The 128542-nt window shown below is 44.2% G+C and overlaps 2 protein-coding genes and 1 long non-coding RNA gene across 4 annotated transcripts; 1 reads left to right on the forward strand and 2 right to left on the reverse strand.

Moving 5' to 3' along the window:
* Positions 1 to 12628: 12628 nt before the first annotated feature.
* On the reverse strand, positions 12629 to 19103 carry e2f6 (E2F transcription factor 6). 2 transcript variants are annotated; one of them, XM_030110205.1, is made up of 9 exons: positions 18866 to 19103; positions 16783 to 17097; positions 16527 to 16567; positions 15584 to 15633; positions 15309 to 15495; positions 15074 to 15229; positions 14875 to 14989; positions 14081 to 14216; positions 12629 to 12980 (listed from the first exon to the last, which is right to left on the reverse strand). In XM_030110205.1, the coding sequence occupies exons 1-9, from the start codon at positions 18977 to 18979 to the stop codon at positions 12943 to 12945; spliced, it is 1152 nt and encodes a 383-aa protein (XP_029966065.1). In that variant the 5' UTR covers positions 18980 to 19103; the 3' UTR covers positions 12629 to 12942. The 2 variants fall into 2 exon arrangements, with proteins under 2 accessions (XP_029966065.1, XP_029966064.1); XM_030110204.1 differs by having other exon boundaries at positions 12630 to 12980; positions 15584 to 15636.
* Positions 19104 to 24810: 5707 nt separating this feature from the next.
* myt1la (myelin transcription factor 1-like, a) lies at positions 24811 to 95431 on the reverse strand. The gene is given in 24 exon segments (XM_030109832.1): positions 24811 to 24999; positions 26445 to 26507; positions 28958 to 29101; positions 29177 to 29280; positions 29374 to 29465; positions 30127 to 30348; positions 32644 to 32727; positions 32804 to 32866; positions 33985 to 34053; positions 34370 to 34494; positions 39188 to 39412; positions 40327 to 40652; positions 42602 to 42822; positions 43616 to 43726; positions 48490 to 48580; positions 49973 to 50107; positions 55692 to 56122; positions 56803 to 56861; positions 56863 to 57434; positions 58703 to 59226; positions 67543 to 67605; positions 73640 to 73673; positions 74285 to 74339; positions 95331 to 95431. Coding segments are annotated over 24 exon segments (3960 nt in total). The 5' UTR covers positions 95337 to 95431; the 3' UTR covers positions 24811 to 24858.
* Positions 95432 to 113496: 18065 nt separating this feature from the next.
* On the forward strand, positions 113497 to 124501 carry LOC115401585 (uncharacterized). Its single transcript, XR_003932963.1, has 3 exons — positions 113497 to 113602; positions 123525 to 123529; positions 124489 to 124501. It is a non-coding gene; the product is annotated as an uncharacterized LOC115401585 (long non-coding RNA).
* The last annotated feature ends 4041 nt before the right edge of the window (positions 124502 to 128542 follow it).

The following is a 128542-nucleotide window of genomic DNA, read 5'->3' on the forward strand; positions in this document are numbered from 1 at the left end:
TCGTCAGACTCCGCCGTCGCCCGGCCTTCATCACCACCGACTCACAGCGTCCCTGTCTTTTATTCTTTTATTTCTGTGCTTACTAATCCTGAGAGGAAATGGAGGTGGAGGAAGTTTTCTCTGCTGAAAAGAGCCGAGGTTGAGCCGCACAAGGCCGAAGCGCCGGTGCGTAAGCGCCAGAAACCGTCAAGGTTTAAGTGCGTCTGTTTACAAAGCGCCGGTTGAGTTGAGAAGAGATTCTGATGTTTACTGGGTCACTTCACCGCTTCGTACACTTGTGTGCAGCTGAAACGCCAGGATCTTGATGGAGTGACGACAAACAACAAACATGCGTTTTCAGTTGAAACAGGGCCTGGAAATAACCTGATACTTTCAAATCAATGATACGATGTGTCACTGATCATGTCCGATATGCCTGTTGTTTATAAAATGTGGGTTTGGAAACGACGGAGTCCATTACTGCCGAGTCCTGTTTGGCTTCAGGGTTTGAACCGTGACTGAAAAGCTTGTGTTGGAGACGAGATCCGAGATAAAGCTCATCGTCTTCATAACGACCGGGCGCCGGCGTCCACCCATGGCAAAAACACCGGCTCAATGGGACAGCTACAAAGACCAGACAATTAAACCAACAGGTGTTTTCAATGGAAACCGACTCTCTGAGGTTTTTTTGTTTGGGCCCCTTAGCAACCGTAACCAAGGAGGAGGAGGAGGAAGAGGAGGAGGAGGAGGAGAGGCTCCACAGAAAGGGTGAATCTGGCCCGGTTTAGTCCAGTGTCTCCGCCAACGCCTCCAAATGTGTGCAGATCAATTTTCCTCCAGCACAGAAGAAAGTCTGAGAACGTACTCGCTCACGGAGGAGGAGGAAGAGGAGGAGGAGGAGGAGGAAGAGGAGGAGGAGGAGGAGGAAGCTTGAATCAAACAGTACGATGCTTCAGCCGATTGCTTATAGGGGCGCGTACACACACACACACACACACACACACACACACACACACACACACACACACACACACACACACACACACACACACACACAATATTCATGCATGTGTGTTTGTGCACAGCCATGGGTGGTCTGCTGCCCATGTGTTTGTGTGTGTGTGTGTGTGTATATATTTGTGTGATGGGCCGTGTGTGTGTTTATGTGTCATTGAGGCATCTGTTCATTGGAATAAACAACTTTCCATTTTTAGCTGCCAGGAAAAAAAAAAAGAGGTGGAATTAGCAAAAAAAAAAAAAAAAATCCTCCCTTTGTGTGTGTGTGTGTGTGTGTGTGTGTGTGTGTGTGTGCCCGAATGGAAAGAAGCAGATAGCTTAATTTGTGTTTTTTTTTCCTGTGGGAGACGCCAGCAGGAACAATTCTAAAATTAAATCTTTTGTCTGTGATGGAGAGTAAACAGGGAAGGTGAAATTAGAAGATATGGTGGCGGGAAGAAAAAAAAAAGAAAAAAAAAATCGGCTCTCGCTCTCATTTACACGTCTGGTAGAAAGAAGATGAGAGGAAGAAGGAGGAGATTTACCTCTTTTCCAGGTGGTACGACAGTAAAGTCCCATTAACATGACGTCTCAACTGAAAACATCATTCTGGAGTTTTAGTTTCACAAACATTTCATGTTCACACAACAACAAATTGAAACCGATGTTCATTTACACGGAAACGGCAGAAACGCTGAGGACGGTGTAGTTTCCAGGCCCTGAGACGGTGGTGGTTGTTTCTGTAATGAAACCACACACACACACACACACACACACACACACACACACACACACACACACACACACATGCAAACAAAACGCTACATACATTAAAGGTGCAATAAGTAAGAAATTTACTATAAAAATGATTAAAATCATTCACATTTTTCACCCGTCATTGAAGAAACTTTCCCTTTGAACAATCTGCCGCCTCCATCAACAGTGACCGTTTGGTGGACAGGATGAAACAGCTTCGGTGGGCGGGGATCGCCGTCACTACTTCCTGGTTCCAGAGCCACTCGTGTGTGAGTTCCCGAGGTTATCGAACAAGAAGCACAACATTCCTGATTTTATGACCGCTCAGGCTGGCCGTGCGCCGAGGGCGACCGACGCCACCTGCACGAGACGCCGGACGTACGCTCTCTTGGCAATGTGAGTTTTCCACCCTCATTTCTAAACGCCGCCGTGTGAACGCGCCCTCAGCCGGTGCCGTTTGACCTCTGGCGGAGCGGCGCTCCAGCCTCACCGCTTCGTTTTCCCCGCCGCTTCTCTGAAACCAGACGTGAAGCAACATCTTCTTTTCATCATTTACTCCGAACGGCAGCGGCCTAGTGTGCACTCTCATTTCTGCCGCTTTGCTACGCCAACATTTTTGGGGCCGAGGGGATGAAGTGAAAGACACGACGAGCAGACGCGACGCCGCGGATCAGATCCATGTAAGAAGTAAAACAGACCGGAGGAGGACATTAGAGGAGCGGGGGTGTTAGTGAAAGAAGTAGGAGGGCTGGCAGGAGGAGAGGAGATTTGCCTTTTTTCTCAAAAATAACAGAAGGAAATGTGGAAGAGAGAGAACGTGTGGGGATAAAAATAAACGCAGGGAGGCCAGAGGGACGTCCACATAAAGAGAAAACATTTCAAATCTGTCAATGACGAGAGAGAAACAGACATTTTTATTTACCCAGATGAAAGAAAAGGACAATTTCTTAAATTTTATAAAAATATTGTGTGAAAAAATGAGGGAGGGGAGAAAATAGAGAAATCGGAAGAAGTAAAATATATAGAAATCACAGTGAAACTGTTGATTTTTACAGAAAACCAAACAAAGATGGATGAGCCTGGATTTTTTTTTCAATCATCTCATACAAACACACACACACACACACACACACATACATACACACACACACACACACACACACACACCCTCCTCCTCTTGACTTCAGCAGAGAAAGCCAGACGAAGGATGGAGAAAAGAAAAAGTCTTCACATGTTAAAGCACAATAGAAAGCTCCCTCATTTTCTCAGGTAGAGAAGAAGCGCTGTGACTGCAGTGACACACTGACCCCTGTCGGCCGAGGCCGGAACTGCAGCCAGGAGCTGCAGCCGATCGGAAGAAATGACCAAAGTTTTCCTTCTGTTTCCTGGAAGGGCATCAAGACACTCCGAGCTCATAAAGCAGCCTGAGTCACCAGGATATATAAAATCAAATAAATAAATGAGCATTATTCCGCCAAAAAGCGCCAAAGCTGCACCTCTAAAGTGAAAAACCCGGCCAGACACTTCCAGGTAGCAGCTGGCATCGAACCGCCTGAGAAAACTGCTGATTGCGTCGGTTCTGCTTCCAGCTCTGGTTTGAATTATTCACAAGAAGAAGAGGGGGGAAAAAAAGCAGGTGTAATTTGTGAATCAGTGTGTCTGTCCCCGTCCCAGTGTGAGCGGAGCCAGATGTGCACCCGGATCGGTTGTTTACGGGAAGGCCCCTTCGTGGTTGCGTCGCCCTCGGCGGAGGCCGCGCCGCTGTTTACTGTTTACCCATTCGAGTTTCACTTGGTTTGGTTTTTCCAGCTGAGATTACAAAGGCTTTGGTTTTAAAGGTGGGGATGCTGAGACTGTTGTAATGGATTAATCCCACGTTTACTGAAGTTTCACTGCTTTGTTGCCTTCGTCGCACATGCTAACAGCGGCTGTTAGCTTTAGCGTTTAATGAAGGTGTTCATTTAGCAGGAAGCGGGAGCGTGAAGCGACAAAACGCTCACCGTGTCATCACCATCAGACTTTAATCACGTTTTGTAAACTCTCATTCACGGGATTTTACATTCTGCTCCATGATCTCTCGTGAACCCTTTCAGAAGGAGCCACTGCCACAGCCGGCATCAAACGATGCAGAAATACCCAATACGAGGAGCAGAACCCCTTCATTTAGTGCATTAAACCAAACTGAAGTAGCAGGACTGAGCTTCTTGTCGTTGTAGACTGAGGTAAAAGAAGAGGAGAAAACTGCTGACGGTGGAGGTTTGTGGAGGGCCTCCTCGCCGCCCCTCTCCACCCCCACCCCCCTACACCACCTGCAGCCCTCCATGTCAGCCATATGTCTCCTTGCTGCTGCCCACAGGGACAGGGAACGTCCTCTGCAGTTTATGAAGGTTTCAGCTGAAAGGTTTACCTTTCAGTTCCACATTTTTCCTTCTGACATCCAAAATCCAATGTGACCAAGACACCAAGCAACTGGTAAAAACTGCAAAGATTGTTTGACAAATTTCTTGAGCGGCTGCTGAAACGACACTGGGAACCAAGCTGAGGTGTCGGCGATGCTACCATGAAAGCTAGCTAACTAGCATTAGCCTCAAAGCCATGCCGTCAGGGGGAGGTTGTAGAAACACGAAGAATACAACAGTTTTAGAAGTTTTTTGGAGATTTTTCACTGTAATTTGTGCCTGAAGGTTTTAAATAAATTGGTTTTATGTTGACAGTCATTTTTCATAGCAACTGTTTGGTTTTTGTGATAATATCGGCATTTTCACCAACAAACAAAAACTTTAAATTTAAAGGTTATTTTTTTCAGTATTTTACCGGTCCAGCCCACTCAGGATGAAACTGGAATGTACTTAACTCCTTAACTAAAATGACTTTCAAACCCTTTAATGGCATTTCATGAAATAATACTTCTGTGGCTTCCTACAAAAATAAGCAAAAACTATTTCTTTTGCATGTTGAGGAATGTATCATTGTAATATGTTGTGTCATCATGTTTCCACCTCCTGAATCATCCTTTCATATTATGTACAGATAATGTGTGATTAAAGAGAAAATCTTGGATGGCAGATGAGATAAATCCCAGGTCTAAATTCATGTTCAGTCCGTCAGTCGGTCATGACACAGTCTCTCAGTGATCAGAACTGTTGCCTCGCAGCAGGAGGTTTCCTGGGTCGAACCCTGCTGGCTGACTTTGCTCGCTCTCTGTGTGTTTCTGACGGACTGACGTCGAGTCTTGGGAGTGACGGACGCCGTGACGGAAGCTGGATTCCCTAAATGTGAACTATTTGTTCAGAAGCCCTGTAACGACGATGTCTGCCGCCGCCTTGTGATCCGGACGCTCTCCCGGGACCCTCTGGGTCTTGGCGGTCTCCCAGGGCGCCGTGTTGGCAGGTGGATGCGGTCCAGACTGTTCAGCACCGCCGACGGAGGCGGTGCCAGTCCCAGTCGCCCCTCCCTCAGAGAGCCGCTTCATCCAGAGCTGGAAATAGCAAGTGGCTCCTGGTCCGACCGGAATATTTCAGCTTTCTGCACATGAAACGCAGAACATTCTGTCGTCTTTATCTACGCCTCACTTTTTCTTAGTTATCTCTCAGGAAACCAGTGCAGAAAATTATTGATACGAGTGAATTAGACTATTTTACAGGCCTGAAATGAGCCTGTTTGTCTGCTGAGTCGACCTTTGTGTCTGAACTGAAATCCTGGAGAGACCTGTGGAGATGAAAGATGCTGCGTCTGATGGAGACTGAAGAGCGTCTGCGTGTGATTTACTGTCCAGACAGTAAACGGCGTCCTCGGCGTCCTCCCCCGGACCAGACGGAGCGTGTTCAGACTGCAGCGGCGTTACACACAACGCAGGACGTGTGTGTGTGTGTGTGTGTGTGTGTGTGTGTGTGTGAGAAGATAAACGTGAACGATTTACTTGTGGAAGTTCAGAGGAACAGCATCAATTAGCATTACAGACAGACGGACTATAAAAGCAGCCTGTTTATGATCCAGCACACACTTGCCCTTTCTAACAGACATCAGCCTGATTGATTTCCCTCGTGTGTGCCTCTGTGTGTGTGTGTGTGTGTGTGTGTGTGTGTGTGTGTGTGTCCTGCACAGGATTACCTACATTTATTATGAGAAAAAAGAAGAAACAACACAAACACACAGTGCTACCGCGTCTGTGCTTCCAGAGAGTTGCATTTCCTTTATATATTTGGGGAAACTTGAACCAGGAAGGCCGATTCTGAATCTTTTAATTCTTCTAAACAAAGTTTTGTTGATGATTTTGACGTCTCACTGGAACTCATCAGTCACTGACTGGTTTGTGTGCATTTATACAGCCGTAGCAGGTAAAAGTAATTTCTATCGACGTCCTGATACTGATACCGATATCAGCTATCTGATCCGATACTGCACCGATTACTAGTGACAGATTCCCGATACAGCCCAGAGAGCATTACAGCACGTCGTCCGTCAGCAGCAGGGAGACAAGAGAGGACATCTACAGATGTCCACAGATTCTTTAAAATTAGTGACAAACACTGTAAATTGTGTTCTATTAAAATTAAAAAAACACAACTCAAAGAGACTATTTGTGTTGTTTCAAACTCTACAGATTTTCAATTCCGGATTAAAGACTGTGCAAAGCACAGTAGTGTGAAACAATGACGCTGCTGCTGCTGCTGCTGTCCTGTCAGCGATGCATGCAAGGCTGATGGCTGCAGCGGGAGAGGACGTAAAGTCTTTAAGTTTAGCTCTTCTTGTTTTGAGACGTCCTCGTCTTTACGGTAAAGACAAGGACGTCTCAAAACAAGAAGAGCTAAACGCTGTCAGGAAACAGGACAATGTTTCCAAGTGAAAGTAAAAACCTTCTGTTGTGTTTCTGATGTCTGTTTCCATGACAACAGTACTGAAAACACAAATTTCGGAAAAGGTTCCAATTCCATCTCCATGGAAACGGTGGAATATGTAACTTTTCTGAAACGCAGAGTCTCCTGAACGTGGTGGTGTTAGAGTGACAGTCACCGTAACAATCCAGCGACGTCTATATGATTTTAAATGATTGCTGGTGTTCTCCCATTATTGGTAATAGTTCTCTGCACACCCACTAGTGGCCAAACATTAAAACTACATTGTTTTCTGTCATTTCGGTGTAAACCGATGTCATTTGCAAAAACCTGCCCTGTAAACATGAAGCTTTTCTGAAACAAAAAATTCAGTGTTTTCGCTTAAAGTGTGATGGAAACAGGGCCTCACTTCAGGTTAGAAGCTGTGTGTGTGTCACAGAGTTGAGTGGAAGGCCTTTTAAAGTTTACATTATGTTCAAGCGGTATGGTCCAAAATTCACATCAAATTGGCAATATATGATATCAACTTTTTTTTTTTTTTCCTCGAATTTTCACCAAAATACAATTCTGGGTCAAAATCACTCACAAAATGCAACGCAAACAGTTCTGTTAACCACAAAATAAATGTGAATTCTCCAGAAACAATGTTGAAAAAAAGCAGTATATATTTAAAAAATAAACCGCCCATTAAAAGACAGATGTGGCAAACTCATCATCGAGCATCCTGAAACTGTCACACACACATTCTATAACTGTCACCTATTCTTTTAACAGCAGATGTATCCATATCGTTAGAAAACAGACACCTTCAGTGGCTTCAGGGCTTTAAAAGCTAAGTGTCAAATACATTCAGACTAAAATGAGAGAGAGAGAGAGAGAGAGAGAGAGAGAGAGAGAGAGAGACAATGAATCCCTCTCAATAAATGAGTGAACATCTTTCCTTTCAGTCTTTGCTGTTGATGTTCTTGGTTCACAAAATTATTGATTCCTGAACTGTCAAACACGTTACTCTGAAAAGAGTTTAGTTCTGTCCTGTAGCTGCTACTTAAACGCGCCACAAACTATCACAATAATAAGTCACTGAATGCAACATTATATCAGGCATGTACAGAAACACAGGTAAAGAGTCCCAAGACATCATGATGGAGAAATCCAAGAAATGGAGCAAAACAGAAACGGGCAACAGCAAACAGAAGTAATCCAGCAGGAAGAACTGAAGCACTTAATAATTTCTGACTCACATTAATATGCTTGCAACATACACAGCTTTTTCACATCTTATTGCACCCACCACAGCTTGATCACAAGCAGTCCTCAAGTCTGAAGACATAATTACAAAGAATGAGAGATCCACAGTTAATCAGAGGTAACAACCCAATGTCTGCAGACTCATGCATCAAATGACTCACACATGGTGCCTTTAAAATGCACAAACATCGAAAAGTGACTCAGCAGGACAATAAAAGCTGCACCTCAAGGCTGGGTGCTTCAACACAACCGAGCATGAGAAGAATAAATAACCAAGTCCTACCTTCAGTCGTCACACAGCAGCTCTGAATGTCTTTTACCTGCTAGTTCTTCACTGCTGGCTGTCCGAAGGTTCTCAGGTTCTCATGTTTCCAAGATATCCAGAACATCTGGTGATTCTCCTCTAAACCTGGTGTTACCTGGTCCATTTGGCCCCTGAACGCACCATGAGGAGAACAACAATGCTCCAAATCTCCAAATCTCTGCAAACATTAATGGTGCTATTAGAGGAATATATGGAAGAATAATGCAAAAAATGTGTCATTTGGAGCCATTTTCAGTCTTTCTCAATATGTTTTTCAATCATCTTACCTGGTCGTTCAAGGAACTTGTTTGAGACAAAACCCTCACTTTAGTTTCTATTGAATGTTAAGGTCTTCTGAAATCATTTCTTTAAAATACAGTTGAGCTTTTCAATTTTCACTGTACGGACATTTGTTTTAGTTTTGTTGGAGTTTTGTGCGTATTGATCCACAGAAACTGGTCCTCAACAGTCACCAATCTGATGTTACAGGATGGATTCTACCGATTAAATCAAGTTTTACATGGAAGATAATTATTCTGAAGAGTCACGCTTATTTTTCTCCTCAAGAAGAAACATATTACATAACTCAACAGACGTTTTTCTGCTGTTACCTGATGGAACTACTTGTTCTTCCGCCTGTAGCTGTGAAGGTGTCCTCCGGCTCATTAACAACAGGTGAGCCAATCAAACATCATGGTGCATTCATGAGAACTGGGAAAATGGAAAACTCCACATTTCTGAAGTTTTGAGTAAAGAAATATTACTCTCAACAAAAAAGAATTGTTCAGATATTACACTTTTAGTCATCAGGAGGCAATATCTACCAATAATAATAATAATAATAATAATAATAATAATAATAATAATAATTCTGTGAACCAGTTGCCATAATAAACTATTCTTGGTCATATTGCACTTTTTGGTTTGCTTTTTGTTTGTCATTTGTACTCCGAAAGGAACATGTCTTCAATCTCATACATTGTATAAGGTTAATAAAAGCTTTAAACTTTATTTTTATTCTATTCTATTTGACTACAGTGTATTTTGCTTTCAAAACTCGCAACGTAAAAACTGAAAACTGTTCGTAGTCTGTTTTTTCCTCAATTTCCTTTAAAATATCTTGGACTGGTTATGAATCGGTTGCTAAAGAAGACTAAATATGTCTTTCTGTCTGATCGTTCTGGTTCAAGTCAGTGTACCTGATATAAATCTCTATTCAAGAAGCACATCTACACATCTAAACCTTTTCAATCCAGGATTTTAGGATGAAAACCAATAAACAAATAAATTTACCAGTTGTGCATTGGAAACCAAAAACGTCTCCAAATCTGCAGAAACACACCAAGTGAAATCATTATCAGGAGTATGAGCAACACAGGAATGAAATCAATGATTGTTATGAGGCCAGTTCTAATAAAATGATGTAATAAATTTAGAAAAAGGAACAAATTCCTGACTGAAAACATTTCTGTATGTTTTATGAAGCTGATTAGTGACTTTTAGAGGTGATGGTGAGAACAGAGCGAGGGAAGCCAAATGTGTGTGAGAGGGAGAGAGAGAGAGGGAGAGAGAGATGCTGGTGGCATTTATAATCTGCGTGACGCACACGGTGGACTCTTCTCTGTGTTTCTGTGTTATTCATAGAGCCGACTGGCGTCATCGGCTCCCAGCGACGCGCCGCCGCTTCCCAAAGTCACGCTGCGATGCAACATGTCCACCGTCAGCGAGCGCCGTGGCCCGCTCCCACACACACACACACACACCACACGCCGAGCGTGTGGTGTGTGTGTGTGTGTGTGTGTGTGTGTGTGTGTTCTCGCGCTAACCAGATACATTCAGCAACACAACTCGTTCTCGCTCCGAGGCTCGAATTCGAAATGTCAACCATCAAGAAGAATGTGGAAATTTCAAGGAAAAATTTGATTTTTTTTAAAAGATAAATTTTGTTACGCGTAGCGGACACAGTCAGTGATGCTGCCGTGAAAGGTAGCTAGCTAGCATTAGCCTGAAAGCCATGTGGTCAAGGGGAGATTGCAAAAGCATGCAGAATTGAACTGTTTTAGGAGACGTTTTCTGTATATTTCACCAAATTTTGCATGAAAAAATTTCATTAAAATTGACTTTAAACTAAGATCGAAGTGACTTTTGTTGAACTGCAACCTATAAAACGTCACCGGTCGATATCCATGACAAATTTACAAAGAGACACTATCGCCATGACTTATGAACAGAGGTCTTTGTAAAAACAGCTTTTAGGACTGAGTTCGTTAAATGTTGCATTTCAGGAAAAGGGATGAATTTACGGAACAATGGGAATCAAAAGAAGCAAATTCACACACAACATTTAAAATTTCAATAAACCAACATATAAAGAAATGGAGTAACAGCAGCACAGTGCGTTCACAGTAGGAACGCTGGACTAATGAAAGATCCAGATACTTCATTCTGCTTCTTTTCATTCATAACTTTGGGAAATTCTGTTTTGTTTGTAATATATTGTTGTTTATCTGTTGTAATGATTTGTTTTCATTCTAATTTTCTTTTTTTCAATAAATAAATAGTTGGGATTTGGAAAAATATAGACATTTTTATCTGAAATACTCTGCAAAGCAGCAGAGAAAAGCTTTAAACTGAAAGGCAGGACCAGTTCGGCTCCTGAACTAAAGTCTGCTGAATGCCGCTGGTCCAGATTTAAGTTTTCTCCCTTTTACTCCTGACAGCTCATCTCTTCTCAGTTAAAATTCCACATCAGGCGGGTGGAGGAGGACCGGAGCTGACTCCATCACTAAGAATTCCTATAATCAACAGAATTATGACTCTGATCGGTGAAAGCACCCTGTGAAAACCTGAGTTATATAACCCGGCAACTTCTTCCTGGAAGAACCAGAGGGCAGGAAAGAAAAAAACAAACAAAACAAAACAAACACTGGAGTAGAGGTTGGGACGAGCGAGCCAAACCGATGGGAAACCATCTGTCTCCGTGTTTCACGCAGGTCGGTTATTTTCCCTCCACCGGAGCCAGAGCGGAACCTGCCAAGTGTGCCTGAGCGGCTCTTCATGCCGCGTCACCGAACCCCGTGGAGCACACCGCTACGCTGTTTGGTATTTCACTGTAGTTTGCACGAGGTTTCATGAAGCTCCCCCATTTTAAAGAAAACACATAAAAATTAGCATTTTTGTTCGCAGAAAGTTTCACGTTTACACGGCAACTGTGTGAAAACGATGTTCGTTGACATGCCAGGCCACCAGAGGGCGCTGTTGTCTGCTTCGTGCAATGATAAGCACACAAATACTGCAGAGAACAATCACACAAAAAACATTAACAATGGGAGAACATGGACATTCAGACTAACACGATCCAGGAGAGTCTGGACCAGGACCAGGACCAGAACCAGGACCACCAGGAAACCACTGTAAACAGACACCAAATGTTGCCATGGAAACAAGGCCTTGGTTGTGTCGGTCCTGGTGAAACTGAACCCCTCCCGTCGCGAGAGGCTCCTCACAGCTTGGATCCGGGTCCGGATGCTGCGGTGACGGTCGTGGAAACCGTCGCCCCGCTCTGAAAGCCACAGTGTTCCCGTCCGCCGGCGGCAGGACCAGAGACAATCAAGTATCATTTTCTCCATTTCCCTGAATCGAGCTGCAGGCCGACGGGGAAATTATCTACGGAGGCAAACGCAGAGGATAAAGTGTCTGTGTTCACGTGTTCGTGTCTGTCAGCCAAGAAAAGCCAGAACCAGATCTTCACTGGGCTCAGAACAGATTCAAGCACAGAGCTTCAGCTGCTGGTCAAATACAACTGTATCAAATGTTCATTAGTAATTATTAAACTCCATTTCGTCTCGTTAGCAGCAGAAATCACTAATAAACTCATTGTCCCGACGATGCTTTCAGAGTTCTTTTTTAAATTTGTTTTCTTTGAAATTTTTACAATTCGTTTGGCGGTTCGACCAAATCGGAGCCTCCTGTGGGCCAGTTTTTGCCCTCGGGCCTTATGTTTGACACCCTTGCTCTAGATGCTCTGGACCAGAGAGAGAGAATAAAGTTTTTTTATTTTGAAAGCAGACATTGGAATTTCTGTGTGGCTGTAGTGAGTTTTATTTTGAAAAAAGCTTCACTTCCTCCAGAGCTTCGACTCTTCACTTCATTCTGTTGTGTTGCTTAAAACCACTGATGGAGCTAAAGGTCGACTCGCTGCAGCTTGTATTAAACAAGTTTTCAAACAAGTTTCTCCAACAGCCCATAAAAATAAAAAATGCTAAAAGTTAACTGTAAGAATTTAAACTAATTCATCAGTGACTTTTCTATTTCTCAGTAAAGGAATATAGAGTCTAGTTTAAAGTCTGTTTAAAATGTGATTTTTTTTAAAATATTTTGTGCCTCTTGAACCTGACTTCCCGCCTCTGCCAGCAGCACATTTCCAGACTCCTGGGGTCAGAGGTCAGAATCATCCTGATCTCCTCCTGCGGAGACTCAAACATCCTCGATCCGCAGAGAAGAAACGATCCCACTCCTCGCTTGCACATGATTCCTTTTTTAATTTATTAACAGCATCCTGTCCCCCCCCCCACATTAGAAAGATGAGAGCAAACACAATCAATATAAACACAAATATGAGAAACACAACGCGGCAGAAAGAAGTCAGTCTGGACACCGTAAAGTCTCCGGGGACCGAGGAGTTCCGTCCTGACGTCCGTAGAAAAATAAAGCTCCAGACTGGCTGCAGAGGCTGAATGTGTATAAAAAGAGAGGGTCTCTGTTGAGCTGCAGCCTGGAGCCCCGCTCTGCTCTGCTCGGTGCAGCGGCGCCTCCTGCTGGTGGCTATGCGCTCTGCGTGGCACTCTGTGTGTTCGAAGACTCTGAAACAGAAAACACCACAGATCACACACACATCTGTCGGTTTGAAGTTTAAAAGCTGAAGTTTCAGGACGTCTCGACTCTTCTGTCACTGCACGAGGAAGCAGAAGCTTCAGGAAGCTTCTGGAAGTTTATCCATCCTGCTTTCTCTCATCTGCGGCTTAATAATAATAATAATAATAAAACTGAACTGAACTAGAAAGTTCCATTTATGGCAGATTTATGTCAAACATTTTAATTCAGGGGCCAGATTTTCATCCTGAGTTGGCCGGACTGGTAAAACGGTGCCATAACAACATTTAAATTTAAATAGTAAAGTTTTTCTGTGCCGACGGTCTCCGGTCAAAACTGTAACAAAAAAATAAATAAATCCCTGCAGAAAATGAGTAAAATTTCAACATTGAGCTGATTTTAATGAAACTTTCTGATGCAAAGTAAGAGTGAAATATATATATATGTATATATATATATATATATATATATATATATATATATATATATATATATAAATAAAACTCCTGCTATTGCATTATGGGAGTTTTTACAAAGAAAAGAAAAAAGAAAAGGCATAAAAATCAACATTATAACAATTTCTTTGGAGGCTTGTTTGGCCGAGTTAGAGCTTCTTGCAAACTGGTTTTGGCCCACGGGCCTTATGTTGAACACCTCTGACGATAAGATCAACAATTCCCTTTTTTTTGTGTGCGTGTGTAATTTATTGGTATTACTGCCTCGACTGCTCCGCGGTTTGATTGTGAGGCTTATTACCAATTACCACAAATTCCATGAAGTGTTTGTTAAAAGCAAAGTTAAGAAAATGAAGAATAATCTTGTAATAATAATCTGTTTGCTACTTGCTGCAACTTTGCTCCAAGAAAAACAAAACAAAACAATATTTGCATTGGAATCTGCTCCATTCTGCTGCAGAACGTGTCGCAGATCCAAGGTTCTCCGGCACTCTGAGCAGGAGAGCCTTTACTCCACCTGGCCACCAGGGGTCACCATTTCTCAGTTTCCTGGCTCTTCTTTTTAGAACTTATCTGCCTCTAACCCAGGGCCTGTTTGTGGGGTTTGCATGTTCTTCCGGGAGGCGTGATCGTACCCGTGTGCAGCGGCGAGGTGTGTATCCTGCTCTCCTCCAGCGTCACGAAGCAGCCGCTCGTCACGCCGCCGTCGACGTCGCACGTCCTCACCGAGATGGGGCCTTTCTCCCCCTTCAGGAGCATCTGGATGCTGTCCTGCACACACACACACACGCACACACACACAGTCAGGTTTTCATCTCCTCCAGGGTCACCGTGCTGTGCTACACCCTTCCCTTCAGACGGGGTTCGGCTGCAGCCGTCCGTCACTCAGGACCTCAGTCTGACCTTCAATCAGGTCGGAGGTCACAGACGGCCTCATCTCATCCTGAGTTCGCAGGACGGGAGGGAAAAATGCGAAATAAACCCTCGATCTCACAGCGGGTCTCAGGGTATTCACAACTGGCTTGGCGGTTCAGTCAGATCCGTTTTGGCCCGCGTGCCTTATGTTTGAACCCCCTGGCCTTAACGCTTTACCTTAGAAATGACAAATTTTCAATACCTGGAAGTGATTTTTGTCCAAGAAAGCATGGCGAGGATCGATGAAGTTGCTAAAAGTACTAAAGTTTTTAAAAACGAGCAAAAAATTTGATCCAATTTCGTTATTTCAATTAAATTGTTGTAAAATTCACCATCGTATTTATACTTTTAATAAAGTTTTATTCTGTATAAATGCTCCTTGTTGGATTTTACTGACTTTAAAATGTTGAAGAACTTAAAAATACACACACACATTTTGACCATCTGAACGTATTGAAGTAAGTGAATGACGGATGGATCAATACTCGGCGGCGGCTCTCAGCTCCTCCTTTACCTCTCGCGGCGCCGGCACCTCCAGCTTGGTCTCCTCCGGAGCTTTGACCAGCAGCACCGTCTGCTCCTGGAAGGCGTCCAGCCGGCTCACGTCCTCGTGCGTGATGTAGGCCGCCGTGCAGCGAGGCGTTCAGGAAGACCTCTTGAAGCTACTCGGGTTTACAGTGAGGCGGCGGCGGTCTGCTCCGGGGAAAGGATATCTGGCGTTCTGCGCGTCGTCGGTCATGTCGAACAGCTGCTTGGCGCAGCTCTTGATGAGCGTGTCCAGCGTCTCCTCCACCAGCTTCAGGTTCTGCAGCTCCCTCTGGAACCGCAGCTGGCTCTGGCGCAGGAAGCTCACAACGGAGCATTTCCCCCTGCGGGGACAGCGGCGGTCAGAGGGGCGAGCGGCCGAGCCGGAGGCGGCGGGACCGCTCGCCCCTCCGTCCAACTCACGTCCACTTGATGACGCTGGCCGACTCCTTCCGGATGAGGCCGATGCCGTCCAGGACGTTGGTGATGTCGTAGACCCGGCGCCGGCGCGTCTTCAGGCTCACGGCCACGTGGTGGAGGTCCAGCGTGCCGCCGGGCGCCGCCAGCAGCATCTCCAGGAAGCGCTCCGTCAGATGGCCCAGAGACACGTCTGGAGACGGACGGAGGACGAGAGTCTGAGCCGGGGAGTCTGCCGCCTTCCCACCGGAGCGTTACAGAGAGAGAGAGAGAATACACACCCTGTCGAGGGGCCGCGAGGGGCCGGCTCTTCTTGCTCTGATGCTGAGGGCTGCTGCAAGAGAAGAAGAAAGACAGGAAATGACACAGATTCCTCAAAGCGGCGTATTTCTGAGCTCCTGCAAAGAACAGAGGATCAAGGTGAAGAAAGAGGATTCAGGCTGCTGCCATTTCCTCACATTTCAAAGTGACTTGTAGAAATGTTCTCGCTTCGGTGAATCAAACCAAACGTTTAAAATCAAGAAGTGATATTTACTGAATCTTAGGAATGAGTTTAATCACTGGCTGAGACGATAATCACTCTTCTGTTAATGAAAACGTTTCAGAATATTTCCACAGAGTCGGAGCGTTTTCAAAATGTTCTACCTTGGGAAACATTTTCAGAAGTTGTGTTTGTGATAAATCTGCTTTAATCTGAGACCACATCATAGGGAATTTTCCGAGTCGGACCTGAACGCAGCATTATGAGCACACGAGCGTAATGACGTCAGTAGCTAGCACGTCAACAAAGCAAGCGTGACGAGAAGCCGCTCTGACGACCGGTGCTACAGCGGGAAAACTTCTAATCTGGAAGCTCCTGGTTAAGAACAAGATTTTTCTGAAGGTTGAGGAGAGAACAGCCTCGGATCTACGGCTGCAGCTCCTGCATTCAGCACCGTTAGCATGCTAGCATAGCATCTGCTAGCAACTCGTCTTCTGCCAGGAACTAATGAACCTTTATTACCACATGAACACAGAAGTACTGCAGACTGGTACCCATCCCTAGTCATTAGTATTTATTTATCTGTAAAATCTTCATTTCAAACATGTAAGAAATGAAAACAAAGAATAAAGAAAGAAAATCCAATTATAGATAATAAAACACAACCTGTCTTCAACAGGAGTCAGTCTGGTTTCACATGCTGAAAGGAAGACGTCGTGAAGTGGAGTGAACTTTTACTTTACCTTGTGATTATTGTTTCTGAAGTCCTCTTGGCCTCCGACTCCTGAAGTCCAGAAGGGAAAAACAAACAGCAGAAAAAAATCTGATTAACGGAGGTTAATCTAAAAATATTCAATCTGATCAGACGCTGGCAAACATTTGGAATAAATCAGTGAAACATAACAGCTATTCCAGGCTGTGTTACCCTCCCTGCTGCTTCTACACTCAGTTACAGGTTTTTTTTATTTGACCCGTGAAGCAGATCTGATGGTTTCTGACCTGCTTTGGTGGCTCAGGTGGTTCAGGTGTGGAAACTTCCATTTTAACAGTGACTGCTTTCTCCTCCTCTTCATCCTCTTCACCACCACCATCGTCACCAGCGGCGGCACCCCACAGATTCTCCTCCTCCTCTTCCTCCTCCGCCCAGGCGCCCATCATCCCCATGTCCCCGTCCAGGCAGGGGGGCATGATGGGAATGGCGTCGCTGCTGATCCCGCTCTTGGAGATGTCCTCGGGCAGGAAGTGGTCTTCGCAGATCAGGTACTGATCCACCGAGTCCTGCTTGTCCGTCTCCCGCAGCGCCGCCAGCCATACCTGAACAAAGCCATGTCAGTATGGTGCAGGCGTTCACGACTGAAGACACCGAGTACTGAATGTGTCTTTTTGTTTTTTAAAATGACATTTTCACCCCGATTTTATTCTTTACTAGGTCTACAGCATCGACTCGGCCTAAACAACAGAGTTTTGTATCAAAACATGTAAAAGTTGAGACAATATGACAATAAAAAAGCCTTAAATCCTTAAAAAAGGAGCTGTCTGTAAAAAAAAAGAGATTATGAAATTATGTTTTAAACTATTCAGCTAATTTTGAATGATTGATGAAGGAAAAAATCTCAGGAGCTCTCAGGTGAAAGGAGCCTGTACGAGTGAATTTTTCCACATCCTGAATGTCCAAAGCTCTAAAGATAAACTACAAAGTCCCCTCTATACGACGATGTTTCAAGTGTTGCTTTTTCTCTTCAGAGAAGTTGCACATTTACATAGCAACGTTTTGATGGTTTACACAGAAACGGCAGACATGTTGAAAACGATGTAGTTAGCATGCCAGGCCACGAGGGGGTGCTGCTGGTTGTTTTTGTAACAAAAACACCAAGGCATGCAGAAAACAATTCACTATAAACTTTAACAATGGAGAACACAGACCTCCGTATAGTTAGACGACCAAGCTGGATTATTATTACAGTAACTGTCAACTCAAAAATACCAGGTCCAGGAGGATCTGGACTGGGAGGCATCACACTTGCATTTCAGAAAGTCAGATTTTCCCATTTCCACGGAGTTGGAACATTTTAAAAAAGCGTCTTCATGTAGACAGACACTCAAAATGCTACAAGCTTTGATTTTTCACTTGAAAACATTATTTTATAAGCAAGGTCTAAGTTATATACAGTACAGTTAACATGGCTGTATAAATTAGGGAGGCGTAAGAAAGATTTCCCTTTGTGTCTCTTTGTGCTGATGCTGGGGTAACATCATAGAGCTGCTTTTCTTCAACAGATCCAACATTTCTTCTTCTTTTTCTTTAAGGTTTAATGGTGGTTGGCAAACTAGAATGGTGCATTACCGCCACCAACTGGTGTGATTAGACAAGGATGACGCTTAACCTAAATTCTAGTACAAAAATAGAATAAATAAATAAATAGTCGTAATAAATAATAATAATAACTAAACACGATTGCACAGTTCAGTCTCCATCAAAAATGTCCATAAAGCTTTCCTCCCTGCACTATTAGCAGATTCTTGTAAAAGACTAACCAGGTCCAGTTTTTGTTTCAGTCTAGTCAATCTCTGTACTAACTTATTTCGATGGATCTTATATTCTTGACAGACGTAAATCACATGTTCTATTGATTCCTTCTGGTTAGATCCAACATTTCTTTGTCTCTGTTCCTTTTATTGGTCGCACATGAGCCATACTGCACACCACTGCCCCCGCAGGCCAGCAGCGGTACTACTTGATTTGTTGCACATTCACATTTGTCCTGAGTAAATGAACGAGGGAGGCAGACTTATCTTTATCCACCTGTACATTTAGTGTGAAGCGTAATTGTGTCTTAATAGGACAAAGAATCACAGCTTTGGCGAATTTTAAAGTTGGTGTTGAAGTTCGTTCTACACAGCACCGACTAGCGGCCAGACATGCAAACTACACCGTCTTCCTGCCCAGCTCTTCCTCCAGTCCAGACACGAGCCTGCCCGTCTCCTCTGCCAGGTTTAGACTTAAAACATGTCGAATCCCTGGTTATGTGCTCAGTTTCACCGCATGAACGTGTTTTTCTCTCACGAGCTCGCGTGTTCGTACCTTCACGCGCGTGGGGTCCTCTGGAAGGCTGAAGAACCTCTTCGGGGGCCTGTTAATGATCCCCCGGCCGACGCTCGAGGGCCGGTTCGGACACCCGGAGACCACGCACTTCATCCCGCCTCCCGATAAACCCGCCGACCGGGGGGCTAACCGCGCATCCGAGCACCGCCGGGAGCCGAAATCACGCCGGAGAACACCGACACGGCGGTTTGTTTATGTCGCTTGACACCGGAAGCAAACGCTCGCTCACCGGAAGTATAACAACACAGCCCGCAGGTTGGCGCCAAATTTTTTACCCGCGCCCTCTGCTGTCAAACACGTGTCAATTCGTTTTATGTGGATGTGGACTCTTCGGTGAAGAAGACAACCACTAACAGTCACAACTTTAGATTAAAGTTATTTTAAACTTAATTTTAAAGTAGTGTGAATGAAGTCATGAACTGCTTTTGTTAAATAGGTAAATCTTTTCACAATCAGCACCATATTCCAGTTTTGCTGACTGCCCACAGGTTAGTTTGATTTCAGCGTGATTCAAAACTGGCTAGCTTGGGGTTGATTTTTTGTGAAGTTTAGGACTTGCTTACAGATTAGTTTCAGGTTGGTTTTAGTCCAGGAGTTTCAAACACATTTTATCTGAGGGGCTCCATGCAGCCTAATTTCATCTCAGGTGGTCTGGACCAGTATAATATGGTCAACATAACTTTTGAATTTCAATTTTGAAGTTTTACTTTGTTGTAATGCAAGGTGTATGTGATGAAAAGGTCTATATTTTCAGAAAAAAACAAAGGATTACTACTGGAAATCACTACAGTCTCAAAATAAATTCAGTTTTAATTATATAAACTAGTGCAAAATACAGTGAAATGTTCAAACAGTCTAGAGGCTTTAGATGTCATTCATTTGGAAATTGGCAAATTATTGTACATTGATATATTGTACATTTAGACTTTTGGGGGATTATTGATGTAGCCTACTTCATATGGAGGGTCAAATTATTGCACAAATATGATAACTTTACATCCGGTGCTAGTACTGTTAAATCATCGGAGTCAAGAGGCTCCAACTGTTGCGCTGTTGCTTTGTAGGGCAGTACACCTCATAACAAGAGTTTGTGGGTTTCAGTCTGGACTGTTGATTTGTTTTTTGTTTTGTTTGTTTTGAGTCTGCTTATTCCACCTGTGTAAAGTTTTTCTCCAGGTACTGTGACTTCCTTCCGCTGTCTGAAAACATGTAAAACAGGCAACTAAAGTCCATAAACTGAACAGGGCAGCATTTATTGGTGGAAATCACAGCTGAATACATACCTCTTCTTTCCCAAACCATCAGATTCGTAAACCTCCCTGGACCTTGTTGCTCCTTGTGGTCTCACTGTAAAGTGATCCTGGCTCTGTGTCCACTCACGCTGCTTTCAAAATCCATTAACAAGGCCAATAATCAGTGTTGCAACACAAGATTTATTCAGAGCAAGAGATGCCAACACCAGCATGATAAAAAATGTACAAACTTCACAAGTAAAATTAAAATATCACGTAGCAACTCGTGACCTTGAACATACAGCAGAAATATCAACAAAAACCCATGCCATGTGGTAAGAAAACTGTTGTTGAGAGTTTGCGAGTAACAGAGAAGAAGGGGTAAAAGGAGAGGAAATGAATGTTGTATAAAAACCCCTTATCAGTGCACTGCTGGAAAAGAAACTGACAATTTTCATCAACTGATGAGTTCACAAATATTCATATGGATTTCTTTTGCATTCTAGCATGTCACATGTTAGTGTTGAGTTTCTCTATGTAAATAGTTACAGTTTAGCTTTTACATCTGATATTACAATATCTAGTCTATTGACCGTCTTTCGGTGGCAGAATTGTGCTTTAACTCCCATTTCCTTTTTGTTTTCAGTAAGAATAACCGACTAAATGATACAAAATACAAGCTGTCATTCTATCTAATGCTGTAGTTTACTGGCAGGAAGCTGCAGACACAAAGCTCTGGACGGAGAAGTGAAGTCAGGGAATGAGACTTTGTAGTAAATGTCCAAAGAAGAAGCAACTTTGAAGGAAAACTCCCCGTTTGCAGTCTGATTTCACGGGTGAAATTGACCAGAAAGCAGTAATCTAGCAAACTGAAGCTTTTGAAAATAGTTGTGTGAATCATTTCAGGCCAAAACATTTAGGGATGCTACTTACATTTAATGGGTGAGTTTATCTGTGTCCAAGGTAAAGTCAGTGTCTTATCTCTAAAACTTTCACACTCAGAGCGCAAAGAAAAACAGCTTCAAGCTTGAACTGAACCAAAGGTTGGCTCCATTAAGTCCTTGTCCTCTGTGGTTATTTAAAGTCAAAATTCATGATGATTCGCATAAAAAAAATGAATCTGGAAAAGACGTCAAACAAGGGTGTCAAACTTAAGGTTTGTGGGCCAAAACCAGCACGCAAAAGACTCCAATCTTGGACAAACTACCAAACAAATTATACAAAATTTCAAAGAAAACTTTTTTTTTTTAAGAAGTTTCTTCAAGAGTAGAAGACATAACACAACAGTGGGACCCGAGCTGAGATATCAGTGACGCTGCCATTAAATCTCGCTAGCTAGCCTTAGCCTCAAAGCTATGCTGTCAGGGTGCATTTTAAAAAACACCCATAATGCATCAGCTTTAAGAGAAGTTTTTTTTTGGGGGTACATTTGATCAGATTTCGCACCAGAAAGTTTAATTAAAATTGGCTTTATGTCCAAATTGTTATTAATTTTCATAGTAATTGTTTGGTTTTGTGAAAAAAATAGATATTCTCATCACCTATACTCTGTGAAACAATACAGAAAAACTTTAAAGTTTAAAATCAAAGGTTATTATGGCACTATTTTACTCAGGATTAAATTGGACATTGACACCCTTGACGTACAATCTAGCAACCAATCATATCATCCCATGAACCATGAACATTGATGAAGTTGCCTCCATCTTTGCTCTATTTGTGCTTAAAGTTGATTGAAGACTTGTTGCTGGAGATACAATGATGTTTACTGAAAGTCTGACGAATGTTTTTGGGAAATTTAAAAGTGTTTCCTAACTTTTCCTGACAGGTACATTACGCTTGCTTTTCTGATAAACCGACGGATGTATACCGACTGTGTCCACTAGATGGCACAATACCACTGTAAAAACCTCCCTGACTGCTGTGACTGACCAGAAAGCCACAAAGCAGAATTTAACTGAAATTTAGAAACTGTGTAGCTGAAAACAGAAGAAAGAAGAGAGTTTGGAGAATCTGAAAAGCTGTTGTGTTCTGAAACACATTCAATATGGCGCCTTGGCATTGAAAACAAACCAGACTTATGAACCCTTTTGACTTAAATTGGGTTTTTTCCTCTTCATAATTCATCTTTTCATCTTTTTATAACCAAATTGTAGTCCAGAAAATACAGTACCTTGTTACATTTATCACCCATCAAGTCTTTTTTCATGGAGTATGGCATTAGCTTGGGGTGATAATACGAATAATAATAAAGTCAATAAAGGCTTTTAAGAGCTGATTCAGAGCCTGATTGATGAAGTGATTACGAGAGGAAGCCATCAATGCTAGCTAAACCTTGGACGTGTTAAAATACTTTGAAAACTATTGAATACTCGTGTTTGATGCTAACACTAAAACAAACCCAGGAGAATCACTCCTGAGGACGCATTTGAAAGTCAAATTCACATAATTGTGCTTAAAGTTCAAGAAAGCATTGACACGATGATGAATCGTAAAGAAGAAGTCCTGTTGCTGTGTTTTCTACACTCTTTCCAGCGTTTCTGCCAATTCTCATGTCAACAGACATCTTTTTCAAAATGTTGCTGCATAAAAAACAAAACTTTTCCGAACCGAAAATGCAAAAAACTAAGCGTTTTCTCTTGATCCGGGTTGTTCAGAGAAGACTGACTGAGAAGGGGGAGTTTTCCTTCACGTATCAAATCAACTTTGCTCCAGTTTTCTCTCGAACAGGCATCACCAGCACAAAGTCTCGTCAAAGTCACAGTTTCCACAAACTGGCTGTACAGTTTTTGCTTCGTTCACCACGTAATAATACTTGAACATACTCCAATAAAGTGCATGCATGATCGACGGTGCTCAGGAGAACGTACCGCGGTGATTCCACGCCGTCCGGACGTCACCGTAAGGCCGATTCAGATCAAAAATACTCAGTTGGTAGAATTCAGTGCACAGACATCGCGTTGACAACCGCTGGCTCGAGTTTTCATTCATCTTTTCATCGAATAACAAAGATAATTACTCTTCAAACGGAAAATTAAAGAAAGAAAAGAAAAGACAGAAAGCGGCGCTTGGTCGTCCGGCATCATGTCCCACTGTGGCTCAGACAATAAGATGCATGATTGGAGACACGTCTTGTTTTTCTTCTTCTTCTTCTTCTTCTTCTTCTTCTACGGAACGAGTGCAATATACAATGGAGGATGGGGACGTTTGACCCTGTAAGTCCAGCGGAGCCGTCAGCCTTTAAAAAGAAACAAAAAACCCCACGTATCTACAGATCCGTTTGCCTGCTAAGTGCCTCAGAATCGACAATAAAAACATCAAAACATGGAAACAAAGGTGTCCCTGTGCAAAGTCCAACATGACAGAACCAAAGTCCTTTCACCCGTGTCAGATTCCTAGAACATGATTGTAGTAAAAGGTTTATACAAAAACGCAATACAGTTATAGTTCGTAAAAAGATCTCTCAGCTCTTTGCTAGTTGAATTCATAAGAAATTGCATATACCCAAACATTTTATTCATATAGATTGCATCCCATATCTAAACAAACGATTGAATCTTTTCATACCAATATTGCTGACACGTTGTCCTATTAGCTAGTCGAGGTCGATGATTTAAAAATAAACTCACAATGGCAGATTGTCTCCTACGTTTGTTTTTTTTTTTTCTTTTTCTTTTCGTAGCCATTGGTCTTTTCCACTTCTTCGCGCGAACAGAGAAAAAGGCGGACAGGACGGTTTGAGACGAAACAACTCCGAAAGGGGGTGGCGGCGGCGGCGGCGGGGGGACGATGGGGGGGTTTTGCACCAGAAAGTTTCCGTGTCGTGATGTTTGAAATCTTCTTGCTTACAGCGTTGGCTCTTCTCGTAATTTTTTTTTTCTTCTTTAAGCTAAAAATTTACAGTAATATCAAAGAAAAAAAAGAAAAAAAAAAAGAAACAGCTTGTGAGAAAAGCCTCTCAGAAGTGGATCCTCTTCACTCGCCGCTCTGCTCCCTTTTTGAAAACCCGTGACGCCCAGTTTTTCTGACGTATGTTAATCGCATCGAAATAAGAAAATGATTCAAGCTTACAATAAATAAATAAATAAATAAATAAATAAATAAATCCAGCACGGGAAGTAAGGAAATCCCTCTGTCGTTGGTTACCTTCCCGTCGCCGCAGTGCCTCCTGGCAAGTCAAATCACAAACCGTCGGACGGGAAAAAAGAAAACGTTTGGTTCCTAATTCAACTTGAAATGCATTTGTGGGATGAGCAGCAGAGCGATAAACTCTTCACTCTGGGTTTCCTGTTGCATGTTCCCCACTTCACTGTCCAGCAGCGGACGATTCGCCGCCACGAATCACTGCTTCCTCAGAGAAAGTAACCAACCAGATGAGCCTTTCCTCACCCCCAGCGCCATGTTTACATACATATACACTAAAATGTGCATACATTAGCAGCTATAAACAGTACATCACATTATATTAGGTCATATGAAAATGTACAAAACGTGAATGTTTCTTTAAAACAGTAGTTTGTTTTTTTTTTTAAAGCAAGGCAACAACAATCAACATAATTTAAAAAATAAAAAATAAAAGAGATACCCATGGAGTCGAGAGCATAACCGCAGAAGAAATAAAAGAACTATGGTAGATTACAGCAGCAAAAAACAACCCTTTCCCCCTCTTGTTGAATTTTTGTTTGTTTGTTTTTTTTTTTTTTTCCTGTTGTTTTTGCTTTGCATTTGTGATTTCGGGGATCAGACTTGGATTCCCTGCACGGCTTGTTTGATGTTCTCCAGCAGCGCCTTGTTCTCGGGGCTCTGGTACTGGTCCTGGTGGGTGTACATGTCTGTCAACGTACTCACGTAAGTGTCAAAGTTCTGTTCGTTCATCGGCTCCTGTGAGGGGAAACAAAAGCCATGAGGACACAGCGAGGCGGGGCGGGTTCATAACGCAGGGGGCGGTTTAGGAGGGAAGACGGTGGGCAGCGGGGGGGAGGAAGGGGGGGTCAGGAAAACTCACAGTCTCACTTACAAACGCCTCTGTTTTTAACTGTAGAGCAAACTTCAAATATCTCTTTAAGCAGAAGTCTGTGGTTTAGGAAGTGGAACAGAAATCATGCAAAAACCAGGAGCAGGATGGTCGCTGATGGCTGGATGGAGTGTTAATGTTTAGCATATGGAGACAAAATCAGGATGTTGAAAACTAATGGGCGGCAACGGGCAGATGGAAGAACTGGAAATTCATCAAACTGTGACGAGGGATTCAGAGATACTCACTGGGTTAGACTTCAAGTTGGAGAAATAATGTTTAGGGGGTTTTTTTTGGTTTTTAAATGTGACTTTAAAAACTCAGGTGTCCCTCAGGGTTCAGTTTTAGGCCCACTTTGTTTTAGTTTGCTTATCTTGTTCCAATTTCGCCGTAAAATCTCATGATTTTGCACCAAAATTTACAGTCTAATGGCCAAAGTGTTATTTTCATGAGCAGTGTTTTTTTTTTTGTGCATATGGCGCCCCTAAAGTTTATGTCAGGCTCTGTAACTTCAAGCTTATTTTTATTGTTTAGAGCAGTTTTTCTCAAAATCATCAGAGTTTACCAGTGGTAAAAGCGCTGTTTGGAGATACGTGTCTGTACACAGGGCATTCCTCAATTCCTGTGTCATTGAGAAACGTTCTCAGAAAAACTCATTATTTTGCACAACCATAATCATTACCTAGCATCAATAAAAGCTTGCTTTGCCATGTTGTCTACATATGGGATCCCACAGGGTGCGATCATAGACCCAGTTCATTTTTGCTTGTCTGTGTCATTTAGACAGGAAATAAAAAGCCAACATGTGACGATTTAGCACCTAACACCCATGACCAACACCTACAATCCCAGAGCCAAAAAAGCCATGTATTGTTTTGGTGACTGTTTGCACATGAGGCGTCCCTCAGGGTTCAATTTTGGGCCCACTACCTTTAAACTTGAAATATCGAAACTGCTTAGAGTTTTCTCAAGTATGTTAAGTTAAACTTTACAAAGTAAACAATCTGCTGACTGAAAATGTTGGAGACACATTTTATGACCTGCATAGATAATAGAAAGATAGATTTCTTTTTATTTTTTAATATCAAACTGGACTCACGTAATGCAAATTAGTTTTAGATTTGAAGACTGAGTTTTGGGGTTAGGTTACTTATTGCTGATGTGTTTCTAGCTACGTCTGAGGGTCTACCTATACTGCAGCAGATAAACGGGTAGCTGCGATGTGCCGCAGTGAGCTACAGGGGGAGAGGGAGGAGGGTGAGACAGTGCAGAAGAGAAGGATAATTGGATAAAGGATAAATGGATCTCTTACTCTGGGAGGCATCTGTAAACAGCAGTTATGCTTTACTGGGGCCTCTTTCTGTGGCAGCGGTCTCTACGGGAGAGGGTGTACAGAAAAGTCTATTAGTCCGCTAGACACACAGCGGCGGTCACAAGGCTGCAGGAGCTACTCCGAGGAGGGAGGAGAGGAAAAAAACAAACAAAACCACAAGCGGAGTGTCCGTCTTAGCGAGATCGATCAGACTCTGTTCACACTGCAGCTCAGGGCTTCAACTTTTCAAAAAAAAAAAAAAAAAAAAAAATAGTGCAGGGGTGTCAAACACTGTTTAAGGTTCCACATTCAGCTCAGGTTCATCTTGAGTAAAACTCTACCAGAATAAACTTGAAGTTTAAGATTTAAGTTTTTCTATGCTGTGGCGAAGAGCATACATCAGGAGTCCCCAACCACCGGGATCATTTGGGCCGTAAAGAAAGGGTAAAAACTTTTAATTTGAAAATATATTTAAATTTCATTCAGTCTGCATTGACTTTTATTTTGAAAAACACCTTCACTTACATCATCACTTCTTTCTCATGCTCAACTCGTTTTATTTCTTTTTTTCGGGGTTTTTGTGCATCATTAAGCCCTTGTTAAGGTGTTAACACTGTTGTTTTGAGTCTATGGAAAAATATTGTGTCTTAAAACAGCAAAAAAGGTTGGGAGGCACTGGTATGTGTGATGACAAAAGTTTATACTTTCCAAATGAGAACAATTAACAATGAAATGACAGCCTTTAAATTTAACTTCAAGGTTTTCGTTGTTGTGGCACAGAGTCTGTGTAATGAGCTGTATTTGAGCCTCTTGCATGTTGGTTTTGGCCCACAGGCCTTATGTTTGACACCCCTGAGGTAGAACCTTTAATATTAACATTCCTCATAATGCCTCGTGTCACAAAGTGAAGTGGTTCAGGAATGACCTCAATCCGACTTATTCTGGACAAACCAGTGAAATACAGGGTCATTAGGTGGTCTTAATGTTATGGCTGATCTGGGGATATGTTTTGGGAGAGGGAGATTTGAATCAGTGAAAGACGATCTGCAGTGTGAAAGAGCTCAAAATTTTACCCATAACAACATTTTTAAAGTTTGTTGATAAAATCCTCGTTAAGGCGGACATGTTTTTTTTTTTTTTTTTTTCCGACAGTGTGACTTGAAACGCTCCCCCTCATTAAAAGAAGGAAGGAGTCCAGTAATCGAGGAGTAAACTCGGGGTTCCTACGACTCAGAGAGAGATTATCCAATTAGCCCGGAGTCTTCTTCCAACACTGAGACGACATGACGTCAGAAACAGCCACGAGCACTTCACTCACAGAGCAGGCACAAATCAAAGCAGTCGGCTGTTTTCTGGTGTGAAAACCTGCGGTGAGGCGTTGGTTGTAAAGCACAGCATGAACCGCCGGGACAAAAAAATAACAAAAAAAAAAACAAAAAAAACCAAAAAGAAGGTGGCGAACAGAAAGAAGCAGATGAAGGAAAAACCTGAGTGTTGCTACACATAAAGAGGCTGAGAAGAGCTTGAAACACAACGTCAAGCTCTGAGCCAAACATGAGGGGTGAAATCTGACGATTTTCTGTTATCATTTCCATGAAATGGACCATTTTGTAGAGTTTCAGAGTGTGACACCTCAAAAGCTGTGGAGACTTTAGAGAAAAAGTTTTTGTGAGAGGAATATATTTTGATCTCAAAACGTTGCGTGTTTCCCCTGTTCAACGGAATCAGAGCCATTCTGAAAAGGTGTAATTTCCCGTCTCCACGGAGATGGAGCTTTTTTGAAAAATTAACCTTTCCCCTGTGTAAATGGACTGGGAATGTTTCTGAAAAGCTGCTACTTCCCGTTTCCATGGAGACGGAGCATTATCAAAAACTTGCATTTTCTCCTGTTTAAATGGCATCGGAACATTTCTGAAAAGTTGCAACTTCCTGGTTCCACGACGATCGAGTTTTTTTTTTTTTTAAAGCATTTTCCCTTGTATAAACAGAGTTGGACAATTTCTGAAAAGCTGCGACTTCTTGTTTCCACAGAGACGGAGCATTACCAAAAGTTACGTTTTCCCATGTTTCCATGGAGACAGAGCATTATAAAAAAGTTGCGTTTTCTCTTGTTTCCATGGAGACAGAGGGAAGAGTGTTTTCCAAAGGTTCATCGTTCTCCGTTTCCAAGGAGACAGAGTCAGAGCTCACTTGCAAAGCTGCTTTCAAAAAGACTCATTTTCAGGGACTCTGGGCACCGTTGTCGTATAAACGGACATCTGAAAATACCAGAAAGGTTTTCCATTCTCTCTGGAAAGCGTCGTTTAAACGGCGCCTAAATCTCCTGCAGTCCTGAGTTTAAACTACGGCTGGTGAAGAAGTGAAGCAGAGATCTTCTCAGTGACTCTTTTACCTGATAAAACCACAATGGGACTTGAACAGCGTTCGGGAGCCAGACCTCCCAGCCCCAGTCTAAACCCATCAGAAGCAGGAGCGGCGTGAAAGCCGCCCGGTGGGCGTGGCCCGCCTCTTACCATGTGTGGAAGCTGGATGTTGGCTAAGCTGTTGATGAGCGACTGGCTGAGGTTGGCCAGCTCGTGCAGCAGCGAGTCGTTCTGCTGCTCGATCACCTTGTTCTCCTCCTCGATGGACTTGAGGTTGGTCTCCATGGTGGTGATCTGAAAGCCCAGAGGCCACAGTGAAGGACTGACAGCAGAGAGACGCCACAGCGCACCGGCGGCAGACCCTCTTACTTGTGTCCTCAGCTTTATCATGTCTGACTCCACTTGATTGTTAGACTCGTTCAGATCTTTGATTTCTTCATCCAGCTGTTTGATTTCTTCATCGTTTTCGATGCCTGAAGCACAAACAACAGGTGTCAGGTCGCCAAACGGCCCCCGACTCCACGAAAGATCTGCAGAATATGAAACAGAATGAATGCTTTTCTGACCTTTGCTTGCTCTTTGCTTGATTGTCAACATCTCCACGCCGCTCATGCGGGCTTTCTTCATGGCTGAGGTGGCCCGGGGACAACCGGAGAGACTGGAAGACAACAAGGAGGGCAGGTGGAATCACTCACCTGCTCCAAAATTCACAATAGAGATCTTCATTATTCTCAGTCAATGGGTTGGCTCAGGTGTGTCAAAAATAAGAGTCATGGACCAAAACTGGCCCACAAGAGGCTCCGATCCGGCCCAACAAACATTTTATTGTTTTTTTTTATATTATATTTTTGATTATATTATTAATATTTTTATATAATTTATATGTAACTATTTAACTGTAATATTAGATATACTGTAATATATGTATAATTCAAAATAAATATTTATGTTTATTTATAATTATACATATATAAATATTAGGGGTGGGCACATTAATGCGTTAACGCACTGCTTCCTTAATGCTGACAAATATTTTCATCAGGCGTTAATGGGGGCAGGATGATCATTACAGAGTACTTTTTTATTATGCGCATAATGCGATTAATCGCAGAAAAATTATGCGATTAATCGCAATTAAGAAATGTAATCGTTGCCCAGCACTAATAAATATAATTAAAAATATTATTTTTAATTATAAAAAATTAAACAATTTAATAGTAATTTTTTGGATTCTGTGACAATACATACATTTACATCATATGCACCACAGCATATGATTTTTCTGTGAGATAAAACATATTGGGGAGAAGAATGGTGACCTCCGGTGGGTGAGGAAGCTCCCGCTGACGTGTCCCGAGCCGTCGCAGCCCGGGGTCGGGCAGGTCATGCCGTCCGTCTTGCCGGACTTCCAGACGAACTGCGAGCCGTTGACGTAGCTGTCCTTCTGCCTCTTGGCCGCCAGGGGGCAGCCCGACGCGCTGCGATGAGAGGCGTACTTCCCCGTCACGTGACCCTGACCGTCGCAGCCGGGGACCGGACACCTGGGGGACAGACGGAGACGGGCGGTCCTCACTCAGAAACACAACCACCCTCTGTGGACGACTGCAGTCATTTCTTGAAAACCTGCTGCTGCATCACAGAAAAAGCTCCAAATCAGCCAAAAATCATTGGCTAGAAGGATTTTCCCATATTTTCCAGACTATTAGTCACAAAAATAATGTTTTTAGTTATTTGGTTGGTCATTTGAGTTACATTAAGAAGCCGCAAATATATAAAGATATACCTGTAGATACCATCTGGGACCACTAGATGTCACTGTGTGACAAGTGAACGCTGCTACAGTAAAACTTCCAAAGCTAAATGTGGGATAAATGCAGGACGACCGGAGCTGAGGAACAAATTCACAGAAGCTTCCAGAACAGCAGCTGGACAGAGACTGCAGTTACATCTTATTTTGAAATAAATGTGTCTTATGCAGCAGTGTGGCTTATGTTTCTGTTTTTATTCTTCCTTTTTTTTTTTGAAGAATGAACTTGTGGTTTGAAAGACCTCGTTTACATGATGTCTCAAGTGAAAATGCCTAATTTTTGAGTTTTTGTTTCAGAAAAGTTCCACGTTTACTCGGATAAGATTGTGAAAACAATGTCTGTTTACACGTTCACAACACAAAGGCGAAAAACGATGCAGATGGCACGCCGGGCCGCGAGATGGCGCTGTTGGGTGTTTTTTTTCCTAATCAAAACACACACAGATAAACAAACAAGGTCATGGTGTGCATGCGTAATAGCAGCATTTTAGAGAAGCTGCATTTTCCCGTTTCTATGAAGATGGAATTGGCACGTTTCTAAAAGTTGCATTTCCAATGTATCTGAACCAAAATGCGACAAAAGTTTTACATCTCCTCCTCCTCCTCCAGACACTCGGCTCCGCCCCGCTGCCTCCCAAACCGACCCCGGTCGGTGACATTTGGGCCGATGAGGACGAGCTCAGGTTAAGCTTAATTATGATTTCCCCGTTAATGACGGCGGTCGGCTCCAGACTGACACCAGCTGAACTTTAGATTGTTCACAAGTTGATATTGGCTTAATATGACCCCCCCCCCCCCCCCCCCCCCCCCAGCTTTAACACAAATGCCAAGCCCTCCCCAGCGCTAACCTTTAGCGGACGGGGCCTGCAGGGAGCAGGAGGTGAAGAGCAGGACGAACCGCGGCCTGCGTTAATATATTCCCTGCTAAAGTTAGAAAGGTCAGCGCGAACAGGCGGCATTTCAGGAGCGAGGAGACGTATGAATCTGTCACCGACGCGTCAGGCGGACACACCGCAAAGTGAAATATAAGCATTGCAATATTGTAAGCAGTAGAGGAAGAGATCACCGGTGACTGAAACTTGGTGGATGTCTCAACTGGTATTTGTTTCTATACCTTTAAAGGGTATAGGGAAAGAAGGGAAAAAAAACTATTTTTTTGTTATTCCAGATCAGAATGAGAAGTTTTAGGCCCAGTCTACACGTTTTCAAGTGAAAACAGAAAGGTTTTCTCGTATTTTGGGCGTCCGTTTACATGAAAATGGATCTCTGAGCCAGTGAAAACTTTCTGATAATGGCTCCCAAGGTGGAACTTCTTGAAAGCGCTCTCTGTGGCAATTCAAGGAGGAACCACCAACACCAGCTGCAGGACTACAAAGATGAGCAATGGTAGGACTTCGGTGGCAGCTGGCTCAGGCGCCGCCTCCCAAATCATGAAATACATTAAGAATCGGTAATAATAAAAAACTGACAATGAATGTACTTCATTTACTGTAAATAATTTGCAATAAAAGAGCAGACAAACAGCTTGAAGTGTCGGAAAAATCACCCCAATTAGTAGAGATTTCATTAATAACTAAGGGAATAGGAGAATATGGACTTGGACCAGGACCAGGACCAGGACCAGGGGAATCTGAACTGGGACTTATGACATTCTGGAAGAAAACACTGTTTCCTACAGCTGTGGTCAAATTATCAGCAGCAGTGCTTCATAAAAGTTTATTTCCCCACTGTTTCGTAGTCAGAGCATTTTCGAAAAGTTCCACCTTTTGAGGCATTTTCAAAAAGTTGGCTCCGAGGCCGTGAGCTCCGTTGTCGTATGAACGAGGTCTTAATTCCGTCTTTGGGTCAAGATCAAACACGTCAAAGTTTAGTCCAAATATTAAAATTTGACTTAAATGAGTTAAATGAGCCCAACAAATTAAGAGTGTGGAGATATGGCGGCTCACCAGAGATTGCTCGGGTTTAATTGGGGTTTTATTTTTATCAAGGACTTTGAGGGCTCCATATCGAGGCTACTGATCACTCTTACTTGATTGGCTCTTGGTCGTCCTTGTCCTCTTTGCTGTGAAGGATTTTGATGCCACTTTTTTTGGCTCGTGGACACCCGGACAGGCTGCGGGACAGAGCAGAGAACTTAAATAACTCCCGGAGAGGCGAGGCGGCCGTGACCGGGGGTTGCGTCACGTTACCTCCTGTGGGAGGCGTAGTTTCCAGTGATGTGCCCGGATCCGTCGCAGCCGGGCGTCGGACACCTGGCGATCAGACAGAGAACCCAGCGGACACGTTTTTAAACGTGCATTTGAACTCCATCCGGACGATCTGGTCTCTAAAAGTCTCAGTACGTCTGAACTCGTCAATTTGCTCATTTTGGCTTCACACAAATGGATCTTCTTTCATTTTGGGGACTTTCTTGGTTTCAAATAAACTTTAACATTGTGATTCATGAGTAAATGTCTGGATGATTTTCGGTTCTGGAGCAGGGGTGTCAAACATGAGGCCAGTGGGCCTAAACCGGCACAGAAGAGGCTCCAATGCGGCCGAACCACCAAGCAAACGGGGAAAAAGTGCAATCAGCTTTTTCACAAATCTCCAACAAAGAAATTGTGAAAAATTAAAAGAAAATGTTTATTTTTTTTGGCAAATTTCTGAAGAGTAACGGACACGACACAACATTGAGACTCGAGCTGAGGTATCGGAGATCCTGCCATGTAAGCTAGCTAACTAGCATTAGCCTCAACGCCATGCTGCCAGGGGGAGTTTGTATAAACATGCAGAAAGAGAAACAGTTTTTGGACATTTCACTGTATTTTGCACCATTAGGTTTAATTAAAATTGGCTTCATGTTGAGATTGTGCTGATTTTCAGTTGTAATTGTTTGGTTTTGTGAAAATATCGACACATTTTCATCATGTATGCTGAGGAAACTTGATTTTAAAGGTTATTATGGTCGTGTTTTACTGGTCTGGCCCACTCCAGATTTAATGGAACTGTATATGGTACTTGAAGTAAAATGTGTTTGACACCCCTGATCTAGAACATCTGGTTTTCCTCAGACGGTCAGCTTTCAGTCAGACAGTTTCCAAGAAATGATTGCACGTTTAAAAATATCCAAACTGAGTTACAAGGCAATGAAACCATAGCATTTCAAATCCCTCTGAATAACATTCAAAACCATATGAACGATATTCAATCGACCAAAAAGTGTTTTTGAAATGAAACCCAAAGCAGTGTTGACCTCAAAGACTGCTTCAGGTACATTGTGTTTTTTCTATATCAGTAAAAAGATGAAAGTCCGGACAGGAAAGTGAGAATCTCTCTCTGAAACGTGTGGAGAGACACTGATAAAAAGCCTTCATCTGCTGAGACTCACTTGAGCTCCTGGGAGTTGGACGTCATCATCCCGCGCATGTTCTTGTCCGCTAACTGGCAGCTCGACAACCTGCAGGAGCGAGGAGGAGGATTAAAGACACACACCGTCCACCTGTCTTCACGTTTATGAAATATCAGCCTGATTTACTGCCGCTGTGTGTTGTTTATGGCTTTCTGTTCTTCATATGGCTGAAAAATGGCAGCTCAGCCTCAGAGAGCATTTCCTCCCCGACCCCCCACGACTTTCATTTGTTGACTTTACCACAAGCTATTTTCTGTGTTGTTCCTCAGACTTTGTGTTTGACAAGGATTATCTCCGAAATAGTTACTGATGTGACATGAAGTGCGGCCGTGAAGCGCTGGAGCTGGTTTTCGGCGACTCTTACGTGAGGAGCTCCTTCTTGCTCTCCTTGCAGGGCGGGTACTTGTGGTGTTTGGGGCTGGGCATGGTGACCTCGGCCGGGTAGCGCTGCTCGTCCAGCAGGTCCTGGAAGGGGTCCAGCTCGTCGCTCTGGTGCAGGGACGAGAAATAAACAGACTACAGCACGTCACTACAAGCTCACGGCCGCCTCGTTCACTCATTCATTCATTCAGCAGTAAACTGATGCAACAGAAGTGACTATCATTTAGGTATTTAATTTAATGCATTTAATGTAGGATATTGCTGTATTTCCCAGAGTATATCTCAAATTGTTATTTGTTATGTGACTGGTCATGTGATTTTTTATTGAGAAGTCACATGTGAAAACATACCTGCACAAACCACCTGGGACCACTAGGTGTCACTATATGACAGTAGAGAGCCGCTACAGTAAAACTTCTCAGGCTAAAAGCACCATGTCCAGAGCTGAGCAGCAAATTCACTGAAGGTTGTGGAACAGAAACTCCTGGATCAGGATTATCAGGGCTGCAGTTACAGTTTATATGTAGGAATAAATGTGACTTTGTTTTGTTTTCACATGTTGAGGGTTCTGTTAAAGTCAACCTGTACCAATCAGTAAGATATTTGTCCTTTTTCAATCTTTTTAAAAGATTTCTTCGGTCGACTGTCAACTTGTCTCCCTTGTTCAAGTCATTTGTAGTGAGGAGTTTGCATGTTCTCTCTCTGTCTATATAGATTTCTCCCAACATTTCCTAACTGAAGTGCATAATTTCGACACCATCCTTCAACTTCAATGTCATATGGAGGGTTAGAGGTTTGCCTTGTGTTGCACAAGTCACTTTTTAGTGTCTAAAACTCCATATGCAAGACTAAGTTTCAAATGAAAGCAAACTATTTTTGCATTTTTGTTTCAGAAAGGTTTTGTATGTACGTTTTTAAATAATCCCCTTTCACATGGCAACGGGGGAAACGCTATGAACGATGTAGCCAGCAAGGATGGCCACTGCACGAACATTCATTTGGACAGACGAGCAAGTTGAGTTGTTGCAACAACATTACTCAGCAAACTTGGGAAACTGTGTGTTAATCTCGCTCTGGAATCATTGTGACATTCATAGAAGAATTTCTGTCTGAAACCCTGAATGACCTCTGATTTTCCTCGACCACAGCCCCAGGGTGCTTCAGTGAAAAGTTTTGGTGAACCAGTTCAAACTCTGCAGGCATCTTAACCTAAAGCTTTTTTTTTTCTTCTTTTTTTTTTAATTTTCTCTCTCCAGCAGCACTGCAGTCTGCTCTGCAGTCCACACATCACACCTCCTTTAGATCATTCGGGACTATCTGGAGAGAGAGAGAGAGGCAAAAAAAAAAAAAAAATCCCATCAGCCACCGAGCTGCGGGCTTTCGGCCTCCTCTGCAATGTCGTGCTTCATTAACAAACGCAATTACTCTCCTGATTAAAACCTTTCACTCCAGCGCTCCAAATCCAACCAGGCAAATGTAGCAATTTGCTGCATGGATTGGCCTGTGTGATATCAGATCTGCAAGGATTTAAAGCGTGCAGATGATCTATCATGTTTTACTTATGTATTAAGGCAGAGATGGAGGATTTTAATGCACTGGGCCCAGACTGCTGAAGCGAGGCGCAGTGCCGCAGCTGGCCACACGGGGGCGCACGGCGCCTGCTGGAAACCACTGGGATCATTCATCAAACTGCACTCTGGAAATTTGGACTTATATAAAGGATAACAATGATTTTTTTTTTTTGATAAACTTTTACTCCCACTCATAAACTTAGGCATAAAATCTTTTCACCAAACTTATTTTAAGTTTCTTCACACGATACTGATTTTTTTTTTAGATTCTTTTTTTTTCTTCTTTTTTTTTGACAAATTGAGCAGAACTTCCTTTATCATGGAGAAAAGCTAGGGAGCTGTGCCAGGACTATTTGTCATCTCCCTTCAGGCCTTACAGTCCTCAGAAGTGCAAACAGTAACTTTTATTCAACATTTTAGAATATTATTTTCGTGATCCATCGCCGCTGACGGCAGATCTCCCTCCAGCTCCGACGGAAAATGCAAAACGATACGACTGATCGCGTTATAAGACGGGATAAAAAGCAGTGCGGTGGTTACCACTCTGGCTCGAGGGTTTGGGAGGCTCTCTGTGCAGTTTGCATCTTCTCCCTTTGCATATGTGGCACCTGTTGGTTTGTCCATTCGATCCATGTTTTCCTATTGTTGATGTTTACAACGTATTGATGTCTGCAGCGTGTGTGTGTGTGTGGGGAGGGGTTTCGTGATGATACTTTTCCTGTGGTTTCATCATTTGGGGAAGAAATCCAAATATTTCAGAACATTTTTGCACAATTAATTCAAATTCTGAGTTGAATGTTCGTGTGTAGTTTAATTACACAAAACACACAGCAGCACCCACTGGTGGTCCAACATGAAAACTGCACCCGTGTGATTCATGTGAACACGAAACCTCTCTGAAACGATGGATTTTCCCTTCAAACGTTGTCACGGAAACGGAGTGGAGGAAAACGGTGACAACCATCCTTCCTTCTGTCAGCTCTGGAGCTTTCTGTGGCTTGTCTTCAACCTGCTTGCAGGATTGATCTGCGCGATGACCCCAGGGTGAAGAACAGCAACGCAAACCCTCCACTGACGCACAGTTTTGGCAAGCGCCGCCACTGGGATCCGTATCTGTAAATGCCTTGGGTTGGTGGAGCCGTGCATGCTCCTGCATTAAAACCCTTCCCAACTCTCTAAATTCCCTCTTACGTATGTAAAGTGATGCAAAAATTATACCGACCACCAACAAGCAGCAGTACGCCCGCGCAATAGAGAGAGAAAAAAAAGAAAAAAGTCCACAACTTTTCTGTGGTGATTTCCTGCTATGCACCACAGAACAAGGCTCGCTTTAAAGGCGGAATATAAACCCTAATCATCCTATAATCTATGCGCGCACTACTAATATAAGCTGTGGGTTCCCCTAAATCTCAATTTCATGCTTCAAATTATCCTTACTTTGCATGATTAGGAGACCGGCTGCCTGAATATATCTTAAATCAAGTGGTTAAAGCCTTTAATCATAAATGTAAGAGCGGAGAGTGCAGCAGGAGCGTTCTCCCTCGTTCACGCCGCTCGTTCCATACAGCAAGTCAAGTTAGGCTTCAGAACAAAAGCGTTAGGTCGCGTTAAGGCCATGAGACGAACACAGCCTCCCCCCAACATTGCTTCTAAAAAAAAAAAAAGCTGCAGCTTCTAAGTGATTTCTGATTAAAAAATTACAGTGAAGTCGAACACTGGTGCATGGAAATGTAACGAGGAACAGCAGATCTGCACTGAGCATGCTCAGTTCAGTCAGGAAGCAGAATTTCTTTTTAAAATGGCATTGAATACTTTGGAGTTAATCTTCTCTCTGTAGATCAGGGGTGTCAAACATAAGGCCCGTGGGATATCAGTGATGCTGCAATGAAAGCCAGCTAACTAGCATTAGCCTCAAAGCCATGGCAGGGGGAGTTTTTAAAAACATGCAGAATGCAACAGTGTTTTTGGACATTTTACTGTATTTTGGACAAGAGTCCTGAAATAAATTGGGTTTTATGTTGAGATTTGAGTCCTTTTCAGTACTAAATGTTTTTGTGACAATATCGACATTTTCATCATGCAATACTGTCTGAGCCACGACAAAGAAAAACTTTAGTTTAGTTTAGTATTTAAAGCGACACTAAGGAACTTTTCAACTTTAATAAAACATTTTAATATCTTTTGTGATGATACATCGACTTACAACTAGTTGAATGACCCCTCTGTCACGGGCTGAGGGCGTCAGCATTGCTTCACTTGGACTAAGCAGCTGTGAGGAGGGTGGTAGGAACCCTGCACACTAAAAAACTCCAAATGTGCGGACTGCTTTACGGCATGCGTCACATCATGATATAACATTGTTTAGCCACCTTTAGATTCATTACCTCGTCGTTATCCATCCTTCACACAGCCGCTGGAAACAAATGTAGGCGAGTTCAGTCCGACAGCACGCCACTGGGAGCAGCATTTTACCACGCCACGCGCTAGTCCTCATGGGAACTGTAGTATTCCTTCAGGCAAAACACTACCGCTTTTGTCCACTGGCGCCGCCAAAAGCAACGAAAATTGAAAGTTCCTTAGTGTTGCTTTAAGGCTATCATTGCATTATGTCACCAGTCCAGCCCACTTAAGATGAAACTGAGCTGAATGTGGAGCTTGACTGAAAGGATGGTTTGTTGATTAAGTAATGGATGGATGGATGGACGGGCAAACGGACAGATGGATGGATGGATGAATGAATAATGCATGGATGATGGATGGATGATGGATGGGTGGATGATGTATGAATGGATGGATGAATGGAACAACAATTGGATGGTTGAAAAATGCATGGGTGATGGATGATGGCTGGAGGGATGGATGGATGGATGGATGGGTTAATGAGTGGATGATGGATGGATGGATGGATGGATGGATGGGTTAATGAGTGGATGATGGATGGACAGATTTGAGTGGATGGATGGATGATGGATGGATGTATGGATGGATGTTCATTGTAAAAGTCGTTACAGTAAAGCCTTTGTTGTGACTGATCTTCGTTCTCACTCATTTTTCGTAACGAGCAGCACTGATCTCATTAAATTACAATGAAACTAATTTACTTTAGAACAGGTTGGAAATAGAACATTGGCCACATGTTTTTTTTTTTTTTTTTTTTTTATGCATCCTCTCATTGAACAGTCTGACCCGTCTTTATTTGGGCGCTTGACCTCTGCGGGCCTTCCCGTTACCTCTTTGTGCTCCTGCTCGTCGCCCAGCCTCTTGATCTTGTTGTAGTCGACGGGCAGCTCCCAGCAGTCGGTGTCGCTCAGCTGGTAGCAGCGGCTGCTGAGCAGGGCCTGGCGCTGGGGCGACATGGGCTGCAGGGGGGTCAGCACCGTCCCGCTGCCCTCCAGGCCGCCCGGCTGGCCGGCCACGTCTACCGGGCCGCTGTCGTCCAGGTCGCCCACCGGACTCTGAGCTCGGCAGAGAGAGAGAGAGAGAGAGAGAGAGAGAGAGAGAGAGAGAGAGAGAGAGAGAGGGAGAGAGACGTCAGTCACTGAAACTCAACTTCTTTCATTCGAGTTCTGAAATGTACTCCAGAGTAAAAAGTTGAACCATGAATCACATCTTTTCGAAGACATTTAGTGACGGATCAGTCATCAATCACCATCAGATCTACTGTATTCAGATACAAAGTTCATCACTGAATCATTAACGGAGATACGGATCACGATTCAACCCACATCATCGTTTTCAGACAGAAACCTGCTTTTTATTGCTCATGTTGGGTTTCCTCTGTAAAAGTGTCCAGAAATGACTATGTTGCAACTGGCACTTTATAAATAAAGCTGAACTGAATTGAATTTATTGAGCATTTCACACATGGTGTAAAAAATATAATAATCACACTGGACTTTATATTTAGTTTATATAACTTTATTTTAGTGAGAATGTCGTCACGACATGTTTCAATATTTCACAGATTTGAGTTGAAACGGACTGAAGTTATTGAACCTTGTCAAGTTTTTTTTTTTTTTTGTAATTTGTGATTTATTTATGATTAAAATCTTTTCAAGTTAAACTAAACTTTCAAGGAGGAGCTTGATACAAGTTTGAAAGTCAGTCTAAAACGAACGCTGTCAATTAATGGAATATTTGAAAAATAGAGACATTAATCACTTCTTCATATTCAGGGAACAAGATCCTCACAGAAGCTTGTTTTGAAATTGATATCAGTAAATATGGACGATCGGCCATAACCACAGTATTAATATAGCAGTCAAAATGTTCATATTGATGCGTCCCTCATAATGTTGGTATTTCAGCCTCCGGCTGTGTGTGTGTGTGTGTGTGTGTGTGTGTGTGTGTGTGTGTGTGTGTGTGTTACCTGTGTCAGCAGGTCCTGGGGTTTCCCTCCCAGGGCGTGCGGGAGCTCCCGGCACCTCGTGGACAGGTTGAGGATGGCCGTGGCCGCCATGTGGGCCGCCTCCATGTCGTGGGTGTAGTCGAAGCTGCTCTTACTGCAGGTGCTGCTGGCGCTGCTTCCTCCCCCTCCCCCGCCCCCTCCTCCTCCTCCTCCTCCCCCACTGCCGCCGCCGCCGCCGCCGCTTCCTCCTCCTCCTCCTCCTCCACAGCTCAGGCTGCTGCTGCTGCTGGGAGCGTAGCTGCTGGTCGTACTGCTGGCCGGGCTGGATGTCTTACAGTAGCGCTTGGCTGTGGGGAAACACACACACACACACACACACACATAGGGGTTGATTTGTAAGCCAGATGCTGGCGTTTGGCCAATCCGAGCGGCAGTTGGGGTTTTTTGGAAAGGGTCTCGCATCACAAAAAGAGACAGTCTGTTGCATTTGAAACAATGCGTACAATAGGCTCAGTGATGAGGGGAAGGAGCTGGAAACGGCAAGTTTAAGGGAAAAAAAAAATGATGATTTTGCCACAATTAAAGCTCACAGCATATGTTGATTTACCGGCTCCGTCCAGCTCGGCTTCCCCAAAAAAACGCGGTACTTGACCACGGTCTGAACTCAGTCCTGCACTATTTGTATTTTCAATTCATGTTCTGCTGAAGAGAGAAAAATAAGACGACACCAGATGTCCCAAAAAATCCTCCACTGACAAATCTGCTGTGTTAGTGGTGAATCACACACTGGAGGCTGCTACACACACTCAGAACCAACTAATTTTAGAGTATCTTAATGCACCATGATCAATAACGTACGACGAGACGCATGAATAGCACAGGACGGGCGCAGAGCTGAGGGCGACTCCGGGAGAAATCCGCTCACACACACACAGCGTGACAGACTTGTACTTTAAATCCAGAGTAACTGTGACACAAGTTGTGTTGCTGCAGAGTAGCGGTGACACACCAGCCGAGCTGTCGGCATCATGGCGGATCCACTCGCCAAGTCAAAACACAGCATTCCCGTTGTGTTTTTGTTGATCGGTTCACACAGCGGCGACGCTCGGAGTCATTGAAAGTGCAACTTTTGGAAAACGGCTCCCGAGGTTGAACTTTTCCAAAATGTTTTGACTCTGTCTCCATGGAAACGAGGCAAAATGCAACTTTTGGAAAACTCCAACGTGCTCTGAATTCTCTAAAATTGTACCGAGCCTTGAGAGACAGCAGCTCTGCAGCTCTACAACTGTGTAACATGAGTAACACACCGCTATCAACTTTCTACAAAACGTAGTTCCACAGCTTGACTGAGGCTCACTACAAACTAATACGATCAGAACTGAGCCCCCTTTCCTAATAAAGCTGCTAATATTTGAGCAGAGAGGAGTGTGTTCAGGACGGAGACCCGCAGACAAGAGAGATGAAGTATTTGGAGACGGCTTAACACTTTAGTTGGCTCCTGGTTTCGGTGCCAGTTGGAGAAAACATATCTAAACACCAACTGTGTCCTTTAAATGAGGGAAGGAACGGGTGGTGAAGCGCTGAGACCGAGAGGGAGGCAGCTGTATGGACAAGGCGGCGGTTGGACGGAGAGTCGGGACTCGGCTGACGGAGGGAAGGATGGTGGTGGAGGGAGGGAGGGAGGGAGGGAGTCGTGACGGAGGGGAGCGCAGACACCTCGTCTAAAAAACCTCCCTCCTGCACGCGTCTCGCTAATGGCTCCCGGCCAAAGAGCCAGGGCTCGCCTCCATTATCTCTCTCCTGTTTCACAATCCCTCCATCTGCACCTCCTCCTCCTCCTCCCTCCCTCCCTCCCTCCGTCCCTCCGTCCATCCCTCCCTCCCTCCGTCCTCTGCTGGCTCCGAGCTTGGCATTTCCATAACTCTGCTGCCGCTTTCACTCCAGCCATGTAGAGAGGTGGAAAACACCAGTGTTTTCAGAGCTCTAACAAAGAGAATACACATGAGCATGAGTGTGTGAGTGTGTGCGTGCGTGTGTGTGTTATCGTTCTTTTATCATCAAGTACAAACTGTTCTCCCCAGAAAAGCAAAATGAATAGAAATCCCCCTCGGTGGGATCATCCTGCCGGTTTTATTCCCATCAACAAGACAAAAGCTTGACAGTAAAATCCGTGAAATCTGTGTATAATTTGTTCGATTCTTATTTAATTGAGAGTCCGACATCAGGAACTAAAAATGCAGTTTGTTATTTATTATGCAAATGAAGACGGGCGCCCCGTTTTGGGGTCTGTCCTCACCATCGTAGCCCTTCGGGGACGTGTCCCGCCCGTGGTGGGACTTGCCCGAGGGGATCCTCTTCCCGTAGCCGCTGTGTTGGTTGTCGTAGCCGCCGTAGTCGTAGCTGGTCTTGGAGTACTTCTCCAGCTCCTTGGCCAGGTTGGAGCGCGGCGTGCTGGTGGGAACGTTGTTTTTGTAGCCGTACTGAGGGATCTCCAGCTGCTTCACGAAGCACATCGGCCTGAAACGCCGAGAAGAGCCAGGATGAGGATCAGGATCAGCCTGACGTATGAGCACTTCGCATGGCGGCTGCTTCCCAAAGCGGGAGCTAAATGAGGAAAGTCAGTTTACTGATCTCAAAACGGACAGAAAAAAAGTGAAAATTGAGTAACTTTCAGGTTTTATACATTCTATTTACATCCTTTGTTGGCTCCAAGTAAGTCTGGCACCAACTTTCCATAAGTGTAAAGCCCATTTAGCATCCTAATTTTGGAAAATACAGTCTAATACTGTTTTATGATTGCAAAATGGTCATAAAAACCCCCAATGATATCCACACTTTATCTCTAGTTATCTGTTAATATTTCCAACAGAATTAAAAGAAAAAAAAGTCTGATCTCTGGAATAAAAAAAAATATTTTGGAAGATTCTGTGTATTATTTCCATTGAGTTGGAAGCTTTTTTTAAAATCGCCACACTTTTAGCTTACAAGATGTACCTGAACACAGAGTAAATCCACTGTTTGTAGAAGAGGTTTTTAAAATATTTGGCTTCCTGATGTCAGATGAAGCTAAAATCCCAAAAAGTAGAACTGTCAGTTTAAGAAGCTTTCGTTATTCACAGCTCCAACATTGATTAATTTAATGCATCATTTGGCATCCCAGAGCAAAATTACTTTGTGGATGCTAATGAAGAAGTTGGTATGGCAGATTACCACCACTGAATGCACCATTTGGCATCCCTAATGAACGCCTACGACAATTGCCATGTTGTATAAAGTGATCTCACTGCATCGGTAGAGGAGTGGGGCGTACCTGAGGACCCGGTCTGACGTCTGATTGGTCTTACTGCCGCTGTCGGTGGAGTGACTCTTCTCATGGACCTTTGCCATCTTCTCTGCAGCGGCGATGGGGCAACCGGACAGGCTGAGGGGGAAGGGAGGGGAGGGGGCGGAGAGTGAGAGACGGCCTGGTTACAGAGTACACCGAGACAGATACACACACACTCAGACACACACTTATGAAGAGACTCAACATCTGACTCTGAACAAAGCTTGCCGGTTCAGCTGCCGGTAAAAGAAGTTCAGAATGAAATATGGATTGAAAAATAGCAGCTGAACAGCTGTTACATCACAGGACGAAGGTATTCCTGGGTTATAGACTGGTTAGCTGGCAGTCTGAGGTTGTCGCTGTTCGCTTTATGAACCGCAAACTTTGACTCACATCATACAGACTGACGATAACAGCGAAGGCTACCAACCTATGAACTCAAACACCAACTAACAAATAAGTCAACAAGGTTGGACAGGTAGTTCGCTGATAAACCTGAGACATCTGTGGATAACTTGATCAGTCAAGCAGCTGTTCAACTAGTGAACAAGTATCCAAGCAGAAAAAACAACCATCAAGTAACAAGTATCCATTCAGAGATAACCAACCAATTACTGAACTAGTAATCACGTTCAGCATTGCGGAGAGGGAATGTAATCCTTGTTTTGGGTAGGGGGTAAGGATTCAAACCATGGTTTGGATAGGAGGTAGGGATTCAAAAACTGAGTTTGGGTAGAAGGTATGGATTGAAACCCTGGTTTGGGTAGGAGGTAGCGGTTCAAACTCTGGTTTGGGTAGGAGGTAGAGGTTCAAACCCTGGTTTGGGTAGGAGGTAGGGATTCAAACCCTGGTTTGGGTAGGAGGTAGAGATTCAAACCCTGGTTTGGGTAGGACGTAGAGATTCAAACGTTGGTTCAAGAAAGAGGTTTCAGACCTGAAATATCAAATCTACTAAAAGTAGTCATCAGAAAAAAAAGCTGTTTTTGCAATGGTAGAGATGATTTAGTCAACAGTTTTTTTTTTTGTTTGTTTGTTTTTTTTTGGGGGGGGGGGGAGTAAACGAACATTCCAATGGTGTCTTTGACTTGTTGCCAAGAAGTAACAGTGAAACAAACAACACAACAGCCTTCAGTTTAGTTGAGTAACCCAGTGATTATGCTGGTGGTAAAGACAGTTTTAATAACTGACTTCTTAACTCCTGATGATCTACAAGCTGTGCAGGATGGGGTCATACAAACACGGTTCCTTTCAGAGATTTATGAGCATTTGTTGGTTTTCTGTCCCACAAACAAACAAAACAAAACAAAAAAACACTTCAGTTTAACAAAGCTGTCTCTTCACACTGGCTCCCAGAGACAAGTGTTAACAGTTAACACGTTCCAAGTTTTCATCATTCAGCCTTTTTTATTTTGACTTCATCTGAAGTCAAGTGAGTCTCCAGGAGAAACGGTTCAGATCACAGAAGCCCACCACTGTTCTCTCTGCTGTGATTGACGCGATGATTGATTAGGTTTTTATTGATTCTGCCCCTAATTAGCTTGCTCCCAAGGAGAAAGGAATAAACGCCAGCGACGATTACAGGATCACCCCTTTTAAACTATCTGGGGAGCGCGAGAGTGACAGTAGAAACGGGGCACGCCAGTTCACGGATTTGAGTCACGAATCGGGGTGATGTGGGGTAACGCCGCAGCCGATTGGCTGGAGCGCCGCGTTTACCGAGTCCTGCTTCTCCTCCTCTCTAGTCTGTCAATCTGGGCCCTTCTCTAATTGCTTCACGCCCGCAGAAGGGATGAAATACCGTCAGGACAAACACGCACACACTCCGCTTTTTAGAGGATGACAGGAGTGTCTGTGAAGGCGTTTCCATGGCGACTGCCAGACATGAAAGCTGGAAGCTAGCGGCAGCTAGGCTAGCTAGCTCCTGCTTTGTTTCCTCTCCCAGTGGAGCTGTGCTACATAACACACCCTGCAGCCACGTCTGACTGCGTGTGTGTGTGTGTGTGTGTGCATGTGTGTGCGTTCTGTCTGTGAGCGCACGTGTGCTGCTGTCTGTGAGCTAATTTGTAACTGTCTGACTGTGTGTGTGTGTGTGTGTGTGTGTGTGTGTGAGCCTGTGATCTGAAGCTCTACGTATGTGTGAGAAAATGAGCATGAAACCTAATCACTTTACATAATTCAAAAACGTGTGTGTGTGTGTGTGTGTGTGTGTGTGTGTGTGTGTGAACGCGCGGGGCACTCGCTGCCTTGCCTTTCCTGCTCTGCTCTGCCTGTTAAACAGCTGAACTGCTGATGTGACGCAGACACACCTTCAGCTCCGAGCAAATTAAAACCTGACTCCCGTCCTCCGGCGAGCGCCGAACCCGGGGATTCTGCCGCGCCGGAGGAGGGAATCAACGCCGCTCCCTCTCTCCCGGATCAAGATCCTCCGCTGTCTGCAGCAGGGAGAATCCCGACGCCGGAGAAACACAGAGACTAACGGCGATGTGACAGCTTCACGAGAAACACTGCAGCGCCGTAGCTGGACTGGGAGTCCCGGCAGTCTGAAGAACACCGATCTGACTGTCTGATACCAGCAGCAGCGTTTTGCAGAAAAGTTGCGTTTTGGCCCGTTTCCACAGAGACGGAATTGGAGCGTTCCCTGAAAGTTTGATCTCGGGAACCGCTGCTAAAATCTTAACCGTCTTCAGTTGCTCTGAGCATCCTTGTCGTGTGAACGGCAGCCCCAGAATGCAACAGAAGTTTTCCATTTTCAATTCAAAATGACTCAGAATCTCATCAAATATGCAAAAAGACAGAAAATCCAATTGAAACACAAAAAAGCAGATAGGACAAAGAATAAAATAATCAATATTTAAAGCTGTCAAAAACAAAACTGTGTCAGAGGTGGAAAGAAGACTGAAAAATTATACTTCTTTTTATACCTCAACTAGCCTCAGTTTGTGTATAAGTATTAGTTACTTATTAGATTAATGCAACTGCGTGAGCTAAAATGAATGATTCAGGATATACATATAATTTAAACCAATTAAAACAAAATGTATAATATGAATCAGGCACAGTAAATAAAGCTGCTGCAGATGAACTGAAATTATTCTCAGTGGATACTTTAGAAGTCAATCATATGATATAAACTTGCACATTTCCGTGCACAAATGACTTGAATTCTTGCATATACTGTAACTTTAAGCATATTAAAAGTCATTCTGCAGCTATATTAAGGCTCCGAACCCATTCAGACGCACACACTGGGTGTTGCTGGAGACTCATTGGCTCCGCTTGCTTTCCCTCCGCAGCTTCCTGTGGGCGGCGGAGCCCGTCTCCGCCGACACCGGCTGCTTATTTAAATTGGCTCGCGGTCTCAGTCACAGACTCCGTTTAAAGAACCACGCAGACATCCGTTCACGCTCCGCGGCAATTAGGAGTTACCAATTAGCCAAACTTCTGTGGAGGGAAACCGCAGAGCTGAGCCGGAGCCACAGCACAGCAGCTAAACGCTACAGTCCACTTCATTAGGCTGATTTATTTATTTATTTATTCATCCATCTATCAGCCGTCCATACGTTCACTGGAGCTGATCCCAGCTCACCAGGAGTGAAGGACGAGGACGAACCTGGACTGACAATCCATCACAGGACAAACACACACACACACACACACACACACACACACACACACACACACACACACAAGTTCACACATGCTGTACGTGTAATTTAGTGCAGGGGTGTCAAACACATTTTCGTTCCACAAACTCAAACAGTGCTTTAATAACCTTTAAACTTAAAGTTTAAGCTCTGTCCTGAAAATGACTCCAATCTCAACAAAAAGTCGATTTTAATGTTACTTTCTGGAATAAAATACAGTGGAATATTCATAAAACCGTAGCATCCTGCAGGTTTTAACTAACTCCACAGCTTTGAGGCAAATCCTTCACAGCAGCATCACTGATATCTCAGCTCAGATTTGTTAAATAAATAAATAAATAAATAAATAGTTTTCTTTGAAATTTCTACATTTAGCCTGATGGTTTGACCGGATTTTAGCCTTTGAAGGCCTGTTTTCCCCCACGGGCCTTATGTTTGACACCCATGATTTACAGTCTTTAATAAGCCTCAAACACTTGTTTCTGGACTGGGAGGAACCTGGAGTCTGTATGTTTCTGCCTTAATGTGACGACTGAGCACACCACATATCTTCTAATTCATTCATCCGTTCATATTGTTGACCTCACTTGTGTGTTTTTGTTGTATGTTCTCATAATGAACAATGATATTTGTTCTCCTGTGGGTGGTGGTGCGACTCTTCAAACGATAAAATATGAAGCGAAAATAGACAGAATGGAATTTTTCCACTGCTGTTTTGCTGCTGGTGAAACTGCTTACAATAAATTAAGTTCATTTAAAAAATAGAGCTAAAAATGTCATTTATTCCCATAAATAAATTTAAATAGTGAGAATATACATGTAATTATTATAATCTGAAATATTTTAAACATTTCTTTGTTTGCTTTACTTGTAATCTCACTTTATTCGTCATGGGAATTAAATATCGGATCTGTAAATCAGATCCGACATTCAGATCAGATCAACTAGCTAAAGGTTAGCTCATGAATTCGTCCTTTAAAACAGTGGTATAGGTGCATCCCTGACGACGACCATAATTATGGCTCAAAAAGTCTCCCTATTACGTTAGAAATGTAAAAATAAGTAACAGAACATGGACTCTGTCGATGTTTTGGGTTCTTTTCCCAGTCTGACAGGTGACATACTGATAAAGTTTGATTGGTTGAGTCTGGTTGAGTACGATCGGATCAGCAGGAGCGTCTGAGCCGCCCGGCGGTTGAGGCGTCCTCCACTCACCTGCGGTGCGAGTTCCTGTTGCTATTGACATGACCCCGTCCGGAGCAGCCGGGAGTCGGGCACTTTAAAACATTCTCATACATGGCAAGGACTTGGACAGACAGGAGAAGGCGAGAGAGACAGCGAGGGTTAGGAGACAAGACAGGAGAGTTAACGGGCGTTCAGCTTCGACGGTGAGGCATGCGGCGGATCACGGCCACGGCATGCACACTGCACCATCTTGTGGTCCAATTTGGTACTACATGACGGATGAATGACGAACAGCATGTTAGCATGTTGTTCATTTAAGAGAAGGGTGGTAACTTTAATTGAAACAGGTAAAGAGCTGCTGTCTCGCTCCGTCCTGCTCACTGAACTGATTGTTAGCATCGTCGGAAACGCTTGTCTCCAACAGACCAGTGACTATTTCACTCGCCTGCTGTTTACTGGATCACCCCTCTGAAAGCTTCACACCTTTCCTCTGAAACAAATGACTCGAAACATAGACCGCAACTAAGACGACCAAGTTGGACTGTTACCACGGTGACCGTCAAGTCTAAAACAACCAAGTTGCAACGCAAAGTTTCCCGTTTTTACCAAACGTTGCCGAATCGATCCCGGCTCATGACAGGACGGCGGGTCAGAGACGTTCTCATGCAGGTTGCCGTGAGGCTCAGGTTTATTCTTCATGCTGTTCGTGTTGCATCAGCAGCACAGAGACCACAGAGCAGGCGTCAGGCAGGTGGCGAGACCAGGGGGAAGGAAGAGAAAGCAAAGGAGGACACCGACAACAAAAAGAGGGAAATGAAGCCTTTGTGGCAGCAGAGTAAACACACGGCGACTTTGAAGTGCTTTCTGCGGCGCGGGAACGAGCCGCTCTTCACTCCGGCGCGTAATCACGTTGGGTTTGGGTGATTCTGATAATTCTGAGACAACCAGATAGAAGCGAAGTTACATTAGACTCTGTTTGAAAAGTTCAGCAGCCTTTGAAGCCCAGACTCTGATAATGTTTCCCCGATCAAGGTTTACTGCGAGTCTCTTCTCCCCCGATGATCAAAAAACATGTTAAAAGTACAAGTCGGCCGGGTGGCGGTCTCTCCGCATGCCGCACTGATTTAACCACACGTTGAAACTGTGGGTTGAAACACAGATGCAGCGTCATGCAGGACGGATGCAGGATGGTGGATGACTGAACACAATCCATCCAACAAGTCAGCAAGTCATTCCAGCTGGACGAGGAAAACGTCACAGACCTTGATATTAAGCTATACGCTGTTGGATTAATTATTTTTATTAACCTTGACCTGGTGCTGTCTGGAAATGTACTTAATCGTGAAATTAATTCAACTTTTCCATCCAAACTGTTTGTAAACTTGATCGTGTCTCTGAAGTGACGAGTTCCTGCCGTCGTCCGGACCACTCCGGCTGAAACGACTTGTCAGACGGAGGTCTTCGCCTCTTTTTCCGGCGTGCGTTTTCAGACATGCGTGCAGAGTGGACCTACTCTCAGGGGGGACCCGGTCTTTGTGGGGGCACCCCGACAGGCTGCGGTGGTGCGGGTACAGACCCGTCACGTGGCCGGTGCCGTCGCAGCCCGGCGTGGGACACTTGCTCTCCTTCTTCTCGCCCCGGGAGGATTCTGTGGACGGGACAGAAAGAGCAAGAGAGAGAGAGAGAGGAGAGAGAGAGAGAGAGAGAGAGAGAGAGAGAGAGAGAGAGAGAGAGACGGAGTCTGAGCGGCTTCGCAGGAACCAGCGAGCGAACCAAACACCCACAAATCAGATTTGTTCAACGCTGTGGGTGTGATGTTGGACCACTTGATGGCTGTTTTCAGACGGTTTGAGAAACAATCGATCAATCAGGGCTGATTATGCATCATTGTCTTCCCACATAGGCCACATTTACACCTGCCTCTCTTTCCCACACTGTGTCTCAACATCATTTCCACCTGATTACATTCACACCTGCTATTAATGCGTCTTTATTGACTCAAATAAAATCAATTTGTGTGACTCATTTCCTATGTTTTTGGCTCATGAGGACTTCATGTCAGTGGCTTCCAGGCTTGGACTGATCACACTTTTTAAATGACGAGTACAAGTACATGTGGCATGTAGCATCGCTGGTCTGTGAGCCCCAAAAACTTTTAGCGTGTAGCACATAGCATCTAGCATCATTGGTCTGTGAGCCACAAGACTCTCCAGCGTGTATCATGTAGCATGGAGCATTGCTAGTGTGTGAGCCTTGAAACACTGCAGCATGTAGCTGGTGTGTGAGCCCCAAAACTCTTTAGCATGTACAGTAGCATGTAGCATCATTGGTCTGTGAGCCACAAATCTTTTCACCATGTAGCACGTAGCATTGCTGGTGTTTGAGTCCCAAACCTCCTTAGCATGTAACATGCAGCATAGCTTGGAGTAAAATCCACTGAGCAGTTAAAAGAATACTCCGAAGATTTTGGACCCACACCCTATCCCTATCATTTACAAAGTGAGATAAGCTCATAAATACCTTTTTTGTATCCGTTCGTTAAGCATAGCATAGTGCTCCGTGTAAGGACATACCGGCGCACAGCGACTGGGTCTATGGCTTCTACTGCTGTGCTCCGGTATATCCTTGTGCAGATCTATGTGTATCAAAACGTTATTTTAACGGATTGAAAAGAAAACACGTCTTTTAAAATGCTTTATAACCATTTGGATTTACCTCACGTGCTAATATGCCGTCCCCTGGACCACTGGAAGGAGTATTTTGTCCACTTTCTCAGTCTGGCTCTGTTTCCTCTTCACCTGCCGTAGTTGAGCTAAGCTAACTATGATGCTAACAGCTGGGAGCCAGCGGCTGGACGAATGGACACAAAAAAGGTATTGATGAGCTTATCTCACTCTGTAAATGATCAGGATAGGGCTTGGGTCCAAAATCTTCGGAGTATTCCTTTAAATTTCTGAGCGACATCGGACTAAAGGCCATTATACACTAGATGTGGAATGATCCAGATAGGACCCGGTGCAGAACCATTACATCAAGCAGCAGTAGCTACGAGCATAGATATATGACCATAGATATGTATATGGATACTAGCATTAGCCCCAATATTATAAACAGCTGTATTTCCACTAGATGCATTTTATTTGTGGCTCCATGCACCCCACAGCTACAAGAGAGTCGCAAGTGATCGGATAGAGGGTATATTTTCTAATCATACGGCAGCCAACACGCCAGGGACTGGAATGAAAGATGGCGGACTCACAAAGCCACAGACCACCGGATGCCGGTCCTCCAAAATAAAAATTCCCCCCTTGCATTCCGCAGCACATACGGATATGGTAGAGAAGTCAAACCTCCACCCTGGAGCTCCAGATCCGCTTGGATCCGGTGGAAAGACAGCTGATAATTACAATGGGGCCTAATGCTTGTAGCCATGTATCTATGCTTGGAGCTTCTGCTGCGTGTCGTAATGGTTCCACTCCACTTCCGTTCCCCAGCCAGTGTAAGATGGACCGAGCTCTGCTGGTCCAAATGTCAGGACCGGTGGATCCTTTGGTCCCAGCCTCTAGTTCATGAAAGTTTCCTTTACTTTGTTAATAACATCATAAAGCAAATCACTGATGGACTTTCCAACTGTCTCCAGCATAGCATAAGATACCATGCTGTTAAAGCAAAACAAACGGTTTCATTGTGATTAGAAGAAGACATCTCAGCTCGGCTCTCAGTGTTGTGTTGTGTTGTGTTGTGTCCACTACTTTAATTTTTACAATTCGCCTGGTGGTTTGGTCAGATTGGAGCCTCTTGCGGTGGTTTTGCTCAAACGGGTTATCCAGGCCCGTCCCTGCTAATGAAGCGGTCCGAAGCCCATCGGAGTCGCCGCGCAGCGTCTCCTCCCTCCCAGCAGTACTGGGCTCTGTGTTTGAGTGGATTTAGAGAAATAGGCCGTAGATAGCGTCCCACAGATGAGATTTGCTCTCCTAACGGGCCGTGCAGATTGCCATTACTCATGCCTGACAAGCTGGCCGTCTGATGTTCCCACACCGGCCTATTTTAACAGCATAAGCTGCTGTCAGTGGAAAGTCGTGCATCTGCAGAAACACAGAGCATTAGCCCTGAACGTAGAAAATGAGTGGCCATTACCTCCTCTGCAGCCACGTACGGCGTCTCGGAGGCGACACCAAGGGGGTTTGAACAGGTTTTGAGAGTCGAGGGGTCAGAAAAGTTCTCAAAAAAAAAACACTCTGGTCAAAACGGAAAAAAAGTTTTTGCATATCAGTATCAGCTTCAGATAAAGGTCACGGAGGGGTCAAATGGGAGTAAAAAGGTCAAATCCAATGAGAAAAGGTTGGGTTTATCTGGGGATAAATGGTTAAAGCAGGGGTATCAAACACATTTTAGTTGAGGAACACTTACATATTGGGCTGGGCTGGTAAAATAGTGCCACAATAATCCTTAAATTTAAATCTTTTTGCGTTATTTTTGCTGTTGTTGTTGTTGTGGCGTTCATCATAAGTTTGAATAAAGTCTGCATTTTGTAGTTACTGTTGAAAATGACTCCAATTTCAACAGAAAACCAATTTTAATTAAATATTGTAGCGCAAAATATACTGAATTGTATAAAAACAAAGTCGATTCATGTTTAGAATTTCAATTTTTTTGTACATTTTTTTTTTTTAGAAAATATCAAAATTTTCATCACATATATTGTGCACCACAACAAAGAAAAATGTCAAAATTTAAATTTAAAGGTTATTACGTCACCGTTTTAGTGTTTCGGCCCACTTATTGAGTTTGACACTCCTGAATTAAAGTACTTTTTTTGGAGGTAAAACATGTTAAAAACATGTTGTGAGAGAGAACATGCAAACCCTACAAACAAGGCCTGGACTTCAACCCACAAGACCGCCACGCAGTGTCCGAGTATTTCAGTACCAGTCCACAAAAAGGGTTAAAGTTACAGTGGCTTTGTCACAGCCAGTGTAACCTTCACAGTAACAAGGCTGCTCGCTCGCCATGGCTACGGATGTGTTTTGATGGTGTGGAGCTGCAGAGGACTGACTGAGCTAAATTTGTTTCTCAAAGTCCGAGCGGAGTGGTAAAAATAGTCCAAGCATTGAAAAAAAAAAAGAAGAAGCAGTTTTTGTCTGCCAGATGTGAAATAGAGGAGGACCGTGTGAATGGAGGAGAGCTGCAGCTGACTTTACATGCATTTCAGTGTTTCAGGTCAGAACTTAAAGCAACAGTGATACTATATGAAGTCTGGATGTTACCTGGTTATCGTTACAGTAACACTACTGTGCCTTTGCATTAATATAGTGGGATTTTTCAAATCAGTACAACAGTTTTTGCCTATTTGTTGATAGAATAACATGAAAAACCTGAATTTTCCCTTTGGGGATCAATAAAGGAGTATCGTATCTATGATGCTGAATCCGCAGATAACAACTTGGTGCCTCACCTAAATATTTGATTTTATACTGTAACTAAGTATTTTCGGCACTATAAGGCTCACTGGATTAATAGGCGCACAGTCAATGAATGGCTTTTATTAAATAAAAATTCATACATGGAGCGCACCACATTTTAAGGCGCATAGGATGTATAGAACAGTATGAGCAAAATACATATTGGCAGTCTAGGTGGTTACATTCTCAGTTGAAATGTGTGAGTAAAGCGACATATCAGAGCGAGTTTGACTGAGGATCCCTCCTCTTCACGATGTGCAGCTCAGAGCAGCCACGACTGGTCGAACTCGCTCGGTCACCGGGGTTCAGCCAGCTGCCGTCTCCTGAGTGAAGTGCCCCACCGACAGCTCAGCCGCAGCCGGCCAGCCGCTCCCGGCGTCCTGGCGGGTGAGCTGCCAGGCGGGGGCCGGCCGCTCTCGGAGTCGCAGCGTGCAGGCTGCCACCCGGCGTCCGCTGTGCAGCCGCGTGCCATGCCCCGCGGTTGGGAGAGTGGAGAATGTGCCTGAAGCTTTATGTTTCCCGTTCTGTTTAAACTAGCGAGCTTAGCAGCTTAGCAAGCAGGGGTTTTTGCTCATGTGAGCAGGATGATTACCGTAATTCCCGCAAAAAAGGCGCATCGAATTATAAGGTGCTCTGTTGGATTTTGAGAAAATTACAGGCTTTCAAGTGTGCCTTATAGTACGTAAAACACGGTAAGCAATTCTAGAAAATAAAAGTTCAGCCAAAATGGCATTTACTGTCATTTGTGCTGTCCATACAAAACACACAGTGGAATCCACATTTTGTCTTTCTTTCACAGGGACACTCATATGGGCAGACAACCACGTTGTCATTGTAATCACGGTGACGGTCAACTCTAAGACTCTCACGTCCAGGAGAATCTGGACGGGGAGTCATGACACTTTGGAGGAAATCATTGTTCTTACTGTACGGCTACTCGCACAGCCGTGCATGCAAAACAGCAGAGTTTAAAAAACTTGCGATTTTCCTCGTTGCCATGGAAACAGAGTCCCGGCATTTTCGCTAAGTTGCATTCGCGAGGGTTTCGGAGCGACGTTGCTTTTTCGACCGTGTCTACCGAGTCGAAGCACTTTCACAAAGTTGTATTTTTCAACCATTTCCACGGAGTCTGAATATTTAAAAAAAATTGAATTCTTCCCACATTTCCACACAGACGTGGGAGCAGTTATTTTCAGTGGCTCTGAGTGTAAACATGGTTGTATAAACAGAAACCAAAACCGCTGCAAAAGTTAACATTTTCACATGCTAGAATAAGCTCGCTCTTCACTCAGCCCACGACTACAGTAAAAGCCTTGTTTGTGTCTGCAGGTTCACTCCCTGGTCTCACCATGTTACGGCTGAAAGAGTGCGACCTCTAGTGGACAAAATAGAAACTTCTGTTACGTTTATTAGTAACTGACACTTCATTTCTTTATGCTTATATCTTGTGGAGAAATTGTCTGATTTACAGCATCAGACTGTACACACAACAGTACTGCAGTTTTATCATGTAGAAGTAGCTGAGTTTTCCCATAATCCATTGCGATGCGGAGTATGATCTCCAGTATGGATATTTTGGCCAATGTATAACACTGTTTTACTTCATAACAGTACATCTGAGAACACAAATATTGGACACACTCTTTAGCTTTGTGGCTCAATAAATTTCCCTCCGGTGTCCGAACAGTGTGGAGGATCCAGACGAGCGTTAGCAGCGTGCAGATCGATCGTGGCACGGAGCGGGTCAGTGTGTGGGTTTGCGCTGCCTACCTTTAGGGTAGTACGCCCTCTTCAACCCGTCGTGGTGCATCCTGGGTTTGCGCTCCTCGGCGCCGCTGCTCAGCCTGGGGCTGTCCTCGCCGTGGCCGCGCTGGTGATGGTGATGGTGGTGGTAGTGGTGGTGGTGGTTGTGGTCCCGCCTGGGCCCGCCGTGCTCCGAGGCCATGCGGTCCCTCATGACCTTCGCCCTCTCCGACTCCAGGGCGATGGCCTTCTCCAGCAGCGACAGGTTTCCCTTGGCCATGTCGAAGGTCTCGTCGGAGCGGTCGGAGGCCACCGACGTGGTGTCCTCGTCGCCCTCCTGGCTGCAGCTGCCCGGGTAGCCTCTGGACGCCGGGCTCAGCTGCTCCTCCAGCTTCAGCAGGTTCACCATGTCGGAGTAGCTGCGCTCGTCCTGACCGCCCTGCTGGCAGCTCTCATACCTGAAGAGAGAGAGAACTGTGGTGACCGTCTGTCCATGTGGATTCTGTCTTTTCTTCTCTTCAAATGTGCTTTAGAGAACATGACTTTGTGACATGTTTCTTCCATCTTCTTCAGAAGTGCCACCTGGTGACGGTGGATAACGTGTCTGGATATCAGCTGGTGTTACGGGACAAAGATGTGCCAAATCCTGCCAAAAATGCTGAATCAGGGAGGCAATAGAGATCAGGAAGCGAGGCCCTGAGGACGATGAACCGGGACGAGGGAGTCTACATGCTGTCCCACATCTGGAGTGGCGTCCTGACGGGGCGGACGGACAGCAGTGTCAGAAGCGACGGGTCGATCGCACCTCTGACACCAGCTGGTATACAGACATGTCATCCACCGCTGGACGGCATAAGACTGGAGAATCAGCTCAAACATGCAAGGTAAGGTTGTTACAAAAAGTCGACTTGCCTGAAGAGAAGAAAAGAGAAGATACTTCTAAAGAAATTAAAGTCATAATGAAGAGGTTCCATCAACGCATTCTAACATAAACCCCCTCTGGAGGCCGCTAACAGCTCCATCGTGATCCCTGTGTCACCGAACGACTGGAATCCAGCAATTTAGTCACAGTAGCTTCATTTAGATTTTACACAAATCTGACAAAGAAAAAGAAAAGAGCGAGAGAGAGAAATCCAACCTGTTCAAGTGGTGGACTGCGTGATGGTCCGAGGGGTTCTGGAGGTGGTGGTGGAGGGTGTGCATGGGGGGGGCGGTCAGACGGCTGGGTCTCGCTCAGTTTGCGGGCCAGGTCGAAGCACTGGTTCCTCAGACACTCCAGGCTGCTGAGGCACACCTCCTCCTCGCTCTCGTCCGCCCGCACGCCCAGGCCGGGCCGCCCGTTGGCGTGGCCGCAGTCGTTCCCCATGGCGCCTTCCGGGTACCCGTCTTCGGGCAGCATGGCGCCGTGGCCCTGCGCCAGCAGCTTGAGGGAGTCCACGGTCTCCCTCACCACGTCGCTGTCCAGGTCCACGCTCAGCTCGCCCTTCCGGTCGCCCTGCTCGCTGCCGTCGTCGTCGTCCTCCTCCTCCTCGTCCTCGCCGGCGCTGTTGGAGGAGTTGCTGTTCATCTCGGACTCGGTCATGGCCTGGTAGGCGGCGTCCTCGGCGATCTTGCCCAGGTTGAGCAGCGACTTGGCGACCAGCTCGTCGTAGTTCTCGTACTCCTCGCCGGTGCCGTTCCCGGCGGCGCCGATGGCGCAGCTGTTGTTGTTGTCGTCCTTTTGAATTGGGATAAGCTTTGATTGTCCACCGGGTTTGTAGTGGCTCTCTGCTGTCAGGGAAGACAAAAACAAACTTCTATGGCTTCACATTGTCTGGACGTCACACAGTTTGATGGTTTTTAAACTATAAACAACATAAATACTCCAGAAATTGGAGTCAGTTTGCACGTAAGACAACTATGTTAATTTCTTCATTCCTGCTGATGAAGTGGAGATGAAGCATTTATGGCTCCTAATCATGCCTGCGTTGTTGATGAACCCACTTTTTCCTAATACATTCGCGAATATATTATCTTCATCGCTCCCAATTATGATCCCGTGTTTACTCACAGGAAAAACATACAACCCAGAGCCGTGCGGAGCGCCGCAGCCCTGCGGCCGCTCGCCGCTAAGCCTCGCTGTTGATTTTGGGGACAGAGACGGCGAATGAGAGCAGAGAAATTGAGAAAGGGAGGCGTTAGCGAGGTGCTCCGATTCAGGAGCCATAAATATCCTCAGGAGGAGAAACCGAGGCAGAGCACATGTGACGCGTCCGCCGAGACGGGGAGGAGGGGGGGGAGTTAATAACTCAGCAGAGCTCCGCGCCCGATTATTCGTGAGGCGCTGTCAGAAGCGATTGAGGACACGGGGGGCGTTCGGAGGGGAGGGGGGGCGGCGGCGGCGGAGGGAAGAGCGCAGAGCATCTGGTCTACCAGAGACTCGCTTCAGCGACTCTGCTCGCTCAGTCCTCTCCGACTGCAGACGCCAAAGTGCAACCAAGAGTGGAGATGGGTTTGACCTCCAGCAGGACCCGAACAGGAGCCTGTTCCAGGCGCCCGGTCCAGGCTCCTCTGCCTTTATCCATCTGTTAAAACAACGGAGCCTCCTGCCGTCTCAGGAAGTTTTCTTTCCAGAGAAGTTTCTTTACCGACGCTCACAAGACGGCTGCTGCAAAGCACCGTCTGCTGGACATCGATCGGCAACTTCAGCAGCGTTTTGGCTGCTCGTTTACACAACGACTTTGCTGGGAGACTCTAAAAACGGCTTTTATGGTGCAACGTTGTCAAAATCCTGCTCTCCATCTCTGGGCAAACACGACTTTTGTGCACAACAGACTCAACTACGATCGTATTGGATCAGTCTTTTAAATTTACAGACTTTTGTCAATAATCCATACATTTACTGCACCGTTATCTGGATCAGAAAGCCAGTTTTTACATATTCCAGATACAGAATGGATCCAAGTGATGAAGAAAGACACACAACAGACATTAGTGGGAAGGAAACACGTCAATTACATTGAAGAAAATAAAAACGAGAATACAAAAGCGTAACTCACCCAGCTGATTCTGCTCCTCTTCCTCCTCCTCCTCTTCCTGCTCGTCATCCTGCTCCTCCTCATCGTCGCCATCGTCCACCTCTTCCTCCTCCTCGTCCATCCCCTCGTCCTCCTCTTCCTCCTCCTCTTCCTCCTCCTCCTCTTCCGCCGCCCTGCCGCCACCCATGGGATCCGCTCTATCCACTTCGATCTCCTCCTCTTCCTCCTCCTCCTCCTCCTCCTCTCCCGGCTCCTCTGAGAACTCGTCCTCCACCTCTCCGTCCTCTTCCTCGTCTCCCTCCCTCTCTTCCTCCTCCTCCTCGTCCTCCACTACCTCCCCCTGCTCCTTCCCCTGCCGGCCCACCTCCCCGGCTTCGTTCTCGTAGCCGGCGTAGGCCCCGGCGTCGTCCTCCTCTTCCTCCTCCTCCTCCTCATCGTCCTCCTCGCCGGGGCAGGAGGTGAGGAAGGGCCTCCTCTTGGCAGCCGGCTCCAGCGGTTGTTTTTCCAGAGCCTTCCTCTTCTTGGCCAGCGGGCAGCCGTAGACGCTGAGGTGGGACAAGAGGGCAACGCGCACCGTCAGAAGACATCTTTGTTCTCGCATTTTTACCGTTTGATCGCTGGAGCGGCTCCAGCGCCGCCGCCGACTCCACCGACCGGCGGCCCGACCTGCCCGGGCTCTCAGGAAGAACCGAGCCAGGCCCGGCCGAGGGGCTCGCGTTTGATCCGGGGACGCATCCGGGAGCTTCAGCGCGATCTGCCTGCTCTGGCTGGACAACTTTCACACAACTCAGCACAAAGACAGCCAGCGAAAATCAGGAATGCTTTTTTTAAAAGACAGATACTATTATTTAATTGCAACAAATGAAATGCTCAGTTACTATTTCATTAACTCCTGTTTACCAGAAGGCAACAAGCTCAATGGAGGTAGCAGTTTAGATGGTTGCTTATTAACAGTTTGGTCCCCCTATTAGCTGATTTAACATGGCCAAACATCTAAATTATAGAGCATCTTCCCCCCATCCCCATCCAGATTAGTGTTGCTTTGTCTCCTCGTATCCTGCGTTAGAAAGGTGGTTCCTGGATTCCCTCTCGTCGCTGTGAGTGCTGCTGGTTCTGATCTCCAGACTCTGTGTTTCAGGGTCTGTCACGGCGGTGGGTGTCAGGAAAGCAGCGTCACCTCCCCCATCTCGCCCTCCAAACACCAAATAAGCTCTTTCATATGGAAATGTCCTAATTGATTTCCTAAAATCCACATTAAAGCCGTGTATAATTGTGCTTGCTGTTTTGGAGCAATTAAAGCAGAATTTTCCCAACAGTTAATGACTATTATGGGATTTGCGTAATTGAGGCCCCGGTTGAATAAGCTTTGTTTCTTTTTTTTTTCCTCTCTCTGGCTCTTCTTCTCTGCAGCTGAGTTTCCTTCTCGGAAAGAGCGAGTAGAAATCCGCTGCAGAATCTCACAACACATAAACAACAGCCAGGGGAGTCTGCTTTGACCTTTGACCTTTCACAGACAAAGCCTTCACATGACCCTCGTGATGCAAACAGCATCCTCTGGGTCTTCCCTGCAGAAACGCATGAATCTCTGAGCCAAAAAAAAAAAACCCAAACTCTGCTGAATAACACATTTTCCACAGCAACTTTGACCTGTTTTCTCGGGCTTGTCAGTATTTCGGTTGTTATAATGGCGCAAAATGGCTAATAATGTTTCCCAAAAGCCTCCAAAGTGTCTCGGCTTGTCTCAACCAAGAGCTGAAACTCCTCGAAATGCTCCATTTATCACAATGAAGGATGAGAAGAACCAATAACTCAGGAGCTGATAACTAATAATCTCAGCTGGGGATGTCCTGTGGGCCAAAATTGGTTAAAACTGCAAAGAAAACCTAGATTTTTCTTTTTTAAACTAATTTCTTCAGAAGAATCTCATGTAAAAGAATAAAAAAACAAAGGAGGGTTGAGTCAATTTCTTTTCATTCTGGTAGTTTTTGAAATTTCATGATATCATCAATGAGTGATGGAAAATCCTGTTAATGAAAACAAGATAGCAACAAAAGCCAAGAGTGATTCAATTGGTCTTGAATGAATAACAATTCTGCCGGAATCTGAAACGATCTATGATGATCTTGAATAATTAAAGATCATCCACGCATTTGCAAAACAACCGCCGCATTTCTGCGTCATGTGTTCACAACAGGCTGGAAACTACAGAGGACCTCAGACTGATCCCTGCGGTTCTCCACAGAACAAGTTTCAGCCACCGTGTCCTCTATTGCATTAAGTGAAAACGCACAGTTTTCAGGAAAGTTTTGCGTTTGCATGGGAACAGATGCTAAAAACGCAATTCACTTGAAAACACTGTATGAACTCTGCCTCGGAGCTCTATTAAAAACAAAAGGTAAAAATAATCTCCCAGCTTTATGAAACGATCAAAAAAACTTCCACAATGAACCAGTCGTGTTGCTCCTTCCTACCATCTGGATACGGATCAGTCTTAAAGCTGTGATACTTAAATATAACAAATATGAGGCAGAAATAAAAGCCATTACTTCAAGGTCAGGTCATGTACCATTCATGACATTTTAAAGCCACATTTTTCCAGCTTTTGCATCATGTTTGGATGTTTTCTGTCCAGGCTTCAATCACGGCAGGTTGAAGTACAAACGAAGGCCGTTAACTAAGGTTTATATGGTGGGGAAGAAAAAAAAACAAAAAAACAACAACACTCCATGAATGTCGAGGCTCTGGAGAGCTCGTTATCATGTCGGCGCATTCATTTCTACATATGAAGAACAGTTTTAATGAGCATTTTATTTTATTTACTAAACGTTTTTATTGACAGCTGCTGATGGGATTTTATTGATTGCGTGAATATTTTCATGATTTAGTGACACGAACACGAACGAGCAGAGAACAGTCCTTTTTTTAAACCCACCGTGTGAGACTGCAGTGATGTTCCTCCTAGATATCACACACACACACTCACACACGCACACACACTTCTCCTCAAATGATCCCTCCATCTTTTACCTTATAGGCTGTCATCCTGCCAGCTCTCCTCCTTTCTGTGTGTGTGTGTGTGTGTGTGTGTGTGTGTGTGTGTGTGTGTGTGTGTGTGTGTGTGTGTGTGTGTGTGACCTCAGCCACCTTGCTGTCTCCCGCCAATTAAAATTCCAGTGGTAATTAAAGCGGATCAGAAACGAGGGAATGCTGCAGACGAGAGCGAGAGACTATGCATGGTAATTATGTGGAGAGAGAGAGAGACGAGAGAGACGAGAGGGGAGAGAGGGGGGAGGGGGGGGGGCTGCACGTCACATTCTCTCTTCTCCCTAAATTGCACTGCAGCCTGATTTGAAGCATCGTAATTGATTACACACCGAGCTGAATCGATCTGCGTGAAGATCTGGACGTCAGTGAGGCTCAGGCCTCAGAGCTGCATCGGCGTCCTTGATGGACAGTCTGGGTTTTTTTCTAATATTCCAGCATCTTCAAATCAGACCGTCGCATTTGCTTTTAAGGAGAGAGCTCCATCATTGGTTATCCATTAGTGGACACCTCAGGCCCTCCATCACCTCTTTCACATGTATACAAATCATCTACTGAATCTAATCATAAGAACAAATAAGTTTCTGTCAATGAATCCTAATCATCCTTCTATTTTTTAATTCATTACCTGCATGAATTTGTTAACACTCCATGTTTTCCCATGAAAGGAAACCCATCTCTACACAGACACTCTGTAGATCATGCTTGGATTCTTTCTTTGCCGTCACTGAACGGACGACCGGAGACCGCTGTTGTGTCTCGAAGGCCATCCGTCCGCGAGCATTCTCTACTGTCCCTGCTGGACACTGATCTTGAATGGCAGCTCCTTTTTTGTGACCCTGCATCTGTGTGGACATCCAAAGTCCAGTTTTACCTCCTCAACGGCAATTTGAGTCCACTAAAGATCATTTCTGGATTGCTATAATGACACTTAAACTTCAATATTGCCTCCTAATGGACACACAACAATCCGTCGCTGCCTCCTCTCAGACACAAGAACAACCCAGTGATTGTCCCTTCCAGGACACCGTAACCCTGAAGTTCATTATTATCTCCAAAATGACACCTGGAGGCCACTGCTGTCTCCATAAAGACAACCGGATTGATTGTTTTTTTGTCTTTAACAACCGTTATTGTCTCCCAGTAGAGACAATAACTGCATTACTGTCTCTCTGGGGACGGTGGAGATGGCAGCGTTTTGTCTGCACGGACACCTCCAGTGCTTCACGGTGTTTAGAGAGACGCTTGGAGCCCAAAGTGCGACCGCCGGGGTCATTCTTCTGTATATGAATACACCTCGAGCATCTGCATGGACATGTATAACTGCACTGTAACCATGGCAACGGGACAGGTTTTAGAGTTGAGTTACATTTGAATTCTTGATTTATTGACACAGTAAATCACATCCAAACTAACTCAGATAACATATATGCAATGTATATAATATTCTGATGTAAAAAGTAATATTAACATGACCACAACGACCAAATTATCAGATATTCAGACATTCAATGCGCAACAAAAGTTTTCCATTTTCACTTCTGTGAAAGAGGCCTCAGACAGCTGGAAGAGACTCGTTTATTACCACTGGAAGTAGAAAGTAAATCACCATGTCTAAAAGAACATCGTTTCTGATGGTAAGTGATTGAATTTGTCTGTAGATCCTCCTGAAATACATTATTTTGTCCATTTCCATCTTTTTAGGCACTTTGAGAGTGAAGCCTGCTGCCTGTATGATGGTTTCCTTGTTGTCTTCGACCATAACCAGGAGTTCATTACCGACTTCACAAGCACACCTGCACACATCTCTATCTCTATGACAACAACCGGCGTCCAATTTTAGCTCCGCGAGATCACGTTTGTCTTTACATGAACATCCAGTAGTTCACTGGGTTCATCGTCTAATGTCCAGTCCTGCAAAGCCCAAACCCAAAAACTTCTCTCTGCCTGCCAAATAAAAGAAGTTTGATTGAAATATTGAACCACGATTGGTTCTGAAAGCATCTATAGGGTGATTATAGTTAACACACTTGACCAGCCAATCAGAAATGCTTATTTACCAGGACCTGTTCAGCACTCTTTCATCCCTAAAACGCTTTTCACTGTTCATTACATTCCGCAGCATCTTGCTCAAGGACACTTCCGCACGCGGACGGGGTATTGAACCTGCTACAGTCCCACTGAGAGGCGACCCCGCTCTACTAACCGAGCCGCAGAGTCGACTTTAAATATTTTACGCCTTCATTAACGGCTGCTGAAATTATTCATATAGATTAATTTGTGGTTTGCTATTTTAATACAATCACGTTATTAAAAGAGGGAGAAGAAGAAAGAGAAGGGAAAAAGTGAGGACTTTCTGGCGGCGGCGCGATAATTACATCCAGGCGAGTGTGGCTAGGTGGAATCATTAGGAGAGGCTGGGTGGTGGCAGTGATACGAGGAGAGCCGGGGGTGGGGGGAGGGGCGGGGTGGGGTGGCGGGGATGTGGGCGACACAATGTTCACATCCTATACTCGCGGTTGCCATGGGAGACAGGCTGCATCCCTCCTGGTCCTCATACTGCAGCATCCGCACGGTGCTGTCGCCATGGTGACATCCTCCAGAGAGAGGAAGAGAGAGAGAGAGAGAGAGAGAGAGAGGAAGGAGAGAGAGACACAAAGAAAGGTAGGGAAGGAGGGTAGAAAATGAATCAGCGGGGGGGGGGGTTCTGAACCTGACGGTCTCCTCGTCAGACTCATTCAGCGCCGACTGGAGGAGGTATCGATCCCAGCAGGAGCAGCGCCTGGCTCCTCGGCACCCAGGGTCACGGTTTAGGGAGGACGGGACGGAGAGGGAGAAGCCTGGCAGCGTTCGGGAACTCTCCCGGCTCCAACAAGACCCCCAAGCCCAGAGGAAGGCCCACTGGAGTCCAGTTCAGCCGCCTGGTGTTCAGACTGCATGTGAACCGCGTACCGCCGGAACACGGGACACACTGTTCTGGGCGCCAAGCGTGAACACGCACTTCCCCCCGTTCGGTGGCGTTTCTGCTCGACGGACTCGTCACCTGTGATACATCTCCTGCCCGCCGTGATCGATACGGCGGGGTATTTTTAAACCGCACTGGCGAGCGTCCCGTCATCTTCAGACCTCTCCTCCAACAGGAGGAAGTGAGGACCGTGCAGGTCATCCAGCACCGTTAGCAGCTAACGTTTCACACAGGAAGAACATGGAAACTTCACACAGACACTGCAGAAACGCTGATAACGATGTAGTTAGCATGCAGGGCTGATAGGTGGCGCTGTTTTTGTACTGAAACCACACTCAGAGAAATATAAGCTAGAAACATGGACGTTCATATGTTAGCTTGCTGTTCCATTGCCATGGAAACACACACTCGAAATGCAACGAAAGTTTTCCGATAGTCTATCATCACTTTCATCCAGTGGTGTAAAAGTTAGTTCTTTCCCCAGACGACTCATCAGTTCTAATGCGCTCATTTCTCACACCTGCCGCGCCGCGCCGCTAACGCGGCTAACTCCAGTGCCGCGCACACGCCGGAGCGGGTCTGTGATCCTCGCAAACCGGGTTAATGACAAGCCTCATTTGCAGCCAATTAAAGCAGAGGAGCTCTTCCCGACGAGGCCAGCAGAAACGGCTCCTTCAGACGCCGCTGACTTATGCTCGGCGAAGTCTGAGGAAACTTTCCAATCTGCGGAGCGCTATTAGCATTTGGTGGAAAGGCGGGCAAATAAATAACAGGAAGAAATCAGACAGGAAACAAATGTGCCGTGTTGTCCCCGCACTGCGGAGTGTGTGTACTGTACACTCCTGTGATCAGCTGATGATTAACTGACGAAGTGATTCAGCTGTCATTTCCCCGGAGAGGAGCCGTCAGACGGCCGACTCCGGCTCGGTCTGACTCCACGTGCGTCCGTCTCCGTCTTCCTGTCACTTTCCTCCCGTCGCTAATTTGTCAGGGAGACGATTCATCAGTGATCCATAAAAGCATTAAGAACGTCTTTGTGGTGACACTGTCACTGTTGTTTTCCAGCGTCGACAATGAACTTTAAACTTCGGCTTTCATGCAGACACAAATAAAAAGTACCTGATGTTCTGGGAAAGAAAACAGAAAATTGGAATCTTTAGTTAAGTGACAACTGTGCTGACGCAGTTCGATCCGTCCGAGCTGCTACGGATTATTTGGGAATAAAGTTAATGTGCAGCTGGAACCATTGAAAAGGTGGTAAATTAAGGAGTCATTCCAGCTTTAAGGTAGACAGTCTTGTAATTGTTAGTTGAAGCTACATCAGTTACAGGAGGAAGATGCTCTATAAGGTGGATGTTAGAGGAGGAAGATGCTCTATAAGGTGGATGTTAGAGGAGGAAGATGCTCTATAAGGTGGATGTTAGAGGAGGAAGATGCTCTTTAATCTGGATGTTAGAGGAGGAAGATGCTCTATAAGGTGGATGTGAGCTGAAGTTGCATCAGTTCATATCAGTTAAATTATTTTGAACTGCTCCAGCAGTAATTGTGAACCAGGGTCACGGTGGGTCAGAATTCTCGCATTTTCAGAAGTTGCATGGGCGGACCATTAAATCTGGAAAGTTTAGATGTAGTCCCAGGGTGCAGTGGTTCGCCCTGCTGGCTCACATCACAATCATCTGATGTTCAATCCCGGGCCAAGACTGCTCTTTAATGAGTCTCGGTGCTTTCTTTTTGGGTTTCCTCCCACAGTCCACAGAGGAAGAACGCCTCCAGGCGGTTTGAAGCCGAGCCATCACTGATGTCAGGCCACAGGACTTAACCACTGCAGCACCGTAACGCCACGCTTTACTGAAGTTCCGTTAAGCAGATAACACACATGTAAATGTTTCGCTCTTGTGCAGAAGCGAGATGCCACTGAGGCCGTCGACAAACTACAAAAACCAAGCAATGAAACAGAGACGTAGAGAGATGTGAGGGTGTTTTCAGGCCAAACATCACCATTTCTGGCTTTTCTTCTCTTTGAAACCAGCCTTTACAAGAAGGCGTGGCTGTTCTTCCATTAGAGCTGCGATTTCTTTTCTTTTCTTTTTTTTTTTTTGCCGTTTGACTCCGCGCCCCCCCCCGACGCCGACTTCGCAGAGTGTCTGCGCCCCTCGCTGCACCATCAGTCTGCCCTGCCAGCCATTCACCATCCTGCCCTCCTCATTATCTCCCTGCTACCTTCAGGCATCAAAAAAGCCTCCATCCTCTGCGCGCCAGCCTCCCACACGTGCACGCCGCAGCTACAAAACAACCACAAAATATCTCTGCGAGCGCTTTGATTTCATAATCAGGCGTGTTTGGATGCGATCTTGCTGTTACCTCCGTAATGGGAAATACTTCAGCCTCCTTTTCTCATATTCACCTTTCAGATTAGATCTTCTCGGAGTGAAAACCTCCACGGTATCAACGGCCACTTCACTTCATCCGTTTTATTTCATTTTTAAGGAGAGACGTTTTACTTCGCTTTTTCATTGAAATTGGAAAATATTTTTAACGGATGCAAATAATTTCATGAAGTTCTTCCATATTATGAAACCGAAATGACAGAAAGGCTGAAAATGGTGTAGTTACCATGCCAGGCCACTAGTTGATGCTCTTGTTTCCATGGAGACAGAGACGTTTTCAAAAGGTTGCATTTTCAATGGTTCAACAGTCGCTCCTGTCACGCCAGAAAACTGTTTCCAAGACATCCTCGGATATTAATTTGCACTTCAGATGCACAGCCGTCCCGAAAATAAAGCAAACCTGGACCGAAACATCGTCACACGGAAAAGTTCAGGATGAGCGCGGGAAACACGTGGAGCCGCCGTACCTGCGATGCCTGGCGTACTTCCCGCTGACATGGCCGCTGCCGTCACAGCCGGGGGTGGGACAGCTGAGGAGGGAACACACACACACACACACACACACACACACACGTATTAGGTAGAAAAAACAGTAAAAACACACCACTGTAAAGCAGATGAAGATGAAAAACAAGATTCCCTGAAATCTTTGTTTTCCTGTGTTTTTGAAGCGACTTTCGTCTCCATCTGAGTCCTGCCGCTGCTTTGAATCCACGCAGACTGAGTTTTGTGGGATTTCTCGTATATTAGCTGTGATCAGACAGGCTGCAGATCCGCGTGAAGGAGCTCGACTTCGATGATACAAAAGGCGTCAGCAGCAAGAACACAAGGTCGTCTGGTTGAACTGTCTAAACCGGTTCAGCTTCTTCAGCGGCAGATCAGCGTGATCACCGCTCTGCTCAACGAAACGGGTTCAAACAGGGATTCCGAAAAATGCGTAAGTCCAAATCTACTGTGTTCTTTATTAGATATTTTAAGATAAAATGTCTAATATCATTTTTTGAACTTGTGACTGGAAAACAGTGTGAAGCTCTTCCTTAACAAAATATTCAAACCACACATTTCTGACAGGTAGAGATTTGGTAATTGGTTGCAGCTTTTTTTGCATTTTTATTTATTATTGTAGCAACAATGCGTTTTTGAAGCAGGGTTTGTATTTTTCTTGGAAATTTTTAAAGTTACGCTGCAGCTTTTGTGTTTGCCAAGCAACTTTTAGGTCCATCTTATGGCTTTTGCATGTGTTGCAGCTGTTGCATTCAGGCAGGTTTTGGTTTCTGTTATTATGATGCAGCATTTGCATTCATCTTGGATATTTGGTATTAAAATCGTAGCTTTTATATTTATTTTGCATGTTCGTGTTGCACTCATGTTGCAACTTTTGCATTTGTGCTGCAGCTTTCACATTCATGTCTGTATCTGTTTTCTCCTTTTGTATTTATGATACTAGGTTTGGGTCTATCTTGTGACTTTTGCATGTGTTGCAGCTTTTGCACTCATGCTGTCAGTTGTGTATCTGTGTTGATGCTTTTGTGTTTCTGTATTCATGATGCACCTTTTGTATCAGTCTTGCTACTTTTGAATTTAAGTTGCAGCTTTTACTTTCATGTTCAGAATTGTGCGTCTATGTTGCAGCTTGTGTTGTGTTGCAGACTTTATTAACCTTGACCTTTTGTATTTTTTATGCAACTTCTGGGTCCATCTTGAGATTTTTACATCAACGGTGTAACTTCTGGATTTTTGTTGCAGCTTATGTGATTGTGTTGCAGCTTTTTTTGCCTGCCTTGCAGCCTTTGTATTTGCTGCGTTTTAATATTTGGTGCAACTGTTGGATGCATGCTGTAGCTTTTACATCAATGGTACAACTTTTGTATTTGTCTTGTTCGTTCATTTTTTTTGTTACAACTTTTGAACGTAACGTGCAGCTTTTGCATCGGTGCAGCAGCTTTTGTATTCTTCTGCATTTGTGTTGCTTTTCTAGCAGATTTTGCATTAATGATGCTTTATGTATTGACACTGCATCTTTTGCATTCATTTTCAAACTTGTGTGTTTCCGTCGCAGCTTTTGCAGCTGTTGCATTGCGGTGGCAGCTTTCGAGAATGAAAAACAACATGGTCAAGTTTGAGAGAAGTACATTTAAGGGTTGTTTTTTCCCCCCCAAACATACAATCAGAGTAGTGATAAATTCTCTCTAAACTTGTCTGACAGTGTTGTCAACGTTTGCAATGATCAATCTGTGCCTTAATCCTTTCAACCTTTTTCAGTCAGTTAGCGTTGATGACGACAGGTGTGGATGTGGAAGAAGATAAAGAGAATAAACATCTAATAAAGTTCTGCTGTCACTCCCATCTGGCTGTGATTCCTCTCAGTCAGCTGGTGTCACTCCCAGCAGCAGTCTGATCCGTTTCCACACGGATGTTTTGTGTTTGTTTCTCTGCAGCAGAGGATGGAGTCGTCAGCTTAGAGTCACGCCGCCGCCGCAGCCTTCAGGCCCGTTTCACAGCGAAGACACGCAGACTGCCAGCCAACGTACGCCGCCTGACTTCAGGGACTCCACGCCCGCGACCTCTGACCTCCTGAACCCACCTCTCCACCCACGCAGCATTACCTGATTCGCACACAGGCTGTAACTGGAGGCTGCAAACTGGAGCAGCACGAAGATGAAGAGGTGAAAATCACGAGCGCAGGGAGGTGGAGGAGGAGGAGGAGCAGTGAGAAGGGGGGGAGATACTGAGAGAAGAGAAGTATGGAAAGAGAGGTGGAGGATCAGAAAGACAAAGAAAACAGCGGCAGAGAGAAAGGATGGGAGGAGGACTAAGACTCTGTTTACATGACGATGTTTTCAGGTAAAAAACACTAAAACTACTGTTGCATTTTGGGTTTACACGACAATTTTGATAAAGCACTACTTTTCGAAAATGGGCAATATTCAGTGTAAACAACAAAACACTGTGATGTGCATGAGCACGACGGCTGTGTAAACAGTTATTCTAACATGTCATGTAAACGTGAAACTTTTCTGAAATGAGAAACGATGCCTTTTCACTTGTAGCGTCATTTAGGCGGGACTTCAGACGCGAGGAAAGAGGAAGAAGAAGAAGAAACAGAAGGAGAAGGGCGTGCTCGCTCAAGGTGGTGTGGCTCATCAATCAGCGCGAGAGCAGAAAGTGATAGTGTTATCGATCCCACCACAACCCTCAGTGTGTGTGTGTGTGTGTGTGTGTGTGTGTGTGTGTGTCAAATCTCCCTGCACAGTGTCAAATAGACACATCGACCTTCACCTAAACCTGACACAAAAGTCTCCAGTGAATCTTAAAAACGGTCGTATTCTCATACTCGCATCTGTTGCCGTAGCAACTGATTGTTTTTACTGTAACTCTGGTTTAATTTTCTTGATCTCAGAGCAAAAATCTGTGTTACTCACTGATATAAGAATCCCCTTGATATGTCCCAATGAGGAAACTACAACATTTTGCCAGTTCGTGACGCTTTAATTCATTTAATTTCTTTTGTGTTGATTTTGCAGGTAGCTAGCTTCGGTCAACACTGGGGGACGGGTCAATACTCAACACGCCAGTTTTATTAAAAATCCTCCAGAAAAATCAAGATTTCCTAGGTGCTTGATGGGTAAATGTGAATGTGAATGTGGGTAAATCATGCTAATGCCGCCAGGCAGAGATAAACAGAAACACGGTGTGATAACGCCACGCTCACAGCGATCAACCTGCCAATCAATACTCTGATGGCCGTCTGCCATTCACCGGAGGAACGCTCCTGAAACGTTCCCCGCTGGCGCTTCGCTCGGATTGGCTGACTCAGCTCACTCAGCTTTTCATGTTCTCCCTGTGCATGTTTGTATTTCTGCCTGAGCCTGTTCTCCCAGTCCAGAAAGCTTTCGAAATGAAGAACAAATGTACAAAGAAGAACACTTCATAATGATGGATTTATTCAGACCTAACAATTCATTCAGCGAGTGTTTGGACAGAAGAATGCACAGGAAGAACATGCAGAAGGCAAACACAAAGGCCGTGCTGTTGCATTTTCGTTTCATAAAGGTTTTGTGTTCACACGGCAGCCTTGTCTTGAAAACAGCGTTTTCGGAAGGTTATCGTCTCCATGGAGCTGGAGTCAAAGTGTTTTCAGAAAGTTGTGTTTTCAGTGACTCAGAGCACCGTCGTCATGTAAACGGACACCAGAAATGCAACAAAGGTTTACTGTTTTTCATAGGTAGACGGCTGTTTTCTTTTCTTTTTTTTTGATAGTTCTAAACACCGCATTTTTACACTTTTCTGAATTTCCTAACTTTTAACTGAGATCAGGTTGCAGCAATGTTAAAAAAGAAAAACACATCCGAGCTCGGAAAACAGACACACACAACAGCCCCTCCTGAATTCTGGCACTTCACACAGCAATTAAAGCTTTTTTCTTTTTTTCTTTTTTTTGCTTTGATCAAACTACAACTATTAACACTCTGCAGCTTTGAGCCTGAAAAATGTGATAAATACGAAACACATCTGCACCAACTTTCACTAAAAAACTTCACTGTTTATATCTAGTTAAAAGAGAAAACTTCATTTTTGATGATTTGTGTTTTCAGCTGGAAAACAAACCAGAGGACACTCATCTGTTTCTGTGGTCATTTCATTCCATCAATCATTCATTAGGTCTTTTTTTTTTTTTTTTTTTTTTTTTTAGGTCAAACTGCAGGATTTAAGCCAGAGGAGGTCGGTATTTAATGTGTGTTGCACGCGAGGCAGATTACGACCCGGCGGAGGCGGCGGAGTCAAGGTTAAAGGGTCAGAGAAGGCATCAGGCGCCGTCCGCGGGGGGTCGTGAAAACGCTCCCATCAGCCCGACTCATTAGGCGGCTCGGGGGAAACCAGCGGAGTTAAAGTTAAAATTTCATGGCTGCGGCGCTGCACAAACTGTCGCCTCGATTCCCGCTGAGCTGACAGATGTGATGTGTTTATTTAGCAATTTAAATGAAGCCGTGGAAGAATTTTTAATTTCACCGCAGCAAAATAAGAAAATCTGCCGTCACGTCACAATGACAAATCTATTTGTGCGCGTTTATCCCCGAAGATTAGTCAAGATTAGGGAAATTTAATTGATGAGGATATTTTAACAGATTTCTTTTTTTCTGAGGGAATCGCTCCTCCGACCGCTCGGCCCTGGCCTCCCGGCAGACGGGAGTCGCGGCTGGCTCGTGCTCGGCGCTCTGGGCTCGGCGGTGCAGACGCGACATGCTGTTTACAGTGGAGCGCTGACCCGGATCACACCCGGTTCAGAACTAATCTGCCGCTCGCTCCAATATGTGTCAGTTTTACTAAATGAGATTAAGTGAAGCAGAAACTTCTCACAGGTAGAGATTCTGACTACTGTCGGCTGCCGAGCTGAAAAAAAAAAAGGAAACACAAGGATAAATACTGATTTCCTTCATGATTTGAAGAGATTCGTGAGCTATGGATCCGACTGAAGCTCCGTCGACACGGCAACGCCTCCAGGCGAAGATGGAAAACTTCTGCTGCAGTTTGTGAGTCTGTTTACACGACAACGGAGCTCAGAGTCACTGAAGCGGCCCCAAAACGGAACTTCTGGAAAAGGCTTGGAGTCCGTCTCCATGGAAACGGGAGAAAATGCGGCTTGTCTGAAACATTGTGCACCATGGTCGCAGTAACTAGTGGCTCTGCACATGTAGAGCGGCAATGAGAACAGTGTTTTCCTCCAGAGTGTCGTGACTCCCACCTCTCTGGATTTTGCGCATTTTATTGTAATTCAGCCAAACGTGTAGAAAACAGTGCAATGCAAAGCCAGGGGTGTTCAACATCTGGCCCGAGAGCCAAAACCGGCGCCACAGGTGGTCCAGTCCGGCCGCAGGATGTCAGGAGTAAAACTTAGAGCATGAGAACAAATGACTTGATTTAGCTTTAAACTGGAATACATAATATAAATTCCTCGGGACAAAAATATAAGATTTACAATATATTCATTAGTATCAATAAATATATAAACACTAATTATTTAAATTTTTTAATTCAATCTAATCTGGAGGCCTGTGTTTCTGTGTCCTGGATTCAGTAAACTGATGTTAATTAATGCATCCAGTCTGTGTGAGATTAATCTGTCGGGTTATTATTTTTGATGCCACTTGCTAGTTTTTTGTTCTGATAGCAGATGGTTTCGTTGTGCTGTTATTTTTATTTAATTATTTTCAGGACTGGTTGACTTTGTGGCTGTTTTTCACAACTTGCACCAGTTTCTTTAAGATGAGCTCTTTATCCTACTTTTAGTTTAACATGTGGATAGAAGCAGCAGCGTTTAAAATACCTGTATTAAATAATTATTAACTACCTCTATTAAAATGTTCATTTAAAAGCAGCGGATAAACTGTTGAGTTCTACAGTTTGTAATCATTTTCTGGAATATCTGCCACTATTTCTGATAAAATCTTGAGCAGCTTCCAGCATGCAGTGACTCCACATGTGACAGTGATGAGACGAAGCATCGAGACCAAACGCAACAGTCACACCAACAGCCGAACACGGAGGCGAGGGAAGGATCCCTACCTGAACAGCTCCTGCGTTACTGCTTCCACGGCGGCTTCACACACAAACACAGGAGATCAGTGTCAAGCTCAGGACAGGGGAGAAGCACATCGTCGACAAACATCTGAAATATTGACGGATTTCTTGAACCTTGGATCAGTTCTGATTGTTTCACTCTGAAACATCTTCATTTTGTTGTTCCTACAGTCGTCGGTGTCTAGTTTGGAAAAGTTCAGGCTAACCGTCACTTTTCCACCAGATGACGTCCATATTCAGACTGACAGAGTCTGCAGTGTTACAACAACCACTGATACACAACAGATAAATCACAACTTGCATTCACTTCTGCTGTGTTCACTTAACCGTCGCTTGTTTTCTTTTTTGCTTTTTTTCCTTTTCTCTTTATTTTTGCTCTTTTTTCCATTTCTTTCTCTTTCGTGTTTGAAAGGAAAAAAGGAGAAGAAAAACTTAGCTCTTGCTTTCTCTTTCCCCTTTTCTATTCTATTTTTCTTTTTAGTGCGGAAAAAAGACGAAAACAATGAAAATGTTTTCTTTTTTCCTTAACTTCATGAAAGAACCCAAAATAATATTTTTTTAGCTCAGCCCTCTCTTCCATATTTTATAATTTAGATCATTTAAAAAAAAATCAGCCTCTTGGTTTCGTACCTCGGACTCCTTTGGATCGTGTTCGATGGCGCTTTTCACCCACATTCACCTCCATCTGCAGGAAAACAGAAGGGTTGGCATTTTTAATATCAGTATAAATAACAGTTTCGATCCTGCAGCAGTTTCAAAATCCCTTTCTAAATTCCTCCAAAAAGGAAAATGTTTCCTGATAAAAATGTCTCTGTCCCTGCCACTTTTAGCATTAACCAAAACGGTTTGGTTTGTTTCATTTTCCAGCAGTAAAAAATAACCTAAAAAGAAATAGTTTACCGGTAAATTAAAGATGGCTTTCTCTAAAGGACCCCGAAACACAAAAACATTTCAGAAAAATGTTGTTCAGCTGTTGTTCAGTTTTCAGTGCTTGGTTGTGAGTAACAGATATGTTTTTCTCCATCCCCCTGAAAGTTTGACTTTGGATTTTTCACTGATTTAATCCTGAGAGACTGGTGATCCTAAATACATGTTCATGACCAGAGTGACCTGAATTATAGCCCGAAAGTGTAAAAATGAGCATTAAATAGGACTTTAATTTGTTGGATTTGACTGAAATCTGCTTGGAAGAAAAATCTGAGGACTATAATCTGAAGTGACTCAGCTCTAAAGACAGAAACAGGAAAGAGGAAACAGAAACCAGGAAGCAACTCTTCCCAAAGTTTCACCATTTGTCCTAATGCCACACCGCCCCCTCAGGCCACTGCTGGTACTGCAACGTTCCACACACATGGAGACGTGTTACCTGGTCGTATCTCGGTGTGACGCCGCCTCGATCTGCTGCTGCTCCTGAAGCTGAAGACTCTCGACGCCCGACGGAGATTCACAAACCCTCCTCCACAGTCATGATCTGCAGACAAACACAGGCAGACGTGTCGGAGTCGTCCTGCTGGAGTTTCCTTGAGCAAACCCGCTGCGCGCGGGCAGCTGGTGAACTTTATTGGCTCTGTGAAGCATCTAATTATGATATTCTGATGACATTTGAAGACTTGGGAGACTCCTGCCAAATACCATGTACACATTTTACTGATATTTTGAAATGTTAAATTTAATTCATGCAGTCAATTAGATCTCTCTCCGGAGAGGGCTCGCACACTCGCTGCTAAACACATTTTCACAAACCCACTAACAGCCTGACCTGAAAATGATCCATATTACAGCCGATAACAAGGAGGCTTTTCTACCACTGGAAGGATCATTTGAAACGAGCAGAGGGCAAAAACAGGAAATTTCAATTAGCAGGACTTCAAGTTTCGGTGTTTTCCAGTCAATGCCTCTTGTTCCTCACTGATCAGACCAAACACCCAGGTCTTTCATGCATCTACGATCTCCTCTCACATAAACAGCATCCTTGAACGAGCTGAGAGGTCAATGAGGTGAAGTGTAGCTCCTTATAAAAGCACATTGTTCATTCTGTGAGCTGAAGGACGGGACGGGAATAAAGAACATTTTGGAACATTAACAAGAGTGCATACGTGTACTGACATCTAGATAATAGAGCATCTTCCTCCTATTAACATCCAGATTGTAGAGCATCTTCCTCCTCTAACTGATATAATTTCAGCCACCCGGAACTCTGGAATACTTCAAATTGAAGGTCATAACATGAAGCTATAGCAGAGTTAAATGATTCATGAGAGTCCCGGGTTTCTACTTTGCAGAACATTAAAGACATTATTTAAGAATATTACATGTGGGATATACTGTATATTACTGGTTATTAGCGGCTGTATTTCTGCGGCTGTAAATCACTCCTTTGTTCTCCGCCTGCTCCCTCTTTAATAGACGTTAACTCGCTCCGCGGCGAGCGGCAGACTGGGACTCCAACGTCTATGAAACGCCGCAGAAGCCAAAGAACACGCCGTCAACGTGACGGTCTGAGAGGCTTCACCGAGGACGGCGAGTCAGAGAGTGGATGATCAATATGCAGCCGATGTGTGTATTTTTAGCAGGCTATATGATTAATATGGGGAGATGTGGTTTGGGACGAAGTGCTGCTGTGCAATATGATGCAATGCAAATTACTAATGGAGCCTCAGTGACCGGTAAAGTGCTAACACAACACAAAGGCAACGAAAACACAACTACCGTGTGTGTGTGTGTGTGTGTTTTTCCCCCCCACATACACAGAAATCCCTTTTTGGCTTGAAATAATCATGAGAAACCTCCACGAGGTCCAGCTGGGAGCCTTTCAATGCAAACAGCAACATAAAAGTAGGAAGAACAAGAAGAAGAAGAAGAAGAAGAAAAAAAAAGGAGTAAAAACAACAGTTTGATCATGAAGACGTGAACGCAGCAGCCCCGGTGCGCCGCCGCTGCTCTCCTCCTCAGCTGCAGTGCAGCTCGGGGGGGTTCGCAGCCTTAATATAAATGTAAATTGTGGACAGCCTCGCCTGAACTCTCAACCGACTCCCATTATGTTTCCACGGCGTACCGAGGCCGGGTGCATCTGAGGCCGCCACTCCAGCGAGCGCGCTCCAACGCAGCCTACATCAAACGCCGTCTCCCTCCCTCATGAAGAGCTCGGCCGAAAAAAGAGAAAAAAAAAAAAAAACCTCCGCCTCCCCGGGAAATATATGACGGCGTGCTTTATGTGCATGTGTGTGTGAGTCAGAGTGTATGCAGATGACGCACGAACCTCTCTCGCCTTATGAATGTGTGTTTACATAGGCTGTATCCTTTATCCACCTCTGTATGAACGTGCGTGTGTGTGCACTCTTTGTGTGTGTGGACCATTATCAAGACTGAGACCTCTGAGGTGAAGAAATTCAGAGCTGCAAGGACATTTCTGAACAGCGCGGAAGCCTTTTGTCCAATCGACATGTTTTCGTTAAAAGATCACATATTTTTGCATTGTACACTCGTCACAACTGCTATGTTTTTCAAAAAGTGAAATATTTTGAAAGGAGGCTCGGGTAATTCAGAAATTAAAAAAAAAAAAAAAAACTGGACAGTCGTACATGTGATGTGGTGAAAGATTTTGAGAACACAATCGAGGCGACAATTCAATATCTTTAAAACTCTGTAATACTTAAATTAAGGAAAGGAGATATTTAGAAAGTCTTTTATGAACTTACAGACTATTTTCTATTCTATAGACTATTCTAACTTTAAAAAAATACCAAAGAAAACCTCGTTCACACGGCTGCTTTAAAGTGAAGATTCAAAAACTTTGCCAGTGTTCTCCCATTGTTAATGTTTACAGTGTTTCGTTCTCTTTAGCATGTGTGTGTTTTCAATAGGAAAACAACCAACAGCAGCCACTAGTGGCCGATCATGAAAACGACACTATTTTTTTTTGTGTTTCTGTCATTTCCATGTAAACTGATGTCATTTTCTAGATGTTACCATGTAAACGTGACACTTTTCTGAAATGAAAATACTAAAACGATGCATTTTCAAGGCCTTAGCGAGCAAACATTTATTTTTTTAAATTATGGACTTTTTCTGTGAATGGTTAAATTTTTGAAAATTTAAAGGATTTTGTAGTATATGCATGGTTTGGTAGATTTGTGAGATTTTATTTGGGAAATGAATCTCAGAAAAGATAATGAACCATTTTCAAGTTGTTGTTTTTTTTTTTAAATATATATATTGATGACTTTATTGATGGTTTCATTTTTTTGGGAAGGAATCCAAATATTTAAAAAAAAATCTTGCACAATCAGCAAAAAACGCTGTGTATAGTGATGACAAATATATCAAAACATTTAAAATAAAGAGATCGCTCTAAAGTGAGGGAATAGAGACTATGACTCTGATATAATTGGACATTTTTCAAAAATTTTGCAAAGTCACAACTACTTTTTTTTTCCAATAAAATCTGATCTGAACATGTTGAAATATTAGAATATTTCTCAATGTGAAGTTAGATTTCCTTCTTGTATTCAAACTTCTTAAAGTAACACACTTAAATGTGTTTTAACCTCTTCCGAGGGTTAATCAGTAGCTTTTGTGGGCTCAGCAGTGAACAATGTCAATTAAAGGTCTGAGCAAGGATGAAAGTACAGTGTGTGTGTGTGTGTGTGTGTGTGTGTGTGTGTGTGTGTGTGTGTGTGTGTGTGTGTGTGTGTGTGTGTGTGTGTGTGTGCGTGTGTGTGCCTGATGATGTACTGCATCATTAGTACATAGTGCATGTAGCGGTAGGATAATGAAACAATGCGGGCTCGTTAGTTTTTCCAGAAGTTTCTCATTTTTATTTCATGGTTACGAGCGACTAACCTGAACAACCGATGCACAAAATGAAGAGAAAAACAAGCTCTGGCTATCGTGCAGTGTGTGTGTGTGTATGTATGTGTGTGTGTGTCTGTGTGTGTGTGTCTGTGTGTGTGTGTGTGTGTGTGTGTCACAGTGTCCTATATGGCTGGATTGTCGCTGTGTGAAGAGGAGCTTCCTGCTGCTTAGTATTCAGTTCCACACTCTGCCTGTCTGGTACAATATGATGCAGAGCTCTCCTATACTGACACACACACACACACACGCACACGCGCACGCGCACGCACACGCACACACACTCTTCTTTGTAGAAGTATAGAAATGTACACTCTGTTCCGCTGCCAGGTTTTTGAAGCATTAACACAGTTTTTTCAGGCCTCCAGCTGCCTGCTGGCTGCAGCGCCCCCTGCAGACCTCCATCAACACTCATGAGTCATGAGAAACATTTACTGTGGTGTGGATGGCAATGCAAACATTAGCAATAGCCGAATGCATCGAGTGCGGAGACACCTCAGAGTGTTAACACAGCCATACTGTCCAGACTTAAAGTGCCAGCAGTCAGACAAATGGAATTTGGAACGTTGCAGGGAATAAAATGACTCCTGGACATTTACAAACTGGGAAACTCCAACTGAAATCTGCAAGACACAATAAATGGAACTTCAGTAATTACACACTATATACTAACTTTGCTCCAAGTGCTTGTCAGCTTCTAAATACAGCTGCGATTTTAAATGGATAGAAATGAAACCGATGGAAAATAGCAAGGTGTCATTTCATGCATTTGTCATTGTACACGGGTGTGAACAGCATTCTGTACTGAGCCGAGGTGTTTCTCACTGTGACGCCAGAAAAGCCCCCAAATCAAATGTGGAAATCTTTGTAAACTTCAGATTATCAGTTCAGACTAACTATACCATCTGGATGGATGGACGGATGGATAGAAGGAAGCATGGATGGACAGAAGGAAGGAAGGATGGATGGATGGATGGATGGATGCAAGAATGGAAGGCAGGATGGACGGATGGATGAATGGATGGATGGACAGACAGACTGAGTGATGGATGGATGGATGCATGGACGGACAGAAGGAAGGACGGATGGGTGAATAGCTGGATGGACGGACAGACTGATGGATGATGGATGGATGCATGGATGGATGGATGGATGGATGGATGGATGGATGGATGGATGGGCGGACGGAAGGAAGGATAGATGGATGGATGGTTGCAGGGATGGATGAATGGATGGATGGACGGACAGACGGATGGATGGATGGATGGATGGTGGATGGAAGAAAGGATGGATAGATGGATGGATGAATGTATAGATGAATAGACAAACTGATGGATGGATGGACGGATGGTGGACGGACGGAAGAAAGGATGTTTGATGGATGTATGAATGGATGTATGAATGGATGGATGGATGGACAGACTGATGAATAGATGGATGGATGAAGGGAGGAATGGATACATGGATGGATGGACAGGTGGACGGATTGAAGGGAGGACGGATATCTAGACAGACAGATGATGAATGGACGGGCGAGCAGGATTACTGTTGCAACAACACATCATCAGGGTAAAACTAACCTGTCTCACCACGGTCTAACCAGCTCACGTTCCCTGCTAGTGGGTGAACAATCCAGCGCCTGGTGAATTCTGCTTCACAATGACAGGAAGAGCCGACATCGCAGGATCAAAACGCGACGTCGCTATGAAAGCTTGGCCGCCACGAGCCCGTTATCCCTGTGGTAACTTTACTGACACCTCCTGCTTAAAACCCAAAAAGTCAGAAGGATCGCGAGGCCCCGCTTTCACGGATGGCTAAACAGACAGACCAATAGACAGAACAGATGGATGGATGATTGATGAATGGATGGATGGACAAAAAGACGGATGGACAGACGAATGAAGCAATGGATGGATAATCTCTTTCAGAGTTGATGTTAGTATGAAAATCAATCAGGTTTGTCTGATCTAATCATCTGATTAACCAAAATGAAACTGTTTCGTATCCATAATCTCATGAGGCACTGACACATGCAGCAGACTGTTGGTCCACCGGTTCAAGAGAGCCCAGTTGTTCATATTAAAACTCTCTGGTGGCCTGGGCGCTGGAGGCTGTGTTCAGGGTCACACTTCCAGCAGAGCACATCCATCTCAGGGAGCCGACTCCAGGACGTGGCCCGAGGTGGCTCCGGCCACCCCTGAAATCTCTCTCCGCCTCACATCTGACACGTCATTTGGTCCGGCCGGTAAACAGTGTAAATCAGGACGGAGGCCGTCGCTCTGTCACCGGCGGAGGAGCCGCCGCTCTGATATAGGAGCAGTCTGCCAGTGCTGACGATGACAGGACCGGTGCGAACGAGGGCGACGGAGGTCATCTGTCACCAATGAGTGGTTTAGTGCTGGTACTGGGAGGTCAGTACATTAGGATTAATTCTGCTGACACCAAACGTCTCCAATTCCACATCATGATTTTACCTTCAAAGCTCACTTTTCACACAAATTCTTCTGATCATTACAATGCTTTTTATAGGATCTATTCCTATATAAATACCAACATATATCTTATAAAACACTGATTCTGTTTCCATGGAAACAAGGGAAAACAGAATTTTTCATGCGCAGTTGACCGTCACCCATAATTGCAACTTTTCATTTGAAACGGCGCCGAAATGATCTAACTGCAACTGAACTATGACAAAAAGCTAAATCTGAACACACACACTGAGATCAGAAGCTTTGAATTGGAGCTGTAGCTCTGTGGTACCTGTCTGGCTGCAGAAATTCACTCAGCGGTCTTTTCCAGGCGTGTTGTGGACGCTGGCGCTGACCACAGCACGCCGGGAGCAGCCGGACGATACGGCCCAGAATGAAGCCGTCTCAACTGCGTTTCTTAGCCTGCTTCCACCACGAGAAAATGAATGAAGAGACGGGAAAATCACCCCCCCAGCTGGAGGACCCACTTTCATGCTTGAAGATGATTGTGAGTCGTTTGTCATCGCTCCCTAAAAACCGCTCCAGTTCGAGGCTGGGAGAGTCTGCAGCGCGCCGACAAATACAAACACTCTCAGGCAAATGTTTGTGAGTCCAAACGTGCTCTCACACACACACACACACACACACACACACACACACACACACACACACACACACACACACACACACACACACACACACACACACACACACACACAGCAGTCAGGTTAGGTGTGTGTGTGTGTGTGTGTGGTGGAACCAGACAGCAGCTCAGTGTTTTATTACAGCAGAGAACTTTTATCAAGCCCAACAAACAGAAGCACCTGGTGTGTGAAGTGATGCTGCGGCGCACAAACCAAACAACTGAACCGAGCAGAGCCGGGTGGGGTGGTGGGGGGGGGGGGGTGGAGTTGGGTGGTGGTGGGGGAGAGATTCGGTTCCCCTCCTCCTCCTTTTCACTGCATTTTACTATCAACACAAACTTCACACAAGTGTATTATTCCATTGCTGCGATTCAGCTGCACTGTCAGCAGATTCAGTCAACGGAAGTTACAGTGAGAGAGAGGAAGATGCTCTATAACAGTGGTCCCCAAACTACGGCCCGCCGGCCAGACACGGTCTGCCTCCACATTTGACACGGCCCCCTAAACAACACCGGAAAAATATCCCCTGAAAAAAATCCTGGAGTCATGCCGGGCTCACGCTGGATGTGGTGCAGCTCCGGTCCGGACACCGCAGCCTGTCACTTGTCATTAAAATCAATGTGGCGGCTCACGCCAGCCACGGTGCGGCTGGGGTCCGGATCCGGCGCCGCTATGGAACCCGTCCGTCCTATTTTTCCGTGCGCCGGAGCCCTGAGGTGTCAGTCTCAACAGGAGCAAGTCGGGTGCCACAAGGAAACTCGATACGTGTTCCAAAATAAGTGATTTCAAAATAAAACCTGTGTTGCGTTTTTGCCTTAACATTCTTATTTTGAATTCCTCTAGCAGAATACATAACAAACAACATGATATAATCATTACAAGCATTCGACGAATGAACGACTTTGTACTTCGTCACTGCAGGAAAGTCAAACGGCACCAAAATTGCACAAAAACGAGCTCCATGACCTGAGCGGCTCTGTGTTGCCAGATTGGGCGGGTTTCTGCCAAATCAGGCTACTTGTGAACACGTCGGGCGGGCTGATGAAATGGTTATGTGCCTGTGACGTGTCTTTTATCATGTAAATACGGTTTTTACAGTTTTAACGTGCATTTTCTACAGAGATGGAGATTTGGGCTGCTTTCTATTGTTGGACGGGTTTTACACACTTCGTTACAAACTGACCCCGGCCGCCATCAGAGAAGGGAAATGTTATGTGGTACAGTACAGCACAGTACAGGAAACAGCAAAAACACAACAATCCAAAATAAAATGGAACTAGTTTTAAGATTCTATCTTCTAATTTCTGTGATGTCCACCTGTGGAAAACCCCTTTAGACCCACATGATACAAAGACAGCAATGTAAGTCATTTCAAATTAGTCCCTTCAGTACAGACTCTGACAGGAAAACGATAACTCAAGTCAAATAAAGTTTTTTACAAGATGTCCATTAAAATGAATGAGGATTTCTATTTTATATTAGAGAAGTTCTTCGTTATGCGTCGGCTCGCTTGACCTCCGATAGCCAGAGGGGTGTAAAATCCAAAAGGAGACTTTTCAAAAAAAGCTGGAATGACTTTTCCTAACATGAATTTTACTGGCAGCGACACAGTTAAAGTGAAGCGTGATCCACCTTAGAAGAAATGATCAGAGTTAACGAGACAGCTTGTTACCGATGATGGCCTCGAAAAAAGTCCCACACTGTTGTGGTGGATGGACACACACGCACACACACACACACACACACACACACACACACACACACACACACACACACACACACACACACACACACACACACACACACACACACACACACACACGACACGCTACAATTAAAAATAAAGCTGTAGCAGCAAAGCAGAGCGTGCTGTGAAGGCCTCCGCCCGGCTCCCTCCCTACACCACCCCTCTCACTCCTGGTTTCCATGGAGACTGGACCAATCGGGTGATTAGCCGTGTCAATTAACCTCTGACCAATCGGAGAGAGAGACGCCGAGCGGCGGCTCACTGAAACCTGCAGACACGGCCACAGTCACGACGAGCAAATATTTCATTCTACAAATTCTCTTTCATAAGAGGAATTTGTGTATAAAAATTTTAATTCAGGGTCAACATCAGCGTGAAATACTGTGTGATGTCTATTCTACACAGTAGAAAAATGACTTTAATAGATTTGCGTATTGTGAACATGAGTTACAGTATTGATACCATATTGTAAAAATGCTGATCAGGTTCATTTTGTGTGCCTACAATACTGTTCATATCAAGCTGTAAAAACTGTTGTAAGTGAAAGTGCAACTGAATTAGTCCATACTGAACTACAATAACATCATACGGTATAATTAGTTATTGTTGGTGAACAGTGAGAAAAAAACAGGGTGTGTCGATTAATTAATCTTTCACAAGAAAAATACTTCAGTTTTACATTTTTCCAATGCTAAAAATACTCATTCCAAGTTGTTATTTATACAAAGTATTGTAGTTTTTTTTTTCATTTAAAAGTCCTAACCATGGATAAAATGCTAAAGTTCTGATTGAAATATGCATATTTTAAATAATAAAAGTATGAAAGTCGGCCACTTTAAGTGGAATAAACATTTTCTTGCAGGAATGTTGTTGGAATACATTTTAAATACTATTCAATGTAAAGGATTAATGCTATATTATTAGAAAAAGTTGGGGCTCATCTATCACCTCCTCCTCCTCCTCCTCCTCCTCCTCCCAGGTCCATGGAGTCACATCAGCCCTTCAGAGCAGATGGAATCAGGACTTTCTCCTCCACAGTGAGTCTCTCCTCTCAGCTTCAAACGCCGGATCTGGCTTTTCATCACGCCGTAACCAACAGCTGCTCTTGACTGCGGCGCCACTGAAAAAAAATATTCAATTGAAAACCGCCCGGCTGAGGGTCAAAAAGATGCTAAAAGGCTAACCAAGGCCGGCGCTAATTCCTGAGCCGTAAGCAGAGTGTGAATCATCAGATGGTTTATTATGATGCTGCTTTCATCTCAGTGAAGGAACTGGAGTACGAGTCGGAAACCGGATCCTCACAGGACGCTAAATCTCTGACCTGATCGCCGTGAATAACTGTCGTGACTTCCAGATGCTTCATTTTCTATCTTTTTTTCCCCCCCCATGAGCCTGATTTGTCAGTCCGGAGTGAGAGAAAAGCGAGGAAGGAAAACTAGAGGAAACAAGTGGTTTTCTGACGCGGCGGTTTGATGCTATTGTTTGTTTTTGTCATGAAACAACACACACTATAAACATCTACAATGAGAGTAACACAACCATTGATAAGGACAGACCACCAGGCTGGGTTGTTACTCCAGGTGACTTTCAGCTCTGATTTCCTCTGATGGTCATGACTCTACTCCACTCTACTGTTTTTTTGGTATTTGCTCCTCCAGCATTCCAAAAAAACAGCAGCCCGATACTGAAAGGTGGTAGAGACACCGGAGACGCCAAACGGTTCAAAGAATCGTCACAGCGCTGTTAACAGTCGCCACACAAGGAGTAAACAACACAACCCGGCATTCCTATACAACCAGGCGTTTGTCACATTCAACGTCTTCTTTTTAAATGGCAGTGAAAAAGTGGACGCCGGGGTGCAAACCTTCCTCGCGTTGCTTACCGACGAGCAAATTCAGAGAGAACTGGACGGTTCCACTCCCAACAAACAATTGCTTCTGAACGGGGCCTGAAATTAGGTTTCCCTCGATATGCTGTGAATGTTATTCATATTTCAACTAAATGTATGATTTAATTATATTAATGAGGAATTGTGGGATTGAGCAACGTCTTCAAAATGATGAAAATCGCACCTGAAATATTTTTGCTTGAAAATTAAACGTTTCTAATAGATGAAGACTCGATCTGCTGACACACAAATCCACTAAACTCGCTTTCTAAATGCAACAAACGACAGCAGCAGCTCAAACGGTCTGCCGCTGCCACGCGTCGCGTCGCACACGTCCGCTGTCTTTGATGGTTCCAGCTCCGGGCGTTTCCGCACACAAGAGCTCTCATAAATAACAACACAATTATAACAGCATTTACAAACGAAGGTGCGTCACACTGATGGAAAATTAAGGAGTGATTATGAAAACCAACAGCCGCCGAAGATTCCCGTTTTAATCTCATCACATAAATATTTTAAATGTTCGGTTTGGGGGTGTCGCTGAACAACTCAAATTAATCTTATTAATCTCATATCGGAGAGAAATGTCTCTGTTTTTCAGAATAAGGAGCAGATCCAGTCATTCACACCTGTTACGGAAGGCTTTTAAAGACTGACCAGCTATTCACACACTTTGTGACGCTGACTTCAGAAATGTGTGTTTGCCTTCACTGTGTACCAACAAAACAATTGACAGATTATTCTTTAAACATGCATTTTGTGGGTTCAAAAAGAATAAAAAATATTCCATATAGGAAATATAAAGTGGCTGAGGTAAGACATGTCATACATACTTTCTTTAGCTGTATACAATACATATTTTGTTCTACTTCATGGCGCGAGCGTGCCGTGCCGACGTTCAGCTCACTTCAGTCTCCGATGCAGTACAAAAATCGAACAAAGTGTGATTTAGGTGGAAAGTGGCGTTAATTCCCCGGTTTGCATCACGGAGGTTTAATCAGACGGTCATTTTTCACAGTGCAGACGAGAACTCGGCCCCTGACACCCCCCCCCCCCCCTCCTCCTCCTCCTCCTCCCATCATTCACTGCTGCAGCGGGCGAGGTGAGGTGAGGTGGCGGCAGTGCGGGGGTGGGGGTGGAGGCGGGGGCGGAGGCTGAGTGACAGGTTGAGGAGTGAATGTGGTCAGGGTGTGAAGCTTTAATGATCTGTAACAAGCAGTGAAAGCGGGTCGTGATCGGCTGCAGAGATCCGCGATCGTTACGGCTGTTTGAATTAGTGTGTGGGTGTGAGTGTGTTTTACTTACATCGTGGGGATCTGCGTCTGCGAACACGCTCGCGCTATGGGCACGTCTCAGAAATATGAAGTCCTCACAAAGTCATTCGTGACATTTTTATGATTAGGATTTTATGTCAAGTCCTCAAAACGCATATGGACACAGCTGTGTGTGTGTGTGTGTGTGTGTGTGTGTGTGTGTGTGTGTGTGTGTTTATCTGGCAGTGTGAGGACAAATAACTCTGAATATGCATACAATATGAGGACATGTTCGAAACATGGAAGCAAAAATCAAGCTTACACACAGTAAACCATAAAATCTATAGGGAAATATAGATTTTGAGGTTTGAGTGGCAGAGTTAAGCAAGTTCCACCGATGACTGTCTTCATAGTATTTATAGTAAATCTGCGGGAAATTGATGTAGGAAGACATCAAGAAATGTGTGAATATAAAGTATGTATGTGTGAGAGAACATAGAGGGGGATGTGTTTGTATGTAAGGCATTTAAAAACATGACTAAAGTCTCAGTTTTCAGAAGGTAATTTAGTTTAAAACGGGGATACAAGACTTCTGAAGCCCATAAACTCTGAGATGATCAGATGTTTTAGTCAAAAAAAAAAAATCTGTGTGTCTGTGTGTGCTCTTCCTACATTATGGGGGCTTGTTTCTGTTAATGCCGTCATTATGGGGACATAACTGAGAAATGAGGTCAAAACTCAATTCCTGCTACGGCGCATCAATAAATTATCACCTGAAACCATGTTTTAAGGTTCCACTAAGTTTTATACAAGCAGGAGGCATGATGGACGGCTCGTGTAAATGAATGTAAGTCTGTACGACGTCCCCAAAAGACATGAAAACAGGTATGTTTGTGTGCAGATCTATTTCTATTTTCACAGAGTCTTAAGATAAATATTAACCTTTTGGCTGATGACATGTTTTAATCTCACTGTAAGAGTGTCTGTATTAAATTAGATGATAAAAATATCACTGTGTGTGTGTGTGTGTGTGTGTGTGTGTGTGTGTGTGTGTGTGTGTGTGTGTGTGTGTGTGTGTATATATAAAACAGAACTGATCACAAATTGAAAAGTTTTCCAGAGATCATGACTGTAAAGGCGATTTTTTTTTTTTTTTTTTTTTTTAACAAATCGTCCGTCAGTCTGCTGCCATTAGCAAGTGATTTTGTATGCACACCTCGTGCACCCACACACACCTCAGCAGGGTCTACCCGGGATGAATCACTGAGAAATGTGTGTTTCGCTATCTGGGTTATGTGTGTTCTGCACTGTATGTGTGGTTTTTACACTATGAGTCATTCGGAGGTTCACAATAGAAAGAGGAAGATGCTTTTGCTCCGTGTGTGTGTGTGTGTGTGTGTGTGTGTGTGTGTGTGTGTGTGCGTGCACACTGCTGACCTCCATTGATCAGAGTAAGATAATCAGATTGATGGCTGTCTTGGCAGTAGCTCAGATTTAATAAAAGGCGGGCGGACAGACGGACAGACTGGCTGGCGGTTCAGACGAGGTCTCGGCGGTTCAGCCTGACATCATCCGAGAAAAGCTGCAGTCAAGTCTTCTCTTGTCCACATTTCGTCGGTACTTTCTCTCAGCACCACCGATTTTAACACGTGGACACCTTTTGTTTTCCAGACTGACTGCTGTCTGATCTGCGTCCATTACGTCCAAACTTCTGTCCTGAAGGTGAACTGGACTGTTGCTGTCAATGTTTGTCAAGAGTCGATTATTGGTTAGTTAGAGTAAAAATATCTGGTTTAGTCCAATCAGCGACCGCCTTGGCCAGAAGGAAACAAAACGTAACCAGAAGCAGCTTCTGCTATCTCAAGGTCAGACATTCTTTTTTTTTTTTGAGTCAATCCAGCAGTCACTACTCCTGACACATTTGGGCTTCACCTTTAGCATCGTGGGAGGGAGTGATGATGTGCCATCAATCTCTACACTCAGATTAATACAACCCTGGGCCGCTTGTTCCTGTTCGGTTTCAACTGAAGTGAGAATCTGGACGGCGAGAGCATAAATGTCACCAAAAGGCACATAAAACTGAGCAGAGTGAATTACCACAATGTACACACTTAATAAAAATGCACAGCGTCTGCCAAACCTCTCACTTTAAGCCATGATCCAGAGTTAAAGGCTACAGGCTGAATAAACACATTTAGAGGTGAAATTAGTTCTTCTGTGGTGACAAAGCGAAATATTGAAAGTTTTTTGGGTTTTTTTGATGTGTGATGCACTCAAGGAGAAGATGCTTCAAAGTTGCCAGTAGGTCCTGATTCTCCTGGACTTGGAAGTTTTAGTGTTGACAGTCACTTTTCTAACAATCCATAACAATTACGCAAAACTTTTCTGAAATGAAAACGCCGAAACAATGCATTTTTCCTTGAAATGTTGTGTAAACTGAGCTTCGGTCCAAATCTTTTGAGAAAACACCGCAGATGTCCATCCATCCATTTTCTGCCATCATAAACAGATGTTCCTGTTGAGAAAGCTATAGCAGCTTGAGAAGAGATGTACTGGGGAATACCAGCTCAACCCATTTGAATTTGGAGGAAATCGGGGTGAATGGACAGATCAAACACTACTTCTATCCGAAATGATGGCGTCTAGACCTGTCGAGGGGTGAAAGTCAACTTCAGATGTGCTTATTTTAGGGAAAACTACAATAGCTTCTGAACTCCTGAAAACGTGCACCCTGTTGCGAAGCAAATCATTTCCAGATCAACTGCAAACTTATCCGCAAGACTCTTGATTTCCACCAGTGTGAAGGCTCACATTTCACCAATTTTACTTTCTCTTTACTGGCTCCTCATTATGTTCAGACACCAATTTAAGGTACTTGTACTCACATATGAAGCTCTTAACAACCCGGAACCCATTTATATTACTGAATTATTCCAACTGCACACTGCTGCGTGGAACAGTTACCGGTCCTACGATCTCAGTTATGAACAAAAGTGTATTTCAGGTTATGGGTCCAACTCTTTGGATCTCTCCGTCTCTATACTTACGCTGCAGGACTTATGTGGACTCTATTCTCATTCTTGTACTTTGTAACTCTCGTTTAACCAGGCCAATTTGTACTAATTCTAGTGTTTAATTCAAAATGTGAGTCAAATTTCCACATGCTCACAGAGGAGATCAGTGGCAGTAAAGCTTTCTCCAACATCGTCCAGCTTCCCATCTAAAGCTCCCGTGTCCAAGTTGGAAAGATATATCTGAGTGCTGTCACTCTGGAAACCTCCATCTGGAATTGAAGAAACCTTTGAAAACTTGACGTCAACTCTGTGACTCGACACGAGAAATTAATATGTTGGAATTTCTGAGAGAATGGTGTAAATGGTGATCTGTTCTCTGTATGAATGTATTAATGGAAGCACTAAACACTGTCTCTACATTTAAGATGATAAAAACATCCAAACCTGAAGCACTTTCTAGTTAAGCTGCTGCAGGTTTAGACTGCTGGGAGAGTCTCTGTCTATTATTTTAATGTCAATATATTAAGTATAACATATGTCATCATATTCAATCCCTATATTAAAGTACTCAGACACCTTTTAGATGGTTTTGTCGACTAAAAACTTCTACCCACTCAAGATTGATGTAGATAGGCTATGTATGGTCCCTGAACTAGAATGAGTTTGACACCCCTGGTCTGGAGAGTATTCCTTAATGATGTGCTCTGTAATAAAGGTAAAGCTTCTTGGACTGTGTGAGGAAACAGATTTGGAGGTAAAGCAGAGCTGATTCTTCTCGTCACATCTTTGCTCCCAGCTCTGACGTTCAGTCATTCTTTAACTGCTCAAATCTCTACTTCTCTTGCTGCATGAACAGATGATTAACAATCCTGTTTGTGAGGAAAAAAGTTCACCAAACAAGTCAGAATTACACGGCCCATTATTCCAGAGCTTGTAAAGAGACCAGGGGGAACTTCCCAGGCTCCGCTCACAGCAGATATCTGCAACATTCACGCGTTGACTGAGCAGCGATGTGAAAAGACAAACAGGAGGATTTATTTGTGACCAGCAGTCTGCTGCGACTGGTCAAGCGTTAGTCAAACCTATGTTTAATATCCTCTGCTGCACACGGGCTGGTTGGTGTGTGTGTGTGTGTGTGTGTGTGTGTGTGTGTGTGTGTGTGTGTGTGTGTGTGTGTTGGGAGGTATTTTACTCTGCAGTTATGAATGATTGCCGGGCTCTGGCCTGTCTCTGACTCTGAGTCTGCAGAGAGCCGGCAGGAAATAAAGGATTTTTTTCTTTCTTTCATTACTTCACAGACGGGTTCACCTGCACTCTTTGTTTACACAGCAAAACAGCCAAGAGAGATATCCACTGTGGTTCACCACGAGCCATAAAAACCAGACTCGACAGAGGGAAAGATCCGAGGGAAAGATTACACTCTGACGGGTCTCCGCTCGCTCGCCGACTCAATGGCAAAGTCAACCTCTCTCTCTCTCCAAAACCTCGCAGACGGAGCCCAGATCAACTGGAAGAGCCATTTCCAACCTTTTGGCAGAAAGATTTCTCATGCATCTCGACTGGGCCAAGAGTTGGGAGGCTCTAAACTCCAGTCTGCTTTACTCTCCCACCACCCGCCACCTCCTCCTCCACCTCCAGCAGCACGAGAACACAACAGAAAACCAGTCAAAGCTCAAGAAGATCAAAGCCTGCTTGACCCACATACCTTTGGCCACGGACCCAGGAGGTGTGTGTATATATATATATATATATATATATATATATATATATATATATATATATATATATATATATATTCTCAGAGCATATTCTCTCTGCACACTTTCTGGGTGGAAGAAGGAGAAGAGACAATGTTTTAGCTCACATACTGTTCTTCACCCCTGACCCTGCACTGCTTGTTTGGCCACCTGGGAACTCACATCTGATTGGCTCTGGAACCAGGAAGTAGTGATGTCTAGCCCCGCCCACCACAGCTGTTCCACTCTATGCCTCTCAAGACATTGTTGATGCAGAAGACAGCTTGTTTAAAAGGAATGTTTCTTCAATAACAGGTGGCAAATTGGAATGTCTTTAATTATTTTTATAGTAAATTTGTCAAGTATTGCATCTTCAACTATGCAGTACAGCAAATTTTCAATTGCTGTGTGGTTTCATAACAAAAACAACCGACAGCACCACCTTTAAAGCCTGCCATGCTAGCTACAGCGTTGCCATGTAAACGCAAAACTTTTCTGAAACGAAAACTCAGGATCTCACAGCTTTGCCTGGGTGCTTTAGGAAGTAGGCAGAGATTCTTTAAACATGACCAAACCTTTTAGAATCACATCTGGGATTCCCTTAAAAACAAGAAGACCCTTCAAAGCGCGTCTCTTTGAAACAGACTTCAAACCTCGACTGGAGTATTTCAAGTCCAAGTCTTCAAATCTAACCTGCACTCTTCAAAACACGCGCTCACTCTTTACAGGCAGACCCATCATCTTTACCTTCAGGCCAAAATAATCAAATATACTTATAAAAAGGAGACACCGATCCTTTAAAACAAGATGAAACCTTTTAAATTGTAGACTTAAAACTCTTCAAAACAACTAACAACTCAGCGATGAAAACTTGTTGTCATGGTAACACAGATAAACACAACCTGGCCTTTAAAGTCTAAACTGCTGGATTCATCACATCACACTGGGAAACAAATCCAGACCTGGGCACATTGGAAACGGCCTCCACTCTTCAAACCACAGCTCTGACTAAGAGACTTTAATCTGACCAGGATTCTCAACACATATCTGTGGAGTAAAACACTTTAAGATCTGGGTTCTCTAATCCAGACCTGGACTCTTTAAAGCATGTTTTTTACTCTTGACCTAAACTTAAGAACTGAGTTCTTTCAAAAGTAAACTCAGTTTCTTCGAACAACCTTCTAAGATCACTCTTGAAAACAGCTGGACAAATCAAACCGTATCTGAACTTTTAAAAACAGACCAACACTCGTGGAACTTGACTTTCTTTAATCATGAACACAACAAACCCTTAAAAACAAAGAGAAAAAGGTTAAATTAGCTGTAACGTAAAAAAAAACATTTGCATAACAGATGTGAGGGCTACATGCTGTATGTAAAGACTTGTTATGTTTTTTTACCCCATTTGCACCACAGTGTTTCAAGTAAAAACATCACTTTGGTGTTTTCATTTGAAAATGATCTGAATTCACACGGAAACGGCAGAAATGATGAAAATGATGATGAATGAATGATTCCGTGCCAGGCCATGAGTTGCTGTTTGTTTTTGTAATGAGATTGATAAGTCTCATACACATCATTGATTCTCTTCCATCCCAGCTTGTTTCATATAAACCAGAGGGGTCAAACGCAACTTAGTTCAAGGAGACGCAAACGGCCAATTTCATCTAAAGTGGACCGTTAAAATAGTTTAACTTGAAAAAAAAAAAAAAAATCAGCTCAGACTCTGAATTTACAATATTATTCCTCTTGTTTGCATTTTGGGGATAAAACCCCCCATAAATCTACTTCCTCAGTGAAATAGTGCTTAAATTATTTCACCAGAGTGTGTGTGTTTGCTTAAGCAGCATTTTTATCCATAATAGATGTGAATCTGGTGGCCCATGGGCCACATGCGGTCCCCATCCTGATTCTGTGCAGCTCACGGACCAATTTCCTCACGTTAATACAATATTAATTTTAAAGACTGTGGGAGGAGAAAGGTCATTTAAATTAACGTCGAACCTGATATGAGTTGTAAATACTCTGTAATTACCATATCCAATTAAAAACTGAATTTAAATTTTCATGAACCACTATTACTGTATATTTCCTTGTGGACCTCATAATGATCAAATCACAGATTTTAAAACCTGCTGCTGGAAATATGATTTTACATCAAATTTGTAGAAGAAATTTGTTTCCGTTCCAGGGACTTAGTTCTTGGATTTCATGGATTTTCATTTAGTTTCTTGGTAAAATTGTGAAAAAGCCGAAATAATCTGAACAAAAAATGACTGATTTAGTCGTTGAATTTAGCTTTGAGCCACAAAAGATTTCTCCAGGTTCACCATCATATGCAGAGACTCAATAATAATAATAATAATAATAATAATAATAACATGCATTATACTGATAGGAAATGTATATTTTATCTGAATTTCCCAATGATGATTAGACACCTGATTCAGTTTTGAATTTCGTGATTTAAAGTTATCGGGATTTTTTTTTTTTACGTAAACTTGATGGATTTTTTTGTAGTTGCATTTTTCTGTCCTAGCATTGTAACAGAAATTGAGACATGTGGTCTGTAACAATAATAATAATAATAATAATAATAATAATAATAATAATAATAATAATAACAACAGAAACGCTTTCGTAATCTGAAATTAAAAATTGATTTTTAATTTCATTAATCTGATAATGATATGTAATGATAATACTTTTTCACAATTGTATCCACTTGAAGATCAAACAGCACTGTTTCTAACTTTTCTTTCACAAAGCACTGCAGTTTGTTTGCATGTATGTTTTGTTTTGTTTCCTTTATTCCTATATTTCTGATGAAGACCCAAGAATCCAGCCAAACCATGCTAATAATAATAAATATGCTGAATAAAATTTTGATTCAAGCTTTATAATTACAGTATTTGGATCCATTTAATCAATATGTCAAAGTCAAATTGAACTGAATTCTACTGTAGATAAAACCCAGAGGAGTCATCTATTCTCCTCAACAGTGTAGACATACATCACCCAGAGTTAAAAAATAAAAAATGGAGAATGTAGGGAGGAAAAAGAAACCAAAAAAATAGAAGTTGAAGAAAGAAATGAGCAATATATAATACAATATTCCTCTAAAATGTACAAAATATGATTACAATATACCCTGAAATGTGGCGTGTTGCAACAAACTGACACTTTGAGATGCACAACAGTATGTATATATATTCAACTGTTTAGTTACTTTGAAAATGAAGAGTATTTCCTGTCAGTGTCTGAGATGTGGAGAGAGACCCTGCACGGACACAGTAAATTTTCCATGGTAAACAGAGCAGATAAAGTTAATGAAAAGGTGCCATGAGGTCAGATCAGACTTGACTTCAGCCCTGCATGGGATCATTAGAGAAATATTCACCCTGTCAGAGTACAAAAAGTGGACGTTGGGTCTGCTGGGGGGTCCTATACCCTCTCACCATACAGAGCAATACCGGCTCCACGGCCCCCTGCGGGCACATTACCCAAATATTACAGGGATGTTATAGAGCGGCGGGCTTCCCTGACACCTCAAAGCAATAACACGGAAATTAATGAAACACCAGCGTAATCAGGAGGTGCCGTAAGGTCACTTCACCGAGCGGCAGCGGAGCAGCCCCGCGCGGCTCCGTCCCAACTTACAGGCGAGAGAGTGCAGGGGAGCACGAAACAGTGCGGGACGTGACGGAGAAACACTCATCTGGGCAAATATGGATGTGTCCATGATGTGAAAGTGAGAGAGGAGACGCACGGAGACACTGACACACTAACAGGACGCCAAAATAAGCATGAATCATGGGAAATAAATAGACCTGGGAAAGGCAGTGAGACAATGTCCCTGTGAAGGCGTGCGGAGACGCACTGTCACAGCCCGGCGGCGCTGGGACGGAGACAGGACCGACTGTCACACACACACACACACACGCACACGCACACACACACACACACCGGAGGATGATCATGAGAACAATGTGAGGGAGGCGCACAAAGCCGCGCGCACGGAGCGCAGCATCACGCAACACCACGCACGGCAAGAGCAGGAAAAATAACATACTGGCATGGCGAAGATGGAGACTCCTCTATCTCTTCTTCTTCTTCCTCCTCTCCTCTTCCTCTCCGGTCTGAAAGTCTGCAGCCTTCTTCTCTCTCTCTCTCTCTCTCTCTCCCTTCCTCTCTCGCTCTCTCTCTCTCTATTTCCCAGTGTCTCTCCACCGCGCTCTCTCTCTTTTGTCGCTGTGGTATCTGGCCATGCCTTCACTGGCTGAGAGGAGGAGGAAGAGGAGGAGGAGGAGGGGGAGGAGGAGGAGGGGGAGGGGGGAGGGGGAGGCAGACAGACAGACAGGAGGGAGGAGAGGATGATGATGATGAAGGTGGGAGAGGGAGAATCAGACACTGCAGCAGTAAACGAAGAAGAAGACGGCTGCTTTACCCTCTCTCTCTCTCTCTCTCTCTCTCTCTCTCTCTCTCTCTCTCTCTCTCTCTCTCTCCTTCCTTTATTTCTCCAGAGCGCGCACGCATGCTCCGCGCCCGACGGAGGGGAGCGCGCGCACGAGCTCCTCTGAAGGATGCATCCACATCACCTCCCTCCCTCCCTCCTCCCTCCCTCCATCCATCCCTCTCTCTCTCTCTCTCTCTCGCTCTCTGAATTAATTCAGAACGTACAGACGGTGCGCGTGCGCGTGCGTGCCTGCAGATGGGAAATCAACACAGACACACACTCATACACACACTCCTCTCTATAGGCGTTGAAACGTGTCAGTGTGTGTGTGTGTGTGTGTGTGTGTGTGTGTGTGTGTGTGTGTGTGTGTGTGTGTGTGTGTGTGTGTCTCCCTTTGTTCTGCTCAGTATGAACAAAGGAGCCAGACTCATAATTTAGACTTTCTTCATTAGAGAAGCCAAATATTCCCGTTTCCTCAGCAGGCTGCAGCTACAGTAGAAATAAACTCAACTTTTCTCTTTTTTTTTTTCCGTCCAGCGGTTGAATAAAGCGGGCTTCCTCTCTGTGTGCGGCGGGTATTTTTAGGGAGGAGGTGATTGTGACGAGCCCGCCGCCCCCTCCCTGACAGGAGAGGTGGTCCGCCGGTCCGCCGGGACCCGGTCTGAGGTGCGGCCGGCAGCCGCGAAGAAGAACGAGGTGTCGTGTTGAAGGAATCGGGGAAGATTCTCGGTTATTCAAGGTCGCGGTTTTCCGGGGAGAGGTGAAACGAGGACAGCCGCACTTCGCCGGCGGAGGCTTCTGAGTCACCGAGCCAATCCCGGAGTTATCAGCCCGACGGTGCGGATTTCACCGCTCCCACAGGTAGAGGGATCCAAATGGACCCGATAGAGTCTGGACCGGAGGTTTAATGTGGTTTCTACCGGCTGCAGTCATTATCAGACATGATGCAGGAAGAATCAGTGGATCCAAACTAAACTTTAGAAAGTTCAGGCTGCAGGCGCCGGAGTCCAACCGTGGACTGAGGGAGAGGTGTGCTCTGAACCGCCGCGGGGCTCAGGGGCCTTCGGGCTGAACTGAAAACGCATCGTTTTTACATTTTCATTTCACAACAGTTTCACAGCGACATTTTGAAAACGATGTAGCTGGCATGCCAGGCCACAGGTTGGCGCTGCTGATGTGAACGATACGCTGTCAGCAATGGGAGAACACAGACGTTCGTACGGACGAATCGCAAATTCATGAAATCATGAATTTTCGAACCTTGTGCGACTAACATGCCTAGAGGCAGAAATAAGACGTAACGTGTGCAAGTTGATCTTAAAGAAGCAAGAAATCTGGACGAGTTAGAAGGATGACGTTCAAACAGGGACCTGGTAGAGTACAATTACAGAGAGAGAGGCAGTTTAATATTCACACCGACAGGCAGTTCAGTCACCCAAAAGCCTCACGACTTCACCGATGATGGAAGGAAAGGGTTTGTTTTTGAGAGGTGCAGTACAGAAACCACGCCGTTTTCAGTACATCGCGGTGTAAACGGGAAACTTTTCTGAAACAGGAACACAAAAGTGATGCGTTTTCACTTGAAATGAAGCGTAAACGGTGCAGTCTGGGTCTCTTGTAGATCACTTCCAGATTAGTCAGGAGACTCTCCGAGGCGTCCGCCACCTTTCCTCTAAAGGTCTGAGAGCGCTCTTTAGATCCGGGCGCGATGACAGCACACACTCCAGAGCCAGAGAGGAGAGCAGAGGATAAATGTCAAGTTTGAATAAGACAGAATCTCCCTTCCTCTCTGATCACAGAAACCTCCTGGTGAACCTCTGACTCTGACGGATTTCAATGTGTGAGAACGGCGTTTTTTCCCCCCAGTCTGACAGTTCTCTCATTCACGACTCCTCCAAATTACAGGAGTAAATAGCAAAAGGACAATTTTATGTGTCACTTTCTCTGACAGTGTCACCTGTTTCTGAGAGGAGCTGATGTTTGATGGTCTCACTATTCAAATAAAAGAAGGAAAAAAATGGATTCCATCAATTTTTCATTCCGTCTCTGATAAATTCAAGTGTCTCCTCCTTTGATCGTCTTTCTCTCTATTTCTCAACCTTTCCCTCCTCCGCTTGTTCCTCGGATGAGTCAGGGTAAGTTTACACGACGACGGAGCCGCTGAAAACGCAACTTCATGAAAACGATGGGCTTCCGTCTCCATGGAGACGCTGTAGATGGACAATAAGCACAAGGTTTTCCTCCAGAGCGTCATGAGTCTCCGTCCAGATTCTCCTGGTTGTTAAAATGTTGTTGTGTAAACACAAAACTTTTCCACAGCAGAAATGCAAAAACGAAGCGCCTTCGCCTGAAGTGTTGTCCTGTGATGTGGCCTAAAACTACAAACACTGTAACACCCTTAATAAAATACTTATTGAAAAAAAAAAAAGCACCTGTTCCCACAAACGGATTCATCTCAGCAGAGGACAGCAGGCGGTAATCTGGGACGTGCTTATTGATAAATTTGCTCTAATGCTCATTTTAGCAGCGGCCGTTCCATCAACTGGACAGGAGTCCCATCAGGTGTTCCACTTTTCAGACACGCCGAACATTTCCTCCAGACTCTCAGAGGTTTGCAACACAGCAGGGAGAATTTTCTGTAAAGTTTTCCAAAACAGGGGCCTTTCGGTGCAGGTGTTTCTGTGTGTGTGTGGCTTCATTACAAAAACAACCAGCGGCTCCAACTCCAGGCCCGAACGTGCCGACTACACCGTTTAACGTGACGCTTTCCTGAAACAAGCGCGACACGTTTTCACTTGAACGGCTGCGTGAATGAATTCCTCCCTCATCCTTTAAATCTTCACTCTCCTCCTCATTTTCTGGCGATCCCCCTCCGTCCGTCCTCCCGTCGGCCGCCTCATCTCGTCCTCCTTCCCTCCGTCTGGCGGCTCCGGCGGCGGACCGGAGTGAACTGAGGACAGAGACGCAGAGCGGGCGCTGTAGAGCGAGCTCGGCTCCACCGGCCTGACCTACATAGACTCTGCCTTCAATAAAACATGGAGACGGCGAGAAGAAGCACACCGGCCTCTACCTTCCACCACCGGCTCCCCGACGCTCCTCTCTGATTGAGGGTTTCAGGTCTGGAAGATCCAGAACCGACTCAAAGACGACGGCGGCGGCGGGAACAAGAGATCTGAGATCTCGGCCTTGAGACGCGGCGTGCAACGGGGGATGTGGAGAGCACACTTCACACAGAAAACACCTCAAACGTCTCGACAATGGCTGCAGAAAAGAAGAAGAAAAAAAAAATAACACACACAAGCAAACGGAGAAACGCGGTGCGAGGAGCGGCTGTTTCCAGGGGAAACTGAAAAGGTGCCAGATGGGAGAAAACGCTCCTGTTGCCATGGTGTGCAACTCATGAAGTTGGCGAGGCTGAAGGTTCGCGAGGTGTTGGAAGGTCAGCTGGAAGTTTGTTTCAGATATTAACCACGAAAATCTGCTTTTTTTTGTTCTACTTTTCTTTATTTGCAGATGTTTTCACTACCTGATAAATTATAGATGCTCCTCATGTCCACTCAGTTTACTAAAAAAGTACAAACACATGCGTACATAAAATTAGTGTCATTTAGTTTGTTTTTACTAGTTTTTTGGTGGTGTAATTTGCTCATTTTTCTGTTTAAAAAGCGGTTAAAATTGGTATAATATGGTCATTTAGCTCAGAAAGCACACTAATGTGAAATATATAAATTATCCCTAAACAAACACACACACTAAATGTTCAGGTTAATATTTGTAGGAAGTATTATAATTTAATATTCTTGTTTTTTCATATAGTTTGTGCAGTGTGGAGCTGTTGAGATCATTTTTTCATGTAACAATAGTGTTATTTTACCTCATTTTATCTAATATATAGCAATTTTTTTCATGTTATTTTTCAACATTTCCATCACTTATATAATCACTTATGACGAGATTGCTGGTCACTTTGTTTAAAATCAACATGATATGGTCAGTTAGCTCAGAAATAATCAGTAATCTCTGCTTGTCGGATATATAAAAGTGATTATAGTGGGGAAAAACATGCAAAGCTGAGTTTATATAACATACAATAGACTTTCATTCATACATATGGGGAAATAACAGCAGCTCCACGTTGCATGAAAGATGTGAAAAAACAAGAACATAAAGAAAAAGGGAAATTTACTTACGTGTATTTATATGTGGACAAGTTCTATACATATATGCAATCAAATAATATGAGATTACTGACAACTAACTAACAATATGAAGATTTTAAGCTTTATTTTTTGTTTAAAATCAATACATTTTAATCAGTTTTCTCAGTGATAACCAGTAACTCAGCTTGTGCGTTTATATAAAAGTGGTTCTCACACACACACACACACACACACACACACACACACACACACACTAAACTCTGTAAACACTTGAATTTCCCTTTAACATGGCATTTCGATCATCAGCCGGCTCTTATATTATTCTCTCCCAGAACAAATCCCCTCACATGCCAGTTGCCAAGACAATATACTGCGTGTATTTTTAGCGCGTGTTGCTGTTTGTCACTTTTCAGAAGGTTCCACATGAAAGATGCATTAAAGAAGCAACTGGTGCTGAAGAGTTCAGCCCCGACGCTTCACACGCAGAAACACACACGGACTGAGAACAAATGAAAACCAGCAGATCTTCATGAGTGCTTCTTCAGAATCAATCCTTCACCGTTTAGGTGTCCACATACTCAGAGCCACTGAAAACTCAAGTTTTTGAAAATCTTCCCACTCCGTCTCTGTGAAAACAGGGCAAAACTCAACTTTGCAGAAATGCTCCGACTCCTTTTACGTGGAAAACAGGAAAAAATTCTACCGTATTTTTTAAAAATGCTTTCAGTGAGTCTCCATGGAAATGACAGGGGGCTACAACTTTTCTGAAAACGCTCAGGCTCCATCTGAGCCAGGAGAAAGCACAACATGCTGTTTTTTTTTTTTTTTTTTAATTATCTGTCCAAACAAATTGTATATGTTACATCAAATCAACATTTTCCGGTTGTTTTGATATTTTGTCTCCTGAATTTTCATTAACCTGAAGAAGCCACCAAGCAGTTAATCACACTTATTCAGCTTGTATGATTCTCCTAATGTCACTTGAAGGAACATAAGCTGTATCTGTGAATAAAAAGTGGTCGTTTTGCACATAAAAACAAATCATTTTAACAATTCATTTTGCACAGACCAAACAATGCTTTTTTTTTTTTTTTTTTTTTGGATTGCTTGTTGAACCTGGTGGAAATCTGCAGAGTTCCAGCTTCTCGCTTTCTGTCGTTCGGAACGGCCTTGCTCCTGTCTAATGTCAAATTTGGGCTTATTTTCTACCGAAGGCGTCGTGAAGCAGTGTATTCAAGCCTTTCACTGCGGCTCTTAGGAAGGGATTTGAAAAGGAACAGTGGCCCGTATGGAAAAAAAAAAAAATACACACGAAATTTTGAAGCACAGAAAGAATTGGATTAAAAAATAAAAGTGCCAATGCTGTTTCAAACCGCTGCACCCTGCAAACATCTTCCATGATTATTCGGATTTGATTTTATCTGTGTGGAGTTCAGGTGAAATTGGGAAAAAAAAAAAAATTGCTGCGTTTGTGTTTGTTTACACGACGACAGAGCTCAGAGTCACAGGAGACACAACTTCTTTTTTCCTTTCAAAAGCACCTGTTCCCAAAAACTGATTCACCTCAGCAGAGGACAGCAGGACCTAATCTGGGACGTGCTTATTAATAAATTTGGTCTAATGCTCATTTTAATTTTAACAGAGGTTATTCCATCAATCTGACGGGAGTCACATCAGGTGTTCCACTTTTATTCCTCCTCCGAACAATGTTGAGACGGGAACAAAGAAACTGAACGTTTCCTCCAGACTTTTCACACCGAAAGTCTTTCTGACATCTGCAACAACGGGAAAAATAAATAAATAAAAAAACCAAGGTCCTTGGAGTGTGGATGTGTAGTGATGAAAAGGCTTTAACACCACAAAGCTAACAGCAGCAACTTTTAACTGGAAAAATGTTGGAGGAGTCGAATCTGTGTGTTCCTGTCTGCTCCGAGTCAAACCCGCCGTTAGAATATCTTCAGGACTTCATCATTTATGCAAGTTGAGCACGGCTTTTGATTTCCAGGTGGAGCCCGAGCGTTGCACAACAAAGCCTTGTTTTGCTCCGATTCCATGGAGGTGGACTGTTTTCAAAAAGTTCCACTTTGGGAGGCATTTTTAAAAAGTTGCGATTTACCTCATTTCGTACGAGTTCCACCAAGGCAGTGGTTTTCAAAATGTTTGTCTCCTTTTCCATGGAAACCGTGTTTTCAAAAAGTTCCCCCTTGTCAGCCTTTTTTAACAAGGTGGGTTTTCCTAGAGGTATATGAAATCCGTTTTATTTTTTCCCCAATTCCGTTTTATTTTTTCCCAAATTCCGTTTTTTCCGTTTTGATATTTCTGAATTTGGTATTTTGTTTTTTATGCTCATTTTGACCATAAAAAAAGGTGTCTGGTAAGCGGAAATGAATAAATGTCCACAATTTAATAGGATATAACAGTCCATTTAATGTTTAAAGTCCTGCAACAAAGAAATAATTTTCAATTAGTCGCATGCGTCCTTGCGAGTCCAGTCCACAGTACGTTGACAGCATTTACGAAAAAAGCTTTTCCCCTGAGGCATAAAAGTCCGTGTACTGTTCTGCTCTGTATTTAGCGCTTAGCGTGGAGTTTCATAACTTTCTTGAATGTGTGACAGGGGAGGGAGCAGCTCGCTTGGACATCGTGTTGTTGCGTCGCGTCTCGTCGTGGCTGGAACGCGCGTTCACATTTGTTTTCAATTGTATTTTGACGCAAAATTGCGGAAAGCATTTGGCATTGTGAACGCAGCTTTAGCATGTTAGCAGCGCTGTGGAAGTGACGTACACGTTGCAGCAGCTCGGGCGGTCCCCCCGGCATGTTTGCTTTGCACTATAAGGTTCCATTTTCTCCCGAAAACTGAATTTCAGACCAGATTAGGACGAATTCCGCAATATTCCGCGTTTTATTCCAATTCCGTTTTTATTGGCCATTTCCGCGATTCCGTCCACGATTTCATATGGCTCTAGTTTTCCTCTATTTTAATGGAGACATGGCGTTTTCAAAAAATCCCACCTTGGCAGGCAAATTAAAAGTGTTTTCCTCCATTTCCACTGAGATGGAGTTTGCAAAACGTTGTCTTTAGTTCCACGGAGACAGATTCTGAGTGTCTTAAAAAAAATTGCACCTGGAAGCCATTTTCAAAAAGTTGCGTTTCACTTAATTTCCATGGAGACATTGTGATTTCAAAAAGTTAGCCATCTTCAAACAGTTGCATTTTCAGTGGCTCTGAGTACCGTTGTATTAAAACACAACCAAAACATCAAAAGTTTTGTGTTTTCACTTGTTGCCCTGCCCTGCCTCGGTCTCCGGACCTCAGCCAGAAGACGCGGGGGAGAAGCTAGCTGTGGCGGCGCTAGCTTCAGGGCTAACTCATGTCAGCGAACGCAGCAGAAACTGAACCGGGGTCTTTGCTGGTGACCGAGGCGCCGCAGTGTTTGTCAGTGACTGAAGTTGAACCTGAACATTCACCACAGGTTCACTTCTCTTTTGACTGCCAGCCAATGTCGACACAGGTAAGAACAACGGACTCATGAAATACCGCTGTGTGGAATATTACTGGTTTAAATTCAACAATAAACTCAGGCTTAGGAGCTTTTTACAACAGATATATTATATGCAGATGACACTTTAATGAATGTATTTCAATTGTTTGAAGCAGTAGAAGCTCTTGCTCAAACCAGGAAATGTTTCCAGTCCAAAGGGAACACCGCTAATCCAAATTACTTGCAAGTAGTTTTTTTTTTTTTTAACTTTAATTTTGCAATACTAATAAGGCAAAAGTTGAACATTTTATGCTGTTTCAAGTCAATACACTGCAAAAGGAGATTTTCTTGTCTAAATTAAAAAATGAAATTTATCACAGTATTGAATATGGACCCAAACACCCCAAAATAATAATAATTGAGCAAATTTCAAAAAGTTGCACTTTTAATGACTCCGAGCAGCGCTGTCTTCTAAACGGACCCACAAAAAGCAAAAAATGTTTTCACTCTCTGTAACTAAATGGGGGGAAAACAGACCGAAACAGACATCAGCTCCACGGTTGTTGACTTTTCAGTCTAAAAGTAGTGTCTTACTATGTTGATCGCATCGAGGTTAAAAAATAATAAATCGTGAAATTGCTCAAGTGCAACAATCGAAAATGTGGAAAATTCCCACCAGTGTTTCACGAAAATAACTATTTTAATGCCAAATTTCCAAGTTGGCCTTCAAACTGCGACGCCCCTGCGGCGCACGGCGGAGTAGAGCCGGAGTCAGTGGAGGCACAAAGAACCGGCCTGAATGGAGGGATCATGACAAGCCAGGAGTTTCATCAATTTCACATTACTTCTGGAGGGGCGAGGAGGTCTGAACGCTCTGCGAGTACACACTCCCAACGTTTCACAAAAACACCCAGAGAAGGTGACCTTGCCTGGCTCTCCGGTGTGGCCTCGCTATCAGCTGCAGTGCAGTTTCTCCTCGCCGACAACAAACTTCCGCGGCGAGAGCGGGCGTGGTGTTTACTGTGATAGATTACAGAAAACTTGAGCGAGTTTCAAACCTTTGCAGATTGGTTTTGTCTGAACACACACACACACACACGCGCGCGCGCGCGGGCAGAGGCACCTTCGAACGCAGACAGATCCGTCATCCCGGCGGTGATCTAAGCTGGTTAATCAGATTTCTGTGGTTCCTACCTGTTTGGACGTGAACCAGCAGACATGCTGTAGCCTCCTCTGGATGCATTCAGAGGCACACTCCCTGCTCTCCCTCCCTCCCTCTCTATAGGTCTGCAGTGTGTAGGTGTGCAGCAGTGTGTAATAGGTTTTTCGGCGCAGCTCTGCAGCCTGAAGCCTCCACCGGGCTCAGTGGGAGAAAGTCAATTACAGCAGGGCTGAGCCTGGCCTGCGGGGGGGCGTATGGGAGGGAGATAAGAACATAAAGATGGCTGCCGACAAACGCTCCCCCGGCTGCATGCATGGGCGGCGAGCGCTGCACTTTGCCCCGCTGCATCTTCCCAGACACGAAGCCAGGAAGCTGCAGCAGAGAGCCCGGCGAAGGCTGGCACACGGGAGAGGAGACGAGGTGACTCTTAATCTTTAACACTTTATAAATCCATTTTGTTTAACAAGTTTCTTATCGATCGCTTTTATCGACTCATAGGCTCAACCATTTATTTTAGACCAAGTAAATTTGCACTTTACCCACACGGAGTTTAAAGATACATTCTGATTTATTACAACCCCGGGCTGGTTTCCTGGTGGGTTTTATCAGTCACGATACTCCTCTGCCTGATAATGTCGCGGCAAGTCGGTCCGAAAGGTCAGGAAACACAAGTTTCACCGCCAGAACGACACAATTAGAACGTGGAAGCAAACGTGCGGGAACAGACATCAGAGTGCAAACGGACAAGACGCGGAGATCTGATGGGACAAACTGGAAACAACACGAAAGATGAGTCATTTAAATGAGCCGCAGATGAAGGAGGACGATGAGGAACTGCTGCACTCAATCAGGAACCAGACTTTTCCATCGCGCATTTCCAGCACTGCTCGGCTCAACTGGATGAACATCAACTCCATTTCGGTCGTTTTCCACGACAGTAGAGCTCCACCTTTGGGGGGCGGAGTCTTCACATCGAAGCCACACTAAACCCATTTGTTCTGCGACAGAGAAAAACCAACAACTCTACATGATCGAGCGGAGGAGACGGTGGAAAGGAAAAACGCCCTTCAATTGTCTCTAAAACGTGTTTGGAAGGTTGTGCGTCAGAATTCAACCTGGCCCTGTCCGCGGGTCGAAGTGTCCTTGAGCAAAGCCCCGAACTCTGAACGGCTCCCGGAGGATGTTGAACACCGTGCGTGGCAGCTGCTGGTGTGTGTGAGTGTGTGAATGGGTAAACAGTGTAAAGTGCTTTCTGGACTTCTGAGGAACTGAAAATGGACGACATGAGTGAAAACCACTGAGCAGTGAGACGACAAACGAGCTCCACTTCTGTTTCTACCGTCGTTTTTCATGATTCAAGAAGATCTGAACAAACCCCGTCTACTGGTCGGCCCTCAAGTCACAGCAACGATGGTTAGCCAAACAGGAGTCTTTTCAAAATAAGTTAACAAAGCTAACGTGACCAAAAGACAGGATCAAAACTCAAAATAGATTCGAGCAGGAAGTGGAGAAGTGAGCAGCAGAAATAAAGGAGCTGAGACAGAGAGGAACCAGAGTACTCACCTGGAGCAGAGAAAGAAACACACCAGGGACTGACTCAGGTTTGATGCGTGTTTACTGAGCAACGAGACACAGCTGACAACAATCAAAGGCAATCAGGAGACGTGAGGGAAGAGAAAGGAGGACAGGAGGCAGGGAGCAGTACAGAAGACACCGAGTTTTCCCTGTTTCCACTGAGACACAGCGTTTTTTGAGGTGAAATAGGGGCCTTATAGAGAGTGATTTATCAACAAAACAGCTGATTTAACAAAACAGCTGAGATAAACTTCCAATGTGCATAATATCTCCAAGAAAGACAAGCTAACTTTCAAAGCTACAAATGCTAATTGCAGATATTGATAAAACAAAGCTAATGCTCGTGTTACAGCATCGTTTGTGTCACTTTTTGGATAAATGCCTTCTGAATGCTTGAATTTCTCGAGTGAGCAAAGAGGAGTTTCATGGAATAGTAACAATGCCGCCCTCTCTGGAGATCACAGCTACGCATAATGCTAATGCTGAAGCTACTTGAAGGTTTTGTGAGACACACACTTGCTTAACATACTGTGTTAATAAGAAAGTATCTTGTTTTGACCTCTACACACAGTCGATGTATTCATGCTCCAGAATAAAACGTCTCTCTCAGTGGTTTCTGAACTCTGAGGTTGAACCCTGGGCACGTTGACGCTGTTCTTTTTAGAGAGGACTTTGTCCTTGTGGCACCTCCACCAAAAAAATACCTCATGACATGACATGCCATGTTCACATGACAACATTTTCAGCTGAAAATGGAAATGGAAGGTTTGGTTTTGGGTGTTTACACGACAACAACTCTCGGAGCCGCTGAAAACTCAACTTTTTCAAAATGCCTCCAAGGTGCTCTGACTGTCGAAGGAGAAAACGCAACTTTTCAAAAAAGCCCCGACTCCATGGAAACAGGAGAAAACACAACTTTCTGACAACGCTGTGTGAATGCATCTTTACAGTAACAGGAGAAAAAGCAACTTCTTGAAAAAGATGCGAGGCCATCTCAATGGAAACCGGAAAATCGCAACCCCAAGCGCTCACTAGTGGCTCGCCATGCTAACTACATCGTTTTCAGCATTTCTGTCATTTCAGTGTAAACGGACATCATTTTCAAAGCATTTCTCTGTACACACAAAACTTTTCTGTTTGCACTGGAAGCATGGTGGAACTGGAGCCTCAGTCAGTTTCCTTCAGGAAGCACTAACGAGCTCCGAAGCTTAATTTCTGCACTGGAACACAGGCAGGCTGAGAAATGTGATCACAAATAAGTGAAGCACTCTCTCTCTGGTCTCTCTTTCTTTGAAAACAGGGAGCGCGACCCCGGTTTGCAAGTCGAACCAACAATTCAGAGGCGCTGATTCGAAGCCTTCATATCGAAATACTTTAATGTGCTCTGAGTGGTGAGGCGTTCTGTTTCTCATTCTAAACCCTTTCCTCAGACAAAAGGCCACCGAAGCCCAAACGTTCACCAGCAAATTAAGCAATTTCATCATTTAACCTGTAAATCGAGGATATAACAGCAGCGCAGTTTGAAGATTAAACACGTGCAAAGTCAGAATCAATTGAATCGATGCCTTGTGGGGAGGAAGAGGAGCAGGTACAGGAGTGCAGGTGGAGGAAGTGGAAGCTGCGTGCACGTTGTAAATCTGCGGCTCAGACAGCAGCCCGGTCCCGACAAACTGGAGGCTTTTGTTTCTTTTTTCCCTGTTTCTCTGTTTGTTAGGAGCAACCCTTCACTCCTGCTGCAGAGCCAGTAAAGCCGAGACCCCGGCAGCTAAACAATGAGCCCGAGCTCGCCGCAAAGCTGCAGATTCAGCTGATAATGCTCTGCAGGTTCCTCACCAACACCTCTCTCACGCGGTCTCCACGCTGATCATAAAGCAGCTCTGAGATCGGGACATTCAGTCCGGCCCCGGACTTTACTTGGCTTTGCAGTTAAATTAGGTGTAGTCTGACACGGAGGCGAAGGCCGAGGGGACGCGTCCAGGTCCCCGCAAGGCTAGAAACACAACGAGACGCGTGTGTCTGAGAGCCTAAAGCTCCTCGCCGCACTGGATTAGTAGTCTTATGATTCAGAGAGAGTCGGGGTGATGCTCGCTCGCCCGCTCTCTCTCTCTCTCTCTCTCTCTCACTCTGCAGAAACTAATAAGCTCCACTGGTTTCCTCCTGCAGTGAGCTGAGTGCAGCAGTATACCTCATATACCCCCATCACATCACATTAAACCTGCACCCCCCCATTAAACCCACACACACACACACACACACACACACACACACCAGTGTGGCCTCATGACCACACACCTAATCAGGTTGATTCTCACGTCGCACGGCTCCAGATTACACCCAGACGTCTCCCTACACACTCTCCAGACCAATATGTTTACATTGTTGAGCACCCGACGGAGCGATCAATGATGCAATTTACTATCTTTGTAGGCAAAATTGACGATTTTTCTGTGGAATTTCATTAGATTTATCCTTTATGATTGCATCCCGTTGGCCCAAAAAAAAAACTCTCCAGAGCGTCAGAAAGGAACGAAAATGGAAGTGAAAACAGACCCGAGCAAACGATTGTTGATTCCTCTCAGGGTTCGACTCCAACACAATTTAAACATGGAAATGTGGAAATGCTTCATTTCAGAAAAGCTTTGCATTCACATGGCAACTTTTTGAAACTGTCGCTCGTGGTGGTGGCATTCGCAGCGTCTTCAGCGTAAACAGACCCCCAAAAATGCAAAAGACGTGTTTTCACCTGAAAACATCCCCACATTTTACTTTATTGTTGCTTCAGAATTATCATTAAAAAATACGGTATTTATTTTAATCAATATAACAGGATATAAATGTTTCACTCATTTACTTACTTTACTTAAGACTTTGTTTGATTTCACTGGAATGTATCTTTGGCTCTTTCTTTTAAAAGAAAACAGTTGTGAGTGTTTACTTCCCTTCCAGATGAAAACCGGACATGAGTGAAAACTTTTCTCTCTCTTCGTTTCTCTGGAGAAACTTTTTTCCAGGCCTGTAAACGGCGGCAGGGGTGTGAGCGACGCTGCCTCAGAGATCAGCAGCCATGTTGGCGGTGCAGCCGGCGTGGGCGCCGGGCGGGAAGAGCATTCCTGCAGACTGCGTCGGTTAGGAAAACTTTACGCCGACACTTTGCAACCGCGGCACGAGCGCCCTTCATCGTGTTCCCTCCTCCTCCTCAACGCCTCTCTTGCCACCTCCTCCCTCCCCCTCAACTCAAAGTTTCACCTGTGGTTTCTCAACACTTCTCCTCTCAACACTTCCTCAACAACCTACACACACTCCTGTCACGTTGCGGTGGGATGCTGGTTCAATATTTCAATATTCAGATTGGGGAGGACTGGGAATCGCATGCAAGCGTGCACGTGTGTAAATTATTCATCATTCCTGCAGCGAAGCGATTTTAGGTCTCGTTTACGTGATGTTTTCAAGTGAAAATGGAAAACTTGCGTAGAGTTTTGGGGGTCCGACTGCGTGACAACGGTGATCAGAGCCGCTGAAACTGCAACTTTTTAAAATTTTTGACTCTGTCTCTGTGGAGATTTTGGGGGGGGGGGGGGGGGGGGATTGCAGCTTTTCTGAAAATGATCCGCATTGTCACTTCGAAAACGGGGCAAAATGCAACTTTACGAAAATGCTCTGACTGCATAGAAACAGGAAACATTTTTTGAAAAAGCTCCAATGCCGTGCCAATGCAAACAGGAAAAATACAACTTTTTGGAAATTTTGAGTGACCCCCGTAACTGACTGACACACGCTATATGCCACATGTCGAACATTTTCCTACTTCCTGGTTTGCTCCACCCCTCCCTCCACCCCTCCATGACTCTCCCTGAAACGCCGTGTTGCAACATTCATGTGGCCAAACAGTCTCGGCCTCATAGGGGCACCGGGTGGGAAAATGGCCACCCGACCAGCTGCACTCAGTTAATTAACCAATAATGTGTGTTTTTTTGGTCATTTTAAAGAGTGTATTTTCATCTGGGAGTTGTATCATATTACTGAGTGGGTTTTTACTCCATTCCACTGGTGTTTAATATTATTTTCTGTTTAATTAGCAGCAAAAAAAAATGCCTTTTTTGAATGTATTACTTGGTGGTGTTCTTTTTTCTGGAGGAAGGAGCTGGAACCTGCTCAGGAAAGATCACAACCCCAACTCACTCTGGAAATACCTTCTTTTGTTTCATCTTCCAACTTTACCAGTACTTTTGTTGAATCACTGGGATTTTGGAGCGGTGAAATAAACACCATCTTATTGAACAGTCAACCTCGACTACGCCGTAGTATTTGTGAGACGTTTCCCAAAAGGAACCCCGTCACACTCTGTCTCCGTGGAAACGGGCGAAACTCAACTTTACTGAAACGCTGCGGCTCCAGATGTGCACCACGGCCTGAAGCCTCCAGCCACGGTCTTCCCTGCTGTTGTACTGCTGTCCTGATGGAGCCGAGGACAGACGCGACGCTGCTTTAACACACTGCTGCTGTCAGAATGCTGCAAGTCCTCCTGAAGCTCTGAGCACCAAACCGGTACAATCAGATTTAACCGTGGTAAAAAGAAGACGGATGATTTCAATAGTTTGAATGTGAAATATTAGCTGATGGATATTCAGCATTTGTTTGTTCTCCAGACGAGCGAAGACCCCACAGTTACAATAAACCGGAGCGGAGTTTCCCCGTCTCTCCAGGACTTTATGAGCCAATTTGTCTCTCGCTGTTGGACCTCTCCGTCTGCGGATGTACGGCCGATGACAGAGTGTTTCGACGCGGCGGTTATTGCTTCAACGTCACGCCCGTCTGGTGATCAATCCTGGAGTCGCAGCTGAAGCCGTTCGGTCGGAAGCTCAGAGCAATAACGCGTAAGACCCTCGCCAGCCGCTTTATGGAGTTAGCTGTGAGGAGCTCTGCTGTCAGATCTGCCTCCGCAGAGGTAATAAAGTTCAGTCTCAGCTTCAGACCGGAGGAAAAGTCCTCCGACTTCACTCTCGTCACAGATCAGGAACTGAACAGTGTTTGGCTGAGAGATGTCTCTAAAGCTGCAGCCGCACAAAAAAGAAGCAAAATTTTGGGCTTCGGTTTAAAATGTGTTAAATCCTTTTTTAGAACTACTGGCAGATGTGTTTTATTGCTTTACTGTACATCAGGGTTTCAAACTTAAGGCCCATAAGGCAAGAGGCTCCAATCCTTGGTGATACCCAGTGACCAAGCTTTTGCATTTTCTGGACATTTTGCACCAAAGAGTTTCATGAAAACCTGGATTTATGTTGACATTGTAGTCATTTTCAATGGCAATTGTTCCATTTTGTAAAAAATATCAACATTTTTATCGTCTGCACAACAAAGAAATACTGTAATGTTTACGTTTAAAGGTTATTAAGGCTTTATTTACCGATCCGGACCTCTGAAATTAAAATGGGACTGAATGTGGCTTCTGGAATAAAATGTGCTTGACACCCCTGAGCTATATATATAATAAAATCTGTTGGAAAACATTCTTGGTTTTTTTATTTCTTCATCCATAGTCTAAAAAAATGTCACTACAGGACTGAGTGCCGCCGTCCTACGATATAAACTCAGTGAGCATCCGACACGGCGTCGCTGTTCAGCACACGTGATCGAGCATTCCAGGTGGAAACCCTCAATCGTGTACAGTAATGAGGGGAAAAGGACAAGCTTTGGCGACGCCGGGAGCCAAAAGAGCAGAAGAAAAGGCTCAAAACAAGAAGGAAAGACCGAAAGCCGTAAAGGTTTAGATGAACGTTGAGGAACGAAGCGTAGCATGAACGCGTGACCTCTCTTCCTCCCTCTGTCTGTCTGTCTGTCTGTCTGTCCTGCGAGACGGAGGATTTCCATTCGTCTCCTCGGCAGGGGGGCACGTCTGTTGTCTCCGTGGAAACAGGCAGCCATTTTGGCTCCGCACTGGGAGGCTGATGGCGTAAATGCGGCTGCCATCAATCAAAGTGTGGCTCCCCATGGCGACAGGGTTCCTGATACAAGCTGCACAGTGCCTGTGTGTGTGTGTGTGTGTGTGTGTGTGTGTGTGTGTGTGTGTGTGTGTGTGTGTGTGTGTGTGTGTGTTCTCTTTGAAAATACACTCAACCAAGCATGTTATGTTGTACCTGAGTCACTTGTTTTTAAGTGACACTGAATTAAACCAAAATATCTTCAATGTAACATGAGTAAAACGTCTCCGGGGGGGTTTTTTCATTCATTTCCACCTTGTCAGCACATCGTCCGATTAGTCAGATTACCAAAAATAACCTGATTCCAAAGTTTCTTCTAGTTTTAAAGCACGGATTGAATGTTGAATATGTTTCCATTTAATAAACAATGTCTTTACTTTTTTTTTTTTTAAATCCTGAAAAATAACAGATTATTAAAGAAAAAAGTTGCATTTTTAATGTGTCCTCGTCTAAAATTAAGTTAATTACAAAAAAAAGTAATTTGATGAATTTTACTTAGTCAAAGAAAGAACAAAGCAAGGTCTGCAAAAAAAATGCTTAAATATCCTTAAACAGTGAATATGTGCAATAAAACAATTGGCTGAAACTATGTTTTACCTCCATGGAATATTTTAGTTGCTAAAATTAGTTTATTCCCAGAAATAATGAATAATATTTTAAAATAATTCCTGAACTCTAAAATCGTTGAACTACAGAAAATGTCTTTTATATGATTCAATGTAATCTAGGAAGAAAGTGCTGAACCTTCATCCACAAAACAATATCAGTTCAAAAATAAATATTATAATATATATATATATATATATATATATATACATACATATATATATATATATATATATATATAATATTTGTAAAATTTATTTATTTATTTTTTTAAATAAAAGAGTAGCTCAGGGAAACACACAATGAAAAATAAACAAAATGTATAAATTAAAAAAGAAGTGAGAGATTGTGACCTTGTGGTTTCAGGCTGCTTGATTTCCCCGGATGTGTTTCAGCTGCGTCTCAGTGTGTGACTGGCGGCTGTGCTTCATGTTGGGCTTCTCTTGATTGGAAAAAGACTCATTAGCACTAAAACGAGGAGACGAGTGTGGAGCGCGAGCAAGGCGGAAATCACAGGGACAGAACCAACAGGACGAACTGGGAGACCAGACACCCGGTAAAGGCCCAGCTGAGACCCGTTTAACTGTCAGGATCCACGATGAACCCAAAGAACAGACTCAGGCCGAGTCTGAGTTTATTTAAAAAGTAAGAAGACAATGGTATTTTACTGATATTTTACCATTTTCAGTAGTAACTGCAGACTTATTTTAATACAAGTTCCACATTCAGCCCAATTACATCATGACTGGTAAAATAGTGACATAATAACCTTTAAATTTTAAAGTTTTGCTTTGTTGTGATGGACAGTATCTCTGATGAAAATTTTATATTTTCACAAAAACCAAACAACTGCTGCAGAAAATGACTACAGTCTCAATATGAAGCCATTTTTCATGAAACCTTCTGGTGCAAAATACAGTGAAATGTCAAAAACACCTCTCCTACAGTCTGTTGCATTATGGGAGTTAGGATGGCTTTGAGGCTAATGCTAGTTTGCTAGCTTTCATGGCAGCATCTCAGCTCGGGTCTCAGTGCTGTGGTGTGTTCACCATGCTGAAGAAGTTAAGGATTATTGATTTTAAAAAGTCGGTATTTTCTTTGAAATTTGTACAATTTGCTTGGTGGCTTCACCTCGTTGGAGCCTCTTGCGGCCTGTTTTAGCCCGCGGGCCTTATGTTTGACTCCCCCGTTTTAGAGCATCTTCCTCCTGGGTCAGGTCTGACAGAGGGGGACGAGTTACTTCCCCATTTTTCAGGAAGAAAATTTGACACAGCTCATGTAAAGGTCTGAAGAAAGCCTCCCTGGCCATCCTTCAGGTTCTCCAGAGGACGTTTCCTCTGACCTGCTCAGAATAAACCTCACAGCAGTGGATCAGCTTCTTCTGTTCATACACTGTGTCTCTCTGCAGGACCGCTTCTCTCTCTCTCTCTCTTTTTTCTCCTCCAGATTTCTGCATAAAGAATGAGGAGAAGATTTGGAGCTGAATTAAGAAACACAAAGCCGGGGAGAGCAGCTGAGTCTGCAGGAGGCTGATTAACATTTAATACAAGTGAGAGACAGACAGACAGCGATGGAGCTGTCCGTGGTGCTGCAGGAATCCACTCCAGCTGACAGAAAGAAAGCAAAAACAACATCACAAGTCTAATTAGGATTCCCAGATAACCGTCTCTGAATGTATGAATGCTGATTGCCGTAAACATTCCAGTGTCGTTACAAATGAACGTGAGCGGAGGAACCTTGGCTGGATTTCTCCCGTCCTCTGTGACATTAAAGGGACGGTTCCTCCGAAATGCGGTTCCCGTCTCACGGGGAGGATTACTCAGCCGGTAAAGACGCTGCGTAACGTCTTCCGAGGGTCTGAGGGAGCTTGTGGAGGTTTGACAGCCCGATGGCGTCAAGAGGATAAAAGATTCTGAGCCAGCATGGAGGCTGCCGCTTCGACTTTTAATAAGGAAACTTTATCATCATCCATCCGTCACCTGCACTGCTCCATTTGTCTTTATCTGCTGGAGCTGCTGACTGTCAGCCCGATCCTCTAAAGGCCCGTTCACACGGCAATGTTTCAAGCTAAAACGCAACGTTTCAGAAAGGTTTGGGCTTTGGAAATGATGTATGTTTCCATGGCAACAGCATGACATGAGTCACAACACTCAGCGTTGTTATTGTCCATCTGCTGAGCATGTGCACAAGAACTGTTCATTGGAGCCGTGGTGCGCATGTCGCCATAGAGGCATTCCAGAAAAGTTGCGTTTTCCTCCGTTTCCACGGAGACAGAGTCGGAGGGTTTTCAACAAGTTGTGTTTTCAGCGACTTTCGCGGTTGTCGTGTAAACTACAAAAATTGTAACTATAAATTCTTTTTCCAAAATGAGGGTTCTGTGGGGATTAGACTGCTTTCTAAACTAAACAACCTGCTCAAAACTCTGTTTCCATGTTCATCAGCTTGAGTGGCTGAATGGTGCAAAATGTGTTGACTGATTACCGTATTCTCTCTAAGAAATGTGCAGCAGAAACTCATTCGCATAAGAAATCTGCAGGATAAAAACCCCAGTAAAGGCCTGCTAATGGAAAACATAATGCATTTCACTATATCTCTGCAGGCAGCAATGACACTTTGCATGAAATCTTGATGAAAACCTGATAAAGCAGCATTGTTTTCTGGTATTTCTATCCTTTTAAGTAGGAAAATTGTCAGGTGCTGCATTTCTGTCTTCAGAGCCAATTAAAACCACTCCTGCAACACTAAATCTCACATTTCACAAATTGATTCGGATTTTCTTTCATAATCTGACTTGACATTTGCATAGAAACTTGAAAGCTCTTTATTCATTTTGCCCTGGGTTTTGCCTCTCAGGCACTCTGCGGGCTCCCCACCAGGTTGAACGGATGCTCGCAGCCACAGTCCCATGAGCGCCCTGGATTATTTAAGGAGGTTACTGGTGCTGTGCGCAGCCTGCGAACGAGACTGCAGACTCCACTCGGAGCTGAGAAACGCTTTCTCCACCGCCGCAGATTCTGCTCCAATCATGTTTTCTATTTTTGTTTCTGGTGTTGAAGCAGACCTGGCGATGGATGGATTTCTAAGTTCTTCAGTGACGCTCCAAGAAAGGGTTAAATCATTGTTTCTTTTTTCTGAACTAAAATTAATTGTCATTTCTTTTTTATACCACTCGCCTCACACTCATTATCATCCTCAGTTTGAGTCCAGTTCATGCAGTAATTTCATCACTTGATTACATTTTATAATTATACTTTATTCAGTTTTTATATATAAAGTATGTAAATACACGGTGCATATGTTATGTTTGATCCTTGATGAGCACACTACTGAAAATCAATTTTATTTTTTCTGTAACGTTCAACCGTTCAATTACATGTATTAAAACTGTTTCTCACAGGCTGTTTTTCGGCATTCAGTGGAGGCCGCCTCACTCTCAGCCTGCACTTTGTATGATGTCAATGAAGACATTATTAATATTATTAATAATAATAATATCTCCTGTAAGAGCAGACTGAGTCAGACAGCAGGTTCTGGTCTCCCTGAAGCGAGCGAAGCGAAACACTTGATGCTGAGTGAAGAAATGAGCCAAAAGCCGGCTAATTTATGCAGAAATATGCAGCCGTGCGCCGGCCTGTGGCAGACCCCAGAGGGCTTCACTTTGGCTCCCTGTAATCAAGTGATACGCAGGGAGCGGGCCAACGTCTTCCGCTGCATTGTTAGCCGTGGCTGTTTGGGCAAATTAAGACCACAAATCCCATCAGCCCACCCCCTTCCAAACACACACACACACACACACGGCGCCCATCAGTCTTGAAAACGTCTGAATATGCCTGCATGCAGTTGCGGCGTCTGGAATGCTGCTGCTGCTGGTGGAGGCGTGTGGATGAAGACGTGGTGTGTGCAGGCAGGGTGTGTGTTTGGGATTCAGACCGTCTGCCTCGCCGGAGCTCAGGCTGCTGCAGACCTGAGCAGCATGTTAACAGCCAGCAGGCAGCTCGCACACCAGCGTCCCATTTCTGACGCACGCAGGGCCCAGAGGCAGAGTCAGACGGCAATAAAGTCCAGGCGCGGCGCTTAAATACGGTGTTGTTTTCATTTCACACTCTGATCACCTGTGAGAGGCTCAGACTGTACAGTAAGACCGGAGGTCCTGAAAACCTGCATCCTTATGCTGACAACACAGGATGGATGGACGGAGGGAGGGATGATTGGATAGTAAATAATATAATGATGGATGGATGATGGATAGATATGGATGGGTGGATGTGGATGGATGGATGGTAAACAGTGTAATGATGGATGGATGGATGATGGATGGATGGATGGATGGATGTGGATGGATGGACGGTAAACAGTGTAATGATGGATGGATGGATGGATGGATGGATGGATGGATGGATGGATGGATGTGGATGGATGGACGGTAAACAGTGTAATGATGGATGGATGGATGGATGGATGGATGTGGATGGATGGACGGTAAACAGTGTAATGATGGATGGATCGATGGATGGATGGATGTGGATGGATGGACGGTAAACAGTGTAATGATGGATGGATGGATGGATGGATGGATGTGGATGGATTGACGGTAAACAGTGTAATGATGGATGGATGGATGGATGGATGGATGGATGGATGGATGGATGGATGGGTGGATGGGTGGATAGATATGGATGGATGGATGTGGATGGATGGATGGATAGATATGGATGGATGGATGTGGATGGATGGACGGTAAACAGTGTAATGATGGATGGATGATGGATGGGTGGATGGATGGATGGATGGATGGTAAACAGTGTAATGATGGATGGATGGATGGATGGATGATGGATGGATGGATGGATGGATGGATGGATGGATGGGTGGATGGTAAACAGTGTAATGATGGATGGATGGATGGATGGATGGATGATGGATGGATGGATGGATGGATGGATGGATGGTAAACAGTATAATGATGGATGGATGGATGGATGGGTGGATGATGGAAGGATGGATGGATTAATGGATGGATGATGGATGGATGGTAAACAATGCAATGATGGATAGATGGATGGATGGATGGATGGATGCATCATAAAGCCTAAACACCTCCTCTCTGTTTCTGTATTTCCTGCTCATCCTGTTTCAGTCCCGTTTTTATGAATTAACCCTCTTTTTTCTTCCTCTCTGCTCATTTCTCTTCCTGCTCTTCTCCCTGGATTGAAACTCGTCTTCCCTTCACTTCCTCCAACTCCAAACTTTTCCTCCTGGTTGTGTTTTCAGATATTTTCCAGCAGGTTCCTCCTCTCCTCCTCCTCCTCCTCCTCCTCCGGTGTTTCCTCAGATGCCCTCGATTCCTCGCCTCTGTCGCCGTCTCCTCCCTCGTTCTCTCGTCGTGTCGCTCCTCTCCCTCGCCGCCTCTTCCTCCCGCCGCTCTCGTCTCTTTCTCTCTTTCCCTTCTCGTCTCTCGCTCCCTCCAAACCGCCACGTCCGTCCTCTCCTTCGTCTCCCTCCTCCTGTTTCCTGCATTTTGAAACATCAGCGCTCGCAGCGGGCCGCCGAGCCACCCGCAGATTCTACCCACAATTCACCTCTCCTCATAATGAGGACGCCGGGCCCTGGCGGTGCCGAGTTCAAACGCTGAAAGCTGCAATTAGAAGAAGTTTATGAGTCCGTTTTGGTGAAGAGGTGAAAGCGGGGCTTTGCCGTTTGATGCTGCAGTCGGCTGAGTGTTTTTCTTCTCGTGTGGACCTATAATAATAATGAAAAAAAAACCTTTCTATTCTGTGATAACGCCGACACGAGGACTGCCGATCGGTCAGTTCAGAGCTCCGTCACTCTCTCGGTGAGGACGCACAGCGATTACTAAATTCGGTCTAATCAGTCCAGATTTCATACACCGTCCTTTCAAAATAAGGGCTGGACACTCCGGCCCTCCGAGGTCCAGAACACATAACTGGACTTCATGGTGAAAAGAAATCCCAAACATCAACTGAACACTAAACGTCGACTAAAATCACAAACATCAGCTGTAAAGAAAAGAAATCAACACGTGTGTTCACAGAGCTGCAACTTCAGATACATTTACTGCAGTTTCTTAAAACATGTTATTTCTTTTTACGTTGGTTTGAGCCTCGTTTACACGGTAAGGTCTTCAACTTTTGCTACGTTTTCGGTGTTTGGAGTCACTGATATCCCAGCTCTTCCAAAACTGCTGCCAAGGTGGAACTTTTTGAAAATGCTTCAACTCTTTCTCCATTCAAATGGGGGAAAATGCAACTTTTAGAAAACATTCCACCTCTGTCACCATGGAAACATGGGAAGACGCAACTTTTAGAAATACTGAACCACCACCTCTATGGAAATTAAGGAAAATTCAACTTTTAGAAAACATTCCACCTCTGTCTCATAGAAACAGGGGAAAATGCAAGTTTTTGAAAACATTCCACTTGCGCCTCATTGAAAACGGATCAAAACTCTTTTGAAAGCCGGCTGGAGCACATGCACACCAGCCGTAGTAAACCGTTCCTCTGCACATGCATGAGTAGATGGACAATAAAAACAATGGCAGCCAAACTCATAAAGGACCTTAAACTGAACACAGACTTTGGCAGTGCTGTTTACAGCCACTTAAACACATCGCAAGCCATTCCAACGTTAATACACACACTTGAACTCAGCACAGATTGTCCCACTGCTGGGAAAGACACCTGAACTCACCACAAACCGCCTTTCACGAATCAAACGGTTGGTCAAACATGACAAAAACACACAAATGGTTGCATGGATTTGCAAAGAGACATTATCATATTGGGAAAACACTACATTCAACCGTTTTTACAGACTCGATCCAAAATTCGTATTGTACCTGTGAAAGAGGAGAGTGGATGCATCAGCTGGAGCACCACTCACACACAATCGCACCATCAAAACTGTTTGTTCTTTTCCGGGGTAATTGCTGGTGTTGACTTAATGCTTTTGTATTTTTTTATTTTTTTTTTTTTGTTTCTGAAAGCCCGCATTGATTTACGTCTGCCAAGCGCCGGCTCTCCTCGCCATTTTAATGCTAACGACAGCTAGCGGCGCGCCGCGAAGCACACGAACGGGCCGAGCAGAGTTTTAACTGCCCGATAAATAACGCGGGCGCGGACTCATCCGTCACGTTAAGGATTCTCGGGCGACTTTCCGAAAGAGACGCGGATGACGGCGCGCCGGCGCGCAGCTGGAGGCGTCTGTGTTTATGTTCACACATAAGGGACATTATAGGCGCCTGGGTTACTGAGGCGGGGGTGACGGCGGCTCCGGCAAACAGATGCAGACCGGCTCTCTCTCCTCCGGAGCTCCATCTGTGTAACGACATCTCACACTTGGTTAGGACTCTGCTGCATAATTAGAGCTCTGGCAGCTGATGGATGGCACTGCAGCACCTCCACCCCCACGACCTTGGCCTCACCTCGACCAGAGCCGGAGTCTGGAGAGGTTCGCACACGGTCTGTTTCCCGGCTCGGGGGAAGGGGGAGGGGGCGCACGCCCATCGCCACGTTCAGTACAGACGGCTTTGTTCGGCTCAGAACGAGCGCCAGTCGAACAATCCGAGCCACGATATGCAAATCTGAAGCGGCGGTTGTCGTCATGGGAAGGGTGAGTGAATCAACCAGCATGAGAACCACGGTGATCTGGCGGGGAAAGACACAATCCTCCCCTTCACGCTGGAAAACCACACTCAGAGACGAAGCAAAAAAAAACAAAGTATAGCCAGCTGTTTCTTTTCCAAAAGGTTCAATCAGCCCGTCTCGCTGTCTGCTGCCAAAATGGTGCTCAGAGCAACTTTTCAAAAACACTCCGACTCTGACATCATGTAAACGGAGCAAAATGAAAGTATTTGAAAACAGTCGAGCTCAGTCTCCATGTCGATGGTAGAAACGCTGCTACTGCACAAAACTCTGCAGACGGAAATAGGAAATAGACCTGCTCAGCAAACGGAGAGGAAGAACAGCGTTTTCCTCCACAGTGTCTGGACTCTCAGTCCAGATCCTCCTGGTCCTGGTCCTGGACTCAGTCCAGATCCTCCTGGTCCTGGTCCTGGACTCAGTCCAGATCCTCCTGGACTTGGTATTTTTAGAATTGACAGCCTTAATAACAATCGGATTGTTCACTGTAGCATGTGTGTGTCCTTTCATTACAAAAACAACCAACAGCACCCACTAGTGGCCCAACACACCAACTGCATCGTTTTCAGCGTTTTTGTGGCGTTTTTACACGAGATGTCATGTAAATGAGGTGAGCCTACTGAGTTGAAATGGAAATCTAAAACGACTCTCAATGTAAACGTTGCATTCTGTGAGTTAGCGTGTTTAGTCAGTCCGCTTAGTTTTTTTTATTTATTATTATTCTATTGAGGTTAGTTGTTTAAAAATCTTTACACTGCAGATTTTTAAGAGGAAAAATTTCCAAAATTTTCAGTTTTGTCTTTCATAACCATTTTGTCTTCCACAACCTGTGGAAGCCGTGAGCATCCTGAACCAGTCAGTCGGTATCGTCACATTAACTACGCATCATTTCACAGGTCATCGGACTGTGGGAGGAAATCGACGTGTCCTCATAACATTCATGGGTGCACAGGAAGAACATGCAAACCCAAGGGGCTGAACTGGGAATTGTCTACTTCTTAATTCTGTTATTTGACATTTGAACAAATCTTCACTTTCATCATATTTTTAACAAAATATTTTTTCCCCAACAATTTATCTTTTTTGAAATTTTATTTTTGAACTCTTTCTCACAGTTTGTATATTTCCTTATCTGTCTTTTAACCCATTTTTATTCTTTCTTCTTCTTTTTTTAAAGTTATTCTGACAGTTGATTTTTTGTCAGATTTGCTTTTGTCTTTTTCAACATGTTGACTTTATTCCTAGCATATGATTTAAATATTATCAGAATTTTGACATTTGAACATTTGAATCTTTCTAACCTTTTTCCTGGTCAGCTTTTTTTTTTTGCCATTTATTTCATTTTTCAAATTGTACTTTCGATATAGAAGTTATTGACATTTCCCTTTTTGTTATTTAATCTATTTCCTTTTTTGTTTTTTTTTTATCCTTTTTACTTTTTCCTTTTGCTATCTTTTACAATTGTTTCCTTTGTCTCCAGCTTGTTTTGGTTTTTCCTCTTTTGTCCTTTTATCTCACCTTTATTTGAATTCAGTGTCATTGTTTATATTTTTGGTCTCTTTTTTTACAGGCCAATATTCTTTACCTTTTTGAAACTTTTTAATTTTATTCTAAATCTTTTTCCTTTTCTTTAAGTTCATTTTTGAGATTTCATTTAATCCGGATTTTTTTTTTTAAATGTTTTTATTACTAATATGTATTCTTGGCATTAATTTACATTTCAGTCTTTTCATCTTTACATTTTCATTTTTTTCTCTCTAAACTTTTGACATGTTGACTGTGTTTTGACGATTTGCCTTGAATGTTGTTATTTACTCTATGTGCCTCTCCTTTCACCTTTTCTTTCTGACACTTTGGGGTTTTTCTGGGCTCCTCCAGCGGAGGAAGCCGTGGTGTGTTCAGGAACTCTCTCCGGCGTCGGATCAGTAATTGCCGCTGTGATGAGTTCTGGTGGCAGCAGGAAGAGATCATCGCTGTGACTCATCCGTGCTCCTGAAAGTTTTTTGGGGGGGAAGCGTGCAGCTCCGTGACACAGAGGAATTAGACATATTAGACTCTGCACACACGCAGTTCTTCTTCCTAGTTGGATCCATTTATTGCCGGTGTGGGTCTCATATAATCCGTCTGCGGCGGAGAGCAGAGCGTCCCCAGACTGGGGCTGTAATGAAGGACTGATACATTTAACACGAGGCGGAGTGTAATTAAACCCACCCAAACAAATATTACCCAATGATTCAAACTCTTAACGAACTCCGCGTCGTCGCCGTCCCGGAAACTTCTGGCGGTTTTCAGGCAGAGTCCATGAATAGTCAATAAGTTCGATGTATTTCCATAATGAGTTTTACTTTCAAGCAGGAAAGGGATTTTTTTTTTATTCTTTTTTTTTTTTTTTTTTTTTAATCAGAGTAGGCGTCATGATTTTCAAATGCTGGAAATCTCATTTTGGGAGTGAAACTTCAGGGAAGGCAGCGATGGCTGCAGGGGCGCGGAGCCGGCCAAACTTTCCGCCGGGGCGCGGATTGATTCCTGCGTCTCTGTCCGCGATGCAAATCAGCAGGGAGAGCAGATAATGAAGCCCCCGATGACGGCGGGCTGCCAAACCCCTGATAAATACCCTGATTGGTGAGCGGTGAAGGGAAGCATTGATCAGGGCGAATGAGGTCTGTGGTGCCTTCACTGACCCCACACTCTGGGCTCTGGGACCCCTTCAGGGGACGTGGGAGATTACAGCCGTCGGATTTAAATATGCACATGAAAAGAACATGTTCAGGATCTATTTCAGGGGCGTCAGACTCGTTTTAGTTCAGGGGCCACGTCCAGCCCAGCTGTGCTGCAGCGCAGAGGATGAAAACACAGCAGAATAAAAAATATTAATTCATCCCAGAGGGGAAATTCTTTAGGTCGCAACAATCACAGCATATTAACTTACGGATATTTAAATATTTTCCGTAATTCTACTGCCAAAATGAGGGAAAATTACAGATTTTTGGTCTGAGATGAGCCAATTTTATCAAATTGTGTCTTTTTTTTTTTTCTTTTTTTTTGGTGAGTCTTCAAATATCACTGCAGTTTTACCTCAATAAACTTTCTCCAGAATCATCACAGAAAGTCATTACCTATAAATCTAAATGAGAGATAAACCTGATCTCTAAATCAGGGATGTCATATACATTTCAGTTCAGGGGAAAGATGTAGTTTATTAAATCCGGCGTCAGTATTATTATTATTATTAATATTATCCGACCTCTTGCACGTTCTCATTTCATTGATTAACAAAAAAATAGAGCCAGAGGAAAAATCTCAGTATCTGTCTCCAGTTGAGTGTTTACTTTTAGAAAAAAAACGAAAAAGTGAATAAACTGCAGTCCTGAAGGGAAATAAAGACGTCTCACTATTCGAGGCTTTTCACATCCGTTCAGCTAAAACACTTTAAATATATCAGGCTCTAATCTACACTGACAGTAATCTGGTGGTTTGATCATTTATGTTTAGCTGAAACAGAAGCTGATTAAGCACATCTTTCATTTTGTTGAGTAAAAATGTTTTTAATGTGTGATTCTGAATTTACACACATCCAGTAATAATCAGATTCATGACTTTATCTGCCAGAAGGGTGATTTTTTTTTTGTTCTTGTGTTATTTTGAGATTCTCACAGTTTAACAGAAACTGTTTCCTCTGCTTCTTTATTTCCTGTTGAAATGAACTGAAACACATGTCGACTCTGTGAATTTAATCTTCTTCTGCTTCGATCCGGCTCTGATTATCGGCTCCGTCTTCTGGTGAATCTCGTAAATCTTTCTGCTCCTACTATTGATCGAAGTGTTATTTTCCAACGAAACATTGAGCGTCGGACTTTAACTTCATTTCAAGCACCTGCATTAAAAAATAAAACCCTGGAAAACCCACAGCTGGAGGTTTGAAGCAGGAGAGGTCAGACGGCCCGGAGTGAAACCCGAAGCTTCCCGACCAGATCATGTCAAGGTCACAGAGGTTAAGCGGTTCGTTGGTCCCGTCGTCCATACATCCATATAACCGCCGGCGGCGGCGAGTGTTAATGCAGCACATATATTCAGACAATAACAGCAACGAAATGCACAAACTACTCATCATCGAATAATGAAAATGAAAACTGTTGAGATTCAAGAAAAAAAGAAAAGAAAAGTTTGACAATTAGTGGTAAACGTTTCACGTCCATTTTACACGACGACAACGACTCTTTCAAGTTAAAACCAAAACTTCAGGTTTCAGTGTCTGTTTCCATGACAACGGTCAGGGTCACTGAAAACACTCCAAACTTTTTCCTTTTTTCTTCTTTTCCCCACTTTATCTTTTTTCTTAGTTCCATTTTTCTCCTATTTTTTTCCTTTTTCCTTTTGTCCTTTTATTTTTTTCCATTTTTTCCTTTAATTGATCTTTGCTTTTTTTCACCTTCATAATCATTCGTCTTTCCTTTTTTCTCACATTCATTTCAATTCACTGCCATTCTTGTTAATTTAGCCTCTTTATCTTTACAGGCCAATATGTCTTGATTTTTAATTCTTTCCAACATTTGAGTTGATTTTATACATTTCTATCATTTTGTGAGTTTACTCCTGACATTTCATTTATCACTGAAATTTATTAATAAATAATGTTGAATGAAATTGTTTATAAGTTCAACAACTAATAACAAGATTTTCTCATCCAGTTTCCGAGGACGATGCTTCCAAGAGAAGAGACAAAACTTCTGTTGTGTTTTCTGAGTCTGTTTCCATGACGACAGTGACGTCGGTGAAAATGCCACTTTTTGAAAACGGCTCCCAAGTGAAACATTTTGAAAATGTGGCAGCTCAGTGGAAATGGGGGGAGTGCACAACTTTTTCGAAAAGCTGCTCCTGCACATGCAAACTGTAGCAAACAGATCAACGGCACCAACTGGTGGCCAAACACACAAACTGCATAGTTTTCAGTGTTTCTGCCGTTTTCGTTGTTATCATCCAGCTGCTGAGCATGTGCAGAGCGACTGTTCACAGTAGCCATGGTGCACTGCAGAAAAGTTTTATGTTTTTCCCCCTATTCTCAGGGAGACTAGACTCAGATTGTTTTCAAAATGTTGCGTTTCCTCCTGTTCCAGAGTCACAAAGCTGAACCTTGAAAGCAAGTTTTTGGCATGCAGAGGAAAACCGGAGCCTCCAGAGAAAAGCCACACATGCACGGGAAGAACATGCAAACTTCCCTCTGGGGTGTAACCCTGACCACTCCTTCGTTCACACAGAGCGGCGCCAAAACGTGAGTCAAAGTGTGATCACCAGCACAGGCGGCTGAGTGAAATCCTCCCTGCTCCGAGCCTCTTTTTTCCCCGCCGTCTTCCGAATGCCGCAGCCTGGCGGAGGAGACGGGGGAGGTGGGGGAGCCCGGCTCAGACAGCTGTCATGGAAACAGATGCCACTTTGCTCATCTCGCTATCTTTGATTGTGACTCCTCGCGGGCCCACCTACGTTGACGGCGGCGGCGGCGTGCTGAGCCGACGCTTCTCCTTGATGCCGGAGGAGACGGGAAGGGAGCCAGCCTCCGGATTGGATGTGGGAATCATTTTCATGTCTGGCGGAGGAGAGCGGGAGTCGGGCTCGACAGGCTGAAATCATTTCAATAACGACGCTTCAATTATTTAGAGATAATTATATTATTCTATTGCTCTATGCTAACCTGAAGAACAGCGTTTAATATCAGGAAATTTAACTCTCGCTCCAAATAGTTAAACATGAGCGATATCAACAGTTTTGTGAGGCCTTGTTAACGCCACGATCAGTTTTGAATCTTCGTTTCAGAAAAGTTTAGCTTTTACACAGAAACGCTTTGAAAACGTCGATGCACTTTCAGTACCTGTCTCCGTCCCACACAATGACAAAAATAATAATCCAGAATAAGTTGATTTCATCGACATCAAGGCGAAGAAACATTTGTCAGAAAAATGTGAAATGTCTTATTTGAAGCATTTAATATGCCGATGATGATCCGTTCTAAAATAAAGATGGGTGTTTCAAATTTGTTCATGTTTACACCACTCTGGTAACCATCAATGTTATTTTTCATCTCTGTATCCACGGCAGTCTCCTCCCAGATGTTTCGTTTCTGTTGGAAAGTTCTGATCAACAACTGAATGATTGGTTCTGATGATCTTCGGCTGATCCGTGGCTCCTCCGGGCTTCAGCTTTGGTTTCCTTCACTGACAACTAGAACTCATCAGAATTCAGTAAAATCAACATTCAGAGGTAAATAAGCCTGTTCTGAGAGTTTCCATCTGCTTTTCTCTCACCATCATGTTTCTGCTGTTTTAGATTTCATAAAAAAATTTTTTTTAAACAGTCTGACTCTACCCAGAATGCACTCAGTCTAATCAGTGTGTGTGTGTGTGTGTGTGTGTGTGTGTGTGTGTGTGTGTGTGTGTGTGTGTGTGTGTGTGTGTGCCTGACCCGATATACACCTCACACCTTTCAAAGTTTGATAAATTTACGGGATTTGAGCAGTTTGATTTAAAATAAAAACCTTGATATGTGAGGAAGCGGTTGCCTGTTGAGTGAAGTTTGCGTTCTCTGCTGCCGCGTCCTTGGCTGAAGCGGAATAAAGCTGAGAGTGAAGTTTAATCGACTCTTCTTCTACTTTTTCCTCTTCCAGCCTGTGCGGCTGAACTGCAGTCCTCCGGTTAGCTGGACTGTCTACCTGTCCGTGTTTGACCTTCGCCCTGCGCTCGCTGAAAGGCCAGAAGTTCAGGAAGTCGGACCGAGTCGGACGAGACCCCGGCGACTCCGAGAGGCGCTCGGCAACTCGACAACTCCGACACGGGCGTCCCGACTCGGCCGCCGCCTCGTCGATCTGGATGTGACGTCGGTGAGAGCGAGGCGGAACCTCGGTGACCGGACGCGACCGGAACCCACTCTGAGCGGCTCGGCTGCGGCGGCGGCGAGTTTTCCAGCGCCGGGCCTGGTTTCTGTCGAACGTCGACGCGAAGTTTTCCGTCTTTCTGCAACCCCGACACACACACGCGCACGCACACACACACACTGCGAGCACTTTAACGAACATCCCCCGCTCGGTGTCAGACGGTTTGCGGTGTCAGAGAGTTCTTCAACCCTGGCAGAACATTCTGGTTTATTTTAGACACCGCTGGTCTAAAAATTGACAAAACCTCTAAGTGAAGTGCGAGCAGGATGCTTCTAATGTCTGGTTTTGTTAAGTTTCTCTGGCGGTTCGCTCGGTCTTCCTCCCCTCCAGCGGGGCAGCGGCGGACTGATGCCAGGGCTCCGTCTGCCGAGGAGGCATGAGTGTGTGCGTTGAGGAGGAGTGCTGAAGAGGAGGTGAAGCTGCTGCGGGGTGACCTCTGACCTTCGGAGGCGCTCTCTCTCAGACTGGGCTGCCTCCGGCGGGGTCGCCGGGCCCCACGCTCGCCGCGAGGCAGCGGTCGGGGTCAGAGCGAGGAACCCCGAGCCTCCGTCCTGCCGTCTCCAACATCGACGCCGACCGATCGACCGGCTGCAGCAGGACGAAGGAGGAGGAAGAGGAGGGAAGGAGCGAGGGGTGAGTCTAATTTCTCTTTCTCTTTATTGCCATCAGCGGAAAATGAAGATTTTTTTTTTTCCTCACACACGGACAAAGTGTGCGCAGAAGTTTCAGGCACTTCAAGTGTTTTTTGAGCGGAATCCGTCAGGCGGGCAGCATGATGGAGGCGTAACTCAGCCGAAACTCATCCTGCAGCAGGACGAGCGGACGCTCGCTTGTTGGCGTAGAATGTAATCAGTAACTTAGTCTTTATTACTTAAATAAAAAAATAATGCACCAAATAACTTCAAGATTACTTCACCAGCAAACATAAAAACAAAGACAAAGCCAAATATAATGTGTCATCCTCTCAGTGTAGTGACGACTCTACAATACATGCTGAACTCTGTGTGCTCAGCCCAAAATAAAACCAACAACATGACATCTTGTAACCTCTGACTTTCCTTCTCTCTGACTCAGGATCAGCTCCATCAGTTCAGCAGCACCAGGAGCCGGATTGACGGTGTTAAGAGACATTTATATTATACACTCAATCTGCTGTGTAGCTGCGCTGCTGCAGTGAGGAGCAGGGTTTGTGTTCAGGTATGCCATGCTCAGTGTTTTTTAAAGAGTTCAGAGTTCATTCATTCCTCAGTGACAGAAGGTAACGTGCAGTAATAAATCCTCCATA

This window comes from Salarias fasciatus, chromosome 15 (assembly GCF_902148845.1).
Source record: "Salarias fasciatus chromosome 15, fSalaFa1.1, whole genome shotgun sequence".
Lineage (NCBI taxonomy): Eukaryota > Metazoa > Chordata > Actinopteri > Blenniiformes > Blenniidae > Salarias > Salarias fasciatus.

What these genes read in the sequence shown, in the direction of transcription:
- e2f6 (XM_030110204.1), bottom strand. Translation starts at nt 18,979, where the DNA reads ATGAAGTGCGTGGTCTCCGGGTGTCCGAACCGGCCCTCGAGCGTCGGC. An exon ending in TCAGAAACAATAATCACAAG is followed by an intron (nt 15,637 to 16,526) that starts GTAAAGTAAAAG and finishes CTTCTCTTGCAG; the next exon opens with CAGCCCTCAGCATCAGAGCA. An exon ending in CACCTCGCCGCTGCACACGG is followed by an intron (nt 12,981 to 14,080) that starts GTACGATCACGC and finishes TTTCTGTTTCAG; the next exon opens with AGTCTTCGAACACACAGAGT.